This window comes from Natator depressus, chromosome 1 (genome assembly GCF_965152275.1).
Source record: "Natator depressus isolate rNatDep1 chromosome 1, rNatDep2.hap1, whole genome shotgun sequence".
Classification (NCBI taxonomy): domain Eukaryota; kingdom Metazoa; phylum Chordata; order Testudines; family Cheloniidae; genus Natator; species Natator depressus.
Window position 1 is genome coordinate 300,146,394 of NC_134234.1, and position 144,179 is coordinate 300,290,572.

At 42.7% G+C, this 144,179-nt stretch overlaps 1 protein-coding gene across 2 annotated transcripts; it reads left to right on the forward strand.

Moving 5' to 3' along the window:
- The first annotated feature begins 45,425 nt into the window (after window positions 1-45,425).
- On the forward strand, window positions 45,426-109,455 carry MDFIC (MyoD family inhibitor domain containing). 2 transcript variants are annotated; one of them, XM_074952037.1, is made up of 5 exons: window positions 45,426-45,536; window positions 45,936-46,090; window positions 57,628-57,759; window positions 94,140-94,415; window positions 108,262-109,455. In XM_074952037.1, the coding sequence occupies exons 2-5, from the start codon at window positions 45,997-45,999 to the stop codon at window positions 108,507-108,509; spliced, it is 750 nt and encodes a 249-aa protein (XP_074808138.1). In that variant the 5' UTR covers window positions 45,426-45,536; window positions 45,936-45,996; the 3' UTR covers window positions 108,510-109,455. The 2 variants fall into 2 exon arrangements, with proteins under 2 accessions (XP_074808138.1, XP_074808146.1); XM_074952045.1 differs by lacking the exon at window positions 45,426-45,536 and adding an exon at window positions 45,585-45,631.
- The last annotated feature ends 34,724 nt before the right edge of the window (window positions 109,456-144,179 follow it).

The following is a 144,179-nucleotide window of genomic DNA, read 5'->3' on the forward strand; positions in this document are numbered from 1 at the left end:
CTACCATCCTGATTTTACAGAGGTGATTCCTTTACTTCTATTAAAAGTCTTCTTGTAAGAAAACTGAATGCTTTTTCATTGTTCTAAGATCCAAGGGTTTGGGTCTGTGGTCACCTATGCAAATTGGTGAGGATTTTTACCAAACCTTCCCCAGGAAGTGGGGTGCAAGGGTTGGGAGGATTTTGGGGGGAAAGACGTGTCCAAACTACGTTTCCTAGTAAACGTAGTTAAAGTTTGGTGGTGGCAGTGGAAATTCCAAGGGCAAAGGGTAAAATTAATTTGTACCTTGGGGAAGTTTTAACCTAAGCTGGTAAAAGTAAGCTTAGGAGGTTTTCATGCAGGTCCTCACATCTGTACCCTAGAGTTCAGAGTGGGGAAGGAACCTTGACAGTCTCTAACCAAAAAACAGTCTTTTTAAATCTTTGTTCCAGATGGTTGACAGGTACTTGGGGAAGTACTAGCCTGTCACTAGGACATTGCTGAGTGTTTTCCATAATGTCACTGTGTGGATGGAGTCACAGTGACTTTTCTACTGGCTTACACTTGTGTTTTACAGATCTGGTACCACAGTACACTCTTGCACAAAGGAACACCAATATACCAGTGCTAGTGGTGGTATCATGGGGGGAGAGGAGTGTGCCACACAAGTGCAAGACGTTAACTAGGGTTGCTCTCACAATAGTACCAAGATCTCTTATTTTTATGCAATAAATATTGTGACAGGGTTGGGCCAGATGGCTACAGGAGAGTAATTTTTTTTTATTTGCATAACACACTTACAAAACAACAGCATATGCAATGTGTAACACAGGAACAAATCACAATTGTTTTCTCATTAGCTTCAGGGGAGGGAAGTGTTCAAGCTTGCCTGGGCCCAGAGCGGGGGGGCTTCCTCGACTCTCGTGATCTTCCACCCTTCCGAGTTACCTGGTGGTCCAGAGCGAGGGGGCTTCATTGACTCTCAAGGTCTGCCACCCCCTCGAGTTACCTGGCACCACGCCCGAGTGTCACCAACAATTCCCTCCTCTGAAAGCACCCAACAAAAGGGGCAGGCTGTGGGGTGGACAACCCGGGGAGGGGCACATGCACCCACTTGTGAAAGGAGCCCTCTAAGGTGGTGGTGTCCGCAGCAGCAATGGCTGGGGCTGGGGTCCCTTACTCTCTCCCCCAATCAAATGGTCAAAACAAAGGGAGCCAGAGGGGGACACCGAGCAGAGAGCCTTGGACAGCGCCCACCACTCCTCAAAAGCATCAAGGGAGTTGGTGGACGCCGCCCAGAGGAACTCCGCCCGGATACGTGAACGGACCGAGGATTGGAAAACGGCCCCACAGTCACAGGAAACTCCATCGGCCAACCTCCTCTCTCTGGTTTTATAGATGGTCGTTTTAGCCAGGGCCAGGAGGAGGTTAACTAGGAGATCCCATGACTTTGTGAGGCCACGGATGGGGAGTGCATAAATAAAAAGGTGAGAGGAAAAATGCAACCAAAAATGTAATAAAAGATTTGTGAGGAGCCGGAACAGGGGCTGCAGCCTGGCGCATTCCAAATATATGTGCGCCAGGGTTTCTCTCACACCGCAAAAGAGACAAGTATCTGGGATGGGGTTGAATCGCGCCAAGTACGTGTCCGTGCTCACAGCTCTGTGAAGGAGCCGCCAACTGATGTCCCCGACGGGTGTCGGAACCAAGGTGGAATATAGGCTGGCCCACCAGGGCTGCTCACCCTCCAAAGGTGGCAGAAGGTCTTGCCACTTTGTGTCGGGGCGGGACACTAGGGTGAGGGCGTGAAGGGTGTGGAGCACGAGCGTGTATAGATGTTTCCTTGGCGCAATTTGGAAGCATACCGGCTGCAGTTCATGCAGCCGGCTCACCGTGAGGGGGTCGATTGGGTCTATGGGGCAGGGGTCCAATTAAAAGGTCCGGCGGGCCTGGGGTAGAGGGTGGGCAGGGCATGCCCTCGAGCAGGACCTGATCGAGGTAAGCTCTAGCAGCAGGCGGCAAAGCGGCCTTCACCTCCTGAAGTACGCGCCAGGGGGTATGAGGTCTGGAGAGCCCCATGCGCCGAGCAAGCATCAGGGGATCCAGCCAGTCTCCCCAGTCGTAGTCCAGGAGGTCTCCGACTCTTGTGACTTCTGCCAGGATCAAGCTCTGGTGCACCGAGCGGGACTCCGCCACCTGCACACGGAGTTGGGGGTTGTGTAGCAGGGGCTCCGCGAGGAGATCTGCCCCCTCGGTGGCCGCCATGAACCTGGTCGTTAAAAACCATTTCCAAGTCCAGAGGAGATCCTGGTAGAAGACCGGCAGCCCGGAGAGGTCTCGCGGAAGACCTCCCGGACAGAGATAAAAGAGCTGCCGGTCATATCGGAGTCCTCGGATGCGGCGCAGGATGACGTGCACCAGTATGCTCCACACCGAACTGCCTGCACTATAAAGGAGCCTCTGTAGGGCCTGGAGGCGGAAGACGCAGATCTAAGTGTGCAGACACTTCAGGCCCTGTCCTCCTTCCTTCAGGGGTAGATGAAGAACCCCTACAGGGGCCCAGTGCATTCCTGACCAAAAGAACCCCAGAATCGATGTCCGGAGGTTGGTCAGGAAACCCGGGGCTGGGACCAGGGTGTTGAGCCGGTACCAGAGCTTGGACAGGACTAGTTGATTAAGCACCAGTGCTCTCCCACGAAGGGAGAGACATCGGAGTAGTCCTGTCCATTTCCGGAGCTGCTCTATCACGCTGCCCTCTAAATTTTCCCAGTTCTCCGGTGGAGAGGGATGCGTGGCAGAAAGGTAAATGCCAAGGTAGAGCAGCGGACCCGCGCTCCACCGGATGGTCTGAAGCGCGGGTGGGAGGGAGCTCGCCTGCCGCCAGTCTCCTACCGCCAAGCCAGAGCTCTTGACCCAGTTGACCCGGGCAGAGGAGGCTGCTGAATAGATGGCCTGGAAAGCCTCCACCGGCGCCAAGTCGCCTGAGTCCTGGACCACGAGGAGTACGTCATCAGCGTACGCCGACAGGACCAGCCGCAGCTCCAGCTCCCGCAGCACCAACCCTGTCAACCTCCTGCGGAGGAGGCAGAGGAAGGGCTCAATCACCAGAGCGTACAGCTGGCCCGAGAGAGGGCAGCCCTGCCGTAATCCTCGCCTGAAGCTGACCAGTTCGGTCAGGGTCCAGTTGAGCTTAACCAGGCACTCTGCAGAGGCATACAGCACCCGGAGAAAACCCACAAACTGGGGTCCGAAGCCAAACGCTCGCAGAGTGTTCAGGAGGTACCAGTGGTCCACCCTATCGAACACCTTCTCCTGATCTAGGGACAGGAGGGCGAACGACAGACCGTCTCTATGCCCGAGTTCCAAAAGGTCCCGAACCAGAAATAGGTTATCAAAGATCCTGCGGTCCGGGACGGTGTAGGTCTGGTCTGGGTGGATCACGTCCACCAGCACAGACCCTAGCCGTACCGAGATTGCTTTTGCTACGATTTTGTAGTCCGTGCTGAGGAGCGAGACGGGACGCCAATTTCGTAAATCGAGGAGGTCCCCCTTTTTCGGCAGCAAGGCGAGCACAGCTCGCCTGCACGAAAGAGGGAGGACCCCGCTCTGCAGAGACTCGGCCCAGACGGTGACTAGGTCTGGGCCGAGGACTTCCCAAAACACGCGGTAGAACTCCACAGTCAGCCCGTCCATGCCTGGAGACTTATTAGTGGGCATACGACGGAGGGCTTCCAAGAACTCAGCCAGAGTGAGAGGCAACTCTAGCCTCTACGGTTGCTCACGCTGACCATAGGGAGCTCCTCCCAGAGTACTCTGCAAGCGCCAGGGTCGGTCGGATGTGGGGAGAAAAGACTTGCGTAGAAGACTCGGGCCCTCCTGCACATCTCCACCGGTTCCGTGAGGGGGGTGCCGTCTTCTGCCAGGAGGCAGGTGACGTGTTTCTTGGCCCCCCTCATTTTCTCCAGGGCATAGAAGAAGTGGGAGCCGCGATCCATCTCCCGAAGGAGGCGGATGCGATATCGAACAAAGGTGCCCCGGGCCTGATGGTCCTCGAGGGCCCATAGCTCCTCCCGCTTCTCCCGGCACACTCCGCAGAGGAGCGGGTCCTCGGGGCTGGTGGCCAGACGCCTTTCCAGCTCTTAGACCTCCCGCTCCAACTGCTCTATCGCCTCATTTCTCCTTTGGCTGGTGCCCTGGGTGTAGTCGCGGCAGAAAAGCCTGGCGCGTACCTTCCTCAGGTCCCACCATCGCCGCGCTGAGGGAAAGGCATGCCGCTGCCCTTGCCAGGCCAGCCAAAATTCCTGGAAGGACATCACAAAGCCCTCATCCTCCAACAGGCTGTTGTTAAAATGCCAGTAGGCCAGCCCCGGCCTCTCCACACAGAGGGAGGCTGTCATGGTGGCTAGATGATGGTCAGAAAATGGGGCCAGCCGAATGCTGGAGGAGTGGGCTCATGAGAGATGGAAGCATGATAAATAAATGCGGTCCAACCGGGAGTGGCTCGACCGATGGGCTTCCACACGGACAAAGGTGAACGTGGAAGTGTCATCCGGGTGGCAGTTGCACCAGATGTCCACTAGGGAGTGATGTTCGACGATCTCCCGGAGGGTGTCCGCAGCGGCCGGGCTCTGCTCGGTCCCTGAGCAGTCCTGTTCCTCGAGGGTGGTATTAAAGTCCCCTCCCAGGACCAGGTACTTGTGAGAATCTAAGGTGCCAAGGAAGGCGGACGCCCTCTGGTAGAATTGCAGCCACTCCGGGCCCGATGTCGGGGCATAGACATTAACGAGGTTAACCACGAGCCCCTCCATTCGGACCCGGACTTGCAGCAGGCGACCCGGCACGGCCTCGGCGACCCCTAGCACCTAGGGCCATAGGTCGGAGGAGAACAGGGTTGCCACTCCAGCCTGTCGAACCGTGGCATGGCTAAAGTAGACCCTGTCCCCCCACTCCAGCCGTCAACTGTCTTCAGCGGTCGGGTCCGTATGGGTCTCCTGCAGGAAAACCACAGAGTACCCTCCCTCCCGAAGGAAGGAGAGCACCTGGGACCTGCGGAGAACCATCCTACAACCCCGGGTGTTCAACATTACGATGGTGAGAGGTGTCATGGGGAGGGTCAGGGGGGTCCTCACTGGCAGGGACGCTCGCATCTCCCAGCGGGCCACGCAGCAGTCCGTGACCCATCCCGTAGGTGAGTAATTATTCACGGAAGACGCAGACCCGCCAGTAGGCCACGGCATCCTGCTTCCCCGTCCCTTTACCTTCCCCCATGAGGGCCCTTGTAGCCTGGAGGATTTGAGAAAAGTCCCCCCATCGCTGGAGAGCAAGTTGTACTTTGTTGCGGGAGCCACGGACATCCTCTAAAAACTTCTGCAGATCTCCTCGCAGCTCATGGGGAGGTGGGGTTACGGTTTCCCGGTTGTTCCCTGGCGGGGCCTTTGGTGCAGCCCTGTGGTTCACTAAAACGGACAAGCAGGGTGCAGACCCCCGACGGGGTGCCTGATGGGCTGGAGCTTCTAGGCCCACCTCAAGCTCTGGGGCGATAGCGGGCGGTGGAGGGAAAATAGCAGCTCCTAATGGGTCGGGGCAGGAGAACACAAAGGCCACTCCCTGGGGGGTCATCAGTTGGGAAAGGGAAGGAGACAGCCCCGGGGGCGGCAATGATATTGCAGGAGGTAAATTGGATAGGGGTAGGGGCAGGGGCAGGGGCAGAGGTGAGGTTCTGGGTTTCGGGAGGCAAGCAGCTGGGTGGTGGCGCCTCCCGATCAGGCTCAAGGGTTAAGGGAGTGGGGAGGGAGCTCTCAGTGACACTGGGCGCGCACTCTGTGGTGGATTTAGTGGCCACAGCATCAGGAGATGGATTATCTTCTGTAGGGCCCCCGCCTGGGAAGGAAGTCGATTGCTCCGTACCAACGGGGGTTGCCCCTGGTGACTCGTGCCCCAGCCACATGGCGCCGGCTGTCACCTGAGTAGGCTCAGTGGTCGTCAGCGGGGTGCCAGCATCGGCTGGGTCGGTGAAGGAGTCCAGGGGCTCCTCGGAGGTGGGAGCGGAAGCAACAGTTAAGGGGAGGGAGCATGGGGAAAAGAGGGGTGGAGTGAGGTCGCATGGGGAAAAGAGGGGTGGAGTGAGGTCGCCCAGATCGCTCCAGATTGCTGGCAAAAGGTCGTCCTCCCCCTGGGCGACGGGGTCAGATCTAAGGCCTCGATCTCCTCGAACATGGAGGAGAGGACACTTTCCGCTGCCCCGGGGTTCTCCCCAGCGGCACCCGCCACGACAGTTGTCTCGGGGTTCATGGGGGCTTCGGGTAGTGTCAGGACAGAAGGGGCTTCCTTGAGGGTCTCAGAGGGGACGGTCTCCCGTGGAGGGGAGACACTACCCTCTGGTGCTGCCACATCTTTCCCGGCTGACACCGGTGGATGGGATGCACTTGTGGGCAAAGCGGAAGGTTCGGCTTCGGTGCCCCCCTTCCTGGTCTTCTGGGGGGCCTCCGCCTCGGGTAGATGAGGCGGAGCTCGAGCCTTCTGCTTGCCTCGCTTCCCCTGGACTAGGGCCCAGCCCTCCATGGCATCATCTGGGGTCTGGTCAGCAGGGGTCATGTTAGGGGGTAAAGGCGATGGCTCAGGGACTTGGGGGGGAAATGGTGGGGCAGCATAAGGGAGGAAGGATTCTCCCTGGGGCAGGCTCTCTCCCATGCCTGGTGGTATCTCTGCCACACCCTCCTCCATAGGCCCCGCTAGATTGTCAGCAGTGAGGGCGGGGCTCTCCCGCTCGTCTGGGCGTTGTAGGGGAGGTGCCCCCCGGGCCTGAGCAGGAGCAGTAGCGGTCCAAAGAGGAGGGGGGGCGGGTTCGGGTACCAGGCAGCCAGGGGCATCGGCAATGATGGGGCCGATGTCCTGCTGAGTCTCAGGGATCCCAGGTGCCCCTCCTTGCCGGGCTAAGGGGCAGTCCCTCCGGACATACCCCGACGCCCGGCAGAGGTAGCACCGGGCTTCCCCCGTGGAAAAGTACACCCGGTAACGGGTCCCCGGTGGGGGACTAGGAAGAACCCTTCGAGTGCCACTCCGTCGCGCGCCCCCGACGGCAATAAAAGTTGCACTTGCTGGCAGAAGGAAAAAATGTGACGGAAGGTGGGGTCTTTGCAGCCCAACGGGAGGGGGTTGATAACAAAAACAGGTTTCCCCAGGATGGAAAGGGTGGGTAGCAGGGCAGCATTGGGGAGAAAAGGAGGGACAGAGGTCAGGACCAGGCGGAAGCCCAGGTCCTCTAGTGGCTCTAGGGGGACAAACACCCCACCCACCGCCAGGCCCCTCTCCACCGCTTCCTGGGCGGCAGCCTCCGATGCTAAGAAGAAGACAACCTTCCCGTACATTTTGGAGGCCGCCGAGGGCCCCACCACCCTCACCAATGCCCGCACATAGGTCTCCACGTGGGGCGAGGCGGGCACCAGGAGGCATCGGACACCGTGCTTCCTTGTCATGGTGGGAAAGGGGCCCCGGCCACTATTGATGGTAGCGGAGGCGGTGGGCGGGAGAGATGACGGGGCGGCAGGTGTGGGGGCTGCCGCCGCCCGGGCATACATCCTGGGGGCTGAGGAAGGGACATCTGCAGAGCTGGTGGAGGGGGAAGCGGGGGAGGATGCCATGGTTGGTGGCGGGGTCGCAGCAGTGGGGGTGGCCCCTGCCATGGAGGGCCTGGTGGTTTTAGCAGGGCCCTTCCCCTTCTTCTTGCCCTGGCCTTTCCCGCCGGCTGGAGGGGCTTCCCTAGAGTCTGGGGAGGCGATGGGCATGGCAGCGGTGGAGGTCACCCTGGTGCCCTCCATTGCCAATGCCCCAGCGGGGGCGGTGGCAGGTGGTTAACAGGAGTTGGGGTCAGGTAGAAAGGGACAAGTTGTGGGGTGGACAATTCGGGGGAGGGCACATAAACCACCGTACACTTGTCCAGAGAGTCCTGTTTGGTTGGCTGGTGCTGCTGGTCCACGCGGTGGAATCAGGGTGAGCAGCTGAGTCCAGAGGCAGATGTTAGATAGCCAGCAAAGATGGCGGGGAGGGGGGCAGTGAGGAAGGTCATAGTGTGGGGGTTAGGAGGACACAGATGGATCGGGGGGCAGCTCCATGCCACACCCCCCGTGTCCCGACAAACACAGTTAAGACACAGTCAAGGCCTCCCCCCACACGAGAGCACAATTCGAAAGTTACTCAGTCTTAGGCCCCGTCCACGGCGATTTGTAGATTCCCTGAGTGGTGTTCCTCTGGTGGACGGCTTTTTCTCTGTCTGTTCCGGGTTTTCTTTTTTTCAGCAACAGCATTCCAGAAATGCCGGAGTAAGTGATAAGAGTCCTCTCGACCAAAAAACGGGTCCGCAGACAAACAGCAAGCGGCTGGGTCTGGGGGCTGGGTCCTTCTACTCCCCCGCTCTGGGGAGCGGGCCGGCATGCCCTCCCTCTCTCGGGCGGGGGGGTTCAGCTGGAGCGGCAGCAGCGTCCGAGGGCGGGCGGGGAGGGGGGGCGCTAACAGCCGGCCGGCAGCCGGCCAGCACTCTAGCAACAGCAGGAAAGAAAAAAAAACAACAAAAAGAAAAGAAAAGGAGGAGAAGCGGGGAGAACGTCTGGCCTGGTCGGGGGGGAGCCAAAAGCAGGGGCAAAAAGCAAGGAAAGCCCAGGCCTGTTTGGTTAGGCTCAACTGGACCCTGACCCAACCGGTCAGCTTCGGGTGAGGAGTGCGGCAGGGGTGCCCCCTCTCGGGCCAGCTGTACGCTCTGGCGATCGAGCCTTTCCTCTGTCTCCTCCGCAGGAGGTTGACAGGGTTGGTGCTGCGGGAGCCGGAGCTGTGGCTGGTCCTGTCGGCGTACGCCGATGACGTACTCCTCGTGGTCCAGGACCCGGGCGACTTGGCGCGAGTGGAGGCATGCCAGGCCATCTATTCGGCAGCCTCCTCCGCCCAAGTCAACTGGGTCAAGAGCTCTGGCTTGGCGGTGGGGGACTGGCGGCAGGTAAGCTCCCTCCCACCCGCGCTTCAGACCCTCCGGTGGAGGGCAGCAGCAGGAGAGCAGGCTAAGTAGATCCCTTTTCCCTGGGTAAGGTAACGGGGAAGGTTTTTTTTTTTTTTTTGAAACAGAAAAGAATTTTATTGTGTAACACTTGCAAAGAGTTACCAAAGAAACAAAACAAACTATGCAACAAAACAACGCAAACAGAAGGTATAACACAGCAGCTTTCAGGAGGGAGAGGTGTTCAGGCTAGCCCAGGCCCAGAGCGGGGGGGCTTCCTCGACACTCGTGGTCTTCCACCCTCCTGAGTTACCTGGTGGCCTAGAGCGGGGGGGCTTCCTCGACACTCGTGGTCTTCCACCCCCTCGAGTTACCTAGTCCGCGCCCAGGGTCACCGACCCTCCCTCTCCTGAGAGTGCCCGACAAGATGGGCACGGCTGCGGGATGGGTGGTTGGGAGGGAGGGGGGCACACCCATGTATTATAAGACCCCTCCTAAATAACAATAATGATGGTATTCACAGCAGCTAACGGCTGTGGCTGGCGTCTCTCGCTCTGTCCCTCAATCAGAGGGTCAGACGGAGGGAACCGGACGGGGTCACCGAGCAGAGAACCCCGGACAGCGCCCACCGCTCCTCGAAGGTGTCAAGGGAGTCGGTGGACGCCGCCCAGAGGAACTCCGCCCGGATGCGTGAATGTACTGAGGATCGGAAAACGGCCCTACAATCGCAGGACGCCTCATGAGCCAACCTCCGCTCTCTGGTCTTATAAATGGTTGTCTTAGCCAAGGCTAGGAGGAGGTTAACCAGGAGATCCCGCGATTTTGTGGGGCCACGGATGGGGAGTGTATAGATAAAGAGGCGAGGGGAGAAATGAAGCCAAAAGCGCAATAAAATATTTGTGAGGAGCCGGAAAAGGGGCTGCAATCTGGCACACTCTAAATATACATGCGCCAGGGTTTCCCTGACATTACAAAAAGGGCAAGTATCCAGGATGGGGGTAAACCGTGTCAGAAAAAGGCCCGTGCTCACAGCTCTGTGAAGGAGCCGCCAACTGATGTCCCCGACGGGCCTCGGAACCAAGGTGGAATACAGGCTGGCCCACCGAGGTTGCTCACCCTCCAAAGGTGGCAGGAGGTCCCGACACTTTGTATCGGGGCGCGACACCAGGGTGTGGGCGTGAAGGGTGTGAAGCGTGAGTGTGTATAAATATTCCCGTGGTGCAATTTGAAAACTGACCGGCTGCAGTTCATGCAGCTGGCTTGCAGTGAAAGGGTGAGGGGTTTGTTGGGATCGGCAGGGTAGGGGCCCAATGGAAAGGTCCGGCGGGCCTGGGGTAGAGGATGGGCGGGGTGCGCCCTCGCGCAAAGCTCGGTTGACATAAGCCCGAGCAGCGGGGGTCAAGGCGGCCTTCACCTCCTGAAGTACGCGCCGGGGGGTACGAGGGCTGGAGAGCCCCATGCGCCGAGCAAGCGTCAGGGGATCCAGCCAGTCTCTCCGGTCGTAGTTCAGGAGGTCTCCGACCCTCGTGACTTCCGCCAGGACCAACCTCTGGCGCACCGAGCGGGACTCCGCCACCTGCACACGGAGTTGGGGATTGTGTAGCAGGGGGTCCGTGAGGAGATCTGCTCCCACGGTGGCCGCCACGGACCTGGTCATTAGAAACAGTTTCCAGGTCCGGAGGAAGTCTTGGTAGAAGACCGGCAGCCCGGAGAGGTCTCGCGGAAAACCTCTCGGACAAAGATAAAAGAGCTGCTGGTCATATCAGAGCCCTTGGAAGCAGCGCAGGAAGGCGTGCGCCAATATGCTCCACGTCGAACTACCTGCACTGTAAAGGAGCCTCTGCAGGGCCTGGAGGCGGAAAACGCGGACCTGAGTGTACAGACACTTCAGGCCCTGTCCTCCTTCCTTCAGGGGTAAATGAAGAACTCCAACAGGGGCCCAGTGCATTCCCGACCAAAAGAACTCTAGAATCAATCTCCGGAGGTGGGTCAGGAAACCCGGGGCCGGGGCCAGGGTGTTGAGCCGGTACCAGAGCGTGGACAGGACTAGTTGGTTAAGCACCAGTGCTCTTCCTCGGAGGGAGAGACATCGGAGTAGCCCTGTCCATTTCCGGATCCGCTCTATCACCCCGCCCTCCACATTTTGCCAGTTCTCCGGCGGGGAAGGGTGTGTGGCGGAAAGGTAAACGCCGAGATAGAGCAGAGGACCCGCGCTCCACCGGATGGTCTGAAGCGCGGGTGGGAGGGAGCTTACCTGCCACCAGTCCCCCACCGCCAAGCCAGAGCTCTTGACCCAGTTGACTCGGGCGGAGGAGGCTGCCGAATAGATGGCTTGGCATGCCTCCACTCGCGCCAGGTCGCCCGGGTCCTGGACCACGAGAAGTACGTCATCGGCGTACGCCGACAGGACCAGCCGCAGCTCCGGCTCCCGCAGCACCAACCCTGTCAACCTCCTTCGGAGGAGACAGAGGAAAGGCTCGATCGCAAGAGCGTACAGCTGGCCCGAGAGGGGGCACCCTTGTCGCACTCCTCGCCCGAAGCTGACCGGTTCGGTCAGGGTTCAGTTGAGCCTAACCAAACACTCCGCGGAGGCATACAGCACCCGGAGAAAACTCACAAACTGAGGTCCGCATCCAAACGCCTGCAGAGTGCTCAGGAGGTACCCATGGTCTACTCTGTCGAACGCCTTCTCCTGATCAAGGGACAGGAGGGCGAACGACAGACCATCTCTCCGCCCGAGTTCCAAAAGGTCTCGGACTAGAAATAGTTTGTCAAAAATGCTGCGACCTGGGACAGTATAGGTCTGGTCTGGGTGGATCACGTCCGCCATCACGGACCCTAGCCGCAGCGAAATTGCTTTCGCTACGATTTTGTAATCCGTGCTAAGGAGTGAGACGGGACGCTAGTTTCGTAAATCGCGGAGGTCCCCCTTCTTCGGCAGCAAGGCGAGCACCGCTCGCCTGCACGACAGAGGGAGGATCCCGCCCTGCAAGGACTCAGCCCAGACAGTAACTAGGTCTGGGCCGAGGATGTCCCAGAACGCGCGGTAAAACTCCACGGTCAGCCCGTCCATGCCCGGAGATTTATTGGTGGGCATGCGGCGGAGGGCTTCCGAGAACTCGGCCAGGGTGAGAGGCAGCTCTAGCCGCTCTCGGTCGCCCACACTGACCATGGGGAGGTCCTCCCAGAGCACCCCGCAGGCGCCAGGATCGGTCGGATCCGGGAAGAAAAGGCTTGTGTAGAAGTCGCGGGCTCTCCCACACATCTCCTCCGGATCCGTGAGGGGGGTGCCGTCTTCTGCTAGAAGGCAGGTGACGTGCTTCTTGGCCCCCCTCGTTTTCTCCAGGGCATAGAAGAAGCGGGAGCCGCGGTCCATCTCCCGAAGGAGGCGGATGCGGGACCGGATGAAGGCACCTCGGGCCCGGTGGTCCTCGAGGGCCCGAAGCTCCTCCCGCTTCTCCCGGCACACTCCGCAGAGGGACGGGTCCTCGGGGTCGGCGGCCAGGCACCTCTCCAGCTCCAAGACCTCCCTTTCCAACTGCTCTATCGCCGCATTTCTCCGCCGGCTGGTGCCCCGAGTGTAGTCACGGCAGAAGAGCTTGGCGCGGACCTTCCCTAGATCCCACCATCGCCGCACCGAGGGAAAGGCACGCCATTGCTCTCGCCAGGCGAGCCAAAACTCCCGGAAGGACGTCACGAAGCTCTCGTCCTCCAACAGGCTATTATTAAAGTGCCAATAGGCCGGCCCCGGTCTCTCTGCACGGAGGGAGACCGTTATAGTAACTAAATGATGGTCGGAAAAAGGGGCCGGCCGAATGGTAGAGGAGTGGGCCTGTGAAAGATGAAAACGGGATAAATAAATACGGTCCAACCGAGAGTGGTGTGACCGATTGGCCTCCACCCGGACAAAAGTGAACGTGGAGGTGTCATCTGGGTGATGGTCACGCCAGACGTCCACTAGGGAGTGATATTCAACTATTCCCCGAAGAATATTCGCGGCAGCCGGGCTCGGCTCGGCGCCTGAGCGGTCCTGTTCCTCGAGGGTGGTGTTAAAGTCTCCTCCCAGGACCAGGCACTCGTGCGAATCTAGGGTGCCGAGAAAGTCGGACACCCGCTGGTAAAATTGTGGCCGCTTTGGGCTCATTTGTGGGGCATAAATATTAACAAGATTTACCACGAGCCCTCCCATACGGACTCGAAGGTGCAGCAGGAGGCCCGGCACAACCTCAGTGACCCCTAGCACCTCGGGCCGTAGGGTGGGGGAGAACAGGGTCGCCACTCCAGCTTGCCAAGTCGTGAAGTGGCTAAAGTATACCCCGTCCCCCCACTCCAGCCGCCACCTGTCCTCGACGGTCGGGTCCGTATGGGTCTCCTGCAGGAAAGCTACAGAGTACCCCCCTTCCCGAAGGTAAGAGAGTACCTGGGACCTGCGGAGAGCCATCCTACAGCCCCTGCTGTTCAAGGTTGCAATAATAAGAGGCGTCATGCGGAGGGCTGCGGGGGTGGGGGTTTCTCATTGGTGGGGGTGTTCGTGGCCCCTGGCGGGTTGCGCAGCAACCCGTGACCCATCCCGTGGATGAGTAGATCTTTCCGGAAGCCGCAGGCCTGCTCGTAGGCCGCAGCACCGCGCTTTCCTTGCCCTCTGCCCTCCTTTATAAGGGCCCTTGTGGCCTGAAGAATTTGATCAAAGTCCCCCCATAGCTGAAGAGCCAGCTGTACCCTATTCCGGGTGCCACGGGTGTGTTCTAAGAACTTCCGTAGTGCATGCCGCAGCTCATGGGGGGGTGGGGTTACGATTTCCAGGGTATTCCCTGGTGGGGCTCTTAATACAGCCTCGTGGTCCGCTAAGGCGGGTAGGCAGGGTGCGGACCACCGACGGGGCGTCTGACAGGCTGGGGTTATTAAATCCATTTCATGCCTTGGGGTGGAAGGGGATGGCGGGGGAAAAATTGCAACTCCTAACGGGTCGCGACTAGAAAGTGCAAAGACTGCTCCCTGGGGGGAATCTGCAAAAGGCGGGAAAAAAATAACCCCAGGGGCGGCAATAGCATTGCAGGAGGAGGTAAACTGGGCAGGGACAGGGGTGGGGGCAGGGGCAGAGGTAAGGCTCTGAGGTTCAGGAGGCAAGCAGCTAAAGGAAGGTGCCTCCTGAGCAGAGTCAAGGGTTAAGGGGTAAGGGAGGGGGCTCCCAGTAATGTTAGGCCCTGGCTCCGTGGTGGTCTTGGCGGCCATGGCATCAGGTGGTGGACCACCGTCTGCAGGGTGCTCTCCCGGGAAGGCAATTAGGGGGAGGGAGCATGGGGAAAGGGGGGCTGGGGTAAGATTGCCCAGCTCGAGGCCAGCCGGCAGTAGATCATCCTCTCCCTGGGTGACCGGGGTCAAATCTAGGGCCTCAATCTCGGCATACACAGAGGAGAGGCCAACTCCTGCTACCCCGGGGGCCTCTCCTCTAGGGCCCGCCTCAACGGTCGCCTCGGGGTTCGCGGGGGGTTCGGGTGGTATCCAGGCAGAAGGGGCGTCCTCAGGGGTCTCGGAGGGGAGGGTCTCCCGTGGAGGGGGGGTTCTGCCCTCCAATGTCAGTCTGTCTTCCCCTCCCGACACCAGCGGATGGATCTCACTCGTGGCCGTAGCGGAAGGCTCAATATCAGTGCCTCCCTTCCTGGTCTTCCGGGGGGCTTCCGCGTCGGATGGATGCAGCGGAGCTCGAGCCTTCCGCTTGCCTCGCTTCCCCTGGACTAGGGTCCAGCCCTCCATAGCGTCGTCTGGGGGTTGGTTAGCAGGGGTCGTGTCGGGGGGTGGAGGCGATGGTTCAGGGGTTCGGGGGGGTAGCGGTGAGGCAGCATGAGGGGCGGGGGGTTCTCCTTGGGGCGGGCCCTCTCCTGTACCCGGTAATATCTTTGCCACACCCTCCTCCATAGGCTCTGCCGAATTGGTAATAGCAAGGGTGGGACTCCCTTGCTTGCCCGGGCATTGTAGGGAAGGTGTCTCTTGGGCCCGGATGGGAGCAGCGATGGATCAAGTAGGAGGAGGGTTGGTTTCAGGTGCCGGACGGCCAGGGGCATCGGCAACGACGGGGCCGATGTCCTGCCGGGTCTCGGGGGTCTCGGGTGCCCCTCCCCCCCGGGCCAAAGGGCAGTCTCTGCGGACATGCCCTGCTGAGCGGCAGAGGTAGCACCGGGCCTCTCCGGTGGAGTAAAAGACCCGATAGCGGGCTCCCTGGTAGGGGACTAGGAAGGACCCCTCGAGCGCCTCTCCGTCACGCGCCCCCGCCGGCGGTAAAAGCTGCACTTGCCGGCGGAACGAAAGGACGTGACGGAGGGTGGGGTCCTTGCAGCCCAACGGGAGAGGGCTGATGACAGAGACAAGTTTCCCCAGGGTGGAGAGAGCGGGTAACAGGGCAGCATTGGGTAAAAAGGGAGGAACAGAGGTGAGGACGAGGCGAACGCCCAGGTCTACTAGCGGCTCTAGGGGGACAAACTCCCCCCCCACCACCAGGCCCCTCTCCACCGCCTCCTGGGCGGCAGCCTCTGAAGTTAAGAAAAAAACGACCTTCCCATACATCTTGGAGGCCGCCACAATAGCCGTGGGTCCTACCACTTTCACCAACGCCTGCACATATGTCTCCACGTGGGGCGAGGCGGGCACCAGGAGGCAACGGACACCGTGCCTCCTGGTCAAGGTGGGGAAGGGGCCCCGGCCGCTGGTGATGGTAGCGGAGGCAGTGGGTGGGCGAGATGACGAGGCGGCAGGCAGCGGGGAGCCTGCCACCGCCCGGGCATACGTTCTGGGGGCTGGGGGAGGGACATTCGCAGAGCTGGTGGAGGGAAACACAGGGAGGGGCGCCACGGTCGATGATGAGGCCACAGCTGTGGGGGCAGCCCCTGCCATGGAGGGCCTAGGTGTTTTAGCGGGGCCCTTTCCTTTCTTCCCGCCCTGGCCTTTCCAGCCAGCTGGGGGGGGGTTCCTAGAATCTGGGGGGGCGGTGGACGCAGCAGCGGCAGTAATCGCCCCGGTGCCTCCTGCTGCCGGTGCCCCAGCGGGGGCGGTGGCAAGTATTTTAACAATAGTGGGGGGGGGCCTTGCGGGTTGGGCAGGGGGGGAGGTGGGGGAGGGACAGCTAATATTGTTCAAGGGGCCTCGCCCCTCTCATTCCCCGCCATTGTGAGCAGGGAGAGACGGGGAGACACCGGAAGGAGGAGGGGGGAGGGGGAAGCAGATTAACCGCTCCTCCCTGCTGGGCTGCAGGCGGGGGGGGGGAATGCCAAATGGGTTGGAGTGGGGGGGGAAATAACAAAAATCAGGGTCCGGTGATAGGGGCAAGCTGTGGGAGAAGCAGTCCGGGGGGGGGGGGTGTAGACCCACGCACGTTTTTCCAAAGAGTCTCGTTTGGTCGGCTGTTATGTCCTGTCCGAAAGGCAAAGTTCAAAGCAAACAGCTGGATCCAAAGGCAGATGGCAGGTTGCCAGCAGGGACGGATGGCGGGGGGGCTGTCACAGTTGTAATAATGGTGGGGGGGGCACCGATGGATCGGGGGGCAGCTCCATGCCACACCCCCTGTGCCGCCACAAACGCAATTAAACCACAGTCAAACTCCCCCCCACGAGAGTATAATTCAGAAAATTACTCAGTCTTACGGCCCCCTTCACGATGATTTGTAGTTTCCCTGGGTGATTTCTTCTCCAGCTTGTTGGCTGTGTACCAAGGCTTCCGGCAGGCCGAGATAAGAAAGGAATTCCAAACAGACAGCAAAACGGCTGGGTCTGGGGGCTTCCACTCCCCCCTCCGGATAGCAAAATCGGCAATCTTCCCCCCCCTCCTCCGGGGGTTTCAGCTGAGGCAAATAGCTGCACCCCAAAGCAGGCGTGGGGGGGGCGGGTGCTGGCGGCAAGCTGGAGGCCGACCAGCACTTAAACGGCAACAAGAAAAAACAGCAAAAAATCAAACCAAAACAAAAAAGCGTCTGGCCCAGTCGGGGGGGAAGGGGTGGGAACTAAGGCAGGGTCCAAAAGTAAGAAAAATCCAGGCCAGGGGGCTTTAGGAAAGAAAACAAAGCAGATAGCTAAGGAGCAAGCGAGGGAGGTCCCATTTCCCAACAGGGAAGGCTCCAAAACAATCAGGAACTTTCTGGAGACAATTAAGATGACAGGCTGATTAGAACACCTGAAGCCAATTAAGAAGCTGCTAGAATCAATTAAGGCAGGCTAATCGGGGCATCTGGGTTTAAAAAGGAGCTCACTTCAGTTTGTGGTGTGTGTGTAAGGAGCTGGGAGCAAGAGGTGCTAGGAGCTGAGAGTGCATACTGTTGGAGGACTGAGGAGTACAAGCATAATCAGACACCAGGAGGAAGGTCCTATGGTGAGGATAAAGAAGGTGTTGGGAGGAGGCCATGGGGAAGTAGCCCAGGGAGTTGTTGCTGTTGCACAGCTGTTCCAGGAGGCACTCTAGACAGCTGCATTCCATAGGGCCCTGGTCTGGAATCTGGAGTAGAGGGCGGGCCCGGTTTCCCCCCAAACCTCCCAACTCCTGGTCAGACACAGGAGGAGTTGACCTGGACTGTGGTTTCATGAAAACGGCCAAACTGAGGGCTGCTGTGAAGCTCCAAGGTGAGCAAATCTGCCAATAAGCACAAGACCCACCAAGGTAGAAGAGGAATGTTGTCACAATATGAATATTCTCTATATCCTAAGTTACAGTGTATGATCAGTGAGTGAGATGAGTTCCTTTTTGGTAGTCACAGAGCATATAGGCTCTGAATAGCATCCCTGGCATTTGGCTGTATTGGTATCTCAAAAACAATAACAGAGTATAAATCTTAGCCTAAGCTTCCTCTTTGGATGTTTACTGGGGTTTCTCACCTTCCCTCTCCTAACTCCTTAGTTTTGTCTTGCTAGAAGGTAGCTCCCTACCTCCTGAAGAAATTAAACAGCTACATCTGCCACAATGAGACAGCAGAATTTCAACAACTTTATACAGGCTTCTAACACCTAACAGGATGGGCTGACAGAAGATCCCTGCTACCCAATTACAATGGCAGTAGGAATATAAACCATAAATTATATGCCGAAGTATGTGTGTTCACTCTTCAGTCTCATCACTCCAATTCTACACAGGTAATCCCCCCACGATTATTTGTTTTTTAGCCTAAGCCTTGAAGAGAATGACATTCACTTTTTGAATTACCACATGTACTTCACTTAAACCTTGCTCTCCGTGTCATATCTTAAGCAGCAACTGCATCACAGAACTTTCAAACGTTCACCTATCTAGAAAAATATTATTTTCTCCCCCTTACGTTGTTTCTTAAATCTACTTCTGCCTTCCTGGTTCATAGGAATAATGTTTATGGGGTTGGAATAGTCTAGCAATAAATAGCTCTTGCACTTACCAATGCCTCAGTTCTACTTCAGCATTTAATCACCCTCAAACTCCATAATTGCCTCATATACACCACCACCATGAACGTTATCCCTTAATCAAACTGGATTAATAAGTTTTAGAGACATTACACATTTACATACGGACTTTGGTGGGTCATGAGAGTGATGAGCCAGATGTAGTGGTGATGTAAATGGTGGCATAAGTTAGGCATCAATTAAGTTGCTGTAGCTCTTATGAAAGCTGAGAGGAAAGGCAGACATGTCTGTAGCAGGAAAAACTATTAACAGGATTGTTCAAGCTATGTTTATTTTATACCACCATTTAAATTTGGCCCAATGTATTTATTCTGATTCAAGAGCTAAGGTTATTTCTTGCCCCAAATAATAGCTATGGAAAAATTGAGTGTTTTTAAATATGCACTTTCTTGATACTGTATCATAGTTATCTATATTTTACATCAAGTTGTGATATCTATCAAAAATAGTATTTAGCCTAACCAAAAGTTATAGGTTTAATGCAGGAATTAGTGGTGAAATGTTATGATCTGTGTTATGCAGTTGTTCAACTACATGATCATATGGTCCCGTCTGGCCTTCACATTTATGAATCTATTAATGTTGTAAGTGTTTTACTTATTGAGATGTAAATAAACTAACACCAAAAGATGCTTATAGTGGGCTGTAGGTGCTCTGGCTATTAATTAAAACAAATTAAATACAAAAATCATTACAACTCAAACAGGAGCACAAGCCTCTCCCCACTTCCCTGCTATACAACATAGCACCAGTCCTGAAATGTATTACAAATCAAAATTACCCACCCTCACCTTCCCCAAACTGTCTGAGCCATCCCCAAATGCCTGCTGAGCAGAAAAGTTCAACAGTGTGCCTGAAAGGTCACAGACTTCGGCAATTTACAAACAACATGGGTGGGGACCAGGGTTTGAATTCTGAAGCTGACGAGCCCATAGAGAAGATGTTCTATGAGAATCTCTCTCTCATATATGCACCCAGGTATATCAAAGGCTTCTGCTGATCACAGCTGTGTCAGTATGGCTTATGCCCTACTAATTTACACTGATGACTGGTGCAACACTGCTCATAAAGAGAAAACTAAAAGCTTTTTTTCTGTACGTGTATTCAGTGTTTGTGAAAGGTGCTGGAGAGACAGCGCTGGGAACTGAAGTCTTCTGTTTTTGCACAGAATATAACAGAAGCAGCAGCAGTGCAACCATACTACATGACCAAAGTTCCTTTATCTGAATCTGCCCGACTATCAATCCCCTAAGCCACATGCCTCACAAAAAAGTAATGGTTTGCAAACATTAGTAATTTTATATCAGTTTATTTTTGAATGAATAAGTAATATGCAAATTTTTAAAATGTAACCAAAAGCCAAAGAAGGGAAAAGTCAACTTTTTTTTACTGGTAGAGTGAAAAAAATCTGACAAATTATTTAATTTCATTATTTTCTACCTCATCAATAAAAAAGTTTGCAGCACTGTTTGCAATTCTCAGTGTACGGTGCCACCTTATTATTTTCATTCTGTCAACCTTAACTTACCACTTTCACATGTTTACAGTGGTTCTAGCTCCTGTCATCAGAACTGTCATCGGTCACATTGGTGAAGTTAGGTGACAATTATAGTTCTTTGATGCTACATTGGGGTTGAAATAAGTACCCCTCTCACAGAACTCTTTTTAACTATTGTGTAACAAGAACTTCAGCTCTTCAGCTAATGTTTTCCTTTCAAAGGCCTTTTCCTTTTTTAGTACTATAGGTTTGCCTTACTATTACCCTGTCTCCCCTCAGATTGATGAGGATAAAATACATTATCCTTTGCCACTCATGAGTGCTAGCCATTCACCTTCAAAAATGAGGATAAATATATAATCTCATGTCCTACTGTACATAAGAACATAAGACTGGCCCTACTAGGTCAGACCAAAGGTCCATCTAGCCCAGTATCCTGTCTTTCAACAGTAGCCAGTGCCAGGTGCTCCAGAGGGAATGAACAGACCAGGTAATCATCCAGTGATCCATCCCCTGTTGCTCATTCCCAGCTTCTGGCAAACAGAGGCTAGGGACACCATTCTTACCCACCCTGGCTAATAGCCATTGATGGACCTATCCTCCATGAATTTATCTCGTTCTTTTTTGAGCCCTGTTATGGTCTTGGCTTCACAACATCCTCTGACAAGGAGTTCCACAGGTTGACTGTGCATTGCCTGAAGAAATACTTCCTTTTATTGGTTTTAAACCTGCTGCCTGTTAATTTCATTTGATGACCCCTAGTTCTTGTGTTATGAGAAGTAGTAATCAACACTACCTTATCTACTTTCTCTACATCAGTCATGATTTTATCGATCTCAATCATATCTCCCCTCAGCCGTCTCTTTTCCAAGCTGAAAAGTCCCAGTCTTATGAATCTCTCCTCATACAGCAGCCTTTCCATACCTCTAATCATTTTTGTTGCCCTTTCCTGAAATTTTTCCAAGTCCAATATATCTTTTTTGAGATGGGGTCTGCACCACATCTGCAAACAGTATTCAAGATGTGGGTGTGCCATGGATTTATATAGAGGCAATATGATATTTTCTGTCTTGTTATCTACCCCTTTCTTAATGATTCCCAACATTCTGATTACTTTTTTGACTGCTGCCACACATTGAGTGGATGTTTTCAGAGAACTATTCACAATGGCACCAAGATCTCTTTCTTGAGTGGTAACAGCTAATTTAGACCCCATCATTTTATATGTATAGTTGGGATTATGCTTTCTAATGTGCATTACTTTGCATTTATCAACATTAAATTTCAGCTGCCATTTTGTTGCCCAGTCACCCAGTTTTGAGAGATCCTTTTGTAGCTCTTTGCAGTATGCTTGGATCTTAACTGTCTTTAGTAATTTTCTATCATCTGCAAATTTTGTCACCTCACTGTTTACCCCTTTTTCGAGATCATTTATAAATATGTTGAATAGGACTTGTCCCAGAATAGTAGCATATCTAAAAATGGGTGTCTAGACAGATATCTAGATAAACATTTATGTATATGTATGGTAGTCTGTAGGAATACAACATTTCAAATATTGCTATGTGCATGGTTCAAGATTCTGATCTCATTTATACCACTGTAAAGCCAAATAACTGTGACTTCAGGACTGGTATAAATGAGATCAGAATTTGTTCTACTATAATTTAAAAAAATAATAAACCGCCTCCACTGCTGCTGATACCTTCTGCAGATGACCATTGTTCAAATATGCACCAGCAGATGCCACAGGAAAGAGGAATTTAAGCCAGTTCTTTCCTGGGGGAAACCATATTTTTGGAACTTTTATGGGGGTGAGGGGTGAGAGAGAGAGAGAGAGAGTGATGCAGGACAGAATCTGGGCCACCACCTTACTCTATTGTAAAATAAAAATCCTTTACAATATACATTTAGTCGTATAATGTGAGAATATTGTAAGTATCAGAAAATGCTAAAGAACTTGACTTGTGTAAGATTTATTCTTTAGTCTGTAAAAATATTGGGTCAGATGTTTGAACCATCCTTATGTGCTCTCAAGTGTTTCAGAACAACCTTTCAATCACTGACTCAGACCACTTCAGTTAACTCTCTCCAACTTTGTAGGACTCTTTTTATTTCCTTTGGTTGTGTGATTGATAAGAAAATATAATAAAGGTAACCTGGAGTCATAAAGGAGACTTTAGATATTTTGATAAAGAAATTCACATTTTTCATGCTTACAAAAATCTGCTCATTCTTTTTCTTTTTAACTATAGAGGTATAAAGAAAATCTGGTTGATGATAATTTAGATATTTCTGAAATTTGATTTTTGTGCTAATTCTTCCTAAATTTCATTAAGACTTTTTTTTATAACCGATATAGGATAATTTTGCATACCTTCAGACAATATTTAAATTGCTTTTCTTTTATCATTGTCTGATTTTTCGTGTGGATGTTTTGTATCAATTACTCTTTTTATTTTTAACTTATGTGCATTTCTGAAAATTTAAATAAAATGAAGAAAAGATTATAGCTTTTGGAGGCTGTCTTGATGGATTTACCCCTCTTTACCTCCTTTCCCCAGTTTCTTAGGACAGTTTTTCCTTTGCTGTTGATTAAGGACATACACTATGGATATTTGTGTTGAAGCACAAGATGTTGGTTGATTAGTCCATGTTTGTACAGTGCTTTGAAAATTTAAACACTATTTAACTGCTTGGTATTATTTTTATTTCTGAAGTAAAAAATACAGGATAAATCACAGAGTGGGGAATGAGCCATCATAATGGTTTCTACCTACCACTCACTGTGACCAACATCTTGTGACCAATGAGCTCTACCTTTCCTCCCAGTAGCTCCTCATAGTTTCCTAAATTCTTAGGACCAGAAGGATGAAAACAGAAGCTTTTTTATGTTAGTCTGTTTTTTCTCTGTGAATTGATTAATAGGGGTTACTGCTGGCTAAACACAGTAGTTACCGCATTCTTGGGTCAAAGTGTATCTCTTCTTTGCGACATAATTGGAGCCCAGTTTTGCTCCCATTTAAGTCAATGGTTAAACTCCCATTGGCTTCAATGGGAAGAAGATCATGCATTTATTTCTGGCCTGAACTCTGACTGTATCCTGGAACCCCAGGCTTTTGAATAGCTGTGGAAACACTACTGCTGGAAGACACAATTCATAGATTTTTTTTTATTAGTACACCTGCTTCACCAGGAGTGACATTTCTAGATACAAATTGGCTCTTTTGTTATATAACATACAATCCCAGCATGCTTTGCTTTTTAAGAGGCCCTACATCATCCTTTCCCAACTTTTAGTCCAAAGGCTGATCTCCCTGAATCCAATGGGAGTAGGATTGAGCCACAAATGGTTTTAACAAAATGTAGGCTATAATGCTGTAGCTCTTATACAGAAAATTCTCCAATTGATTTACTTTCTGTTGTGTAAACTAATTAAATGTACCAAAATCTATTCTAATCTGACTCCATAACTGCAGTCTGAGCACCTGCCAAGGTTAGGAAGTTAAACCAAAAGACTGTCTGTCTATAGGAATCATGCTGTAACCCCAATTTCTGAATTGCCGGAGGCAAGAGTTAGGGGATTTTCAGCCATCTGCTTTTTGGGCCAAGTGATCTTTTAAAACTCTTTGCCCCCACTACTGTACAGTCAGGTAGGCTGTGCACAAATTCAGGGCCTTTTTTAGTAGTGAAGACTAGGCCATAGACAATATATGACAGCATTTTGGGGGCCAGGCCATTTCCACTGGCATAATCAGGTTGCACTGTAGTTGTCTGCTCTGTGCTTGGCTGTAGCTTGTGTTCTGCAGATCTTTACTTTTATTACCATCAAATAACCAATAATAATTCCAAATCAAAATAATTTTGTATGTATTTTTAAAGACCAATGCTGCTAGGATCAACCCTGGAAGGCCACAGAGGAGTATTTTATTTTGTTGGTTGCTGATAGTTAAGGTAATTTGAAAATGACTAGAATTTTAAGCATATATGTTCTTCAAGAAAATGAGACACAACAGCTGTGGTGTTGGATTCTTACTAAGTAATCAAATACTATCTTTTTTAATTTGCCTGTTTAAAAAAAGCCCACCTCAAACCCCCAAATAGCTGCTTGTATATGTTTACATAAAACTGTTTATAAGGCTTGATAACATAAAGTTAAATAAAATGATACTTTAACATTACAACTTTTACAGCATTTTCATTAATACTTCAAAAATGGTAAGAATAAAATATATTAGATATAGAGGAAGAGAGAAATGAATGAATTTGTACAATGTAATAACCTTACCCACTAAACTGTAATGGTAACCATTTACTTTATAAAGGAGAAAACACTAAAATTTCAGTGGTTTTTTTTTTTTCTCCACTGTAACTTTGATAAATAATGATGTCATGACATTTACTTGCTCATTCTACTATGCAGGATTAACCTCCCCCACATTAACTTAATTTCACTGTTCCTGCTGTATTTGGGGGACTTTCTTTGTTCTAGTTTCTATGTTATGACCTCTTAATTTTCCAGCTGAGGCACTATTACATTTACGTGTGGTTTTATAAACATCTTAGGTTGTTGATATTTGATACTTGCTATGAATTATTTGAGAGAATGTTAAAACATATTCGAGATACTGTCTCAAAAGTAATATTAAAATTATACAATAGCTTATGGACTATGTATGAAATACTTGTTAATAAGAATGCTTATTAAAGTAATACATCTGAACATACTTTGAAACTTCTGCCTGTCAGTGAGGTCACGCTCATGTTAACATGCCCAGTAAATGTACAATTCTAGTTGATTGATTTTATTGTTTGTTACCTTATTTTTAAATTACATTGCCTAATAATAATACTAATAGGGCAATCATCATAATCATCTCCTTTTTCCAACACTAGGGTTGGGCTGGGCCAACCCTATGAGCAGATTCCATTCACATCTGTTTTGATCCACCTGTGGAGCTTGTTGCCCAGATAGCTTTGTATACTGTATTATACCACTATCTTCTTGGACATCCACGGCCTCTCTCACCGTGCACTCTTCCATAGAGAACAATTTTAGACAGTTGGTATGGGAACAGTCTAGCTATGTGGTTGAACCATTGTAGTTAGCACCTTTTGATGACTGCAGGCATTCATTGCACTTTCAGTCTTCCATGAATGTCATCATTCCTTAGTTTGTCTAGCCTTGTGAAATCTAGGATATGATGCAAGAACCTCATTTCAAATGCTCCTTTTGCTCCACACGCTTTGTCAGGACACATGTTTTGCATTGTATATAATCTGGTTTAAGATTCCAAATGTTTTTATTCGGGCACAGGAATGTTCTGCTGGCAGCAAGTATCTGCTTGTCAATAGAAGTTGCATGTGTTATGATGGAGCCCAAGTAGCAGAAGCTGTCTGCTTGTTCAATATCTATACAGTTAGATACATGACTACTTTAGCCTCTTTCTTGATATTTGATATTACTATTAGTTTGGTGGTTTTGTTCATTCAATTTTAATCCCGTTCTCTGGCTGTAGTGTACAGGTTAATTGCTGCTTCTTGGTTGCAGTGCTTCATCGTCATTATCATTAGGATATGATCTGCAAAGTCAAGGTGACTGATCATTTGCTCTGATATTATGCAGCCTCCATCAATATTCCTAAGGCGGACAAGATGTTTTCTAAGTATACAGCAAAAAGTGATTGGAATAACAGAGACTTGGTGGGATAACTCACATGACTGGAGTACTGTCATGGATGGTTATAAACTGTACAGGAAGGACAGGCAGGGCAGAAAAGGTGGGGGAGTAGCACTGTATGTAAGGGAGCAGTATGACTGCTCAGAGCTCCGGTACGAAACTGCAGAAAAACCTGAGTGTCTCTGGATTAAGTTTAGAAGTGTGAGTAATAAGAGTGATGTAGTGGTGGGAGTCTGCTATAGACCACCGGACCAGGGGGATGAGGTGGATGAGGCTTTCTTCCGGCAACTCGCAGAAGCTACTAGATCGCACGCCCTGGTTCTCATGGGTGACTTTAATTTTCCTGATATTTGCTGGGAGAGCAATACAGCGGTGCATAGACAATCCAGGAAGTTTTTGGAAAGTGTAGGGGACAATTTCCTGGTGCAAGTGCTAGACGAGCCAACTGGGGGGGAGCTTTGCTTGACCTGCTGCTCACAAACAGGGAAGAATTAGTGGGGGAAGCAAAAGTGGATGGGAATCTGGGAGGCAGTGACCATGAGATGGTCGAGTTCAGGATCCTGACACAGGGAAGAAAGTTAAGCAGCAGGATACGGACCCTGGACTTCAGGAAAGCAGACTTCGACTCCCTCAGGGAGCGGATGGGTAGGATCCCCTGGGGGACTAACATGAAGGGGAAAGGAGTCCAGGAGAGCTGGCTGTATTTCAAGGAATCCCTGTTGAGGTTACAGGGACAAACCATCCCGATGAGTCGAAAGAATAGTAAATATGGCAGGCGACCAGCTTGGCTTAATGGTGAAATCCTAGCAGATCTTAAACATAAAAAAGAAGCTCACAAGAAGTGGAAGGTTGGACATATGACCAGGGAAGAGTATAAAAATATTGCTCGGGCATGTAGGAATGAAATCAGGAAGGCCAAATCGCACCTGGAGCTGCAGCTAGCAAGAGATGTCAAGAGTAACAAGAAGGGTTTCTTCAGGTATGTTGGCAACAAGAAGAAAGCCAAGGAAAGTGTGGGCCCCTTACTGAATGAGGGAGGCAACCTAGTGACAGAGGATGTGGAAAAAGCTAATGTGCTCAATGCTTTTTTTGCCTCTGTCTTCACTAACAAGGACAGCTCCCAGACTGCTGCGCTGGGCATCACAACATGCGGAGTAGATGGCCAGCCCTCTGTGGAGAAAGAGGTGGTTAGGGACTATTTAGAAAAGCTGGACGTGCACAAGTCCATGGGGCCGGATGAGTTGCATCCGAGAGTGCTAAAGGAATTGGCGGATGTGATTGCAGAGCCATTGGCCATTATCTTTGAAAACTCGTGGCGAACGGGGGAAGTCCCAGATGACTGGAAAAAGGCTAATGTAGTGCCAATCTTTAAAAAAGGGAAGAAGGAGGATCCTGGGAACTACAGGCCAGTCAGCCTCACCTCAGTCCCCAGAAAAATCATGGAGCAGGTCCTCAAGGAATCAATCCTGAAGCACTTAGACGAGAGTAAAGTGATCAGGAACAGTCAGCATGGATTCACCAAGGGAAGGTCATGCCTGACTAATCTAATCACCTTCTATGATGAGATTACTGATTCTGTGGATGAAGGGAAAGCAGTGGATGTATTGTTTCTTGACTTTAGCAAAGCTTTTGACACGGTCTCCCACAGTATTCTTGTCAGCAAGTTAAAGAAGTATGGGCTGGATGAATGTACTATAAGGTGGGTAGAAAGTTGGCTAGATTGTCGGGCTCAACGGGTAGTGATCAATGGCTCCATGTCTAGCTGGCAGGCGGTGTCAAGTGGAGTGCCCCAGGGGTCGGTCCTGGGGCCGGTTTTGTTCAATATCTTCATAAATGATCTGGAGGATGGTGTGGATTGCACTCTCAGCAAATTTGCGGATGATACTAAACTGGGAGGAGTGGTAGATACGTTGGAGGGCAGAGATAGGATACAGAGGGACCTAGACAAATTGGAGGATTGGGCCAAAAGAAACCTGATGAGGTTCAATAAGGATAAGTGCAGGGTCCTGCACTTAGGACGGAAGAACCCAATGCACAGCTACAGACTAGGGACTGAATGGCTAGGCAGCAGTTCTGCGGAAAAGGACCTAGGGGTTACAGTGGACGAGAAGCTGGATATGAGTCAGCAGTGTGCCCTTGTTGCCAAGAAGGCCAATGGCATTTTGGGATGTATAAGTAGGGGCATAGCGAGCAGATCGAGGGACGTGATCGTTCCCCTCTATTCAACATTGGTGAGGCCTCATCTGGAGTACTGTGTCCAGTTTTGGGCCCCACACCACAAGAAGGATGTGGATAAATTGGAGAGAGTCCAGCAGAGGGCAACAAAAATGATTAGGGGTCTGGAACACATGACTTATGAGGAGAGGCTGAGGGAACTGGGATTGTTTAGTCTGCAGAAGAGAAGAATGAGGGGGGATTTGATAGCTGCTTTCAACTACCTGAGAGGTGGTTCCAAAGAGGATGGTTCTAGACTATTCTCAGTGGTAGCAGATGACAGGACAAGGAGTAATGGTCTCAAGTTGCAGTGGGGGAGGTTTAGGTTGGATATTAGGAAAAACTTTTTCACTAGGAGGGTGGTGAAACACTGGAATGCGTTAGCTAGGGAGGTGGTAGAATCTCCTTCCTTAGAAGTTTTTAAGGTCAGGCTTGACAAAGCCCTGGCTGGGATGATTTAATTGGGGATTGGTTCTGCTTTGAGCAGGGGGTTGGATTAGATGACCTCCTGAGGTCCCTTCCAACCCTGATATTCTATGATTCTATGATTAAGTACTGGACTGAGTATGCATCCCTGTTTGACTCCAGTTTTCACTTCAAATCACTCTGTCATCTGTCCATTGATTCTTACTGCATGCCAAGCTGTGCTACACAGACCGCAGTATTTGAATCAGTTTGCTGCTAAAAGCATACCACTTGAGGATTTGCCACAGATTTTCTCTGTTAATGGAGTCAAATGCTTTCCTCAAGTGAATGAATCTACAAAACAGGGGTTTGTTGAACTCTGTGTCACTATAAGATTTGACGAAAAGCATATTTCTGATCTGGAACATCCAGATCTAAAGCCAGTTTGTGACTCAGAAAAGATTTCTTCTGGTCTTCATACTTCAAAATTTGCTCAAAAACAACAATAAAAACACAAGAGAGTTTATAGTTTGAAGTTTTGAAAAATACAGACACTATGGTGATTTTTTTAGAATACAATTGGTGAACACTTTGCTCCACTTTAGACCTAGAGGGCACCATAGTGGAACAATTCTGGGCAGAGGTAAGAGGTATCATGCATATCACAAGTAAGGAGGTTTTAGTGATAGGGTCGAATCCAAAAAAGAAATATTGGGTGACACCAGAGATCAAAAATCTGTTAAGAAGAAAAAAGGAAGCGTATCAAGAACATGTGAAAGTGGAAGACTGTCCCGAGGTAAAAAACAAATAAATACAGCTCAAGAACTAAAAAGAAGACTCAAAAAGGCTAAGAAAGACCGTCTTCAGAGAGAAGGCAAAAAGTTTGAAAGACAATTTCCAAAAAGCAATGCAACAGGCTTTTTCAGAAAGCTTCATTACTATCAAAGAAATTAACACCTGTAGCAAGTCATCTATGTGACACTCAGGGGAATAAAATAGCAGAAAAAGGATCAGAAGCTCAAAAGATGGAAAGAATATTTTCCTCGGCTATTGAATTTGCATAATCTATTTAACTCAGCTATCCTTGAGGCCATCAACTGCAAAGGCAACAATGAAGAACAACAACACATACTGGAAGCAGAAATTGAAACTGCAATCAAATCCCTGAAAAACAACAATGCACTTGGTCCAGATGGTATACTCCCTGAAGTGTTAAAACATGGTGGAAGAGGAATGGTTATGCTTCTTTGCAAACTGTTTGATCTCATTTAGATGAAGGATGTAGTACATGGAGAACGGCAATACTACCACTCTAAGAAAGGTGATCCTACAGATTCCTGTAACTACAAATGAATAAGTCTTATAAGCATTCCTAGCAAGGTATTCTGTAAAGTGATTCTCAGCTGAATGGAAATAGGATAATCCAGTCCATATATTTCTGATGATTATTGCACATCTCAGCTGCCCAGAGTCACTCAAGACTAGAAACTGTCACCCTTAGTTATCTTGAGGAGTATTTTCCTTGATCCCTGTAAAATCAAACAGTTGGAGTAAAAACATCCAGTTTCTCAGCCTTGATATGAACCCTCCTGCAGTACAAACCAGCATAAACCTAACAGGACAGCTGAGGATTCTTCTTGTGTGGGAAAATTCCTGGGAAGCCAACTCATGCCATCACATCACAGTCCTTGGTGTACTCAATGGGACTGCTTAAGGAGTACAGTAGTATTCAACATGAGTAAGGGTGAAAGAATAAAACTATATTTTCTATGTCTTATTGCTTTAAGAGCAGGTCTGTGTCCCCTTTACTCCCATGACTAGTTACTCACATGAACACTTGTGAGCCTGGAATCCCTCAATGCCAACTGGCAGAGGGCACAGCATACTATAACTCACATCAGGCCTGACGTACTCATTGCCCCAATTCACTGTTGTCACAGTCTGTATTGTAATGGTGTTGTGTAAAGTATTATATACAAACTGTTAGCACTTTGTTACATTGTGTGATGTATGTATGGAGTGTGTAAAAAGAGATATAAATGTGTGCTGAAAATATATTCTAAAAGTGTATTTGGCAGGCAGCGCCTAAAGCCGAGCCTGCCTTAGACAAAGGAATGTGTATTTACCTCTCTGACCAGCTTGATTGCAGTGCACAGTGAAAAGGACATTTACATATAAGGTAAATAAAGCCATCAAATTAGCAATTGGACCGCTTAACGATCACGATGGGATGATAGAGTCTGCACCCTCAGGAAGTTTTCCTGGCTGTTGAAACAGACACAATTAACTTTGGGGAAATGTAAAGGGGACAACGAGACATTTGAGTCATCTATCACCTTGGAACAATGAGGAGCAGCACCCCCTGAGTTCATGGAGTCAGTAGCTGGAAGTGGAAACTGACTAAAAGTAAGAACCCTGCTTAGACAAAGATTGTAGCTTGCTGAAATTAAATTTTTAGTCACTAGAAAGCACTTTGTTTTGTTTTACTTGTAACTATACTTGTTTCTTTCATTTTTATCTTTTATCATTTAAATCTCTGTTCTGTGTTAATAAACTTATTGTTGTTTTATTACAAAACCATCTCAGTACTGTGTATTAAAGTGGAGAGTGAACTCTCAGCTCAATGTACATGCTGTCTCTCTGGAGGCAGTGAACTTAATCACTTCTGTGAGTGTGCAGTGAGAAGTACAGAACACTGCAGAGACATGTCTCTGGGGAACTGGGGAATTGGAGTTCACTGGATATTACCTGCAAGGCAAGGTTTGGACTGGCAGTAGAGTTTGCTGGCAAGGCAGACAAGCTGGTATGTCAGAGAACTGACACTTAGCCTAGCAGCAGCATAGCTCTCACTTGCTGAGGCTGAGAGGGGAACAATGACTCACAATTCTGAGTACCCTAGGAGAAGTGTCACTCACAGTACATTCCAACTGGTTCCAGTGGCTCTTCTTGTGCAAGTAAATGCTCAACAATGGGAAAAGGAGTTCACATTCTGGCATTAAATGTACATACACAGATCTGCCAGCTGAAAACTCTTAGCTCTCTACAAGAAGCTAAAGATTTTGTGAGTTTTCTCTCTAATTATATAGACACATTTATGGGAGTTGAGCCTAAAATCTCAACCTAACTCTGAGTAAGGGGATGGTGCATAACCATGCTGGGAAGGAACTGAGACTCAGCAAGTGACAATTCCTCACCTGCTCCTCTCTTGTTCCTGGGGATTGGAGGGGCAGTGAGTGACCGCAGTCTTTGAAAGGGTGCAGCTTACTTCCCGCATCATATCTGGCTGCTTTCTCTGGCCAGTCATTGGCAGGAAGAACCAAGGTTCCCTGTCCTAGCCACTCGCTCATTGGTAGATGTGCAGGTGAACGAGCCCCTGATGGTGTGGCTGATGTGGTTAGGTCCCGTGATGGTGTCCCTTGAATAGATATGCGGACAGATTTGGCAACGGGGTTTGTTGCAGGGATTGGTTCCTGAGTTAGTGTTTTTGTTGTGTAGTGTGTAGTTGCTGGTGAGTATTTGCTTCAGGTTGGGAGGGCTCTTTCACCTGCACATCTACCGATGTGATATATGTCATCATATGCCAGCAATGCCCCTCTGCCATATACATTGGCCAAACCGGACAGTCTCTATGCAAAAGAATAAATGGACACAAATCAGACATCAAGAACTGTAACATTCAAAAACCACTAGGAGAGCACTTCAATCTCCCTGGACACTCAGTAAGAGACTTAAAAATGGCAATTCTTCAACAACAAAAAACTTCAAAAACAGACTTCAACAAGAAACTGCAGAACTGGAATTAATTTGCAAACTGGACACCATCAAATTAGGACTGAATAAAGACTGGGAGTGGATGGGTCACTACAAAAAGTAATTATCCCTCTCTTGATATTCACCCCTTCTTGTCAACTGTTGAGAATAGGCCACTTCCACCTTAATTTAATTAGCCTCATTAGCACTGACACCCCATTTGGTAAGGCAACTCCCATCTTTTCATGTGCTGTGATATATATATACAGCTTACTGTATTTTTCACTCCATGCATCTGATGAACTGGGTTTTAGCCCATGAAAGCTTATGCCCAAATTTGTTAGTCTCTAAGGTGGCACATGGACTCCTCATTTTTTTTTTTTTTATGGAGACAGTGATGCAAATGCCATGCATTATTTGCACAAGTTTATCATGCTATTCATCTATCAATATAGTAATACTGTCACCTAATTGATCAAAATATTGTATTAGTGTCATACAATTTTATGCTGTAAGAGATGAATTTCACCCAAATGACAGAGCTGGAGTATGAATGCCAGGAGAGAGACAGAGAGAGTGTACAGAGAGAGAGAGAGCGTGGAAAAATGTTAAGTATGTTTTGCAAATAATTTTGAAATAAATAATCATTACATTCAAAATTTTCCAGTGCATTTTTTATTCTGTAGAAAAGTTGGGTGATTTTTTTGGCTGGTTGGTTGTTGTTTGGTTGGTTTGTTTTTTTACAAAAAATGTTTTGATGAGGTCTATTTATATATGACTTTAATATGAGCTTCTGGCTGCTCTGCACGTTTGAGAAATCAGAACACTTAGGTGCCAAAATACAAACTCAAGAACACAGTTAAGGCATCCATTTTTAAAATCTTGGTCATGGTTATCCCAGGGTGAGAGCAAGAGAGAGAAATGACTTTCTGAAATATCTTGCAGTAAGAAAATAGTTCATTGAATTGTTACAATTCAGAACTGGTTTCAGAGTAGCAGCCGTGTTAGTCTGTATTCGCAAAAAAGAAAAGGAGTACTTGTGGCACCTTAGAGTCTCTAAGGTGCCACAAGTACTCCTTTTCAATTCAGAACTAGTTTTCCTCAACAGTTGTACAGACATAAGTAAGAAACAACTCCACAAAATGGCAGAGGTGTCTGAGTGAGAACCATGAGTGACCAGCTTCTGTGTGTATGTATAGTAACTACTTTTTATAAAAGATTTTACTATGCATTCAATATTATGGACTCATAATATGCAAATGCATTCTACTGTTAATACGTATTCACAGCATACACATTAATGGTTCCAAAGGAGCTGTTACAAGATATGCTCCGAATATGTATTAGGAATAATACACAATATGTAACTAAGAGTATTCTATATTATGAATCCATAATACTGAATGCATAGTATTGTTAATATCCATTCATACCATACACTGTAACAGCTCAGAAGGAGACATTATGGTGTATGTTATGAATGCATATTAAGAATAACACACAAAAAACTTGACTAAATTTTTATGGGTCCCTTGATGTGATATCCTGATGTAACATAGTAATATACCGTACAGTATTCTGTTCCAATGCATTCATTATTCATTCTATTTGTATAATAGGCATATTTTTGATATTTTTCATTTTAATATTTTGACAGGGTTGCAGAGCCTTTTTTACATGGAAATCTTTGTGTGTGGAGGAGTGTGTGTGTGTGTGTGTGTAATTCTGTGTATTGTATTTTTACTAGCTTTACTTGATGGTGACAAATTATTAGTATGATACTGTTGCAAAACTGTAATGTAAGTACTTATTAAAATTACAATTGTATGTGTAAAATATAAATAGTGAGTGACACTGCATCCAAATATTTATTGAATTACAAAAGAGAAAGGAGTACAGTCAACTTGAGAATCACATTTGTCTCAACTTTCTTTTACCTGTTATAGATACAAGTAACACCAAAGATTACTATAACTGGAAGATGTAGGTGAGGAAAAAATTGTTTATTCAGTTTGTTTAGTTGGTGCATGTGACAGTGCTCTGTGTACAGTCAGCTGCACTGTTATGAACTTCCTATCCCATTCACTAGCAATTTTGTGTTGTTGACCATTTGTTCTTCTTTCTGAGAAGATTCTTATAAACATCAGGAGAGCAGAAAAACCTTTAAAAATGTTATGAAGGGATTTAATAAAAAATCAACGTACTGTATTGGAAGGGTGCTCTTTCAAAAACCTGAATGTTTATTGAAATTAAAGATTCTTATTGATAGGCTCTCTTTAAGGTTGTATTGTAGTGTGAAAAGTTGAATGCTGAGTATATGCTGCAAATAAGTTAATTGTTGCAACCCAACTCACTTACTTTTGCTTGATTCTTGAATAATTCTTCTTGACTTATTTGTGGGAATATAGTGAATTGCTCGTTGACCATTTGTTGTGATGAAATGTCAGTTTGCATGCTTCAGTATATGATCTATTCCTTTTTTACATCTATTACCTCCTTGAGTAAACTACCTGCTTGAGCTTGCTCAGAAATAACTGAAACTACCATAAACAATACCATATGTCTGATCTACTTTGCTAGAAGTGGGATAAAGTTTCTTGAGCCAAATTCATCTCTGGTGTAAATTCTTTGACTTCATTGGAATTGCATCTGCAATGAATTTGTCTCATAATATTTTATTTTGCTTTACAGAGTAAGTTACATTCCTTACATTATAACGTTGCAGAACATGTTATAAGTATTTCTAACCTTCGCTGAAGAAACAAAGATCACTTTATTAAATGTAGAAAAGGGAATGATAAAAAATTATTTTTCAATAAAACTTATTGAAAAGGCCCAATTTTCCATTCTTATTTACATTGGATTCAATCCTCCTCCACTGACCTGAGACAGCAAAAAGCATGCGGAAAACTGCCTTAAATGGGTAACCAAGGATACCCCCATGAGAGAGCAATCCTCCAGTGGTATCGAGCCATCACAGTCTGCTCTGTGCTACCTGCTCCTCCCCTCAGAGGGGCCATGTTGGGGGCAGGGAAAGGCCAAGCCAGCCCAGGCCGAGGTGGCATGTGGTGCCTAGTCCTCAGTCATTACAGTGGGCCTTTGTGGGACTACTTCAGCTAACATAACTTAGAGCAGCCTATAGGCTGCTTTAGGTCACACCTGGTTATTTCAACCGAATAGAAGCCTAGGAAAGGATAGTTTAGGGCCCTCACCATTCTTCACAGCTGCACCAACTGTAATTTCAATGCAGGTGAGGAATGAACCCATTGAATAACTCAGTGGAGGTGAAGATTGGGGAATTAGAACTACAGGGTAATACTAATAAGATTACACAGTTTTTTGGCCAAGTCTAGTGGGTGTCATAATTGAATAAAAATGTAGGTACCACCACAAGTGGGCCTACACATTCTCATGACCTTATTAGGAGTACAGCAGAGATCAACTGCCTCACTTAAATGGAACATATATGACTGCACTGCACTTGTAGCAATGAAATGACTTTATTTTATATTTCTTCAACTTAATGTCAGGAATCCATGGGTTGACTGGCTTTGCTGTATTTTGATTCACTCTGGAATATGGCAATTTAGGGCAAAGAGCCTTTTAAACAAGCCCTAGAAAAATTTCAGACCATTTGGGGTGGGGGAAAAAAACCAAAACAAAAAGCTATGTTGTGGAAACAAGGCCTTGAATACCAAGAGCCAATCGCATCCCACTACCACTGTACCAAGCACCCTTATTCTCCTTCAAATTCCTTTTCAATACCCACTTCTTTTACCTTGCTTTTTCACTGTTGATCTCCACTTATGTGCTGTATACTCCCTATCTCGTACTGAATTTAAAAGAATAAAACATCAGAATTTATAAATTTCACTTGCAACATCATATTCTTTTACAGAATAACATTCTTTGCTTTAATTCTCATCTGTCTATCTCTCTTCCTTACCTCCCCTTTTTTATTTGTACTATTCTTTTGCTACATTTGGCTGTTGGTACACTATAAAATTCCCAAGGTGGAGACTACATCCTTATTTTGTTTACGTTTTGTTTTCTTATATTTGAAATAGGGCTGTCTATTAATCACAGTTAACTCAAGCGATTAACTCAAAAAATTAATTGTGATTCATCTCAGTTTTAATCGCACTGTTAAACAATAGAATACAGATTTAAATTTATTAAACATTTTTGGATGTTTTTCTACATTTTCAAATATTTTGATTTCAGTTACAACACAGAATAAAAAGTGTACACTGCTCACTTTATTTTATTTTATTACTAATATTTGCACTGTAAAAATTAACAAAAGAAATAGTATTTTTCAATTCACCTCATACAAGAACTGTAGTGCAATCGCTTTATCCTGAAAGCGCAACTTACAACAGTAGATTTTTTTTTGTTACATAACTGCACTGAAAAATAAAATAATGCAAAACTTTAGAGCCTACAAGTCCACTCAGTCCTACTTCTTGTTTAGCCAATCACTAAGACAAAGAAGTTTGTTTACATTTATGGGAGATAATGCTGCACAATTCTTATTTACAATGTCACCAGAAAGTGAGAACAAGCTTTTGCATGGCACTATTGTAGCTGGCATTGCAAGGTATTTACATGCCAGATATGCTAAACATTCATATGTCCCTTCATGCTTTGGCCACCATTCCAGAGGACATGCTTCCATGCTGATGGTGCTTGTTAAAAAAATAATGTGTTAATTAAATTTGTGATTGAACTCCTTGGGGGAGAATTGTATGTCTCTTGCTCTGTTTTACCTGCATTCTGCCGTATATTTTATGTTATAGTAGTCTTGGATGATGGCTCAGCAATCTTGTTCATTTTGAGAACACTTTTGCTGCAGTTTGACAAAATGCAAAGAAGATAGCAATATGAGATTCCTAAAGATAGCTACAGCACTCGACCCAAGGTTTAAGAATCTGAAGTGCCTTCCAAAATCTGAGAAGGATGAGGTGTGGAGCATGCTTTCAGAAGTCTTAAAAGAGCAACACTCCAATGCAGAAACTACAAAATCCGAACCACCAAAGAAGAAAATGAGCAGAACCTGTCATCAGCATGGATGCATGTCCTCTGGAATGGTGGATGAAGCATGAAGACACACATGAATCTTTAGTGCATCTGGCATGTAAATATCTTGCGACGCCAGCTGCAACAGTGTCATGTGAATGCCTGTTCTGACTTTCAGGTGACATTGCGAACAAGAGGTGGGCAGCATTATTTCTTGCAAATGTAAACAAATTTGTTTGTCTGAGTGATTGGCTGAAGAAGAAATAGGACTGAGTGGACTTGTAGGCTCTAAAGTTTTGCATTGTTTTATTTTTGAATGCAGTTATTTTTTGTACATAATTGTACATTTGTAAGTTCAACTTTCATGATAAAGACTGCACTCCAGTACTTGTATTAGGTGAATTTAAAAATACCAATTCTTTTGTTTTTTACAGTGCAAATATTTGTAATAAAAATAAAGTGAGCACTGTACACTTCGTATTTTGTGTTGTAATTGAAATAAATATATTTGAAAGTTGTAGAAAACATCCAATAATATTTAAATAAATGGTATTCTATTATTTTTAACAGTGCAATTAATCACAATTAATTTTTATCATGTGATTAATCATGATTAATTTTTTTATTGTGCGATTAATAGTGATTAATATTTTTAATCATTTGACAGCCCTAATTTGAAACCAACCAGGGTACGGTTATGTATAAATATTTTAAGAGCACTGTAGTAAATCGTTTTACTGCTACCTAAATCTACCTTTCAAAAAACAAACAAACACCAATATCCAGTAAGGTTCAGTGGCTAGAAGTTGAAGCTTGACAAAGTCAACGTAGGAAAAAGGCACAATTTTTAACAGTGTGGGTGATGAACCATTAGAACAACTTAATATGAGATATGGTGGATTTACTTGAAATCTTTAAATCAACACAGGATGTCTTTCTAAAAGATATGCTCTAGTTCGACCACACGTTATTGGGCTTGATTCAATGGTGATTCTATAGCCTGTCTTCTGCAGGAAGTCAGACTTGATTATCATAGTGGTCTACTCTAGCCTTAAAGTCCTTGAATAACAAAAAGGAATTCTGTATCTTTTACAGTTTTCACAGAAAAAGGAAATTGATGAAACTCATATAATGCCTCAAAAAAATTGCCTCCTTCCCCAAATTCATCATCTTGATATTAGTGGTAGACTACCTCTTTTACACCAGCTCTCTGAGACACAGGCCACTACCCCTGTAATAGTGTCCCCCAATCCAGCTGCTGTCTCAATCTGAAAAACGATCATGCCCACCTTCCATCTAATCTCTTGAAAACATTTTAAATTCCCCTTCCTACCCATGTCATAGACTGTCATTATGGGCTGCAAGAGTATGCAGGGATTTTATTATCACATAATGAAAGAACATATTGAAATATATATGTGCAACAGCCCAGAGCTAAGGTTGCTGTGGTAACAGGAGTGGGATGGAGGACTTTGTCATATCTCTGCGTCTCATACCATATGTGAAGCATGGTACAGATAGGGAGGCTGATGTTAGAATCTTAACTGAGAACTTCCTGACTATGAAGTACTGCAAATGCTCAATATAACATTTTAGAATTTTTTTACTTTACCGTCTACCTTAATTTACATGAACTATGTTTTTATTAGAAGAATTATAGTGTGATGTTACTGAATAGTTCCATTCCCCTTATGTGTCTTATTGCAGTGTCTTTACTTATCCTTGACATAGCCCAACCCATTGGGCTCCAGGATTCTTTGTTAATTTCTTGCTGCACATTCTAGTAAATACCGCACTGAGCTGAATAGGAACTTTTTGCACCCTTGAATTTTAGTTATGTTGCTCACCAGGCAAATTCCTAAAGCTATATCACAGCTCAATTAATTACAATATGGCAATCTCAACTGAAAATGTTTTTTGCTTTTGTTCATTTGTTTCAAACTGTTGTAATGGATCCAATCTAAAATATGTAGACTCCCTGCAACCTGAAACTTGGCAGAGTAAACTCATACTATCATCCATGAAGTTTATTGTGAGCATCTTCCAGATAAGACTTGAAAAATTAATGTCTGCTCCACATTGACGTTTATGATTCAATGGCATGTTTTGAAGAAGTAGAGTTTGCCGCAGTGCACTTGGCTAAAATTTTCCTTCACCCACTGTTTTATAGTGTGTGTACTGGAAGAATGAGCATAAATTAGGAGTCAAGAAGCTTTGAGTTCTAATCTCTGCTTTGCCACTGACTTGCTGTGTAGCCTTAGCTAAGTCATTTTACTTTTCTGTCTCAATTTCCTTGTCTGTGAAATGGGGATAACAATACTTTCCCATCTAATTCACAGGAATGTTCGAAGTAATATTTCTACACGATGCTTGTTATAGGGCTCGTTCCTTCACCCTCCCACTTTCCTGGTGCTTCTCGCGTGAATAGAGAGCAACAATACCTGAAGTCCAAAGGTGCAAACAATTCGATGTTTATTGGGGTGAACTTCCAGCAAGCTTAAATCCAAGTTCCTTTTTTCTTATTTTTGCATCCCAACTTACTTCCTGTTTGCCCCTAATCTATACAGTAATATTCTCAGCTATATCTTAACCAATCATTTTACTGAAATTTACCTAACCAATCCTAACATATTGTAACATGATTAGCTAACCAATTATATCCCACCACTTAATTAGCTTACACCCAGCAAAATTAATTATACAGCAGACAGAAACAATCACAGAACCAGACAGAGACCAGGCAAATAAACAATAGAAAAGTGGGAATTATAATGACAAAACAATACAGATGTGAGGATTTCACAACTACATCTATAAAGACATAAGGGTTTCCCAACTAAGTCTATTGATAAGTGAGTTCTTACCGAACAGAAAGCTATCAAACTAAATTTCCTTTTACATCTTCTACACCTTCCACCTCTTCCCTTTATCTGGAGGTGTCATAAATATAAAGGAAAGGGTAACCACCTTTCTGTATACAGTGCTATAAAATCCCTCCTGGCCAGAGGCAAAATCCTTTCACCTGTAAAGGGTTAAGAAGCTAAGGTAATCTCGCTGGCACCTGATCCAAAATGGCCAACGAGGGGACAAGATTCTTTCAAATCTGGAGGACGGGGGAGGGACAAAGCGTTTGGTCTGTCTGTGTGATCAGGAATGCAAGCCTTACAACTCCTGTAAAGTTAGTAAGTAATCTAGCTAGAAAATGCATTTGATTTTCTTTGTTTAATGGCCTGTAAAATAAGCTGTGCTGGAGGGAATGGATATTCCTGTTTTTGTGTCTTTTTATAACTTAAGGTTTTGCCTAGAGGGATTCTCTGTGTTTTGAATCTGATTACCCTGTAAGGTATTTACCATCCTGATTTTACAGAGGTGATTCTTTTACCTTTTCTTTCATTAAAATTCTTCTTTTAAGAACCTGATTGATTTTTCATTGTTCTTAAGATCCAAGGGTTTGGGTCTGTGTTCACCTGTACCAATTGGTGAGGATTATTATCAAGCCCTCCCCAGGAAAGGAGATGTAGGGCTTGGGGGGGATATTTTGGGGGAAGACGTCTCCAAGTGGTCTCTTTCCCTGTTCTTTGTTTAAAACGCTTGGTGGTGGCAGCATACTGTTCAAGGACAAGGCAAAGTTTGTACCTTGGGGAAGTTTTTATCCTAAGCTGGTAAGAATAAGCTTAGGGGGTCTTTCATGCAGGTCCCCACATCTGTACCCTAGAGTTCAAAGTGGGGAAGGAACCTTGACAGGAGGTGATAGATCGGATCACCTTTCTAAGAGCCCCAGATTGCCTTATTTCAGTGTGACTAGTTTGGAATGTGCGGATGTGACCATAGGCTTCCCAGCTTATGGCTGCCTCTGCTGCTTAGCCAAAGGCCTTAGCCAAAGAACAGGGCCTCAGACTGTCACAGTGAGAGAAGGCCCTCACACAGGCAGACAGTGATTTTTATTCTTTCTTTTATATCTCTAGAACTAGCTAAATGATAAACATATACCTAAATTCTTAAAGTATAGACCTTTACAGACAGGCCTGAATATCTATATCAGAGGTGGACAAACTACAGCCCGCAGGACCCTTATGCCCAGCTCCTGAGCTCCTGGCCCGGGAGGCTAGCCCCGGCCCCTCCCCTGCTCTTCCCCCTCCCCCGCAGCCTCAGCTCACTGTGCCGCCGGCACAATGCTCTGGGTGGCGGGGCTGTGAGCTCTTGCCAGGCCACAGCTCTGCAGCTGCGCTGCCCGACCCGGTGCTCTGTGCTGTGCTGTGCGATGGCGTGGCTGGCTCCAGTCGGATGGTGCAACTGCCTGTCCTGGGGCTCTGGGCGGTGCAGCTGTAGCGCCGCCAGCCACCGGTGCTCCAGGCAGCACGGTAATGGGGTGGGAGCAGGGTGGGGTTGGATAGAGTGCAGGGGAGTTTGAGGTGGTGGTCAGGGGGCGGGGGTGTGGATGGGGTCGGGGCAGTCAGAGGGCAGGAACAGAGGGGTTGAATGAGCACAGGGGTTCCGGGGGGGCAGTCAGGAAGAAACGAGAGAGGGGGTTGGATGGGGTGGTGGGGGGCAGTCAGGGGCAGGAGTTCTGGGGGCAGACAGGGAGAAGGGGTGGTTGGATGGGGCAGGGGTCCCGGGGGGAAGTCAGGAATGGGAGGAGGGGTTGGATGGGGCAGCGGGGGGCCGTCAGGGGACAGGGAGGGAGGAGTGGATGGGGCAGGGGGGGCAGGGGGGCCGTCAGGGGACAGGGAACAGGGGGGTTGGATGGGGCAGGAGTCCGAGGGGGGCCGTCACGGGGCAAGAAGCAGGGGGGGTCAGATGGGGGCAGGGGCTGGGCCATGCCATGCCTGGCTGTTTGGGGAGGCACAGGCTCCCCCAACCAGCCCTCCATACAATTTTGGAAACTCAATGTGGCCCTCAGGCCAAAATGTTTGCCCACCCCTGATCTCTATCCTAACACTCCATGCCCCACTTCCCCCTTTTTTTTCTTTTGGGATTTTTCTGCCTTGGCCTTTACAGACAGGCCTGAATATGCTGTATAGATATGAAGTTTTATATACTATGCACCACTTGGCTGGTATCCACTGTCTAGCAGCTGGAAGAAAGTATAAAAGAGGGGAATTGACATCATCACTTGGACTCCCCCTTCCCCTCCCCATCTCACCTGGAAAAATATTTGTAAGAAAAAGGGTTTGAACTGGAGAAGTTTGGTCCCAGGCTGGAAAGTGGTCTAGTCTGTGTACTGAGGAACTGGAACCTGCTTGTACCATCTGTTAGGGTGAGACATTGCTTGATTCGACTCTTGCTTAGTCTGTTTAAGTAAGAATTTAGGCTGCGTTTCTATTTTCGTTTCTTAGGTAACCAACTTTGATCTATGCCTGCTACTTATAATCACTTAAAATCTATCTTTCTGTAGTTAATAAATCTGTTTTATATTTTACCTGAAACTGTGTGTTTTGGTGAAAGATCTTGGGAAATCTCAGCTCAGATTACAAAGGCTGGTGAATATCCACTTTCTGGTGAACAAGTGGCGAACTAGGTAATGAGCTTACACGGGCCACGCCTCTGACCAGTGCAAGACGCTACAGTTCTCGTGTGCAATATTGGGGAGTTAGGGGGAATTAGCTGGATCCTCTCTATTGATCGTTCATAAGTGGCCAGGAGATAAACTCAATTGGGTGTGTCCCTGCCTGTGGATGGCTGTGTAAGTGCAGTGCCAGTCAGAGGCTTGTAGCTTGACATCAGCATCACAGTGAGAGAAGCAGCCCAGGTTGTTGCGTTTGGAGGGCTCAGCAGTCCCACAGTCAAGGTTGTACCCTGGGAATCCCATCACACCCACTGTCCTAAAGGTGACTTTATACATATAGTTTCTGAAGTGCTTTGGGATGCTTCAGGATAAAACATTCTGCCACATAAATGTAAAATATTATCTGGATTGCTTTAATAAAGTTATATAAATAATTCCATTAAAACTATGTATGCAAATGATTATAGAATAGAACACAAATATAAAGAATATCTTTGTAGAAAAACAAAAAACCATGTTAAGAACATAAAAATGGCCATACTGGGTCAGACCAAAGGTCCATCTAGCCCAATATCCTGTCTTCTGACAGTGGCCACTGCCAGGTGCCCCAAAAGGAACGAACAGGTAATAATCATCAAGTGATCCATTTCCTGTCGCTCATTCCCAGCTTCTGTCAACATACTTAACTTCTTACGCATACACCTTTTCAGTTCAGTCATTTTGTTATGAAAAGCTTTAAACAGATATTGTGGGGTTGTTAAATCTACTTGAAATTATTAAAATTGAAAGAAAATTGTATACAATCGAATTTAAATTTCACTCGCTGTAGTTTTTCCCTTTTTATTTCTCATCTTGTCAATAAACAATAGAGCGATCAATTTCTCTTTAGTAAGTTTCACTTTCAAGTTCTTATGCACTAGCACTATTAATTATTACTTACAGTGGTTGTCATTAAAATGTCTGTATTTTCCAGGAGATACTACAATTAAGTTATTTCCTATTCAAAGAGAGAGAGAGAAACTGTGATGTCTTGGATACCAGTGTGAGGCAACTGATTGCACATGCTATCTTTTCAGTTATGACAATGAATATACAATAGCATCATAGGAATGCAGTCTTGTTCTAAGTCAAATCAACTGCAAAACTTCCATTTATGTCCACTGAAATAAGGTTGGGCCCCAAAGCTGCATGGTACTTTGCAGGCAAATAAGGATGGCTCCTAACCCCAGGAATTTACAATCTACAATGGCTGGTTTGCAAACGCTGCAGAGAAATGTTTCTTTAAAATGAAACTTCTCTCTAGAACACTTGAGCCATGTCTTTTAGTGCTTACAGTATCAAAACTAGCATCCACCTCTCACCTGCTCTCAAAATTTTATTACTTAGACTATTTTGTCCTTAGTCACATTTTTCCTACCTAGTTGTGTTTTTTCAGTCTCTCAGAGAGAGAGGTGAAAATATGCTTTGATGAAAGATAAGGTTCAAATATGGGGACTGAACTATGGTGTATGATCTGCTAGTGAGTTTAAAGGAAATTACAATTAAATCATACAAATTGCTTTTGTTTTAGAAGTTTGAAATGCTGACATAGAAGAGATTGCTTTATAGGAGCATATTAAGGCCCCCAATCCTGCAAACACTTAATACATGTGCTTCATTTAACTATCAAGAATGGTCCCAATGCAGTCAATGGAATGCTCATGGTAATAAAGCTAAGCACATGCAGAATCAGGGCCTAAGGGCCAGTCTACACTAGAAACGCTACAGCGGTGAAGCTATACTGTGCGCCACTTTAGCACTGCTAGTGCAGATGCTCTATGCCCAACAGGAGAGAGCTCTCCCGTCAGCATAATTTCTCAACCTGCCCAAGCAGCGGTAGCTACGCTGGCGGGACTGCTTCTCCTGCCGACATAGCGCTGTCCACACCAGTGCTTAGGTTGGTGTGTAATTGACATCACTCAAGGGTGTCTCTTTTCCCACAGTGACTTATACCAAAGTAAGCGCTGGTGTGTACAAGCCCTAAAACTGACAAGAATGTATTTTCTATATGGATGAAAACAGACCTGCAAGTGAGAGGTGCATGAGATTACAGAAGAGGTGCTGGTGGAAGGAAGGAAGTGGTTTAGCTTTCTAGGTATCTGCTCTGTAAAATCTTTGCTCGTTCCTTCTTTATTTATATTTCGTATCTGTGCAATCATATGTAAATGTTGCACTGACTTTTTTAAAGTAAATCTCTGCTGTTGATGAAAGGCTTTAGGGCCTGCTGTGTCTCTGACTTTTGCAAATCAGTCACCTCAACCAGGTTGCTATTTGCAACCTGGTTGAACCTGAAAAGTAGCCTACGTTTTTCAAACCAAAGTGAATAATGTCAGAGTTAGAGGTTAACCCTATTAAAGTGCTACTCTCACCTAGCCCTATGCTACAGCTGCAAGCAATGCTCAGGCATGAAAGCCTCCTTTTTGGAAGTGGAAAGGAGTACTTGTGGCACCTTAGAGACTAACAATTTGTCTCTAAGGTGCCACACGTACGCCTTTTCTTTTTGCTGATACAGACTAACAGGGCTGCTACTCTGAAACCTGTCATTATTTTTGGAAGTGGTGCCCCCCATTTGCTCAGGGCACTTGCAGGGTTAAAAGCCCAGCATGGCCCATACCCAACCCCAGCCACCTGGTAGGAGGATGCTCCCAGTTTGGGCCTGGCTGGTGCCCATGACCTTCTTCTGGCCCAGCCTCCCTGCCCCAGCCTCTGGGGAACGGGTCGGGCAGCGGGACCTGGGGAGCCGCCGCCGCCCCCACGCCTCGATCGCTGCCAGCCACAGCTGGCTGTTTCCAGTCTCCGGAAATGATGAAAAAAGAAGAAGCGTTGGGGCGGGGGAGAGAGAGACGAAAAAAGTCCCCGCTTGGTGTGTGCAGCGCGCTGGCTGTAGAGGGCGAGGGCCCGCGCGGCAGCGGGGCGGGGTGCCAGGGGCTGCAGCAGTAGGAGCCTGGGGGCTGCACAGGAGGGAGGAGGCAGCCGCCGCAGCTGGAGAGGGGAGGCGAAGAGGCGGCCGCGCTGCCAGGGGAGATGCTGCTGCTGCTTTGGGAGCCTCGGTAAGTTTCCCTTGCCGGGGCGGAGGAAAGGGACATCCCGCCACAGGAGGTGGAGGAGGGGAGCGTGCCGGGGCCGAGCAGAAGGCAGTGCCAAGGTATGGCGGGTGGCTTCTGCTGGCTATGGGGCGCTGAGCATCCCCCGAGCCCCCCAAAGCTCAGGCACCCCGGGGGCTGTGCTCCGCCCTGAGCTGCCCGCCAGCACTTTGCGCCTGTGCATCTAAAGGCGCCCTCCGCATACAGCGGGGAGGACAGGGGCGGAGGGACGCGCCTGCCGCGGAGTTGCAAAGTTGTTGCTTCTTTGGGGCCGGCCCCTCCCCAAGCCCTAGCCCCAGCCCCGGAGCCGTGAGTGTGCGGGGGAGCAACGCATTCGAACGGCCTCTCGTGTGTTTGTCCCTTCAGGGTGGCGTGTTAGGCTGGTCGGGGGGTGGAAGCTCCTAGGACGCGGGGAGAGAGCTGGCAGATGTCCCAAGCGAGGGAACCTCTTCCTCCGGGGCCTGAAGGGCCAGCGCCTGCAGCTCGGACCGAACGCAGCCTTCTGCTCTCGCTGCCTCGCGGTGAGTTGCTTTAAAGTTTCTCTCCAATTGTTGCGCCTCTGATTGGAATGGTACGTTCCCTGGTTCATTCGGTGTGTGTAGGGAGGGGGGTGTTGAGCCCTGGTCTCTGCTGTTCCTCTGGACTCCGCTTGTTACTGAAAATGTGTCTCTGCAGTCAACAGAAAAAAAGTAGGTGGGTCTCACCCCCCCCCAAGTTCCCTCTTTTTAAAAAACAAGAGAGCCCCATCATGCTATGCCTTAAACGCTCCCTTTCTTTCGTTTCTCAGCCTTGTGGTTTTGTTTGTAAGCACGTCTCTGTAATACCTCTCAAATTCCCAACGTGTCCTCCGAGCAGATTGCGGTAGGCAGCAGGTCTGTGACCATGACTTGTTCAGGTTGGAGGTCCCTTTGTTTTCCCTTTGAGGTTACCCTTGAGATACTGCTGACAAACCCAGTTTGTGCTTTATTAACTTCCTTTTAATCCACTATTCAAAGGGATGCATATCATTTGTTTTCATCTTAGTATGACACTCTCAGAATTAAATCTTATTTTATTTTTAGTTTGGCACCCAAATGAGTTGATTTCTGGAAAAGCTGCAGGTAAATTAGTTTGACAACTTATCTTCTGAAGATAACATACAGGAGGATGTGGTCATTTACTGTACATACTTATGGTCTATGGCAATCAGGCTTTATCTTTTTTTCTTTTACAGCTGGCAGTTTTGATTTCAAGAATTCTGATAGCGATATAAAATAAGTCTCTGAAGAATAGAAGGGAAGAATCTAATTTAAAATTGCTTCAAGTACCAGCTATGTATAAAGTTACACAGCATGGTAACTCAGTTGTACAACTGTATAATAAAGCCACACTCTCTTCTTTGGCAACATCTTTAAATCAATAGCTACATGGAATCAAAGTTGACATCTCATTTAAGAAACCAGAAAGTATCCGTAGCTAAATAAAAATGTTCTGGCATGTAGAAATGTTAAATTGGCTTATACTGATCTTATTGTTTTTTTGTCCTAGAGAGTGACTCATAACTGCTAAACAGCAATTTTTTTTTTTAAAATTAGATACAGAAGATCAACCGTGCAGAACTGAACTGTTAGCACCATGTTTTTGCCAGAAGGACCAATGTCTGTAATACATATTTTGAGCATTAAGTGCCACCTTTATTGTGTCATATAATCAAATGTCCATACTGGTTAAACTTTACATGTAGGCCATACATAGAAATTATTGAAGTTTGGTCAGTGAGATAATTGATTTAGGAACAAGACTTTATTTTAAAGATATATGGCTTGGAATTGGGTTTTTTTATTTTATTAATATGAAATAAAATCATTTAGCTTCCCAAATATTAGCCTTTTTTTTAACGACCTGGGACAAAATATGACACTGATCTGGCCATGGGCAAACTATGTGTAAGAAGAAATTTGAATATCTATTACATGTGTAAGTATCATTTTAAAGGATTATATGATCATATTCTGAAGAGCCAATGAATCACAAGCGTTGTAAGTACTTTGGTTTAGATTTATGCACTGGTTGGGGCCTGTCACACTTTCTGGAGTGGTTCATGACTGTAAATGTCAGCCTCAGGGCAGACACCTGTAACTGGTTGTATGTTCTATAATTAGATTTTACCAACCCAGTCCTGAAGCATTATACCAGTCTTACTAGGAAGTCACAGATAGTCCCCTTGGGCACTCCAGTCTATCTTGCCACCTAGGCAAGCTGGATTTAGTGATAAATGGTCACTTACACCAAAGATCACAAAATATTCAGGTTGTTCCCAGTCCCAAGAGACCAGTCACTCACCCCAGATCAATTTGTACCTTAGATCTCACACTAAAAACAATGCTGGTAACCAATCCTACAGTAAACTAACTCAAGCTATATTAACTAAGAAAATAAACGAGAGTGTTATTTTCAGGTTAAAGCAAGCAGACATATACCCAAAAATGAGTCTCTGGTTCCAAAAAAGTGACAGAGCTATAGTAATCTGTCAATTCAAAATGTCTTCCAGGGTTACCCCTAGGTTCACCCTGAGGATCTCTTCTTCAGTTTAGTGTCTATGGCCCCGAGAGAGTCCAGACTCCAAAGATGAAAAATTTTCATGTCAGCTATCTTTATTTTCCTCTTTCAGAATTCAAACTGATGGGACAAGGCCTTCTGCATGTAGCCTGTGTTGGTGTAATTAGCAAAGTCTCTGTATCTTGATGTCTTACAATGGCCCATTTAGTCTCACATTTCTCCTTGGTGGGTGAGGGAAGCACTCCTCCTGTCTGAGCTCTCAAGTTCAGAGCAGGCATTTTTACAGTTATAAAGCAAAAGATACATATTACCTTATAGCATGGGATACAGAGATTACAATAAGATTAATGCATTCAGCAATTTACAACCAATTTATAGAGTCTAAACACATCCTTACAAGTTTTACATCTATCTTAAACAATACTAACATAGAGATGAGCTGGTCTGGTTTTCAGCTATGAATTTGTCAGTTCTCAGCTGACACCTACACCTTGTCAAGAGCTGGCACAGGGTCTACCAGTGTCACAGCTCCTGCAAACTCTTAAGCACATGTTCAACTTTAAGCATGTAAAAAGTTCCATCAATGGATTGGGGTCTTACTTGCTACAACTTTAAAATGTGATGTATTTTGATGATGAACCTAAACTTGAATAGTATTTGTGGATATTTATTACTTTCTTTTAGCCTAAATCTGTTTTTGAAGGGAGGGGAGAAGGGAACAGGTGAGTTTATATCATTGTCAATCATTATTCCAGCGCTTCAATCAGTTTAGCAGTATATGGTTACAAAGCCAGGGTAGTTCAGGAATTACAGAATTGAAGGTTTAGGAAAAATATTTAGGACTTGACTCTTTCACCCTTACACATATTAATCTCCTGTTGCTTAGTAAGTTATTACTCAGTGTTAGGGTGAAAGAACTGAGTTCATAGTTTAGATCAGTGGTTTTCAACCTGTGGTCCGCGAACCCCTGGTGGTCCACAGACTATGTCTAAGATTTCCAAAAGGTCTGTACCTCCATTTAAAATTTTTTAGTAGTCTGCAAATGAAGAAAAGGTTGAAAACTACTGTTTTCTATTAATAAAATTGTTTTGGGGAATCATAAATAAACTAATGTTATGCTTTTTATAAATGTGATCCCAGTACAGTATGTGCTGGGAACCGCGGCCAATGGGAGCTGCGATCGGCCAAACCTGCGGACGCAGCAGGTAAACAAACCGGTCTGGCCCGCCAGGGGCTTTCCCTGAACAAGCGGCAGACCGGCTTTGAGAACCACTGTTGTAGATTCAGTTAAAGAGATTAGTTGTATGATGTCTGAAGGTATGTTGTATATAATGTAAGGAAAACAAAAACAACGAGGAGTCCTTGTGGACTCCCATCTTTTCATGTACTATGTATAAATATACCTGCTACTGTATTTTTCCACCCCATGCATCTGATGAAATGGGTTCTAGCCCACGAAAGCGTAAAATGTCAGAAGGACTCCTCGTTGTTTTTGCTGATACAGACTAACACGGCTACCACTCCGAAACCTGTAAGGAAAACCGTGTCCACTTCACCTTCAACTTAAGACCCTTGTGAAATATTTACAGCATTTATTTTAAATAGAGGAAGTTGCTGCTTTTTAAATCCGTATTTAAGAAGAAATATCTCTACAATACTCTTTGCTTTGTTAGGAAACTGACAGAGGAATGCATGGAAGTGGAGTACCAGTTTTTCCCAATAACTCTGAATATTAGCAAATCAATGTGCATGAATTTTATTTTGAGAACAGGACTTGTGGGGAAATAGCAATGAACATTTGCAATATTCTGTAGCGCGATTTCCTTGTGACCTGACCCTGTTAGGTGCTGCTGAGGACCTATGATTCCACTGACTTCGCTGGAAGTTGTAGGTTCTTGAAAAGCTTTTCTTTAGCGTACTGAAAGACCAGAATGTTTTTTGGGGTAGGTCAGGGGGTTCATGGAAATAATTTGAGTAATTAATTACACAATTCTTGCTATCATTTTCTTGAAAACTTCGTCATTTTTAAATTAGGACTCCGTACATTTGCACTAAAGAGTATAACTGAATCTCTATTTGCCTGGGAAAACTGACCAAGTTTCATTAATTAGATATAACTGGCTTCTTGTGTGGAATAGAAAATATTAAATGCACTTCAGTCAGAAAAACTATAATACAACCTTCTAAAATGTTTTCCATATTTGTCCAACTATTTGCAAAGACTCACTTCTTGAGGACATCCATTTCTTCTTCTCTTCCATAATTCTGCAATGCGTTGCAAGGAAAACAGACTCTCCAATGGTGTTCTCCTCACTCAACTACTTGTACTTTCAGTTGCGCTGTCAGATAGATAGCTTAAGCCTAAATGTGCTCTTCCTTTTAAAACAAGACTCTTTATAAGGAAGAACTGTTTAAAGTTTAAATATCTGAAAAATGCCGCAGTTATGTGACTAAGAAAAAAGAAGTGGAAGAAAATAGCTTCAGCAGCTAGTTGGGTACACCCATGCAAGTTGTGGGGAAAGAAAGATGATGATGCTAGCAGAAGTTATAAAGTGTATACTTGGCCACGTTAAATGTTTTTTACACCATGCTCACTGACATGGCATCGGAGCATCTCTCCAATCACCTTTCTTATTAGACCATTTTAAAATTAATTGGTAAATATTTGTGTGAGTAAGGTAATTGGAATTTGGCTCTTCATATTGCTGGGCTTACCATTGGGAGCAAATGAATTAGTCATGTCGTCCCTTTTGAAATTGAGCCATTTTAATGCTTAGTTTTGACTCCTGAGAGCCTCATCGGTACCAGTGAGGTACCTCATCAGTACCAGTGAGATATACCTGGCACTGAGGAGAGTCCTAAGAGTGCACCTTTGATATACCTTTAAAGGTGCTTGTCCATTTCCTCCCCCCAATAGTGATTAGATCTGCTTGGGTGGGGCCCTGATCTTTTCTGGACAGGCCCCTTGTAGTTGTTGAACTAGCAGTACTAGCACCTCTCACCTCCTGTGCTCCCCAGCTGCCTGACTGTCCCCTGTATTAGTGTTCTGTGGGATGTAGATTGGACTGTGAAGGACACCTAACGCACCTAAATAAGAAGTCTGACTCTCAGCATTTCTGAGCACCAGTAGCTCCCATTGAAGTAAAATGCCTAAAATGTTAGCAGTGAGCTGGTGCTGATTATTACTTGTACCCATGGACAGACTTTTTTATATTAAATCCTGTCCATTTAAATAAACTGTATGCTATTAAGAGGTTGATCTTGCACAGAACTCCAGCTGAATAATCAGGCCATATTTTAGACTGTTTTGGAATATCATCTAAGAGTACTGAGCAAGCTTTTACCTTGGCCTGTTATTAACTAAAAATAATCTAGAATAACAATAGTGAACATTGCCTAAGTGTTTGCAAAATAGAGAAACAAACAGTGTTAGTATGAAAGGAAGAATAATCGTATGACAGGAAGAATACTTTAGAGAGTAACAGATATCTAAAGATGATTTAGAGTGTTGAAACGGATTCAAACACATCAGTTGAAAAAATAGAAGAAATAGAGACAAATTCTGAAAATGACATCCAGCAGCCTCCTCTTTCTCTGCAAAATATACTTCCATATGAATTCAAAATATGAAATTTAATATACTGTTTGAAAAAAGAAGAATTAATGTTCAGTGCCTTGGGAAAGCACTTAAGCACATGCTCAACTTCAAGCATGTGCTCAAAGTACCATTGACTTTGCATGCTTTAGTTCTTATGTGAATGGGGATTCTTTCCTTAATCCTGGGGCCATTAAAGAACACTGCACCCAAATTGGATTTGGACTGTAATAATCCTGCTTTATGGGGACTCCTAGAATTTCTTAAGGTTACAGCTAGCTACTCCAGTTGCCGTAATAGTCACACTTTACCAGCAGTTTGAGTGTTATGAATAATGGGGATTTTTTTTTTCAACTGTTGGGCAATTTTAGTTGTTTTTTTCCAAACCAGTTAAGTAGTTACTTTGTGTGTTTCCAAATATAAAATTATTTGGCTTATTATTTTTGTGAAATTGGTTTACTTCATAGTTGTCAGTGTTGGTTCTAAAGTGGCACCAAATGAAAAGCAGAAACTCATAAATGCCTAACTGTAGCTTTTCCTGTAAACCTACTTCTGCTTTCAGTTTCATATGCATAATACCAGTGAAATGATTCATGTCCACAGGGCTGTGATACATCTGTAAAGCTTTGTGGACAATACCAAGCTGGGAGGGGTTGCAAGTGCTTAGGAGGGATAGGATTGAAATTCAAAATGATCTGGTCAAACTGGAAAAATGGTCTGAAGTAAATTGGATGAAATTCAATAAGGACAAATGCAAAGTGTTCCTTCCTAAGTGGAGTAATCAGTTGCGCACATACAAAATGGGAAATGACTGCCTAGGAAGGAGTACTGTGGAAAGAGATCTGAGGGTCATAGTGGATCACAAGCTAAATGAGAGTCAACAGCATAACACTGTTGCAAAAAAAGGAAATATCATTTTGGGATTTATTAGCAGGAGTACACAAGATATGAGAGGTAATTCTTCTGCTCTACTCTACACTGATTCGGCCTCAACTGAGGATTGTGTCCAGTTCTGGTCACCACATTTCAGGAAAGATGTGGACAAATTGGAAAAAGTCTAGAGAAGAGCAACGAAAATGACTAAAGGTCTAGCAAACATGACCTATTAGGGAAGATTGAAAAAAAATGGATTTGTTTAGTTTTGGAGAAGAGTAGACTGAGGGGGGCATAACAGGTTTCAAGTACATAAAAGGATGTTACATGGAGGAGGGAGAAAAAATTGTCGTCCTTAACCTCTGAGGATAGAACAAGAAGCAATGGACTTAAATTGCAGCAAGGGTGGTTTGGATGATAATAATAGAAGAAACTTCCTGTCAGAGTGGTTAATCACTGGAATAAATTGCCTAGGGAGGTTGTGGAATCTCCATCATTGGAGATTTTTAAGAGCAAGTTAGACAAACACCTGTCAGGGATGGTCTATATAATACTTAGTCCTGCCATGAGTGCTGGGGACTGGGCTAGATGACACCTCGAGGTCCCTTCCAATCCTACGTTTCTATGATTCTATCAGGGCCTTAGACTGTAGTTAGCTGACAGATCAACAAAGGAATTTAGGCACCTAATTGCCAGTTTTGCTGCCTAAATCCAAGGATTCTACTGAGAAGCAGGTCAGCTAAATGTTGTAATGTATAAGTACCTTTGTGGATCTAGTCCTGAGCTCTTCGGGGTAGGGACTGTCCTGTCTCCTCCCCCCCCCCCTTTTTTTTTTTTAAGCAGCAGTTCCTAGCACAAGAAGGACTTGATCCTGAGTCAGTACTGTAATACAAATGAATAACCGTAATAACCAGGGAAAGGGAATGATGCTTTTATTGTATCATCTGAAAAAACTTACAAAAGTTTTGAAGAGAGATTGGTATTCTGGATGAACGCATTCTAATGAATATCAAACAAAATATCTAGGATGTTAGAGTTTGGAAATGAGCTGGGTTGAACAGCGTCTCTTTTTCCTACTGGCTGTCAATTTTGAGGGTTTATTGCATATAGGCTGAAGAATGTAATGGAGAAGAGAAGGCTAGTATACAGAGAGAGAAATTTCAAGACCAAACTTGTTTGAACTAGAAAAGTGTTATAAGTTCCTACAGAAAACCCATGAAAAAGGAGTGCCTGATCATGCCATTGCTCTCATAGCAGCTTTAGGCTCTGTTGGGAAAACTTTCTGAGTAGGTATGACCCATCAACCAAGGTTCAAGCATTTCCTTGGATTGTTGGTAATAGTCATTGTAATGCTTTAATTTAGTGATCTTGCTTTCAGGCATGTTTCATAACAAAACGCAAAAATAAAGTAAAACAACAAAATATCTACAAATGCAATTTTTTTAATTGTAAATTATTGCCGCAAATGGAGGCAATGTTCGTCTTCATGCATGCTTGGACAGCAACTAGCACATTGTGTCAGCACTTCCGGAATCAAGAAAATAATCATAAAATCATAGGAGTGGAAAGGACCTTGAGAGGTTATCTAGTCCAGTCCCCTGCACTCATGGTAGGACTAAGTATTATCTAGACCATTCCTGACAGGTGTTAGTCTATTATATAATCCAAGATGTCTCCATTATTTGAAGCCTAATAATGCAATCCAAGAAGCCTAAGATCTCAACTATGGGGAAAATTCCCATTTAAAAAAAAAAATTAGATAGTCTGCTGGAGTGGTGGGTGGGTGGGAAGGAGAGGGAAATGAGAAGGTAAGTCAGTGGTTATTACTTTCACTGTGAAATTTGAAAAAACATTGGGATAGATTTCATCTATGGACATTCGGGGGCAGATCCTCACTTGGTGAAATTAATGGTGTTATGCTGCACATCTGTCTTTTGATATCCCTTCAGCAATTTAAGATACTCATTTTTAGATAATCCTCAGATCAAGAGTTATTTTACTGGTTAGTTGTGACACTCCTTTCTTAAATGCTGCACCTTTGTTTTCTTGATGTTAACAATTGAATCACAATTTCAGGAGTGGTTCACAGAATAGCCAATGAAGTAGTGCTGGCTGGCAGCGTACTGTACATACCATCATAGTTTTTCAAACAGGAATCAAAAATGAGAGAATTCAACTTACATGAGAGGAAAGTGATCAGGAACAGTCAGCATGGATTCACCAAGGGAAGGTCATGCCTGACTAATCTAATCGCCTTTTATGATGAGATTACTGGTTCTGTGGATGAAGGGAAAGCAGTGGATGTATTGTTTCTTGACTTTAGCAAAGCTTTTGACACGGTCTCCCATGGTATTCTTGTCAGCAAGTTAAGGAAGTGTGGGCTGGATGAATGCACTATAAGGTGGGTAGAAAGCTGGCTAGATTGTCGGGCTCAACGGGTAGTGATCAATGGCTCCATGTCTAGTTGGCAGCCGGTGTCAAGTGGAGTGCCCCAGGGGTCGGTCCTGGGGCCGGTTTTGTTCAATATCTTCATAAATGATCTGGAGGATGGTGTGGATTGCACTCTCAGCAAATTTGCGGATGATACTAAACTGGGAGGAGTGGTAGATATGCTGGAGGGGAGGGATAGGATACAGAAGGACCTAGACAGATTGGAGGATTGGGCCAAAAGAAATCTGATGAGGTTCAATAAGGATAAGTGCAGGGTCCTACACTTAGGACAGAAGAATCCAATGCACCGCTACAGACTAGGGACCTAATGGCTAGGCAGCAGTTCTGCGGAAAAAGACCTAGGGGTGACAGTGGACAAGAAGCTGGATATGAGTCAGCAGTGTGCCCTTGTTGCCAAGAAGGCCAATGGCATTTTGGGATGTATAAGTAGGGGCATAGCGAGCAGATCGAGGGACGTGATCGTTCCCCTCTATTCGACACTGGTGAGGCCTCATCTGGAGTACTGTGTCCAGTTTTGGGCCCCACACTACAAGAAGGATGTGGATAAATTGGAGAGAGTCCAGCGAAGGGCAACAAAAATGATTAGGGGTCTAGAGCACATGACTTATGAGGAGAGGCTGAGGGAGCTGGGATTGTTTAGTCTGCGGAAGAGAAGAATGAGGGGGGATTTGATAGCTGCTTTCAACTACCTGAAAGGGGGTTCCAAAGAGGATGGCTCTAGACTGTTCTCAATGGTAGCAGATGACAGAACGAGGAGTAATGGTCTCAAGTTGCAATGGGGGAGGTTTAGATTGGATATTAGGAAAAACTTTTTCACTAAGAGGGTGGTGAAACACTGGAATGCGCTACCTAGGGAGGTGGTAGAATCTCCTTCCTTAGAGGTTTTTAAGGTCAGGCTTGACAAAGCCCTGGCTGGGATGATTTAACTGGGAATTGGTCCTGCTTCGAGCAGGGGGTTGGACTAGATGACCTTCTGGGGTCCCTTCCAACCCTGATATTCTATGATTCTAAGTATGGTTTAGTCCTCAGCAATGAAAAGAAGTTGGGAAATGAGTAGAAAGCTAATAGAGAAGTAAAATTAAAGGTAATTAATTATGAATTATTCCGCAGACTTCAGATATTGAGAAGATGTCTACTTAAGACCGAATGACAACTGCTGTAGGTGTGGTGACATCTAAGGAAATTTGACACTTACAGTTGGTTCTACGCTCAGAATTCTAGTTCACTTGGCTAAAATTTAATTTGGAATTTTGACTGCCCCAAAATACAGTTGTTCTTTCAGTAGGACTGTTTAATATCATCTACTATATCAAGATTTTAAATAGGATTGTGCACCATCACATCTTATACAAAACAGTTACCGCTGCACAGTGAAACATCAATTGTCTTCCAACAATTCAGGATTGGTTTCATAATCTTCTTAATTTTGCTACTCTGGTTAGTTTAAGAGCAAAATCTTTTTAAATGATTTAAATCGTTATCTGTGTGCTAGAGATACAGTAAATTAATAAAGGTAACATTAAGAATTTCATGCAGTTTCCTCCGCACTATTCAACAGGTGGTAGTTCACTTTATTTTAAAATAGCTTTACATAGCACACGTTATAAAACACATTCCAAAAACGTTATGAAGTAATATTTCAAACTGCAACTTGAAATCTAAGTGCAGTATTTTTATGAACCATTTTAACATGGAATATAGATTCTTAAACTACAAGGAGTCTGGTGGCACCTTAAAGACTAATAGATTTATTTCAGCATAAGCTTTCATGGGTAAAAACCTCACTTCTTCAGATGCATGGTGATCTATCAGTGACTGGTGTGTTTTGAATAAAATAATTGCCTATGGAAGATACCTATGAAAGCTTTCATTTATTTTGGTGAGTGAAAATATGGGTCAGTGCTTGTGAGCAGGGAGAAACTTCATATGGGAAACTACATCTGAACATATTACTGTTGAATTCTCTAGTACTTGTAAAGAAGGCTTAAGAATCTCTTGGCCAACACCGTGAAGCTTTCTTACATTTGGAGCATGTTTATTACAAAAAGAAAAGCATTTTGTAAATTTGGTTAGAACTTCATTTTAATTCAACAATGACTTTTCATATCTTTAAAAAAACAACAACTGAAAGTTCTGTTACCATGGGATTTTCGTCTCCATCAGTTTTGGCTACTAGTCAACATAAGTCCTTAGTCATATGTTGAATCTCAGACCTTTGGCACAGTTCCTGTAGCTTTTATGAAATTCCCACATAGCAAGTAGTTTCTACACAAGAAGCACATCTGCATGGGCAAAAATACCGGATTTTGTGTGTCATTTAGAGGTTTTATCTGCAAATGTTGTTTTGGAAGGTAAATAAACATTGTTAAACGCCAAACACAGTTTGCCATTAAACTGTTGTCTTAAGGTGTATTTGCATATGAACATGTAAAATGCAAGCCCACTGAAAGACTTTCATTAAAGAACTCGTCTGATTAGATGAGCAAAAATGATGGGAAAAGTGGTTGAAACTAACATTATTGTGCATTATTTAAAAGGGGAAAATAACAATAGTAATGTTATCAGTGATTTGAAATTAAAATATGTTTTTCTTTGATTTAGAAAAATGTGATAAAGAGAATACAGCTGCAGGAGAAAGAGACATAACACCACCTTCCAATAACCAAAGCATACAACCAAAGATACAAGACCAGTCTGTCTGGGGAAATCGCACTGATGGTGACCTCATCAGAAGTAAGTATTTCCAGAACAAATTGCTGTCGTTTAGGCTTGCTTTACTAGTGTAATGGGGTACTGACTGTTCACTCAGTTAAATGTGTGTCAAATCAATTATGTTGCAACCATAATGTATGTCAACAGAATTTCTTCCCTGGAATGATTCCTGTCAGCATTATCAGCAAAAGGTTGAAACCAAGACATAAACAAGATGTTTTGGTGATTTGAGTGTCTCTGCATAACAGTATGATAGGGAACTCCTGTACAATTTACCTTTTAAAGACATAATATTATGTGACGTGATGTACTTTGCCCATAAGTTCATGACCAGATGAGTTTATGTAGCAGACAAACTAGTTGCAGTGTGCAACTTTACTAGGTACTATCACCATAGATTTATCAAGTTACATGTTTAAGTGGCAGAGTAAACTAAGCTCAAAGCAGCTTTTTTTTAAAGCGAGAGCTTCCATTCAGATACATTGAGCAACCGAGGAATTTCAAGTCCTAAAGTAGCATGCTTGCAGAAAGGTCTTGCATAACAAAATGTAGCCTCTCCAGACACCGAACTAAAAGAATGTTGTAAAACATACCTTAAAGCTTGATTGGTAAGGTTACTAGATAGCTTTTAGAAGCTGCACCCTAGTCTATAATTTATTTTAAATAAAGAATGTAAGGCTATTTTCATTTTCTTTTTCAGTCAATGTTTATGCACTGCCCAATGTATTCTGAACAGTTGCACATGCTTAAAGGTCAAATGTTTTGCTAATAACTGTTAGTGCTAATGCTGTGTTTACTTTAACATTCTGTAAATAGTTGAGCTTTTGAAAGTCAAGGGAGTGGTAACATGGGGAAATGTCTCTAATTATAAGGTATATTCATAAATTGAATAAGCTTAAAGAAGCATTTTGCATCTACTTTCAACCTGAGCAATGTGGACTGACCATCCACTTAAAGGTTAGAGTTGCGGCATACTCTGCATGTATTGTCCTTCAGCAGAGTTTCAGCAGGATAAATTTGTGCTACTCTAGTCCTCAGAACTCTCCATAGTTAAGCATTTCTTTTCCCTTGTGTGGTCCCATCTCCTCCCCTTTCTGTAAGCAGCTGAATAAAAGTCTCTCTTAAAATATCAACTTCTCCCTTTTTTTAAATAACTAACTCCATAAATATTTTGCCATATCTTGGATGTATTGTATTACTGGTTAGGTGTTTCTTAGGAAAGCTTAAATTTACCTAAAGGTAAATCTGCCCATTTTCCATAGTTTGGGGTAATAGTTGTTATATATGGGGACATAAATGTATGTAAAACAGTGTGGTGGGAGAGCTGTGCCACAATTAACGGGTTCCTTATCCCAAAGGACTGTCAGTCTAAGGGCATAAGCTAGGGAAGTTCAAAATACTGTACTGAGTATTAAGGTGTGTCTGCACTAGAAGCTCTACAGAGGCAAACCTTCTACTGCACCCCTGTAGTGCAGACATTTGCTACAGTGATGGGAGAGCTTTTTCCATTGCTGTAGGAAATTCCTCCCCCTTCCCCCAAGAGGTGGTAGCTAGATCAATGGAAGAATTCTTCTGTGGACCTAGTGGTGTCTATATTGGGGCTGTGGTCATCATACCTACGTTTTTCAGGGTGTGATTTTTTTTCACACCCTTGAGTGATGTAGCTAGGTTGACCTAAGTTTGGAAAAAGTGGATGTTAAATGGTTTTGGAAAAGAAGAGAGTGATGTTCTAAATGTAATGGCGACAGGCAAGAAGAGGCAGAGTTGAGAGTGAGCAAAGAGAGAGATGGGTGTAGTGGAGGAGATGAGGGTAGAATTGTTTGCAGGAGGAGGGGTCTGGGGTTCCTTGAGGGTTAAGAGAAAAAGTTTGAATTTTATGTGGGATTAGAAGAGAGGCTGGGGAAGAAGGCCTAGAGTTCTGGGAAAGTAAAATCAATTGGTAGCAATATTTTAGATGGACTGAACTGCAGTGGAGAGAGAATGGTATAGCAGAAGGTTGCAGTAGTCAAGATTTAAAAAAAACAACTAGTGTGTGGATTCTGTTCTTGGCAGTTGGATTGGAGATGGGAGGATTTTTTTTTTCTTTTTATGGTATAGGAAGAAGCAGCAGGAATTGGCAAGTGCGTGGAAGTGAGGAGAGTCTAAAATGACACCATGATTGAAAGCCTGAGTAATGGGAGGGATCATCTCATCATAAATATTTTGGTGGGATTTTCAAAAGGGTTTGGCATTGGCCTAATTGCTCCCATTTAAGTCAATATCAGTTTTACCATTGACTTCAGTGACAGCAGTTAGGTCAGTGCTGAATACCTCTAAAGCTCCCATCCTTTACTGCTATATGAAACTCAAATATAAAGTGCTGCCATTATGATGAAGCATGTGTGAATAACTGTTGCGAAATAATGAATACTCATTTTTTATTTCACCATTGTTTTTTTTTCTTAATTTTCTTAATGCAGAGCAAAGTGATCCTCCAAGAAAAAGTAGTAAAAATCATGATACTAAAGCAGATTTTCTCACTGTTCTTCAGTTGTGGGCATGAGGAGAGACGTAGCTTTTACATCACATTAGCAATATTTGACTCGATTACATACTGCAAGTGCTATTTGTAAAAGTTTTATGCATTGGTCTTCTCGATAATTGAAGCTTGAATAACAGAACAAGTATAATAAAGGGAACCTTGTGTGTCTAAAACATTGTTTATCATCTTAATAATAAGTACTTCAGCTAAGCATGATACTTATTCAACCAAGTATATTGTATTATTCAAGTGTATTCAAGAAATATTGTATATAAAAACCAGTCTGGGACTAGAAGTAAACAGTGTATTGGCATATTGTTATATTTTAAATAAGAAAATTTACATAACGCTGCCTAGTCAAATAATTAGTTTTTCATGTTTTTAATTAATTTTAAACAAAGGACACATTGTAATTTTTGTTCAAAAGTCTTGCCATCTATTTACCACTGTCCTAATGATTCAGTTTCTCTTTTTCCATAAGGATTGTTTTGTCCACCCACACAGTTGATACATGCCCCCTTTTGTAATAAGAACCTTTTAGTTTTCATATGATAAATGTTTCCATCTGTTAATTTTCCAGGTTTTTCTTTTTTACAGATGTTTCTTATGCTGCTGTGTATGTAACTAAATTCATCCGTCAGTTTTACTGATCCAGATACAGTACAATAGATTAGAATTTTAGGGACTCTGTGTAACGAGTTCACTATTTTTATCATTGCTCATTTGCATTTGTAAATTCGTGTTACAAGGCAGAATTAATAAATTGAAATATCTCATCCACTCACTGTCTTATACAAACCCCTTCACACCCCTTAGCTTGCAGCCCGTTCCCCAAACCAGCTGCAGTTTTGCTACACCTTTACATGCTTGGACTCCCATATATCCCTCTTGTTACCACCCCCACCCCCCAAAATCCCCAAACCCAAGTCTCAGAAACCAGTAATGAACACCATCATACTACCCCTGACAAGTGACCTACCCCCAATGTGCATCGTTCTCCCAGATGATGATCATTCAGACCATAATGAAGGCATACTTACAAGATGGGGAACTGTATTCTGGAAAGCAGTGACTCTTAAAAGGACCTGGATATCATGATGACCATGAGTTCCCTCTATACTGCTGTGGCCAAAAGGGCTAATGCAATCCTTGGATTAATGAATGGGAGAGTATTAGGTAGGAGTTGGGAGGTCATATTACATCTGTTTTTGGCACTACCTGAATGCTGTGTCCAGTTTTGGTGTCCACACAAGATTATGCTAATAAATTAGAGAGGGTTCAGAGGAGAAAGATTAAAGGATTGGAAAATACGCCTTATAGTGAGAAACTCCAGGGGCTCAATTTATTTATCTTAACAAAGAGAATGTTAAGGGTGATCTGATCACAGTTTATAAATACCTACGTGAGAAATAGAAATTTGATAATGGAGGGCTCTTCAAGCTAGCAGATGAAGGTATAACAAGATCCAGTGGCTGAAAATTGAAACTAGACAAATCCACATTAGAAGAAAGACATACATTTTTAACAGTGAGGGTAATTAACCATAGGAACAACTTACCAAAGGTTGTGGTGGATGCTATATCGCTGGAAATTTTAAAATCAAGATTGGATACTTTCCTAAAAGATTTGCTGTAGTTTAAGGAATTAATTCAATTAAGTTTTATGGCCTGTGTAGTAAAGGAGGTCAAACTAGATGATCACAGTGGTCACGTCTGGCCATATATTCTATTAACACTTCTGCATGAGGTTAGCTATCTAACATTGAAATGTTATAAAATGCATGCTGTGACATACTTTTTTCTTTCTTTAGTTTCTTCAGTTTAATTCTTATTGGAAGTGAATAATACAAATTAATCTAACTGGTAATCATTGGAGCCAGTGAGAGATTAGTGTGAATTCTTTAATTGCCTGGAGGAAGGAAGGAGCCAAACCTTGTTTGTTTGTTTTTGCATTCCATACTCCAACAGTGTGCTAGGCACTGCCCATGTGTGCATGAGTGCAAAAGGTCTGCTCCAAAGAGCTTGCAGTCTATGAAGACAAACATACAAACAGTAGTGGGAAGAAAAGCATCCAAGCATGAATGGTCTGAAAGAGAGTATCAGCCCACCATTTCTGTTGTGAGTGCATTTTTTGCACTCACATGTTGTGTGTTCTCACAAGTGAATTCTGTGTGTATGGTGCTTATCAGGTAGTTAGTCACCCAATAGTTAGTAATTGCACCTGCAACACATTGCCCAGTAGGTGAAAACATAGCTATAGCTCTTCTATTATAATTAGCTAGGGAGGTAGCAGAATGTTTGAACCTAGCCTCAGAACCTGGAAGAACCATTGTCTTGTTCTGAGACAGGCCAAGGACTCCGTATTACCACCTTGCAACTCTCTCACTCCAAGTGCTTGGTTTTGAGGCACTTCCCTGGACTTCATCCTTCAGATGGTAATCTCCTGTAATCGGCCTACTCCAACATTGAATTTGGTAGCTCTATATGGCTCCTGGTGTAAGAGAGTTCCTCTCTGCACCAGCAGCTCCTAAAGTTTTTGATCAGCCAGGATTTTATAGTCTTGAAAAATCCCAGAAACTATTGTAACCCTTTTTCCTTCCACAGAGAATCACCCTCAGCCTTCTTATTTCAGGATTCTGCAGGCATTCAGGATACTGTTCCTCTAATGAAGCTGTTCTAAAGCCAGCCTCTTATCAGGTTTGCCTTCTTCCTTAGTTGTGTGTTTAAATACCAGCTAATAGCTCCCCCGTCCACATCGGAGTACGGCAGGCATCCTTTATGGAGACCCTACTTCTGCTGCAACCCTTCTTTGATACGTGTGGGAGGGGTGCTTGATGGAACATTATTGCTCTGGGAACAGAAATTCTGCTATCCAGACATGCAGAAAATAGGCTGGCCCAGCCAGGAAAAAAGAAACCTTCACAAGCACTCATACGCCCATTCACATACACCCCATATCCATATATGCTGAGCCCAGTAATCTTATCCTGTCCTTGCCTGTTGCTGTGCACCCACACCTTTCAAAGGCTCTGTATGTTTTTTTCCCCACTGTTAAGCTGAAATTAAAGAAGGTGCTTAAGTTTAACTGCATTTGCTTTAACTAGTGTCTGTGGGAAAGGCTATTATGCAACAGCACTGCTTGTGGTAGTGCTCGTCTCTCCCAGTCGGAGATGGGGTGTACATTCTTTCACCGATCCCAAACTACAGTGGCTTCTGCAGTTTAATACTCAAGCTATACCGGCACAGAAAACGTCTTTGTTGTAGTCAAAATAACATTCAAAATGATTAAGTAGATAGATTTTAGACACAAGTCTTATAGAAAGTAAAAAGTCATCATTAATGTATGTTTTATGTAGGAAAAAGAATGTGTGTGAGAGATGGGGGAGAGTTTCAGTGACTTGATCGTTATTTACTTGTGAGGATTTAATCTCCTTTCTGGTTCTCAAGAAGGATAGCTTTGTGATATTTAAGAAAACAAAAATCATCTCCAATAGATTCAAATTGCCATGAATAATTGATTAATAATAATTCAATTCTGAAAATTAAATAGCCTAAAATATGCCCATGTTTTACAGATAGAAAGGTCATTGCTATCCATCATTTCTCTGCTTCAATTGCCTCTTTCTCCTCTACTAAACAGCATCCTGTGTAAGCGTTCTTCTCTTGGGAAAGAGATACTTCATCCATCTCTGGGGGGATAAACTACTATGTACACTGTGGTGTCCACTATCTTAATTAAAGAAAAGGAGGTAAGGAAGGTGGTGTGATTACATTACTCTAGGAGGTTTATGATCTTCTCTATTACTCAAATTTACCCAGAGATTTTATTTTCTACAGTTAATGAATGAAAACAACTGCTCTAGGAAAAGGTCTGTTTCGGGATTTGCAATGCAGTATTTTTGTTTTTTGGTAGGTTATATTATACAATTTAAAATTAGGACATTTTTATAACTCCCATTATAGTATCTAATTTTTAGAATGATCCCTTCTGCTTGATTTCAGTCCAAAGATGAATTTTTCTTAGAAATCTTAGAGTGTATTAAACCGTTTTAAAGTTATGAGAATGAAAAATCTTGTTCTGTTTAAAAAAAAAAAAAGTCTTAGTGCTTGGATTAACTCAAATGGCTGTTTTCAAACTTCAGAGCTGGCAAATCCTCTGTGATGGCTTGTTACTCTGTAAGTCTAAAATGCTTTACAAATTAGATTAATAGAAATGAATGAAAATAGCATACTGATCTTAAATAGTACATCCTCATCCTTAAAGACATAATTGTGCCGTGTTCCAAATGGGATAGATGCAGTGCCCGAGCAGGCACGTGACCAGAAGTGTATCTAAATAAACAGTCCAGTTTTGTTTATTTCAATGCCCAGACATTCAAATAAAGGCAAGTAGGATATGAACTTGAATGTTTGATCCCCTTTGAGCCATTTAACACATTTTCAGAGGAAGCGTGTCCAGACAACAGATACAGTAGTTGTGTCTAGGAGCACCTTTATGTGTAGCCACTTCTTGGGACACCTAAGCAATTTCTCCTTCAACCAGATCACCCTAACCTCTGACCCATCTACCAAACACCTCCTTTACTAACTTCTACTTTTCCCTCTAATGTGCTTCCTCTCTCTCAACTCTCAGATCTCCTTCAGTATGTATTGACTGGCCTAATGCCATGTGTATTTTAACTTATTCTTCCCAGCCGGTTGTTTAATTCCTTATCTGAAGCTAAATCTATTATACATGATGTTTATTCAAGTGAACTATTACAGTGAAGTGGAGAAAAGAGTTTGGCACCCAAAAGGCTGATGACCTACCAAATAGTAAGATTGCTCATACAGTGATTTCAAAAGTATGCACTTTTATTTCAAACTGTTGAGCATAAGCTAATCCTTTCAGCACTACATAAGGATGAATAATGTGACTTACTGTGACAGTTTGCAACCAGTAAGTACCAAAACATTAATTCTGATTATTTAACTTATTTTAAAAAGACAACAGAGGATAAGTTATATGTCTTGCACTATATTGGTTATACATCTTGTACTATATAAAGTTTTTCTGGTAAGCTTGATCTTACATTGTACGCCAGTTGTTGTGGGAATTCTGATCTTGAATGAGACGTTTAAGGGCTTAGTCAGCTCGGGGCAGGTCATTGCATTATGTGGTGCTTGTATTCTAGAGTGGGCTCTTAACTGGTCCTTTCTATGGTACTTGAGTTTAGTCCTGATACAGGTGCATCAAGCCTAGAGGAGGAGAATTTAGAAGATTTTAATAAAAGTGCAGTTGCTGGAAACTTGTAAATGCACGTGAGAAATCGTAAGCCATTACCAGCAGTACACAGACAGAATAACAATCTTGAATATTCCTAATGTAATCATCACAGTTCTGAGGTAACACAACCAGTGGAGTCACATTATATTTCTTCATAATGGATACTATTCACCACTACCTCCTGATGATTGAGCTCTGATTGTTTAGATCTCTTTGCCCCACCCTTTCTTCTAATTAGAAATGTGGATGAGTTCTTTCCTATTGTGAGGAAGGCTTTTGCAAAAAGGTAGGCTTTACATTGTCCCTGGAAAGGGTCCATATTGGGATCATTCTTATTTTTCACTGTAAGATATTCCAAGGTGCCTCTGCTGAGCATGCTCTGCCCCTTAATCTGGAGAATTTCACCCTGGACTCTATCAGCTGCAGTATAACCTTGAGTACATTTGTCTTGGTGGCAAGACAGTATCTGAGATAACCAGACCCTTATCAGTTAAGGTCCTTGAAGGTTAGAACCAGGACTTTGTAGTTAACCAGATATTGGAAGCCAGTAGAATCGGCAAAGTGCCAGTGATATGCACTTTGTAGCCTTTTTTGCTTAAAAAGGGGCGGGCAGGCTGCTGCATTCTGTATAAATTGACAGGTTTCAGAGTAACAGCCGTGTTAGTCTGTATTCGTAAAAAGAAAAAAGAAAAGGAGTACTTGTGGCACCTTAGAGACTAACCAGTTTATTTGAGCATGAGCTTTCGTAGCTCACGAAAGCTCATGCTCAAATAAACTGGTTAGTCTCTAAGGTGCCACAAGTACTCCTTTTGTATAAATTGAAAATGTCTTGGTTTTTAATCCATAACCCCAGATAGAATGAGTTGCAGTGGTTTAACTACCATGGCTAGTTTTTCATAGTGTGTAACCTCCTGGGTGACTGAATGTGGAAGAAGGTGGGTGTTTTTTGTTGTTGTTTTTTGGCTAATCCCACTACTTGTGTATGTAGTAGCAGTCATGATTCCAACAGGAACCTTAGATGCTGTGCTGGGTGATCATAGTGTGATGCACGTATGCTACATATACTAATGGCCAAGATTATTTGAAACCTTTTGTTTCTGTATTACTGCATGCCTGCCTCAGCAGCACTTTACCTGGTTGCTTGGATGACCATCATAAATTCTGCATATAGTTTGGGATTTCCAGATAAAATTAAAGATAATCGGGTTTGCCATGTTTTGAATATAAAGTAAATTTTAGCTACATTTCAGAATAGTGTCTGTTGTTGGCACCATGTCAGATAAACTGAATCCAAAACTGTTATATGCTGAATTGGTTTTAAAAATAGTTCACTATAATTGTAATTACTTCTCTTAATTGGAAAATATGTATATTTGTCTTGTGCCTTTAAAGTGAAAGAGGAATAAAAGTGAGACCAAATTCAATGTGAAATAGTATGGAGCCCCAGAGTTAGTGTGGCTTCAGTCTGCCATTTTTGGTAATACTCGTTTCAATTAGCCATCTTTAGCATTGCAAACAACAAATTACATTCTGTACAAAAACATGATCATACATGGTTTGTACTTTTAGAATACTTTTTTGCCAAAAAAAAAAAAAAAGGTCATGAACGTGAACCATTGCAGAAATGGTTAGCCTTTCTCATTTTAATTTCTATGTATTTTTCGTGTGTTTTATAGCACAGCTTGGTGTAGGTTGCATGGCTGAAGAGTGTTAATGCGTCTTCCATATAATGTGTGTGTGCATGCATATATAGGTTACATACCATAGTGAATTCTCTCTATCGCTTAAATCAGCCTCTGTACAGATGACTGGAAGATAGCTAAATGTAATGCCAATTTTTTTTAAAAAAAGGCTCCAAAGGTGATCCTAGCAATTACAGGCTGGCCAGCCAACTTCATCTACATGTCTAATAATTCTGTTCTTTACTACAGTTTCAACCAATTTGCCTGGTAGTGAACATGATATGTTGGACTAGAGTCAACACAGCCTTTGTAAAAGGAAATAATGCCTCACCAAGCTATTAGAATTCTTTGGGGGGACTCAGCAAGCACATAGACAATGGTAATCCAGTTTTATACTGTACTTGGACTTTCAGAAAGCGTCTGACAAAGTCTCTTAAACAGAGTAAGCAGTCGTGGGATAAGAGTGATCATGGATTAGTAAATGATTAAAACATAGAAAACAAAGACTATAAATAAATGGTCATTTTTTAGAATGGAGAGAGAGAAATTGTGAGGTCTCCCCAGAACCTGTATTGGGACCAGTGCTGTTCAGCATACTCATAAATGATCTGGAAAAGGGGATAAATAGTGAGGTGGCAGAGATTGCCGTTGAGACAAAATTACTCGTAAATCCAAAGCTGATTGCGAAGAGCAACAAAAGGATCTCAGAAAACTGGGTGACTTGGCAACAAAATGGCAGATGAAAGTAAGTGTTGATGAATGCAAAGTAATGCACACTGGAAAACATAAACCCAATTATACATACAAAATGATGGGATCTAAACTAGCTCTTATTCAAGAAAGAGATCTTGGAGTCATTGTGGACAGTTCTCTGAAAATATCAGCTTTTTTGACTCTTGCTTTACATTGAGCAAACAGTGCTAGGAACTATTAGGCACGAGATCGATATTTTCTGTCTTATTATATGTCACTATGTAAATCCGAGGTATGCCCATACCTTTAATACTGCATGCAGTTCTGGTTGCCCCATCTCAAAAAAGATATATTTGAATTGGAAAAGGTACAGTGAAAGGCAACAAATGTTGTTAGTGTTATGGAACAGCTTCCATGTGAAGAGAGATTAAAAAGAGTGGGACTGCTGAGCTCAGAAAAGACTCAACTAAAAGGTGATATGATAGAGGTCTATATAATCATGATGGCATGGAGAGAGTGGATAGGAAAGTGTTATTTACCCCTTCATATAACACAGGAACCAGGGGTTACCCAACGAAATTAATAGGCATCAGGCTTAAAACATATATAAGGAAGTACTGTTTCATACAATGCACAGTCAACCTGTGGAACTCATTGCCAGGGGATTTTGCAAAGGCCAAAAGTATAACTGGGTTCCAAAAAAATTAGATTAGTTCCTGGAGAGTAGGTCCCCCCAAACACTATTAGCCAAAATGGTCAAGGACACAATCCCTAAACCTCTGACTGCCAGAAGATATGACTGGATGACAGGAGATGGATCACTCGATAATTGCCCTATTCTATTCATTCCTCCTGAAGCATATCACACCATCTGCTAGACAGCATACTGAGCTAAATGGACCATTGTTCTGACCCAGTATGCCCCTTCTTATGTTCTTAAAATGAGAGAGCCAGAATAGTAGTTTACCTCCTAGTCTTTTATAAACACTTTGTGGTTTTGACCTGTCCTGAGTGACAAACTAGCAATCGTCTAAGGGAACTTAGGTACCCAATTCCCACTGCAAGTTAATGAGTGATTATGTGAATCTGAATTCTAACAGTCCAGAGGATAGAAGGATTTCTAAACATTATTAATTTATTTTGCATTCCAGTAGTCCCCGCAGTGTGAGAGGCACTGCCTACTAATAATATTGGTCACCCCAATTTCGAGGGTGGTATCAACAATCACAGTTTGTACTAATGGGGCTTTGCATGGCTCAGTAAACTAATTTGGAGAGAACATCATTTCCCGGACTGACCACAGAGCCATTTGCTTGCCAGAGTTAATTGAGTTGCATGTTGTTTCCATGCCTGGCTCCGTGCTTCCAGCTGCACAGCGTGGTTCTCCTCAAAGTTGTGGATACTCACACTTACAGCGTGGTGCCATCTGATGTGGTCAGATGCCAGTTTATTAAAGATCGAATCAGAAATATTCATCTTGTGCAGATTTTGTCTGAGTATCTTTGAAGTGTTTCATCTGCTCTTCATAGTTACGGTTGCTGGAGCATAATTCAGAATATAGAATTTGTTTTGCTAGACAATTCTCAGGCATACAAATTACAATGCTAGTTCATCTCAGTTGGGTGCAAATCAAATGAGCCTCAATACCAACCAATCTTTTGCCAAGACTTCTGTGTTGGACAGCTGGTCCTACCATTTGATGCCCAGCAGTCGTCATAAGTGTTGCAAATGGAAACTGTCAAGGTTTTTAATGTGCCATTAATAACAGATCCATGTTTCACCCCATAGAGCAATGTCATTAGGACAACAGCATTATACACTTAGATTTTTTGTCTGTTTTACAGAGATTCCATGTTGCTTTCTGATTCAGTGATAAAGGAAACCATATTGCGGCACTGGCTTTCTTTATTTGCATATCCACTTTGTGATTGATTGTCATATCATTGTTTAACATGCTGCTGAGATTACTAAATTGTCTGACGACTTGGAGCATGGTACCTTCCAGGCTTACATGTGGATCTCGATAAAGTCATTGTGGAGCAGGCTAGTACATAGTTTTTATTTGAGTGACGGTAAGGCCAAAGTTCTGAGCTGCCACAGCAAAACAGTTTGTAAGGTTTTGTAGTGCTGCTTCAGAACGTGCTAGGAAGGCACAATCATTGGGGTAGAGTAGTTCCTGGATCAGTGCTTCAATCACCTTGGTATTCACATGTAGAGGATAGAGATTAAAGAGCTTGCCAGTGTGAAAGTGGATAAAGACTCCATTTGAAGAGTCTTGGAGGATTCCTCTAGTATTACAGTGAAGAATAAACCAAAAATCCTTGCTTTGCCCCATTTGTGATTGGAAATGGGTTTGTTAGATCACCATCAACATTAACTCTTCCAAATGTGGTTTGTGGAATAGCCAAGTGATCATAAAATTGTATGATCTGGACGTCCAAATTTAGAGAGCAGTTGCCAGAAGTCAGTGTATTTGACCATGTTAAAAGCTTTGTTTAGATCAAGAAACACAATGTACAAAGGTTGATGCTGTTTGCAACATTTTTCCTGAAATTGTCGGATGATGCAAATCAAGTCAACAGTACTCTACTGAGCATGAAAGCTGCACTGTGTCTCAGATAGAATTTTATCGCTAATTTGGTCCAGGAGCTAGTTAAAGAGGATCCATGCAAGAATGGAGAGCAAGGAGATACCATGGTAGTTATCACAGTTGCTCTTTAAGCCTTTGTGCTTATAGATATGACAATGTTGGCATTTTTCAGTTGTCGTGGTATGATTTCTTGAGGCCAGATATGTGAGAAGAATTCAAAAAGCTTGTCAATGTGAACATTTCTTTCATGTTTGAAAACTTCAGCTGGAATGGCATTAGGACCAGATTTGCTATTTTTCATTGCTTGGATAGCCTTCAGCACCTCAGCTCATGGGGTGGACTGGCAAATGCATTAGATGCAGATAGTTTGGGAACATTATCCAGTGACTCGTCAGAGACAGTAAATAAATGATTAATTCATTAAAGCATTCACATTGCCGTTGGTGGATGGCAGTGGGTTCGGTGACAAGAAATTCACCATCAGCACTTGTTAGTGGTATCAAGGGAGATTGAGTAGGGCTATATACAGCTTTGATTGCAAGCTCACACTGCAAGTCAATGCGTGATTATGTGAATCTATGTATTCTAACTGTCCAGAGGAAAGAAGGTCTCTGAATATTATTTATTTTGTATTCTGGTAGTATCCGCAGTGTCTGAGGTAGTGCCTATGCATACAGGAAGACAAGGTGCCTACCCTGAAGAGCTTGCAATCTATGAAGATTGGATGTCCTCTGGTCTTCTAGGAAAGTCTGTGGGTGCCCAGGTCCTCTTTGTGTCTTTGACTACTTGATTATTAATGCTCGTGTTCATTAAGGCTGTATTGATGTGGTATGTTTTTTGTGATTTCCAGTTAAGATCCAGGTTGTATTATGTGTGTTTGAGATTATATAAAACTAAATTTAGAAACAGCCCACTTAGAGTAGCAAATATGAGGTGTAGCACAATGTTGATCACTATTTGTGTGGGTATATGTAGGCAAGGGAGAGCAGACTGTTGTATCTTCAGATATCAACAGGACTTGAAATATCTATTTGTCTGAGACCATAGACAACTAATTGATTTGCTTGTAAAAGTCTGATGGTAGCTGTAGTCATCTGCAGTGCAAGTAATACATTTAAAATAAAATCTGACTGTCATTAGAGGTACACTGTCGGATCAAATTTAGTTCAAACTTTAGCCTATGTAAAAAAAATTTTAAAGGCCAAGTCCCATAAAAATGCTTGCATAAAATAGTAAAATCTAATGAATTAAAAAACAACAAAAACAAATTACCATTCCTCTCGAGTTTTTGGAACCCAGGCATTGCAGCAGTGTGCTAATACATGAGAAGTCAAATGTAAAATTGATTGGAAACAGCCTATACGCAAAAAGGAAGCTGACTGTTCCATTTTAATTTTCTAAGGTAACTGAACTGCAAAAAGTATAGAACATAAATTGTGAAAAGTGAATTCGAGATTAAAAGCTCTCTCAGGTTTAATAAGTGAATTTGATTCAGAAAAATATTAGTAGGGAATTTAGTTTTAAAGAATAATTCTTAATCTGATACAAATTTTGAAGAGAGATACTATCAATATAATTACTAAAAAAAGAAGTTATTTTCACTTTCAGGAAAATATAGCCTGTTCTAGGTGTTAAGACTATAATGCGACTTAAAAAAATTAAAAAGCTATAATATTTGAATAGGACTTTAACTCCAGCCTGCCTGTTGACCAACACTGGGACTACTTTTAACTCAGAATGTGCATTGCTACAACAGAAAAATTTGAGCTGCTCCCCCTGACTGGTACATGTTACTCAACTTGCAAATATGTTTATATGTGGCATTCCACATAAGCCGCTAAATTGCTCTCTGGGAGGACTGTATGTGGCAATATTCCATTGGTTGCTTGATAATGGGTACTATAGGTCAGGTTGCAAAACAGTCTGAACTATATTTTCTTGTTATCCCTTACTAGTTGCCGTTTGATCTTAAAAATGTGTGTGCTTGGTCCCTGTGAAAGGGTGTGTGTATATGTGGGGGTGTCTCTTGAGTGGGTGGGGGTGTTAATTTTTTGGGACGTTAATTAGTAAATCACTGAACAGATTTTATTTTTATCACTTTTTCACAAAAGTTACTCAAATTGGCTGATCTTTGAAACTTTCATTTGTATGTTTATGACCAAGTTTGGTAGGAGATAGGAATTGTCTGGATAACAGTTTTGATAAGTGACTGTAAAATCACTTCTCAGTCTTGGTTAACATCATAACGGACTTTAAATATTGAAGCTATATCTAAAAGATTTTCTGGAACCTAATGATCTTTACCCAATTTGTAGCATACAATGTATATTTTCTCTGCCCGGATTTTGCTGGGATAAGTTTCATAATGTAGTTGTATATATGTCTCTGAAAAATCCTTGATATAACCCACTAAAAATCCCTCTTTCCCCACTTTATTGGGAACAAGAGAAAATAATGTGTGTGTGGGGGGGGAATTACAGATCCTACCAAAATTTTTACTGCATTCTGTCACCTGTAAGTTCTAATCAATAAATTCCATGTTTTACCAGCTGAACAATATTAAATAGCTGTAGGTCAAGCATGACTTGTCATTAAATACATTTTAAACCCAGAATGTGATGCGTGAAAATATTGTAAATATATAATTCAGACTACAGTACATTAATGAACAATGTTCATTTTGCTTGAATTTCCAAAGAAAGTGGTTAGTGATAGTAGAGGATTTGGGGCCAGTCTGCCATGGATTGAGGGTCTGAATGGTAACACTGAGTGTCCTGTAAAAGTTTCATTATGTATTAGGTATACTGGATGGTAATGACAGGTGCAGATTTAAGACTTTATGAGTGACTCTAAAGTAGACTTCCATATTTCCAGTTTTATATAGTTTCACTATTTAGCATTTCCTGGCTTTTTGCTGTGTAATTACAGTGTTCTTATAAAATATCATTTGCCCCCCTTCAAAAGTCCATAATACAATTGGTAAATTCTTCAGTGGAGGTTATCACTGTGCATCTTTATATCCCTAAGTCTGTCTTAAGAAAGTTTTTTGTTTGGGAAAGGTCTTTGCAAAAGATCTTTACACCAACTCCTTTGCAATGCCTCAAGCAATATGCACCCATAATCTGAAAAAGTTATCAGGTCCTTATATATACAGTGGTAGTCTTAATTATAGCCAGATTTCGTAAGGTGTGTCGTACTGGAGCAAGACTTGGAAGTGTGAAACTAATGTGAATTTTCACCTTAGAAAGATTACAGTTATTGGAAACAAAGGAGATGTGAAAAAGATGATAAAATATTTTTAACATCCTTTATTTATTTAAAGTTGTTTGAATAATTAAAATAGAAATAATCAAATTCTCCCGTCCCTACTTTGCTTTGTCTTGCCTTTCAGTCCCTTTTAATCTGCCTACAATTTCCTCCTTCCCTGCTAATCTTCTGGTTCTTATCTGCCAGGCAGGAATGCTGCTAGTGCGGCTTCCGCAGACTTGAGTTGCCCAGCATTGCAGTTTGTTTATTTACAGCCCTTATTATTGGTGCTCTGGTCTCTGATCCTCTGATAGATGGTCATAGAACAGATCAGACATGGTGAAAAGGTGGATCAGTTGCTTGCGCAGCCCTTCTCTGCCTCATAAAGTGCTGACCAGGAGTCAGAAACTAAAATCTTGGTAATATAAAAACAACATTTGAATGTTTTGATTATACAGATAATTTTCTTTAAAAAGCATTTATGCAAATTTTGGAAGAAATAGGAGATAGGGTTTGGAGCATAAACAAGGTAGATGTAGAATAATGGTTACCTTAGTTGCATGGCAGGTGGAGGGGAGAGAGAGTTCTCTCCATAACCACAATCCTTCTACTTGCTATATGCTCAATCCCAGCTTTCCTCTACTTCCCACAGTTCACTTTGGGTCCTCCAGCATTTTGAAGCTGAAATAATACTTTACACCAATCACATTGCTTTAAAATTGTTATTAAGTTTATTTATTTATTTTCGGTAATATTCTGCCATTTAAAAATTAATCACATGCATTTATCATATGAAGAAATGGTATAGAAGCTATGCTACCAAATAGCTGCTGATTTTGTAAATACAAAATAATTTATTTTATAAAAATACTTTAACTCGCTGCTTCTGTTTAATCCTTTTCTACGAGTGCATTCTTCTTGCTCCCCTTTGTCTCACTGTCAACTCAGCCTTCCGTGTGCACATGTGAAAATATACATATATAATAATTTAAAATCACACATAGACACACACACTGTACACACAATCATCTTTCTTAGTAGTTTCTATTTCCTTTATAAGTCATGGTATCAGCACTGTTACAATTACTGCATCCAGACTGTCGTCTTTCCCCTCATTTGTTAGCTTTTTTTTTCCTTCACTTTTTCTGGACACTTGTTTTTGCTTCCTCCCTACTATCTCCCACTGCTTTCTCTCCCTTGATCACTGGAAAGTTTTTGTGCCTCCTTCTGCCTCTCTTCTGCATCCTCTTCTCTACTTTTGAGAGTTTGAAAGTCTTTCTTTTTTGAAAGTTTCACTTTTTCACTGCTTGCGTGCAAAGGTATGCCGTGATGGGCAGGGAGTGGAGAAAGAGTGACTGGCATTTTTTTAAAAACAAATGCTACAACGTAAAGGCTGTATTGATCCACTTTGGCCTACATGGTATTTTATATCAAAATCTGGTTGGAAGTCTTGTGCTGCTCAACGTTTTTATTATAACTGTTTAGACTACTGAGGATTAGAGAACAGTGCATTAACAATTTTATGAAAAAGGTCACCATGCATTCATAGAGTTCTTTTCTTTTTTCTGGATGTCTCAGCTCCTAGAGTTAGCGTTGCCAACTTTCTAATTGTAGAAAACTGAACACCCTTGCCCTGCCCCCTGCATTGCCCCTTCTCCGAGGCCCGGCTCCCTGCTCACTCCATCCCCCCTCCCTCCATCGCTCGCTCTCCCCTATCCTCACTCACTCGCTCATTTTCACCAGGTTTGGGTGCGGGAGGGGGTGAGGACTCTGGCTGGGGGTGTGGGCTCTGGGGTGGGGCTGGGAATGAGGGGCTTGGCGTACAGGAGGGGGTTCCTGGCTGGAAGGCGGGGCCAAGGAGTTTGGAGTGTGGGAGGGGCTCAGAGATGGGGGTTGGGGCATGGGAGGGGGTTGGGGTGCGGGCTCCGGGCAGAGCTGACTTCAGGCAGCTCCCAGGAAGTGGCAACCTGTCCCTCTGGCTCCTAGGTGGAGAGGCAGCCAGGGGGCTCCATGCGCTGTCCCCGCCTGCAGGTGCCGCCCCCGCAGCTCGCATTGGCCACACTTCTTGGAGCTGGTGCTTGGGGTGGTGCCTGGGGGCAGGGGCAGTGCACAGAGTCCCCCTGGCCGCCCTTCCACCTAGGAGCCTGAGGGACATGCCAGCCACTTCCCGGGAGCCGTGTGGAGCCGGGCATTCAGCCTGCCTGACCACTTGTGGCTAACTGGGCTTTTAGTGGTCCGGTCAGCTGTGCTGACTGGAGCTGTCAGGGTCCCTTTTCAACTGGGCATTCTGGTGGAAAACTGGATGCCTGGTAACCGTACCTAGAGTCAAGTGATTGATTACGTGAGAATTTCAACTTTCATTAAAAAAAAAAAAAGGTTCTAGTCCTCCATGGTTGCTGAGAAAACTAGAAAACATGAACCCTAAAGGCTCAAAACCCAGACAATAAGGGGAAAAAACCTATTTTTTAAATCCAGTGTTTTTTAAGCCAGTCTAGTAATTTTGGGGGGATGGGACTGACTCATATTTTTTTATGCTTGGGGTTTGCAATACTGCAGAGTATAGCAAATGGCAACAGTTCTTGGTCCACAGAAAAGTCACAGTTGAAATTAGACAGTATAACACTGACTAAATACTGGGTGGAGGCCTGGAATCCAGAAAAGTGTTGGAAAATTTAAAACAGCAGGAGCAGAACGCAAGCCTTGAGGAACTTGGAGGCAAAAGATGTTGGTAATTATTTCTAGGGAGATGTTCTAGTACTAAGATAATTCATTCTGTTTATAATCAGGCCCTGTGCATGCCACAACATAGTGGGACCAAATATTGTGGCAATAGCTCAGAAATTCTGCAGCAGCATTACTTTATTCTCTTGCTATAAAATATCCTTCATTCCCATCCCCTCAATCCCCATGAAAATATGCCCTGTGGTGGTTTATAGTTTAAATTATTCATTGATGTAAATTCTGTTTTATGATGATGATTTTCAAGAATGGGTGATTCGTTATGGTCTCCAGGCAGTTGGCTCCACTCCCCAGGGATTGGCTCCCATTATGGTCTCCAGGCAGCCCAGTTTAGAACTTCCTTGTCCTCATGTGTGCCAGGGTAGGAGGGAAATGGTAGCTGACTTCAACTGCTTAATTCCCCAGCGCTCAAGCCTCAACTGCTGCACTGTTCTCCTAAATTGCCAGCCGCCATTTGTGTCTCCCTCTCCCTGACCGGTAGCTAGACTCCAGTTGTTGCTCCCCAAGCCTCTTCTGCCTACTCCTGTGGTTCAGTGCAGGGAGTGTGCATTATAATCCTATTCACTTCTTCTATGGGGAAATCTGCAGAGCAAGAGGCAGTTTAGGTAGGTTATGGCATAAGAGAGAGGCAGAAAACAAAATGTCAAGTGTCTGGCTTCAGAAAAATTAATTCTGTGTCATCCTGGGAAAATGCCAAATTATGCAGCTACAGAATTGTGAAGTCCAGGAGGCCCTGAGTGAGGTGAATGGCAAATCATACCTTTGATAGCTATAGATTCAGGCTCTCTGCAGATTCAGGTGGTGACATTGCATCTGTTTACACTTGATTCGTATTTTTGATGTTTTCTCCGCAAACATAGGAACTAGAAAATCAGTCCTTTTGTTAAAAAAACAAAAGGTGAAATTATGCAGCACAATTCTCTGGCAAAATCCATGGCCACAGAACACATGGAGCCTGGTTATAGATAAATAGAAAGGAGAGGAGGGAGGGTTTAGGAGAGGAGATACTGGAGAGCATGTTTGAAGGTTTAGTGAATGGGGCTAAAGAAGAGAGAGAGTGGTGGGGAAGCAACGGTAATAGAGAGTTGGAAGGAGCAGAGGCTGAAGAATGAGAAATTTAAGATAGGGTGCGCTTCAGCAGCTGAAATGGAATAGATGTTGGAGTGGGGAGAGGTAGAGTGAATGTAGGAGCAAATAAATGAGAAACAGGAGTTCATGCATCCCACTAACTCCCAGTCTAGCCTGCATGGAGTGGTGGGAGAAGGCATTAAAGGGTGAAATTGAAGATGGAGATCATGGGATAGGCAGAAGAGAGGATAGTGAACAATGGTGAAAGAAAGAAGGGGAGCAGGGATAGGTGTGTGAATATGGAAAAGCAAATGGAAGTGAAAATTTGAGAGAGACCTGCAGGAGGCTGTTGTAGGGAAAGTGAAGATAAAAGGTGCTTGTTAGCAAAGACATGGTAGAAAACAAAGGTTGGTAAAATGGCAGGATTCCAGTGGCAAAGGGAGGTGACATGGGGCAGTACGGTAAAATTAGAGGACTGGCTACTATGAAATAGTTTAATGCAAAATAAGGATGGTGGGGTTAATTAAAACTGGCTTGACAAGGCAACAGTGTAAACGAAATCGCAGAGTATATAAACCTTGAGTACTGCAGATGAGAAAGTGGCAAGAAGCTGGAGCTCTGTCCCTCTGGCAGTAGTTGCAGTATGGGGCTGGGGGCTTTTATAATTGAGGCCAAGAAATGCAAGGAGGAGGGCTGAGATGTCTGATGCAGCTGCTTAGTCCTTTGGAGACAAAGGGAAGGAGGCAACAGATTTGGCTTGTTAAGTAGGAGCCTGATTGAGCAAGTCTTATTGGTGATGATCAGAGTGTTTTTGTGGAGATCGTGGGGGCTTTTATAACCTCTGTAGGGAGAAAGGCTGTTAGTATAGGATGCAGCTGCTTTCTCTGCTGTGGGTAGGGGGTCTGCTCTGGAGCTTGGTCCTGTTGGGTAGGTGAGAGGCAGTGTTTTTAACGCTTGTCTTTAGCTCCTGAACTGGACAGGTACAGAAAAAGTAGTTTGACTAAAAAGTTGAGCACTTCAACTTAAAACAGTGTTCCTTGGCTGTGAAATGTTACAGCAGAGTTATAAAATCCTGTAAGCAAGGGTTTTGTAATGGAAATTTTGACACTCTTACCATAGTATCACGAATAATGCTACTATAATAAAGCTTTCACTAATGTGTCTGCACTTTGTGTTAAGAGAAAAATCACTGTTAAAGAGCAGAAAACCAGATGTGTTTTTTTTTTAAAGTGGGAAAGAGTTCATACAAGTCTTACAGCATCTGCCTTCTAAACGTACTCCAGCCAAGGCATTTTTCAGAAAAAGATCCATGTTACAAGAAGCCCTGGAGTGAGAATCATTCAAAAATTGAACATTAGCAGATTTCGAACATTAGCTAGGAATATTTTTAAACATGCGGGTCCATTAAATAAGCTGCAGCAGGGCCAAATTAGTTTTACAAATTAAAGGAAAAATCTTCAATATATAATGAAAATAAACTCTGATTTTTATTGCTGAATGCTTTTTATAATGTTATAATAAGACTACTGTAGTCTGTTAGTATGTTAAAGATAAAAAACAGTATTCTGCTGCCACTCAGTTCATTCATAGAATAATAGAATATCAGGGTTGGAAGGGACCCCAGAAGGTCATCTAGTCCAACCCCCTGCTTGAAGCAGGACCAATTCCCAGTTAAATCATCCCAGCCAGGGCTTTGTCAAGCCTGACCTTAAAAACCTCTAAGGAAGGAGATTCTACCACCTCCCTAGGTAACGCATTCCAGTGTTTCACCACCCTCTTAGTGAAAAAGTTTTTCCTAATATCCAATCTAAACCTCCCCCATTGCAACTTGAGACCATTACTCCTCGTTCTGTCATCTGCTACCATTGAGAACAGTCTAGAGCCATCCTCTTTGGAACCCCCTTTCAGGTAGTTGAAAGCAGCTATCAAATCCCCCCTCATTCTTCTCTTCTGCAGACTAAACAATCCCAGCTCCCTCAGCCTCTCCTCATAAGTCATGTGCTCTAGACCCCTAATCATTTTTGTTGCCCTTCGCTGGACTCTCTCCAATTTATCCACATCCTTCTTGTAGTGTGGGGCCCAAAACTGGACACAGTACTCCAGATGAGGCCTCACCAGTGTCGAATAGAGGGGAACGATCACGTCCCTCGATCTGCTCGCTATGCCCCTACTTATACATCCCAAAATGCCATTGGCCTTCTTGGCAACAAGGGCACACTGTTGACTCATATCCAGCTTCTCGTCCACTGTCACCCCTAGGTCCTTTTCCGCAGAACTGCTGCCTAGCCATTCGGTCCCTAGTCTGTAGCGGTGCATTGGATTCTTCCATCCTAAGTGCAGGACCCTGCACTTATCCTTATTGAACCTCATCAGATTTCTTTTGGCCCAATCCTCCAATTTGTCTAGGTCCTTCTGTATCCTATCCCTCCCCTCCAGCGTATCTACCACTCCTCCCAGTTTAGTATCATCTGCAAATTTGCTGAGAGTGCAATCCACACCATCCTCCAGATCATTTATGAAGATATTGAACAAAACCGGCCCCAGGACCGACCCCTGGGGCACTCCACTTGACACCGGCTGCCAACTAGACATGGAGCCATTTATCACTACCCGTTGAGCCCGACAATTCCATAAGATAAGGACTTGTGAGTGCCACTGGTCTCAGCTGTATTGAAATTGTGTGAGCATAATGATTTCATAGAGATTTATATCTTGTTCCATGAACTGCAAGGAGGATCAGAATTTTAACTTGCTGAAAAAAAACGTATGGGTAATTTCATCCCATTATGGCAGTCTGCCCTACCGCCTCAGTGAGTGTTCTGTTACTCATCTTGAATTTGTATTTTTGTTTCTCCCCAGTTTTTGTGCCTTGCTGCCCCTGCTCGTCACTGATGTGACATCTTAACCGGTACTGTATCCTTGCCGCCAGTTATTTGATTCAAATACCAGTGCTGTTTCCCAGATTGTTTGGCACTGGTTTCGAGCATCTTGTGCTTTACTTCCTCTCAGGAAACTGAGTGCGTCACTTTTACAGGAAGTTCAGTCTTCACAGGGCTTGATCAGTCATCCCACCTTCTACAGTCTTGTATAGGGCAGTTTACAACTGATAGTAAAACAGTTTTTGTCTAATAGGTTAGTTAGTTTTTTGTGTATCATTTCCATGCAATGAATCTTATGTATGAAAGGATTACCGGGATGGATGAGCACTGTAATAGTGCAATGAAATAAGAATTCTTTCTAAATCATTATATTTTCTCTGGTAGAGTAGAGTAAAATCAGAAGTAAGAAAACCTACTTTCAGATGTGCTGAATATCAGATTGATCAAATCAAAGTTGTATCTGCAGTTAAATGTCCAGTAAATGAATACTCATAGACATGGCAGATAATTTATTTTTCATGTATGTTTTTCAGTGCTGAAAAATAACATTTGTAAGCATTTGAAATGTATCAAGAAACAGGAGTTTATCTACATGCATTTTTTGCACTCATTTAATTGTATCAGTTTTGAAACAGCTATATAAGTCAGTACAAAAATTGTGTGGACACCAGCTCCAAGATTCTGTCTTTCTTTTTCTTCTTCCCCCACACACTTGTGCTTTTTGAACATAAAGTAAATATGTTGGGCGAGATTCTGTGCTGCAACTCCAGAACATACCACACAAATAGCTGCAGCCCAAGGGCAGCAGAGACAGCCACCTTTTTACCATTCTGATGCTGAGCTGGTGCAGCCCTTGACGTAACCCAGCCAAGGGAGTTGCTCTGCATTATGACATCCCTACCTGAACTTGCTGTGCATAGTTCCAAAACCCAAAGCTGTCCTGGAGTCCCCATAGTGCTCTTTGCTATGGAGATCCCCCACTTATGCCTGTTCTGGCCCCAGGCATATCTGCTGCAATGGAGCTTGAGGGGGCCAATCCAGGTCCCTTATACGGTACCTGTGCTGGGGAATGTCCCTGGTGAAGGGACTGTAGTAGTGTACAGGGGCTGTCGTGGAGGAGAATTCCTCCCAATATGTCAGCATAATAAGTGCAAGTACATGCTGCTTCTCTACCTCCCCATCCCTTGATTCTTCACCTTAGGAAATCCTCTTCTTGGGAGTCTCAAGGACACCTGCCCCTTCCACTGTTCTCCTCCTCCTCCTCCCTCCCGTTACCCACCCTCACGTCTCTCAAAATTGCATCTAGTCCTCTAGAAGAGGAGGACTGGATGTTAAAGCACCATGAATTTCACCTTGTATCCCCCTCTCCTCCTTTCCCTATCTCTGCCCCAGGTCTCCATTTTATGTCTCCCCACTTGAACACAGTGTGGCTGACTTCCAGCCCGATGATCTGGAGTCAAACTCTGGCCCTGCATAAGAAGGAAGTGTTGTGGTGGTATTAGATCACCGCGCTGTTCCAAGTAACGCCTGTTTATTATCTGTGTTTCTCGCAGTGTTAAGCTGACTGCTGACTTATCTTTCTTATTTCCATTGCATTTAAAAATTCTAGGAAATCATATAGCTATTTCCATATAGCTTTTTACATCTTTCAGATTTTTGTTTTGCTTTTGAGGGGCTTCTTACAATTGTTGTGCTTCTTTTTACCCCAGAAAATCCCAGTGGTTCTGTCTGCTTTCTCTTCTGATACTGTCTTTTCCTGGATTGTCAGGTGGCTGCCACTATTTTCTCCCATTATTTTGCCTTCTCCACAACTCAGGTATCTTGTTTGAATAATGAAAAATATGAAGTCTCTCTTTCTGCTGCTTGTGGTTCCTGACCCCTTTGCTTTCCTCTAGTTTCATTTTCATTTCTACTGTGCTTTAGCTGCATCTTTCTCTGTCCTCTGATACATAAGAGACAAAAAGAAAAGCAGGGAGAAAATCGGTGCAGCAAAGGTGTCAGAAACACAGATCAGAGGATCTACTTCCCTTCCCTCCACCCCCCCCCCCCGTCTTTTTTTAAAATTTGCACTGATGTTCTGTTTCCATTTCCCCTTCTCTTGGAGGATATTTCCTTTTCTCTGCCTTTACTCTTTCTATTTTTGCACTACTTAGCTCTTTCTGAATCTTATTGTTAGGTCTGAGACATGGGCTCCAGTGGTGCAGTGGGTTAGCGCACATTACTTATAGAGCAGTGCTGCATGGAGTGATGCTGAGGTTGTGAGTTCAAGCCTCATCTGGAGCACCAGTTTTGGGGGGTGGGATAGCTTAGTGGTTTGAGCATTGGCCTGCTAAACCCAGGGTTGAGAGTTCAATCCTTGAAGGAGCCATTTAGGAATCTGGGGCAAAAATTGGGGACTGGTCCTGCTTTGAGCAGGGGGTTGGACTAGATGATCTCCTGAGGTCCCTTCCAACCCTGATATTCTATGATTAAGTGTTGGCTACTACATAGCATTATAGAACTGAGGAAAACTAAAATTGGAAACAATGGGCCAAATTCACCCCCAAAGGGTAACTCTGTTGAAGTCCACTACTGACATGAGAAACAACTTTAGGGGACTAAGTCTAGTATGCGTAGCAATGGTAATGCAATCATAGAAATCAAGGGAGATACAAATTTTAAAGAAGCTCCTGAATTTTTGCTTTGTTGGCGGTTTTTTGAAAGTGTGCATGCATGTGTGTATTTGTGAAGCCCCAGTCGTATGAAAGTTAAATATACAAGTCACACTGTGAATAAGCCTGTTGATCGTTTCTGGAGGGGGTGAATGGCAGGAGTGGGGAGAATATTGACAACCCTGTGGAATGGGATTAGGCTGCCTTTACTATCTCCGCAGTCTGTCCTTGCAGAGGATAGAAATGGCAATTTTCCAAATAATTTTTCAACTGTGGTGTTTTTTCATAGAATCATAGACTTTAAGGTCAGAAGGAACTATTATGATCATCTAGTCCAGAGGTGGGCAAACTACGGCCCGCAGGCCACATCCGGCCCACGGGACCCTCCTGCCTGGCCCCTGAGCTCCCTGCCGGGGAGCCCCCTTCCCCTCCCCTGCTGTCCCCCCTCCCCCACATCCACACCGCTACACGGGCAGCGGGTCCTCCATACAGTTTCACACCCCGATGTGGACCTTGGGCCAAAAACGTTGCCGACCCCTGGTCTAGTCTCCTGCACAACGCAGGCCACAGAATCTCACCCACCACTCCTGTAACTCACCAGCCAGACACCCAGGAAAGAATTCTCTGAAGTAACTCAGATCCCATCCCATCACAGGCTGTTGGGCATATCTACCGCTAAAAGTCAAAGATCAATTAATTGTCAAAATTAGGCTATCCCATCATATCATCCCCTCCATAAACTTATCAAGCTTAGTCTTGAAGCCAGATATGTCTTTTGCCCCCACTGCTTCCTTTGGAAGGCTGGCCCAGAACTTCACTCCTCTGATGGTTAGAAACCTTTGTCTAATGTCAAGTCTAAACTTCCTGATGTTTGGTTGTTTGTGTGTAGGGTGGCTTTCACACAGGGTCTAGCTGGTGGAATTACTGATGAGAATGAGAAACTCCGGGCTCTCTTTGGGTGGGGTGATCAGTCCTGTTTTGTACATCCTGAAGTGTAGCTTAGTAGTGACAACCAGCAGCCAATATCCTGTCTTTGGTGTCCTCTGTTAAACACTGTTTTGAGAGCTTCCAGGTAGAATAGCGGGGAGCATCAACATTGTTCTAACTACGTGGTTTAATATGTCTAAGTCTCATTGGACACCAGTGTGTGTTTGTCGTGGTATGACCATGTGTTGTAATATGTACTAATTACATGAGTGCTGTAATTGTCATTCCAATTGCGCAGTTTACTTTTAGGCGCCTAGTGGTACACTTGCCTTCTTTATAAAAGTATAAATCTAGAAGCATAGCTCTGTTTTTCAGTGAAACAGTTGATCATATTGGTTTGTTAGGATCTTATATTAAGCGTAAATTCTAGAATTTTCCTGTATATTTTTTGGGGTAAGTCTTTTTTCATTTATTACAAATAAATTCTCGATATTTGACTTAGAGCAGTGTTCTCAACCAGGGGTCCGGGGTCCCCTGGGGGGGCCATGAGCAGGTTGCAGGGGGTCCGCCAAGCAGGGGCAGCATTAGACTCACTGGGGCCCAGGGCAGAAAGCCAAAGCCCCACCGCATGGGGCTGAAGCCCAGGTCCTTAAGTCCTGCCACCCGGGGCTGAAGCCGAAGCCTGAGCAACTTAGCTTCAAGGGGGGGCCCTGTGGCATGGAGCCCCGGGCCGTTGCCCTGCTTGCTACCTCCTAATGCCAGGCCTGGGTTTTATATGCAGAAAACCAGTTGTTGTGGCACAGGTGGACCGTGGAGTTTTTATAGCCTGTTGTGGGGGCCTCAGAAAGAAAAAGGTTGAGAACCCCTAACTTAGAGAATTTTCAGTAGTGCAGAAACTCACAGAAGAGCTTAATTTCTGTGACCTCTGATTGGTGCATTATTTTGGTCTATCATACATGTATCCTCAAGCCCAGGGATGGGTAAACTTTTTGGCCTGAGGGCCGCATCGGGGTATGGAAATTGTATGGCGGGCCATGAATGCTAACGAAATTGGGGGTGGGGGTACGGGAGGGGGTGAGGGCTCCGGCTGGGGGTGCGGGCTCTGGGGTGGGGCCAGAAATGAGGAGTTCAGGGTGCAGGAGGGGGCTCCAGGTTGGGGTGCCGGGGAGTGAGGGCTCTGGGGTTGGGCTGGGGATGAGGGGCTGGGGGTTTGGGGTGCAGGAGGGGGCTCCAGGCTGGGACCGAGGGGTTTGGAGGGCAGGAGGGGGATTAGAGCTGGGGCAGGAGGTTCGGGTACAGGGGAGGGGTGTGAGAGCTCTGGCTGGGGATGCAGGCTCTGGGGTGGGGCCGGGGATGAGGGACTTGAGGTACAAGAGGTGGCCCTGCCCTGGGATCGAGGAGTTTGGAGGGCGGGAGGGGGATCAGAGTAGGAAAAGCCAGTTTCTTACTGTAAGTAACTTGAGGCCTGGCCATTTAGGGCCTTGTAGCAACTTTTTTTTTTTTTTTTACGGGGGTGGGGAGGGTTGGGGGTTGCTATAAATGGACTGACAATTGCTGCTGTGTGTAAACCAGAGATGCACTATGTCTTCAAAGGTCCTCCGTGCTCTGGAGGTTGCTAGCTACTTTGTGCTCTGTTGAGAGCATCCAAGTTGCCTTTAATCCCAGGTAGCAGCATAGTGCTTTAGCCTAAACATCACACAAATGTGGATGAGGGTGGCATAATTAGCATTTGAGAAGGAACGAGAAACCTCTTGGCCAGTTGAAGGTAATGAAAGGGTAGGAAAATATCCTAATGTTAGAATATTAAGACATGGACAATTAAAAAAATATTAAACAGAATAATTCAGCAAAAGTTCATAACTTGCTATTTTTAATTAAAAAATTGAATAGGCATTTCTTAGATGGCGACTCCTTCAACATTTGAAACTCCACTTGAAGAAAGAGCATTCATAAATGGAATAGTTAACATTATTTCAGTGGGAATGCTGGTCAACTATATGAACTTGTAGTTCTCAACCTTTTCCATCAATGTTATGGATATATCAAAGAATCTTTTGAACAAGTTCCTGCTGCCCTTCAAAGGAGGTGCAGGATCCTGCAGTACTTCCAGAGGAAGTACTATAGGCATGCATACGCATATTTGAGAACCTTTGGCATCTGAAGAACTGGTTGCAAGTGATGGAGGAAATTAAGTTCTGCGAAAGGTTGGAGATGGGATGGGAACCAGGGTGGATTGATTTAAATCAATGATTTAAATCAGCAACCAGGAAACCTGGATTTAAATTGTCATTTTAGTCTTGTTTTACATTTGCACTTTTTAGTTATAGCTCTTAAGAAAGATAATGATTGGTATAACTTGGTATTAGTTTTTGCTAACCAGGAGGATACCCTGTATCTATACACATTTATTTAAACAATTAGATATCTTAACACACATTTAGTCAGATTCTTAATTTTTATGTTATATTAGAAAATGGTGACTAGCACATTTCTTATTTACTAGATTTTTTTGTTTTTTACTCATGATTTGGGTCAGACTGCATTTGGATCGAAATTGGAATTTAATTAAAATGCACAAAACAGTATTTTAAATTTGTTTTTATTAGCTAAATTAAACTCCCTTAAATGTGCTAGATATATAAGGAAAAAAATCAAGTTTTTATTAAAACATGTTTAGTATATACAACTGATTTATTAAACAAACGAAGCATTATCTGTAGTTAGTGAATCGAATGGTCACCATGTCCATTAAGACTTTAGAACTAGTAGATCTCATCCTCACACCTAGTTTTTATTCATAGATTGGAAGAGGAAAAAAAGCTTTTCCTACCCCCCCCCCATTCCCCCCCCCCCAACTCTTTTGGTTTCTCAACTTTGAATGAGCTAGTCATTGAACTGAACTAGCTGAATGAACTGAACTGCAGTTAATGTTCTCCCTGCACCTACAAAAGAGAATGCTTCTGTCAAAAGCTGGTTTAGCACTTCAACAGACTCTGATTCCGGGTGGTTAGCCAGTGACTTCCACCAGTTCAGTGGTTTGACTTTCTTTAAAATTTCAACAGCGAGTACTTGTACTGCTTGATACTGTTTTTTATATTGAATGTAAATTATTTTAATAGATTATAATAAGCTTAGGTCTTAACATAGGTTATCAATTTCAGATTTAATTGTAAGTGGGTTTATTTTTAAAAAGAAAAATGTATTTTAATGTAAATAGAATTTGATTTTTAAACTATTTTTAAAACCTTTTATTCAGCCTCATGGGAACAGGTTTGTGACACCTTTTCACCTCTCAAACTTGCACACAATTGCCAAAGGCTTGTCTCCCTCTCCCTAGGTTGAAAACTGATGTTATAAAATTTATTTTTCCACTCCTATTATGTTTGGTGTTCTGTGGATGTGTTTTCTGACACATTCTAACAAACTGTTCTCAGTGTGGGTCTTGTAAAACTTCGACCAGCAATTTCACTAAAGTATTTTCTTTACAAAGAAATCCTGTTTCATAGTAATATATTGTATTCATTTTGAAGATGCTTCTTGTAAAACATGAAGACGTTTCTAAAAAAAAAATGGTTGATGCTGTTAGTTGGTACTTTGTTTTCCTTCTAAAGTCAGCATGGTATAAAAAATTCAGTGTGAAAAATTGATTTTAAAAGATAGATTGTACCTTGATGGTACCTTGTTATTTAGTTAATGTATGCTTTCTTTGATACAGAAGGTGCAGTATATGCTATTTATTTCCTAGAAAATATTCAAAAATAATTGCTGACAAAAGCCACTTCACAGGTTGACTCAAAGGGTACATCTTGTAATCTGAATGTTAATATTCTAGATAGCTATGCAGAGCTAGCTATTGATGTAGTTTGAAGATTCATGTAGAGGCTAGTCAGGATTTTAGTTTGAAAGGGAGGGGGGAAGAAGGAGGGGAAACTACTGAGGTCTTTGAGTCCTACAAGCTTTAATAAAATGTTATGCTTATGGAAGGCATGAACACACTCAATTTGTAATTTTTAAAATATAAGTTTTTGTGCAACAGTCATTTTGAAATGTTGCCTTTTACATCAGGATTTTCTTAGAAGCAATTGTACAGTCATCTTAGTTTTCCATTAAATAGAGACCAATACAGTTCTGGGATATTTTTATTTTTATTTTTTTAAATAACCCATGGTTAGTTGTAATGTGTTTTTTGTTTTTTGTTTTTGTTTTTTCACGACAAGGTTTGTGTCATGAAGATGAGCAGGCTAGAAACTAGAGGTCTGACTTTTCACTGCTTTGCCGTTTGTTGCATAATTTCAGCTTGTGCAGAGCAGATGTAAACAGTTACCATGCAAAGCGGTGGAGAGCCAGTCCTTTGATGTTAGTAGACCAAAGCAGGACCTTCCTGTCTCCTAATAGATGATCACTCCACTTGCTGTATTTAAAGTCGTTGGGAGAAAAACAAGTGACAAGAACACTTAAATTGCAGTAGTCCTTCATATTTTCTCAGTACCCTCCAGAAGACATCATTTTTTTCTTTATTAAAAAATAAATTGCAGAAATCATATCTCTTAGTGTATCCGTTACATTTTTTTACATTATTTCAAAAATGTTGCTCCAAATGAGTATTGTGATGCCATGTCCTGAACCACCACACAGTGTTGGATCTTCTTTCCGGATAATAATCCAGTGATTCGGGTAATAAACTGGAGGACACTTTTCCTTAGATGGGCTGCTTGGTAAACTCCACATTGTGTTGCCAGCCTTGGAGTTGTTTTGAAATGTAATCAGCTGTCTCAGGTTTTCTTCCTCCTGATGTTGTCGTCATTTGACTCCCTTCAGCTCTGACAAATTTTGTGTACTCTACATATATATTAAGTTTTTGTGTAAAATCCCAAATGTCTTTACACAGATCTTTTTATGCTAAAAAGGGAATTTCCCCATGTTTGCATATATTTTCTCTTTAGATGAATAAAGGTTTAGTCACAGATACAATAAATGTGTATTGTAGTTTTCAAAATCTTTTTCCAAATCATTACAAAAGTCATATTCTTTTATGTGTATGGAGTATGTGTTTATATGTATATTCAAGTAAGCCTTTTTTTTTTTTTTTTGACCGAGACATCTGGCTTGCATTCAAAATCTGAATGAGAATGCACATAATCACTTCAAAATTATCAAAAGCATAGTAAATGTATTGTAGTTTTCTAAATTCTTTGTTACCATTTACTCACCTTACAATTACTTTATTATATAAAGTTGGTTAAATAACAGCAGTTACTGTATTAAGGCCCACTTTGTAAAGAGACTCATGACAGGGCAGCAGTGAAACACGCTAATAGATTATATGTTATAGCAATATATTGCCTTTTTATTGCTTTTCCACAGGCAGCAGATTCATGTATAGTTATTGCTAGCTACATTATCTGCTAGTTTTCTATCAAGAGATTCACTCTATTGAATCATTAATTCTATATTTATCATTCTTATTGAAAATTCACTAGTGTTAGCACTGTATAAAATATTGCTCTAAATTTACTGGTTTTGCTACACACTGAAAACATTTTAACCTAAAAAGCATAGTATTTCTTAGGACATTTGAAACTATTCATTGTGGATATTCATTGTGCAAGGAAAGGTGGGTTTGTTTTTTTTTTTTGTTTGTTTTAAATGTCTTTAACATATAGTAGGTGACCAGTGCCATTCTGGTTTTAAGATACTGAATGTTCATACACCTGCTACTTGAAATTTTGATGTGTATTGCATTAGTTACTGAATATCAAGAATAAAATTTTTGCTCATACATAGAGTGTAAAATGAGGTCTTTTGTAGCAGCACGCGACCTGTTTAGAATGATATAACAGACGCTGAATGTTCACATATCAAACAAAATGCCATCTTTCTGTAGAAAAGAGGTGTCAAAAAGTTTCTTTGTACCTTTAACGCATGTGATTATGTAGTACAAAATGCAGAGTTTGTAAAATTTCTTGAATATACAGGCAAAAAATGAATAATTCAAAACAACTCATAAGTTCTACATTCTATTGTATCTTTTATAACGCAGGCAGAAGATAGCATTGTGTTCCCAGTAGAGCTGAATTTGCACAAGTTACACCTCTGAAAATGCCAGATGGTCTATGGTCTACTTTTGAAAGCTGTCACATATGTAAAGATTTGAAAAAAGAAAGACAGCTGAATGAGAGCAGTGGATCATTAAAGGGAGAGTGAGGGTCCCTGGGTATCACTGTGTTTTAAGAAGCATTGTGTCATTTCCCATATTACTTTTCCCATATTCCCATATTATTTCCCATATTATTTTTTTAAAAGATTGTTTATATCTTAAAAAAAAAGTAAGGTAAAAATATTTCTGTTTTAAACCAAATGATTGTGGCTTAATCTTAGAACTGTCAACTGCTTTTGTTCTTTATGCTAGAATGCAGTTCTATGGTTCCTAATTGGTTTCAAGTGTATTTTAACCATAAGATTCACGTCTCCCTGGTGAAAAATTATCAATAAAGTTAAAATAAATTTAAATTGAGATAACTAATACATTTGGGGGTTTTATTCAGATTTGGCCTACATATCGTATGTGAATACTGTAAAGCCAGTCAGCTAAAAAATTGTATGTTAATGCTAAAAGGCTGAAGTAAGAGTACTTTGGGAACAGAATTATTAAAAAAAAAATCCCTAGTAAAAATAAAATAAAACAAATAACTGAGTATAGCTTAATTACCTCAAGACTTCCCATTCACGCACAAATTGACAGAAACAGACATAATTTTGAAGATTGGATAATTTGTCAAGTTATTGTATTGTAATAAAGCTCCAAAAATGCACAAACAATTGTAAGCCACCACCACCAATTTAGCCGGCTTGGAAAAGGTCATAACTGTCAATTTTAGTAATTTTGTGTCTAGACACACAGAATTCTTTCTACCTTCTCTTGTTTTCATCTGTTGAGGAAGGTTACCCACTCCCTCAGTAACTTCAGGCTATTGGTGTGCTGCTGTAACACTTGGTACCATTGCATCCTAAGCAAAATACTTAGACCGGCAGAAATTTGAGTGGGCAAAGCAAGTTTTGTTTCCTCGGAGAACTGGAAAGGATCACTTCAATTTTCCTAATTATATACATTAGAAATGGAAAAGAACTATTGGGACATAATGGTTAGAGCAACTAGAAATTGAGATGTAAGAATTCTATTTCTTACTTTGCAAATAGTTTGCTGTGGGACCATGAGCAAACCATTTAACATATGTGCCTCCATTTTCAAAATGGAGCTAATGGCATTGGATAGTGGTTTGAGACCACTGGATGAACTTAGCCGTATGTGTGTACAGTTCTACTATTATGTAGGTGAAATTTATATAGATTGTTCCCTAAAGTATATTTGTAATTCCCTGTCTAATCCTGTTTCAGATGGGTTCTTTCCAAGTTTTCCTTTCCCCAAAAAATGTTTCTAGACCTTTTATGGTTATGAAGACACGTTTCCAATGTTAACAAAATGTATAACAATACTCTCCGGAGTCTGTAGAGAAGACAGCCCAAGTGCTTGTACTGTTCCTAGATTTGCCAAGCTTCAAAACACGAGTCAATTTCAGTATTTCTGTTCCAAATCTGCAGGCAACAGTGAAATGGTCAGGAATCAGGCACGTTTCAAGCTGCTGCACTTGGCAAAGCTATTAGAGGAAGCAGGGGAAGAAGTAACCAATAAACAAAGGCAGGGTGATTAATAGAATAATAGAGCCTTCTTTGCCTCCACTCCCACCTCCTCTCTATTGCCACACCAACCAGGAGGAAGACAACATGTAGAGTAATGAAGGCCTGCCAACTCCACCATCAGGCAGATTCTGGAGGGGGGGAAGAGAAGCGCGCGCTCTCTTATCTGAAGAAGGGCTCTGTGTAAGCTCAAAAGCTTGTCTCTCTCACCAGCAGAAGTTGGTCCAGTGAAAGATACTACCTCACCCATCTTGTCTTTCTAATATCCTGGGACCAACATGGCTACACCACTGCATACCTTTTCTCTTACAGCAGTGTGGATGATTCGGCTTCAAATATATCAGATATGCTAAGTGAAGCCTGATACAAAATGGAGACTCCAAGCTGGGGACAAAACTTTGTTATCCCTCTCCTGAGTAAGAAGAGGACAGGGGGCTCATCTTCTCACCTGGCAGTGTCCCTGGAGCTCCACTGAGTGCGTGTGAACCTTTCACCCTCTGCATTTTTGGTCTGCTCAGTCTTAGTAGGGTTAGACCTCCAGGTAGTATTTTTAGTGTCCAGTAAATTTTTTAACTCATGATCTAAAGGACAAGAAAGGGGAGGTTGTTAAGTAATAGGAACAATTCATTGTATTTCTATCATTGAAGCTTTGATCTTGAGTCAGCGTAGTGAGGAAGGCATGTGTCTGAGATAGGCAGAACATTCTGAAAAATGGGAACTGTATTTGTAAAGAGAGGAGAGAAAGTAAACAACTCCCCCTCTTTTTTTTCTGTTTTTTTTTAAATCACCCCAGCAATGTTCATTTAGCTATAGTATGTTCATTTGGGATTACTATAGAGGAAAACATCTGGTTCAGGGGCACATTAAAATTATTCCCTGATTTCAGTCTGTGTGTTTTAGTATAATCTATTTGCAACTAGATGAAATGTTCATAAAAATCTGATAAACTGCTTTCAGTATTATAAATCTGTTGTTGTGATTTATTAAATGCAAAATGGCTGATTTGGTGCCTGAGTGAGATTTAATCTGGAAAAGACTGAGTCAGTGTCAGTAGTTTAGGGAAAGCAGCTAAAAGACCTATACTGGATAAAAGGAATCTGTCCACTCTTTATTACTCAAGATTGGAATTTAGGAGTATTTTTAGATTCTGCAGTGCTCATGTATGTGCATTTGTGGCCTCGAGCTGGTGCTTTGTATGGGCTCAAACCTCATTATGTCACTATAATGTGACTTCACCCATTTTAAAACTCCATAGATATCGATTTTTTTTTAAGGTAAAGTGACTAGTCCAGACTGGGGACTACTATTTCTATTTAAAAACACAAACTTTTTTTTAAATTAAGAGCATAAAAAGCATATTTAAAAGCCCTAATTACTCTTTTCCTTACATATAAACTTAAAAATCCTCGGAATAGATGTTGTCCAAAAATATTTCCTACTGCTTTGAGATATTGTATGTCAAGATTCAGACCAGAGAGAATTTTTAATCAGTGATAATGACACCCTAGTAATAGGAATTTATAACAGAAGTATTTGTATAATCTTAACCAGAGCATTGTGAACTCATGTTAGTATGTCCTGGACGCAGTTTAGACAACTGTTCTTTTGACTGTTTAAATTTGTAGCAGTTAGAATTTGAATTGATTCATTAGAAACATTTTTAAATTGTGACTTTGAATTGGGAGGATTTGATTTTTGCATGGGTTGTTGGTCGCCATACAAATCAGTTGGCATATTGCTTTTGAAAATGCTGCTCATGTCAGTTGAACCAACTGCCCTGCTCTCCAAAGCCTGTGTCTTAGTCCTTCCCAAGAAACATTGGCCTTCATGGGTTCCAGCTCAGAATTTTGCTGGCTGTCTGGCCTCCCTTTACTTGTCATCTGGGATGACAGCCAGCCTAGGTGCGCTGCCTTCCTCCTATTTCACTTCTGTACTGTCATGCTTGTATACTCTTCTTCATTCCGCTGCTCTCCTTTCTTTCCTGTTCTGTCTATTTGCCCAATTATCTTCCCATATCCTTTTTACTGTTACAACATTCTAACTCCTTTTCTCTCCATTCCTGTATCTTCCTTCCTTTTCTGCAGCTTCCTGTTCTCCCTCTCTCTTCCCATTTCTTTCCATCTGCACACGTTTTCTCTGCTTTCTTCTCTGTTCTTCCTGCTGTCTCCCTCTAACTCATGCTGAATTGTAAACTGTTCAGGGTAAGGACCATGTCTTATTCTTGACTTTGTAAGTGTCATATATTTATGGCATTATATGAATGTTTAAATTGCACTAATCTCCATAATTTTTAGTCTAGAGATTTTTTTCATTAATTTCTACTCTTCCACTTTTTCTCTCTGGTCACTGAGTAAAGGCAATAAATAGTTATGTTCCCAGTCAGGTCTCAGTCTGTTCAGATACCAGTTGACAATTGTATTAACTATTTCTCTTTTTCATTTTAAGCACAACCTCAACGTTTGCCTCAGCCAAATACTTCAGCATTGGAAAAGAGCGAGGAAGAAACTGGCAAGATACAGAATGGTCATGCAGGTCTGAGTAATGGAAATGGAATTCACAACGGGGTCAAACATGTAGCTACAGATAATAGAAAATGTTCAGTTCCTGTTTCACAAAAAATGCACAGAAAAATTCAGTCCAGCTTGTCCGTCAACAGTGATAGCAGCAAGAAGAGTAAAATAAGCTCTGCATATTCTCAAAAACCAGGTTCTTCTCCTGAAGGTAAGATGAAATTCTTATTATAAAAACAAACAAAAACACAGAAACCCACACCAAACCAAACACAGACTAACCAAAACCCATTTTCTCTCATAATTACACAATCAACTAAAAATAATTGAAGAGCATGGCTCATGCTCCAGAAGGAAATAGAAATCATTATGATAAAACGCAAGTTACTTCCCCAAAGGAAAATATTAAGTATTTGAAGGAAATTGAAGCAATAGGTGATTTCCTGCTTTCAAACATTTCTCTACCATAGTTGGATAATATTTTCAGACTGAATAGTTGCAATTCTAAATTGGCAACGTCCTCACAAATACACCACAAACAGTATACAAGCATTGGTTTGGGAGATTGTTACAGAGTTAATTCCTGTAATGGCAGGTTCTCCCAGGGCAAGATTTGTTGTTGAAAATTTGCTGTTAGCAGATTTCCTGAGTTCCTGTGTGGTCTGAAGATCAGAAGTTAAAAATGGACCAGTGTTTTTTCTTTTTATTATTATTATTATGCATCATACTATAGTTAGTCTGTAAATAATTTGCATGGAACAATTGCTTCTTACCCTCTCTTCCCTATGCCCAGCTTAAATGAATAAAAGTAAAATTTTTCCTTATGTTTAGCTGTGTTTTTTTCACTCCCCACAATTACACTAATGGCCCCAGAGTTCCTGAGCCCATTTTCAATCCACTGCCTTTCCATTAGTACTAATATACTCAGAAAGCTTTGCTTCTGCCTGTTACAATAGGAGCTACGCTAGAAGCTCTCTTAGTTTTATTGATGTTGAAGCAGGCTTTCATGCACTGTTGTGGGGAGGAAGGTGGAACTGGCTTAAGCAGTCTGGGAACACAGGTAAAAACACAGAATCATAGGGGACAGGGACTGGGAGGTAATTTTGTTCAGAGACATGGGGGAGACTCTCAATCTGGATGGGAGGAGAGGAGGCATAAGGAGGATTAAGGAGAAGGGGGTCAGGCCTGAACCAGACTGTTACAGCAGTGGAATGATTCCCATTGACTTCAGTGGCCTTTCCTTTTGAGTGGAAATGTGTAATTACTTCAAGGGTAGAGTCACTCATACTGGTACTGTGGGGCTCATTCTGGTTACTGTGGATTTATTTTCATATGATATTTTCAACTACCTGCTATTATTCTCTGGTTACCCTCTCATTTTTTTCAAATTTACTTCCAAACGCACCATCTTTTGCTTTGCTAGACCCCTCTATTGCTTTATTTCATTTTAAAGCCACATCACCTCTCTACCCAATATTTTCCTCATACTCACTTATTTTTTTCATATTGTCTTTATGTGGCTCATGTGGACTGAACATTGCTGAGTTTAGAAAATCCAGACTCTTAAAAGGATATTTTAGTATTCCTAAAAACTGGTGCTCCTGTTGGTGGGTCGGGGAAAGTGTACAGTGGGAATTTGTAAGACTGTAACTGCTACTTAAGAAGTCACTTTATTGGCAAAACATTAATCATGACTGGTGTTCAGGGGAAACCTGACTGCTAAGAGAGGCAGGTATAGCTATAAATTCCAATTCAAGATTTAATATCAATCGTGAGACTAAAAGCCACAGTCATATTGGCATGATAACCAGCACCCTTATTGACAACCTCAGCAAAGATTGGATGAGGTTAGATACTAAATTATTCTCTTATCCCTGGCAGTGGTAACCCTGAGTCAAGGTTGAGGCACATTCACAGTGCACTGTGAGGAAGTTTGCTCTGCTTCTGCCTGTGCTCTGTAATTCCATAATTACTTCTATTTGAAAGTCAACACATTGATACAAGTGAAGAATCTGACTCACCACTTATAAACATAGAGGATGTCAATTTTTTGTTGTTCAATTTGACATCTCTAGGTTGCTTTTCAGAGATGCTAAACACCTGAGACTCCACTGACCTAATTAAGATGGTGAATGCACTTATCCCCTCTGAAAACCAGGTTCAGCATGTCTCAAATTAGGCACTCAAATTAGTGGATATTTATCATGCAAAAAATAAAAAGAACAATTGGATGCAAGTCAGTGTGCAGCAAGTCAGTGGCATAGTTAAGAACATAACCGGGAAATCCTTTCTCTCAATTCTGTCTTCAACAGCTAATTGTAAACCTTCAAAATAAAATTGGTAGAAGTATTACTTTTTTTTTAATTGAACACTAAACAACAGCAATTCAGGCCCTGAAATCTCTTATGAACCATTGTCTTGTAACAAGAGTCCTATATGCAGACACAACTTCTCAGTAACTTAATTCTCTTTTCAAAATCAATTACAAAGCAAAATAATCCCTTTAGATATGTGTTTAAATTGAGTCCGATTTTCCCTCCACTCATTATGCTCCCATTTCTTGGCCCAAATGAAAAATCAGGAGGTTCCCTGTGGATTTGCTACTTTGTAGTTCAACATAGACCCTCCATACATTGTAAACACATGGAAGATGGAAAGTTTCAATAGTGACACATACTATGCTGTGTATGCTTAGAAATGACACTTTATAGTCAGGACTGGATTGTGCAGTTTGCACAAAGGCCTGTGTAGGGGTGGCACAGAGCAACACTGCCGCTGGGGCAGCACCAGGGACATCCTGCCTCAGCTATGCACAGTCTGTCTTGGGGAAATCAGGAGTAAAGTAAGCCCTATCTGCCTTTTTTTTTCCCCCCTAAACGCCCCAAGTCCACTGAACAGATCAAATAGAAGGGTCCTCCTGCTTACCGCTTGCTTCCTCTATTGTTTACTCCCCAGGGGGAGCAAGGGGCAAGCAGGAGGACCCTTCTGTATGATCCGTTCATACAGTGGGTGTTCTTTAAATAAAATAAAATAAAAAAGCAGATAGGGCTTATTTTACTCCTCTTATTTGTAGGGATCTCCCGAGTTACTTCAGGCTTAAACAAATGATCTAAGCCCTACCTGACAGGGTTTAAAGTATAAAGTAATTGTTTATATGTGAAAACATGCATCTAAATGAGACCTAAAAATTACTACGGAACTGTTAGCAGGTACTTATTGTTTTCATTGTTTGAGTGATTCTGATTGATACAATTGTGGCTTCACTTTGTGTCACCATTTATAAATTGAGGTAATTTCTTACTTGTGTCCTGTAAATTAAAAATACAGTACACTCCCTGTACAGTCACAAATACTACACTGTCACATATAATCTCTAGATACAGAATTATCCAACAGCTAAAATTAGACATGTTTAATTTGGTGCTTAATGCTATGGTTTTTGGAGGTGGGAAAATTTGTCTTGGCTCTGAATAGTATGATCTAAGACAGCTGCTGAAATTGTTGCTCAGGTTCAACTGTTTTCAGTTTGAGTGCAGCATAGCTTTATTGTGTCGTAATTAAACTGTATGGAGGTATCAGGTGGTGAATACGCATCTGTGGAAAATGTTATTTTTCTCTTCAATAACTTGGCTTATTTTGCATTGTGGTCCTATGGCAGGCACTTCTGCATCTGTGTCAAAAAATAGGATAAACCTGCTGGCAACTTTTTCAGCACTTGAGTAGTTTATTCTGCTGGAAGTGGAGGTGCAGTTGGGGAGACTGTTGGTGATGTTTGTATAAGTCCTTATCATGCAGGAAGTATTCGTCTTGCTCTCTCATCACTCAGTTTGTTGATTAAACCCGCAAGTGGACACACTGGTACTGGTCATTTGACCTAAATGAAATAATGCACAGGGAATAAATCACCGCTTCAGAAAAGAACATTTATTTAGAACAGTGGTTCTCAGCTTTCTTTGATCACGATCCCCCTCTTTGTGTGTGAATGCAGAGCTGAGGGTGGCGGCTGCTGGCCAGACGCCCAACTCTGGAAGCAGCACTGCCGCCAGCAGCAGTGGAGAAGCCCTTCTGCACGACGGCTAGCAGTGGCCTCGCCTTCAGAGCTGGGTGTCCAGCCAACAGCCGCTGCTTTCCAGTGGTCCAGCTCTGGAGGCAGTTAGGAGAATGTTACCCTTTTGTCACTTCTTTATAGAAGGCTAATTTGCTTATTATTAATCAAATGCATATTCAATCTACTTTAACTATATTCAGAGTAACAAATATAGTTAGCTGTACAAATATATAGGTACACACGCCTCAGTGCTGTAACTAACATTATACATTTATCCACCCAGCAATGATGTGCACAAATTTTGGGCATAGTTTCTAAAACCTTTTTCATATTGTGAACCTTATCTTCCCTAACAAAGAGATTGTCTTGTGGACACCCCCTCTCTTTTGTGATCAATTGACAATCACATCACAATGATAGCAGTTGTTTACACAGAAAAGTAATGTTATCAGATTGTGTTTCAAGAGCTCACATTATGAGCTTCCTTTTGTTGCGCAAGGTTATATGCCTGTTTATTTCAGGTAGCTTTTTAATTTTCCCAAAGAAGAGAAATGACTTTTGTCAGCTTTTAAAATGCTTAAACTATCCTGTGTCTTCTCGTGTTTCACATTTTTATATTTTTTCCCAACATAGGGAGAACTGTACTGTTTATGTGGCCTGTCTGTGTATTTAAAATTTTAGTTCAGTATTTTGCTTAGGAATATTGAATATTTTCAAGGTGGTGTGCTCAGCAGCTGGAGAGGGGGTTGATCACATAGATAACAGTTTTTAATCTGTTACCTCTTGTACACTGCTTTGTAAATGTAAACCATATCTCTATTTAATTTAATTATTATCATCATCATTATTTTACTTTTGCTCAGCTGGCTTCTCTTCAGCTTGTCTCTTGTTTGTCTCAGACTGCTGTGCTGCTTTGGTTGTGGCCTGTCTCTTCTGACAGTGCTCAGTGTTCATCCTTGGCTTTCTCCAGGTCTGCTCCTCCGATCTGCATGAGACCTGTAACACCTGCTGAGACTTCTGTTCATCTCTCTGTATGGGCCTTGAGCAAACCCCTGCTGAGGACCTCAACTGCCACTTTGATTGCGGTTTTGCCCTTTTTGATTCTTGCTGTGAGACAGCAGAGTGCTTGGGAGATTTGTTTTGAGTTGTCTGAACTGTGTGAATATAGTTAGCTAAAAAGCTGACCAAGGTCAGCATTCTGTAAGTGAGCTTATTTACCATTACAGACATGAAAACCTTTTATCATATATGACCTGCCTGCCTGGTATGAAAGCTTATTGAGTCAGTTTGTGACAGGTTAGTGTCAAGTATTACAAAAGAAGCAAAGATCAGCCTGCATGTGTGTGTTTTCTATACGTGTTGCAATTTAACTTTGGCTGATCTTGTGCAGTTTAGATGGTCATGTAATGGATCTCTTAAAATCTATTTGTTAAACAGATCTACCCAGTTTAAATAAAAGAAGTGGGTGGAGATAGCAGAAGGGAAGCTAACCTGAAAAAATGCTTGTTTCAGTCTTGCATATTAAACTTGGATACTGAGGAATTGTTAATGTGTGTAAGGAAGATGAAAAATGTTATGCTAATGCTACTAGTTATAATAATTATTGTGACCCTTAAAAACAAAGTGACATTAAAATATATAACTAAAAACGAGGAATGATTTGGCAAACTTTGGTTATGGAAAGTTAAGTTTAGGCAGCAAGGCTTTACCCTAACTTAGATCCTTGCTGTATGTTGTAGTTAAAGTGGCATTTTTAAAATTTTTTTTTGAGGAGTTATCATCCAGTTGCAGCAATGTGCTGCATGTGTGCAACCTCTAAGATACTGAACACGTTCTTAAAAGAAATATTGATAAAGAAAGGGACTGTTTGTTTTCAGAAAGTATATTTCAAACAGAGAAAGTTGCTTTTAAAACAAAGTTTGCTGTTAAATACAATTTTTGCGGGACCCTGGGAAAGTTTTGTTCATTTTTGGGTCTTTTGCTCCCTAAATTGTGAGCGGTGAACCTCTCATTTGGCAAAAATAAATAATAGTAAGACGTTAAGTCTGCTAGGTCCAAACCTAGGTTGGATCTTTGCCATTCAGCAATATACACTTTCAGTCAAGTTAAGAAGTGTTGATGAGCTTTGAAGAAAGTCTTCTACATCCTCATCTGGAAGAAAGGTAAAAGTTTGTGAATAATTTCCCATGAATAATGTTTTCCACAAATTAGGAATTTCTTTTGATTACACAAGTTCCATAAGGAGATCATGATTTCCTCAAATGTATTAGTTTTTCAAAAATTTTTGGCAACATTTGGCAATTTTTTTAACACTATGGCTTGCTTTAGAACAGTTTGCTGTGAAAATTTTACTCTACAAAATTCAAGCTATTAGTTGTTGTTTCTGTTTCCAGACTAAATGAGCATAAATACTATAAATACTATAATTGGGAGAGAGGAAGAAGCCATTTGGGCCTTAAATCTCTCAAGGAAACCGCCGTTAAACAGATTACAGAGCTTAAAACCTGTACGGTTTTGTCTGAGGTCTCATGCATAAGCAAATTAAGCTACTACAAAATATGTATTGGTTGGGTACAACATTTAAATGTTAATCTTCTCTTGCCAAATCTACCGAAAGTAACTTTGTGCATATGCACTGTTTGAGCTGCAGAACCTTGACTAGCTTGTGGTATTTATTGCCCATTTGTTCTGACACTGACAAGGAGTTTTTAGAACCCTGTCCAAGAAATCTTAAAATACAGAACTGAGAAAAAAAGTTAGTAGTGTGCTAATAGTTAACAGAAGCTCAGTGGAATGACCTGGGTAACTTCAGGTTGGTTAGCTTAATGTTGATCCCAGGCAAAATCATGGAAGGGTTGATTTGGGATGCAGTTAGTAAAGAATTAAAGAATGGTATAATAATTAATGCTAATTGACATGGCTTTAGGGAAAATAGGTCTGGTTGAACTTGATATTGTGTTTTGATAATATTACAAGTTTGGTTCATAAAAGGAACTATGTCATTCTTAGTCTTCTGTAAGACTTTGTACTACACAATTTTCTGATTACGAAACCAGCACTATTCAAAATCAATGTAGCACATACTAAATGGATTAACTAACTGATATGTCTCAAAAAGTAACTGAGCAATTGTTGTCCAATGGCAGTGTTTGTTGTGGCATCCCCCTGGATGGCCCAATGTTCTTCAATATTATTTTCAACGATATGGAGGAAAACACAAAATCATTGCTAGTTTGCAGGAGACAGTAACATTGATGAAGTAGTAAATAATGGTAAGGACAGGTACGCTTCCATAGAGCAATCTGGATCACTTGGTGAGCTGGGCTGATTTGAGTAATGTAAGTTTTAATACAGCCAGAAGCAAGTTCATACATCTAGGAACAATGAATGTAGGTCACACTTACAGGATAGGGGATAGTATCTTGGCAAATAGTGATTCTGGAAAGGGCTTAAGGGTTGTACTGCATAAACAAGAGAACATGAGCCCCCAGTCCAGTGCAGAGGCAAAGAGTAAATGCAATCCTAGGATGTATGATCAGGTATTGAGTAAGAAGAAGGAGGTGGTGTTACTTCTGTATATTGCATTAATGAGACCATTACTGAAATACTTTGTCCAGTTCTGGTGTCCACACTTTAAAAAGGATGTTGAGAAATTAGAAATTGTTTTAGATTTTTGGGGAGGAGAGTGAAAGAGAAAAGGTCTATGTAACAGGGCTCTCTCTCCGCCCCTGTCTTCCTCTGTGCACCCAGACCACCCGGAGACTCTCTGCTAGTAAACAACATGCGATTTAATTGGTGCTACAGTGATCAGAGTGCTGCATAGTTGCTGTTGCCCAGCACTCTGACACAGTCTGTTATAAAGAGCAAGTTCTACACCTGATCAAAAATAGAGGAAACCTGTTTACCAAAAGTGCTGCACCATTAACTTTAAGGCAAATATATCTTGGTTTATGGTGAAGGGGCACTGCTATGTGGGATGGCAAACTGGGAGACGAAGAACTAAAGAATGCTGTTGTGACAGAGTGGGCCCCAGTTTCTCCAGCCTACACTATGTTAGGAAACGTCCAATTTTTAAAAATGGATGAATGTTTTTTCTGCACAAAGAGAGATTTTTTGAAGTTAGCATGTCACTGAGGTGAATAGTGGCTTTAGTTCAAACCTTCAGCTGTTGTGGTTTATCAGGAGACAGTTTTAGGCCCAGCAATCCTACTTTGTATTACAGTATAAAGAGGAAGACGGTATCTGCAACAGAAAAGAATAGGTGTTTAAAAAGTTGCAAAAAGATATACTCCACCCCCAGGTTGCTGGCTTTATTCTTTTTCCATGATTTTTGCTCATCTGTGGGAATGTAAAATGAAACTCATGTTCCAGATAGTTGGCTTAATGTGTTCCACTTCTGACTCATCTGTAGCACCTGCTGTGTTTTTTTTATGTAAGTGGAAATAAACTCCATTGGAAACAATCTTTCATACAAGCACTATCATCAAAAATATTTGTGCTTATCCAAGATGTTCTAGTTAAGTAATCTATAAGGACTTGGTTTTGGAGCCTGGGAAAAAGTGTTTCAGAATCTTATGAAAGGAGTAGAAACATAACTGTCTACAAAGGAGTATTGAAAAACCTGAAATTATCTTTTTGACTGAATTCTGTGTAATATACTAGTGGTGTGTGTCCTGTTGCCTTTAAGTGACTGACTTACAAAGAAGATAAGGGACCCTCTACCATCCACTAAGAGAGAGATCATCTAGGCCAAGTGACAGACACACTTATAGTTTTGGAGATGGAAAAACTAGGATACGTCTGCCAGGACCACAGCCGGGCATGTGTGTGGTTTCTGCAGCACATTGATCTGTTGCACATGCTCATAAACCCAAGATTAAATCCCAAATACTACTTTGGATGTGAGACTTGTCTCTTCCTTCTGCCTCCCCTTATGTGTCTCTTTCTTCCCCTACTTTATTTCTTCTCTTTCCGATCCTTCTCTTTTTTCCAGCAATGACAGAAGCTGCACTTCAGTCTTTGCTGGGGGGTTTTCTCTCTCCTTTTGCAAGTGTTTGTCTTTTGTCTTCTACGAAACAGATCAAACTTTAATAACAGCTTGCTACAAACTATCCGTACAAACTTCTCTTTTCCCCAAAAGGACAGTTATCTTCAATGCAATCTAAGAGTCTATCAAAGAAGAGGATTTTCCCTTCTAAAAATGCTCCCCAGCTAAGGGGAAAGGGAGCAAAGGAAGGTGATAAAATGAAAACCGTATTCAATGCTTTACATTTCAAATGCTTTAATTGCTTTTCCTTTTTTTTTTTTTAACTTTCAACTTTTAACTTTTTTTAACTTTAACTTTAACTTTTTAACTTAAAAGGTTGAAAGGATTTCTAATAGTGTGCTTGCCATGGTACTAAGCAGGCTGAGGTCTCTGTATATACCAAATCCTGAACCTTGTTTAAAGTTAAGGAGTACTTGTGGCACCTTAGAGACTAACAAATTTATTTGAAAATAAAATAAATTTGTTAGTCTCTAAGGTGCCACAAGTACTCCTTTTCTTTTTTGCAGCTACAGACTAACACGACTGCTACTCTGAAACTTGTTTAAAGTTTGTTTAACATTGGACAGTGACTTGGTTATGTTAATACCTTTGGCTCATATATTCCATCTAAATTGATACAACTGGAACTCTGCTCTTACTAGTGTGTTCTATTCAACATAACCTCCGGGTCTGTTGTATTTTTGGCTATGGTACCTCTGGTACCAACCAAAGTATAGAGATTTTGGAGAAACTATTGAGAGTCACCAAAAACCTGAGGTTAGGTGGATGTGGTGATAACAACTTGCCCATCACAACATATTGTATAATTTCTAGTCCAACACAGCTGTTCAGAGTCCAGATTTAAAATCAATAGCATGGGGGGGGAAAAGTTTCATTAATGTTTCAACTTTGCCCTTGAAACATGGCCCAAAATTCTTGTTCATCATACAGTTGAGTCACTGGTCACTGAAAGGATAAAGAAAGTAACACAAATGTTATGCCTTTTTTTTTTCTTTTCATTCTCTGAAGTCTGTGTAGGCTAGTAAACCTCATAGGAAACTAAGGTTTCAGAGTAACAGCCGTGTTAGTCTGTATTCGCAAAAAGAAAAGGAGTACTTGTGGCACCTTAGAGACGAACCAATTTATTTGAGCATAAGCTTTCGTGAGCTACAGCTCACTTCATCGGATGCGTATGAAGTGAGCTGTAGCTCACGAAAGCTTATGCTCAAATAAATTGGTTCGTCTCTAAGGTGCCACAAGTACTCCTTTTTCTTTTTTAGGAAACTAAGTATCTTCTGAGTGGAGAATGTGTGAGTTTGCTATCAGGGCAGCTTAGATCAGAATAAACAGCATGTGCATAAGTTTCTGCTTCACTCCTGTGAAGAAGAGATGAAAGAAAAAACATCCATAGTGACACCCGTAATAGAACCATCAGCCAAAATTAACAGTGCATCATATCTTTGTGTAATTGAGCATACATGGATAGCTTTGGCCTTTGATAATTAGCCAAGAGTGAAGTAGCTTTATGTAGACCAACACAATCGGTCTGCTTCAGTAAATATCTACATAATGGAAAGCTTTGCAGGTTCCACGGAATGTCTTTCACTACACTGAGAACTGAAAAGTAGACTCTGGTGAGTTTTGCTTCTTGCTTTAAAAGCCAGTATATCAATGTGTGCTATATCCTGAGTGTGTCTGTTTGCCTCTATCTCTGATTTACACATCGCTGGAAAAGGAGGCAGTGATGAAGTTTAGTGTATGTGTTTCTGTATTTTCGCCTTTATCTCTCTGTGTAACAGTTGTGAAATGTCCTGCAGTCTACTCAAAATCATTACCTGTTTTCTTTCATTATTAACCTCTGTCTATCTGCCTGTCTTGAGGGTAGAGAATAGTAAAAATAACAGTTCCTCAAATGTGGACATTCCATAGACTCATGTGACTGTTGTCTTCTACCTCTAGTTCCTTTACATCAAAAATCAGAGAGGAAATTGTACCTGAACAAATCTAACATCATCTCCATGACAGCAAGCTAATTAATCACAGTCCGTGTGGCTTTGGTCATCTTCACTTAGCTAATATTTCCCAACTTCATTTCACATATCTGCAGAGTTTTGGATGAAGGTCACTTATATAGGTATAGGATATTTTTCCATATAAAGAAGCCACTTTAACAGACATAAGCAAGGTGGTTGTTTTTTTTAAAAAAAAAAAAACTGCTAAAGCTTATCAGCATTTGCCTCTCGCAGTTCTCCTTCCCACACAACGCTAAGGAATTTCTGAGAGAGTTGTTTTGTTTTTCTCGCTCGTTCTCTGGCTTTACTGCATCTTGAGAGGGTTTATTGTGGGCCACCTCTATTTATTATTTATATAAATTCATTTGTTGGCTTAAGTACTGCACCTAACCTAAGATATTTATGTATGCAGATGACAATGTTCTTACCTACTGCTCCTGATAATCCTCTTGTCAACACTTTCCTGTGTCAACTGGCTCAATGAAATCACCTCATTCATTTATTTTTTTTAAACATGAGAACTGCAACTTTGCTGTTTCCTACCAAAAATTCTAATTGGCCTTTAATGTCAAAAATACACATTTATAATTTTAATTTCTCAGCTATTAAATGTATGTAAAAACCCATAAGTCTTGCTTGATCACTCACTCACTGTATCTATGCCGCAAATGAAGATGTGATTGGCAATATGGGCTTTGGCATGGGTTAGCTGCGCCAGTACAAGCCCGCCAGGAACTCTGCGTATGTACTGAGGTTACTGAGTTGTGATAAATTAAAGATAGCATGGATGTACTTACAGTCACCCCTTTATTTACAGTGTAGACGTATCTTTAGTACGTACACTGACTTAAATAAGATTTCTTCCAAATTTAGTACATCAGTTTGGACTCTGCCTACTATAAATAAGTTATTTATAACTTATAAATAACTCATTAAATAAAGCTCATTTATTATACCACATCTGGACTTCACAGATATAGTTTGGTCACATTTTTCCATAAAGCCTTTCAAAATGTGACATGGTCTACAAGTGAGCATCTAAAATTGTTACTGTATTCTTGAGCGCTATGTTATCATCACTGTTGCCTCTGGTTACATTTGTAGGTTAGCATGAAAATCACCTTGCAATAACTGTTTATAAATAGCTAAACAGTTTGGCATCAAGTGTTTTTGAAAGGACAGACTAACTTACAAGTGTACCAGTAGAAAAAACACTAGGACTATATTTTCTCCACTGAGTTATAAATATTAATCTAATTTATGTTTTAGTTCTGTCTAATTTTCAAAACTGATTACCCATTCTGATCAGATTTGTTTTACGTCCAAGTGAGCCGTTAATTTCTTACAACAAATATTCCACAGCTTTAAAGATGTTACCCTGTAGTGTCCTTTTTCTTTAAAAAGTCTTGCAACTTTAAAAGTTTCATTTGTGTTCTAAGTATTCATGTCTCTCACAGATTAAATATACTCCTCCCCAAATAGTATCTGTTGCTGAATGATGAACACAAAATCAAACTTATGTGCATGATATATGGAGCTATATCGGGGGGGTTAAGCTGAGCATTTCAGAACATAATGTATGTAATTGGGTTTTCTTTGGGTTGATTTTGATGACAATCTGATAAATGTATTCCTCAGTACTATAATTTTCTTCAGTGCTCAATGTTTTGCTGTTCTTCCAATCTTTGTGTGACAATTATTTGATGTGATTACATGTATTCATTATTTGGGTGCCATCTCTCCAACCGATGATGTGTGGGGTAGCAGTCAAGTGCACTTTCTCATTTACCATGTGTGACTTACTGGTGCCCATGACAGCAGGATATTTCAGTTCAGGTTTAGTTCTAATTTCCAGTTAGCTTTAAAAATTAATTAAATCTAATACTAATAAGAGAATTGTGCTGAGGAATAATTTAAAATGTGGGATCAGAACAGATTTTTTTCTTCATTGTTGAAAATGTAGATGTGTGTATATATAGCATGTTGATATGGCTGGTTTTGAGATTGCTTTCTCTGTGATATCAGAGAAAGCAAAATCCTCATGCTGTGGTGGCATCTCCTTGGCTATAACTACTTTTTTCCATAAACATCAACAACAAGCAAGCACATAATTTATGCATAAATTATAAGCAGCTGGGACCAACTCTCATTTCATAAAGTCTCAGTGTTCTGTTTTTGTCTTTGCCTCTTGAGATTTTGTTTCTCTTATGAATTATGTCTTATGAAGGTGGCTCTCAAAATAGTTGGGTTTGATTTGACTTGAAATGTGGGTTGAGGTATGGTTCTTAATTCCATTCCTCCCCCCAGCACCAGTTCTCCTGTCCTTAGTCACACAACTATAAAATTACGTGTAGCAAAGGTCCCCAATACAGTATGAACAGTAAAAGTAAACAGTACATAAATTGTATTGGACCTTTACCACACAAACTGATCCTGCTACAAGAAACTAACATGTTCATATGCCAGCTCTGTGGTTGGTACCATATATGGCACAGATATAAAATATGGTGAGTTTACAATCTAGAAGACAGATGCAAAGGTAGACCAAAAGGAAGCAGTCACTTTAGATAACTTGATATTTCTTTCATAATCAGGTAATTTATGGGTGTCATGGAAGAAGTAAGTTTGGACAAATTTGAATGAGGAGATGATAGAGATATGCAGGGGGTGATGCGAAAACAAGAGGAGAGAAAGGACATGAAGCCTGGCATCAAGGCTAGCATAATTGACTAATGGAGGGGGACATACAAGACGAGATCCAAGATTTAAGCTGACTATGTTGTGACCTTGAAGAGGAGGACACAAAATTTGAACTTCATGTTGCAGGGGAGGGGAAGCTTGGCAGATTGTAAAGCAGTGCCAGTAATTATTATGCGACATATTTGCACATAAAATGTAATACTGATTTGTCCTTTTTTCCCCTCTTTTTTTTTTTTATATGCGGCACACTACAAAACTGGTACTTACGAAGATTGCTGTGTTCACTGTATCCTGGCTTGCTTGTTTTGTGAGTTTCTCACCCTCTGTAATATTGTTCTGGGACAAGCTTCCTGTGGCATCTGTACATCGGAGGCCTGCTGTTGTTGCTGTGGGGATGAAATGGGGGATGACTGTAACTCCCCTTGTGACATGGATTGTGGCATAATGGACGCTTGTTGCGAATCATCAGACTGCTTGGAAATCTGTATGGAATGCTGTGGGATTTGTTTCCCAACATGAAATATTTGTATCTTTTTTTTTTTTCAATTCTGTTAAAAACTGGAGAGCTTTTAAAATTACTTTTGAAGAAAAATAAGGTAAGAGTCTCACACAGCAACCTAGTATTTGCACTGTTAATTTGCTATGTTTAAAGAATCTTTAGAGAAAACAAAAAACCTGTACTTTAACAAATGTTTTATGGTTTAGTATGTGAAATTCTAGTTACTTTCCAACCCTCTTTGGCTTTGCAAATGGAATAGTTGGCTGCAATCAACTTAAAGGCCTGATACAACAGGCCTTGCTTGGTTAAAATAGCAATTTGAGTTAAGTTTTTGGCCAGAGAAAAGACTGCAAAGTAGCCTTAAATATTTTCCCCTCACCTACTTTAATGCTTAAATGCTTGAATAGCCTTCCATACCTAACACACTTTTGCAGGAGTTCTTGAAAGCAAAATGTCTTTATTTCAACCTTTTATGGTTTGAAGTAACTTTGGCCTATTATATTTTAAAGTGAATTTAAAATATGCAGTGGGAATCTACAATTGGTCTTGGTGCAGTGGTCACATTGAAATATTTCTTCTGTTTTGAAAGATTCCATTGGTTTGAGAGAGATTCCCTGTGCTTACCATGGTGAATACTGATAATAGATGAAATCCAGGTAAATTAAGTCAATGAGAGTTTTGTCATTGACTTAAAAAGGGCCAGGATTTCACCCACTGTCTTCCAAACCACAATAAACTTTTTATATGGGACCTGTATTTCCCTTCAGTGTCAATGTTACTTGAAGTGATCAATTTTAGAACAAAGTTTTGAAAGCCTAGGTAAACATGAAACATACCATTTCTCAGTTAGATGCTCAATCACGCTGATTATTTTAAGGAATATCATGAAAAAAAATTTCAGATTCTAAACCTACCAGTTTTTGTGGCTTTACAACCACATTTCCTAATTTAATTTTCTCACCACCTCCCCCCCCCCCCCATCCTCCTTCCTCTGCAGTAGGAAAGACCCACACAAACAGGGGGAATGGGCAGTCAGAGGAAATAATGAAACCAGCTAGAGAGCAAGTACTGTCAAGTGTAGAAAGTAAACTTATGAAATATCTTATTCTCAAATATTGGTTCTTTTAAGTGTTACTTATAAACAGTATGTAAAGAATCTTCAAATAGTTACTTTTAAGCTGATTATGTCGCTTTAAAACTGAAGGAACTGTAGTAATGTCTTTTAAAAACACATAGGATTCAATGGGCCAAATTTTTCTCTTAATTACACCATGTATATCTAGATTTTCTCAGTAAGTCTAAATTTTCCCAGTGTAATTGAGAACAGACTCTGGCCCAACTTAGCTAGTGATTACACAATTTCCAGATGTTGAGAAATAATGGTGCCCATTTACCTTAGCATCTGCTAGTTTCTCCCCTCAATACCTCTGCCTCATTTGTTCTGTTATGTAAACTACCTGTACGTCTTGATCTCACATGTTTGCTATCTAGACTCCATATTTCCTGTTTGTAGCTTGTTGGTCCTAGTAGATTTAGGTCTCACTACAACAGTCCTTGATGGGTAATATCACATTTCCTTAAAGTGAATTGACCCTAAAACAGTTCTTTCCAGTGTAAAGAATTCAATGTATGCAAATGTGACAAACTGAAAGAGCATGGGAATGTGAAATTCACGGTGAACACATTGTTCTTACCTAGGGCCTGGTCCTGTAAACACTGACTAGTAGTGCTTACTACTGTGAGTTCTCACTGAAAATGATAACCTTAAAATAGCTGTATCCTTCACAATTCTGTTGAACTAGGGAGGTGTTTCCTTCTGCCTTGACCTCTCCAGGATTGTGGTATATTCCAGTTCAGTGCAGATTTATTCAGCAGGTATCTTTATCCATTTTTTTGACAGTTACTACGGTAGCTATTCCCATCTCTTTTTGCTACATATAGATAGATCCAGATTCTGATCTCACATTAAGGTGAACAGGTGTTTCTCCACTGTCACCATTTTCTAATGGTGTACCTTCATTAAGGAAGTGCTCAGATATTATGGTAATGGACACTATAATAAAAAACTACATTGTTAAACTGATAACTGAGCTCAGAATCAGGCCCATGGGGCTTATTTATGACTCCTTTTAGTCTGAACCTCACTGGGACGTGGGAAGAGGCATGCTGACTGAGTGGCAGTGCCTGGAGGCATTTTGCCTTTGTAAGATATAATGCCTCTGGGGGAAACTGGGGGCATCACCGTGAGCAGTAGGGCTTGCTGCACCTTGGGAAAGCGTAGACAGTGGTTCCCCCCAGCACAGCGCTTATGGATATCACCATGGTGGTGTTGGGGAAATGTTCTCTGGAACCAGGTAGCACTAGAAACTGTGCTAACTGTCCCATCCCCTGTGTTGCTTAGCACAGCCAAATAAGCTATGGCTATCCCTTGTTTTGAATGCGTTTGTGAGTCAGGGGAGAAGGGCTTCCTATGTCTTCTCTTTGTGCCAGAGCAGTCACATTTTGGTTTATAGATTTCTGGAAAACTGAACATCTGCATTATTAAGCTTTTAGTACATATTGAATTTTAAGAATTGTTTAGTATTGTTCTTGAAAATAAATTACTATACCACAGGCTGCTATAGATGGGCAAACAATTATGGTCTATGCAAACTACCTTTTCATGGTTTAAGGTTTGTTTGTTCATTTAGATTGTTATACACACAAATGGTTCTGCTTGTAGGATACTTTACAAATGGAAATGTTTTGGGTTCAAAGTAGAAAAAGGTGGGAAATGCACGTATTTCATTTTTTTTCTAAAGAGTATAGTCCCAATATTGTTAAACCAAAACCAAGAAGAGCTCTGTTTATAATTTATATATAATCAGAATCTGGATATTTATATATACCTAATTTTAATATTTCTCTTTGCCCACTTGATTTGTGAAATATTAGGAAGTGAAAATACTGGCAGTTATAGGACATTTAAAGCCTTCCAATGACTTGGAACTATCATCAGATTATTGCACATTTAATTCTGAAATTTTTAACAGTGTGATTTGTTTAACATTTAAATCTATTCTGCTATTCTTTGTCATAGAAATATTAGCATTTTTGTGATATTTATCTCTGCAGCAGAGAATATTAGTGAGTAGTTTAAAGAACTTTTTTAATATTTATATTCTTAAAATTCTCTTTTGTTATGTCCGTTCTGTAGGCAATCTTATGAGCACCTTGTGTAACAAAAACAAGCAGAACTAAAAGTAGACAATGTGAAAATGTAGTTTAAATAAAAAATCAGTACTCATCAAGTTTGTAAAATTTCTGGTGGACATTTCACAGTGTTTCAGTTTTACAGTTTTGCAAACTGGCCCTGTTTTTTACAAATTGGTAAGTTACTATTTGTATTTTATATTAACTGGATCTGTGTAATTGTAAAACACTATTTTGAAATAAAAGAACTTTATTTTAAAACTTTGGAATACTTTATTACTGTCTTGTTACTGTTTTGCATTTTAACATCATGTAGAAGTCTCTGCATACAGACATTGCTTTACGCAAGACTTCCTGCTACAGCTTGTAATCTTTGGGTGACTCACAGTGTGAGTGAACCAATATCACTATGTATAATTTCATAAAGCATAGCAAAGAAATAATATCCGAAGAAATAACTTGGGACTTTGTAATATGGAATACATTTAAAATACATTTTATGTAAGTTAAACACTAGTGGGATAAATTTATCCCTGGTGTAACTCCATTGACTACAGTGGAATCACACTCAGGGTGAATTATTGTATTTTTAATATATTCACTGACATGTCCCTTTCAAATAACTAAAAAGCTACACTAAACATGGAGTAGTCGGTTCACAGTATTATTTAATTGGCAGTAAGATTAATGGACTCACGAGACTGCAAAAACTTAGGGTTCATCCACACAAGAAAATAGCATTGCTTTAATTTAAGGTGTGATTTTTTTTTAAACCAATTTAACTAAACCAGTGCAAAAGGCTGTTTGGCACTTACTGTGGTTTAAACTAAGGTTATTTCAGTTTGGCTCAAATTGAGTGGGAACAGGGTTAAGCTAAACCTAAATAAGCCTCTCAAACTGAAAGAAGAGTGTCCACATAGCCTTTTACAATGGTTTACTAAATCTTTTTTTTTAAAGTGATACAACCCTCCTGTATACATGAGACCTTAGAAAATCAAAAATAATTCTAAAGACTCTCCACCAAATGTTACTAATACTTTAGTTGCACTGAATGAAGTTCTGTGCTTAAAAGGCTACACAATGAAATGTTGCTTTTGGGATAATAGCTAAATTTCTACTAGAAAATAATAGTTCATATAAAAATACTAATAAAAACCTCTACAAATAGCCGTGGTTTGAGGTTTACTCCAGTTATTCAGATATAATAGTAGATGGCTATATACAATAACATTTTTGGAGAACAATGTCTTCAGTCAAGAGGAGACCTGATCCACATTTAGGAAATTTAGTGTGCATAGTAATTGTATTTTAACACTAGTAGTTTATAGTAAAAACTGTTAGTTAAACTCAAAGGGAATCGCCATCTTTTAAGAAAAGAATTCATTTCTAAAGGGACAAGCTTTTTCATTGTAGGTCTAACTATTTTATTATGTGATACCCAAATAATATTCACAACAACAGAGAGAGAGAGAGACTGTGTGTGTGTGTGTATGTTTGGAGACGAACACTGTGGTTACACTGAGGCAAATCCATTAAAAACCCTTAACAGATACCTTACAGCTTTCTGCAAAACTTCTGTTAATCTGAAATTTCTTGCTCCTCTCAGTCCTAAAGATGGCAAAGAGCTCTCTGCCTGTGCTTAGAACTTTTTTAGACATTTGGAAAACCCTGTCAAAATTGTCACCATGTGCTCTCGTTAGGAATGAGAGAAGGCAATTCAGAGAATTCTCTCTCTGAACCAACAGTGGTGCAGGTATTTGGAATACTATTCAGAGCACCAGAGTTCAGCTTGGCTCAAGTAAATAGTGACCTGAGGGGTCCTACAAAAAAAAATGAGGATTCACTACGTGGAGACTAATCTTTCTCCCCTCCTAACCAAGCCTTCTGGTACTTGTATGCTGCAAATACTTTCCGATTCCGAAGGTAACAGGATGATTTTGACCCAATCTGGACATGAGGAAATGGAAAAGTTTCCTTAAAATAGCCATAAAAGTTATCCTGCACCTACTTGGACTTGTTCAGAGCACTCAGCTTTTTAGAAGATGAAGTTGACTACCTGTACAGAGATCTACCTATTCATCAAGGAGCTTTGTCATGAGCATTCACCAAATCTTTGACAGTGATTTTGGCACTGACTAGCTGAGAGAATGGTCTTTCCTCCCTTATCAGCCTTTGCCATGGTGAACTATTTCCACCACAGTTTGAGAGGAGTGCCATCTCCACTCTGCAAGATAGGGGCAGATGTAGGATTTGATTACAGGATCAGAGCCTGTATATGAGTTGACTTTTTAGTATGAGGATTACCTTTGTTTTTAAATTATCCGCAAGCAGTCTAATTTTGCCCTCTTGTGCCTATGCATTACAGTACAGTCTAAAATTAACGCTTTACTGAAGTACAAAATAGTACACAATATTTTTCTATAACCTTTAATACTCATGTAGCATCTTATTTATTTTTATTCTGGAATGCATTCACTGATTTCATTACCGTAATAGTCCAGGATAATTTGGCATCTTTTTTATATGACCCTCTAAAGTGTGTAGTCAGCAGCCAAACACTATCACAATTTTTTTTTCAAACAGCGATGCAGCCTTCCTCAACTACTTCATCCCTGAGTTGCACCTTTATGTGCACTAAACAGACAGCATACCTAAGTTATATACCTAATGTAGGTACACTGCAGAAGATAAGATAGTTACTACTAAGTAAACTTAGGTCATCATCCTGCATACACTTCTGGGGACAGCTGGTGTAAATTATTAGAGCACTGGAACTATGACAGTTTATACAATTGAGGCTCTGCCCCTTGATATCTATGGTGTTGCACACATGCTTAAATGTTTTAAGAGTCTAGACCTAAGATGGCCTATATATGCTAGCAAATATCACTGTTCTTTGAGTGCTTGCTCATGTCGATTCCATTCTAGGTGTGTGCGCGCCCACGTTCACAGTCGTCGGAGATTTTTGCCTTAGCAATATCCATAGAGTCAGCTGTTGCGCCCCCGTGAGTGCCGCGCCCATGCGCTGGTATATTATGTGCCACCAGCACCTCTCACTTCCTTCTTACCACCCATGATGGTTGATCGGAGCACCTCGTCTTGCATTGCAAACGTGTTAGACAATGGACTGTAAAGAACCGCTGTCTTCTTTGTACATAGTTTATAGGTAATTAGTTAGCCATTAAGTTAGTTTGGTAGTTAGAGTCCTGGCTGGGACTTCGCCCTGGAGCGGGGCATTCCCTGTTCCCCTGCTTCAAACCATGCTCGTCATGTGACAGGCCAATGCCTATTAATGACCCCCACGACAGCTGTTTGAAGTGCTTGGGGGAGTCCCATAGAAAGGACAAGTGCAGAATCTGTAAAAACTTTTGCCCTAGAACCCAAAAGAAGCAGGATATCCACTTGAGGGCCCTCCTCATGGAGGCTGCACTTCGTCCTGTGTTGGAGCCCTCCCTCTCGGACCCCACGCCGAGCACCTCGGCATCAGTGCGGCACGCTCTGCAGCATGCTCTGCTGGCATTGGGCTCCGCACAGCACCGTTCCTCCTCACCGGTGCCTAAGCAGCAGCAAAAGAAGAAGAGCCCTCAGCTCCAGAGGGGAAAGGGACTTCAGGCAAAGGACCTATGTTAGGCTATGTGCCTGCCCCGGGGCTTCATGGAGGTACCACTGCAGTCGGATCCCCCAGCCTGGCCAGGGATCGGACTCCAACTCCTGGGAGTGGCAGGGGACCCTGGCTTCTCCTAGGGCACTCGTTGCCTGATGTGGACCCAGCGGCTAAGGAACAAGCAATGCGACTGGCACTGCACCACCCCCACCTGCCCGGAGGAGTCCTCCAGGGCCAGCGGCAGCCTCCTCTTCCCTCCCCTCCCCAGATCCCAAGCCGCACGGAGAAAAGCATGTGTTTTCTCTTCTCCAGAAGAAACTTTTTCTATGCCCCATGCAGGTTCCGGGGTGGCTGAGCAGGCGATAGCACATACCGCCTCCTCAGCCACCCCAGAACAGGCATGGGGCATAATAAATCAAAAACTTCCCTCCAAACCCTGCAATTGGGGATCTGGTGGCTTCCCTGGCCTACTATACCCACCACCCATGCAGTACCCATGGTACTGGCAAGTCCCGCCAAAGATTGCTGTGGCGCAGGTCACGTTCACCTAGACAGTCTCCCAGATGTCAGTCCCCCACCGGGGCAGGATCGCTCGCCATCATGGCACCAGTCTACACCTCCCTGGTACCACTCATCGGGCAGGCACCAATCCTCGCCCTCATCTCACTGATCGCTGACTAGGGTCAATCGGCAAACTGAGGCCTCGATAGTCCTGTGTTGGTCACTGGAAGGGCAGTGGTCGGAGTCGGACTGGGAGTTCAGCCTCTCGGCAAGGAGGGGTGATTCGCTGCCGACCCGCGAGACCAGTGCAGCATCTGCAGCATGGCAGCAGGCACCGTGTCCTGCTCAATGGCCATGCTGGAACCTGTGGGGCCTGCCTGTAATGCCAGTCCCATATTCCCACCATTCCTCCCTGGCTGCCTTGGAAAAACCGTCTCCAGCACTGCTGCACCAGAGTCAGAACACAGCACTGAATCCAATGCGGGGACAGTGCAGCAGGCTCCAACACCCAAGGAGCCAATCCCAGAGAGGGAAGGGGAACCCGCCCCACGCCCGGTGGTGCAATCGTCGTTGTCTCCAGACGAAGTGCTGGCGGGTCCCTCCCAAATGGGCAGTCCCCCCAACGACTTCCAGGAGCATCAGGCCCTCCTTAAAAGGGTGGCTTCCAATTTGAACATAAAAATTGAGGAGTTCATGGAGGAATCCAATGACCTCTGTCATGTTATATCCTTCTCCAGGGCCCGTCCACACAGAGGTCCTTAAGATTGCCAAATCGCTGTGGCAGATGCCCTCTTCCATTCTGCCTATTTCTAAGAAGGTGGAAAAGAAGTATTACATCCCTGCAAAAAGGTTCAAATATTTGTACACGCACCCTCCAGTGTGTCTGTTGTTAATGAAAGGGACAGGCAGGGCCAAGTCAGTGGCATGCCAAAAAACAAAGATACCAAGAGACTGGATTTGTTTTTCAGAAAAGTTTATTTGATGGCCAGTCTGCAATTTTGGGTGTCTAACCACCAGGCCCTGTTAGGCAGGTACAATTTTAATCTGTGGAACTTACTTAACAAATTCAAAGGGGCCCTCCCACAGGACCGAGCCCAGAAGTTTGCCTCTTTGGTGGACGAAGGCACAGTGGTGGCGAGAGGGGCCCTCCAGATAGCCTGGGACGCTACAGACTCAGCGGCTAGGGTGGTCGCCTTAGTGGTGGCCATGAGGCACAGCTCCTGGCTGCAGTCCTCTGGGTTATCCCAGGAGATGAAGGCCACCTTTGAGGCACTCCCATCTCAGGGGATGGGGCTCTTCTCCATGCTCATGGACTCAAGGCTCCACAGCCTTAAAGACTCACATGCCACCCTCCATTCCTTGGGCCTTCATACCCCTCAGCAGGACAGGAAGCGGTTCCATCCTCCAGCTCTTCCACCCCCCAAGTCTAAGTCCTGGGGGAGTCCTTGGCTGAGCACCTACAGGAGAAAGGATAGAGACAAGGGTCCTCAGCGACAACACCCATCGTTCTCCGGTTCGTCTGCTCATCCTGGCTTTTCCAGGAGAAAAGGAAGCCAAAAGCAGGCATTTTGAGGGTGTGCTCGAGGACGGCGCCCCAATCACTTCCCAGGATCCACCCTCCCACTCTCTTTCCTCGACCGACTGTGCCCCTTCGGTTGGGTTGGTATCGGCTGACCTCAGACCCTTGCGTGCTTGAAGTAATATCTTCAGGTTACACCCTGCTGTTCATCGCCAACCCTCCCCCCCACCCACCTTCCCAGTCCCTTTCCAGGGACCCTTCTCATGAGCAACTTCTTGTTCAAGAGATCGAGAACCTCCTGCACCTGGGGACAGTGGAGGAGGTCCCTTGAGACATGAAAGGAAAAGGGTTCTACTCCCGCTACTTCCTAATCCTGAAAGCAAAAGGGGGCCTCGGACCCCTTTTGGACCTGTGTCGCCTCAACAAGTCTCTCAAGAAGTTGAAGTTTCACATGGTCTCCCTGGCCTCCATGAGCTTCTCCCTGGATCCGGGAGATTAGTACACTGCCCTCAATTTGAATACTTTCATACTTCCATATTTCCATTTTCCCAAGGCCTAGGGGCTTCCTCCATTTTGTGCTGGGCCAGCGCACTTCCAGTTCCTGGCACTGCCATTTGGTCTCTCATCAGCCCCAAGAGTTTGCTCCCTGTCTTGACTTGGGGCGATTAATAAATGAGAAAAGGTCAACCTTAAGTCCAGTGCAACACATAGAGTTCATTGGAGTGGTCCTCGACTCTACTTGGAGCAAAGCCTTCCTCCCGGGGGCTCAGTTGCAAGCCATGGCGGACCTCATCTCATCCATGCAAGCCCACCCTCTCACCACCGTTCACAGATGCCTGCGATTGTTGGGCCACATGACCTGCACTTACGTGGTCTGACACACACAGCTCTGCCTCAGGCCCCTGCAGACATGACTGGCATTGGTCTATGGACCGTGTGGTCTGGGTCCCAGACCTGTACTGTTGTCACTCACCTGGTGGCAGAATCCTGAACTGGTGTTGGAGGGAGTTCCCTTCGTTGCTCCATCCCCGTAGGTGACCCTTGTTTCCAGTGCCTCGGACCTGGAGTGGGGAGCCCACCTGGGTGATCTCAGCATGCAAGGCCATTGGTCATATCATGATTGCTCCCTACACATCAATGTCAGGGAGCTCTGAGCAGTTCACCTGGTCTGCCAAGCCTGCCTACCTCACATAGAAAGCAGGGTGATCCAGGTCCTGATGGACAATACAGCAGCTATATTCTATATCAACAAGCAAGGCAGAACCAGATCGTCTGCCCTTTGCCAAGAAGCCCTCAGGCTCTGGGACTTCTGTGTGCAACATGACATTCGTCTCCTAGCCGGACACCGGGGCCATGAACACATTGGCAGATCACCTCAGCAGGACCTTCTCATCTCGCCACGAGTGGTCCTTCTATCTGGAAGTGGTCAGCATCATCTTCCAGAGGTGGGGGACTCCTCAGGTGGACCAGTTCACACCCAGGGAGAACAGGAAATGCCCCGTTTTCTGCTCAATTCGAGGGATCAACAGAGGCTCCCTGTCAGATGCTTTTCTACTCCTGTGGTTGGGGCCTATGTTGTATGCCTTCCCCCCAGTGCCGTTAATTCACAGGGTCCTCATGAAGATCCAGCAGGACAGGGCGAAGGTGATCCTCAGAGCGCCAGCCTGGCTGCGCCAGCACTGGTTCAGCACGCTTCTGAACCTTTTGGTGGCTGCTCCATTACATTCAGCTACCGCTGAAGCCGGACCTGCTGTAACCAAAATCACAGCAATCTTCTGTAGCAGAACCTGGCAGCGCTGCACCTGATGGCTTGGATGCTGCATGGTTAAATGCCGGAGGAGCAGGAGTGCTCAGCTGGTGTCCAACAGGTCCTGTTGGGCAGCAAAAAGCCCTCTACCAGAGCAACCTACCTGGCCAAATTGAAATGGGTTGCTTGTTGGACCTCGGATAAAGGCATTCTGCCCGAGTGGGCCTCGCTGCAGTTAATCCTGGACTACCTTCTTCATCTCAAGCTCAAAGGCCTGTCCCTTTGATCTATCAAGGTCTACTTGGCTGCGATCTCGGCCTTCCATCTGCTGCGTGAGGGTAGGTCGGTTTTCGCCCAGGACATGACTTCCAGGTTCCTCAAGGGCCTCAAGCACCCTACCCACACATTAGGGAACTCGTCCCTCCATGGGAGTCTCGTGCTGTCAAGGCCCTTCCTCACGGGGCCTCTGGCTTCCTGCTCTCTCCTTCTCCTTTCCTGTAAGGTCACATTCTGGGTTGCAATAACATCTTCTCACCGGATCTCTGAGATTAGGGTGCTTACCGCAGAACCGCCCTATATGGTCTTTTACAAAGACAAGGTCCAGCTGCAGCCTCACCCAGCTTTCCTACCTAAGGTGGTCTCAGTTTCATATGGGCCAGGACATGTACTTACCTGTCTTTTTATACGTTAGAGGAGGAGCGTAGGTTGCATTTCCTAGACGTCAGGAGGCCGCTAGCCTTCTACATTGAAAGAACCAAACCATTCCACAAGTCAACACAATTGTTCGTTGCAGTGGCCGACTGGATAAAAGGTCGTCCAGTGTCTGCTCAAAGAATTTCTTCTTGGATCACTGCCTGCATTCACTGCTGTTATGATCAAGCGAAGATGCCACCTCCAGCGATTTATCACCGCCCACTCAACCTGGGTGCAAGCCTCTTCGGCAGCTTTCCTAGCCTAAGTGCCTATCCAGGATATCTGTAGGGTGGCCATGTTCACCTCCCATTACACACTTGCCCAGAGGGCCCAGGACAATGATGGCTTTGGTAGAGCAGTACTGCAAGCCGCTAGATTGTGAACTCTGAGCCCACCTCTGAGGATCCTGCTTGCAAGTCACCTAGAATGGAGTCAACATGAGCAAGCACTCAAGAAAAAACTGGTACCTACTTTTTGTAACTGTTGTTCTTCGAGATGTGTTTCTCATGTCCATTCCATTACCCGCCGTCCTGCCCCTCTGTCGGAGTTGCTGGCAAAAAGAAACTGAGCGGGCATAGCGTCAGCTGCACCTAACGTACCAGCATATGGGCACGGCACTCAAGGGGGCACCACAGCCGACCCTACGGATACTACTAAGGTGAAAATCTCTAACTGCGCATGTGGGCGTGCACACACCTAGGATGCAATGGACCTGAGCAATACATCTCGAACAACAACAATTATGTAAGGTAGGTAACTGCTTTTTTTCTGTATGTGATTATTTAGTCTTTAGTATGCTGAGTGAAAAATCAATTTAATGGACTATTTGTCCTGCACAGGCAGAATAAAAATTGTTCAGAATGGAACTTAAATTATTGGGGGGGGAAGTATATTAGTTGAGAAATAGCATGTGATCATGTAATGAGATTATATTTATATGTAGAAAGAAGCAGAGTAAAGCTTTTATTGTGCAACCAAACTTTGGCATTTTCTGACTTTTGTGTGCTTAACCATGCAACTTTACCATTCTCATTCCCCCTTCTTTTTTCAAAAGAAAAAATATAGAAATTTATATTGTCCAATTCTGTGGCTGAATACTACTGAAATGCCCCACCAGGCATCTTATTAGGTCTTCAGGAGCATCTTATTAACCTTAGAAAATCTTTTTTAGACCCCCCTCTCCTGCACTCCTTGGGCATGTATGGCATTTCTATGAAGTCTTTGCCTCCCTCGTTATGCACCTCCATTAAAGTTTTCATTGTGTAACTAAGTTAGCCACGCTCTGTCAGCCATGCATTCATATACACTATGGTCTTTTTAGTTGCATCGTTAGAGAATTTATGGTTCAATCCAAAGATTTCTCTTGATTTCATTGAGTTTTAGATCAGGCACCAAATGAGAGACTGGGCAAAATGTACTGAGGTTGCAGAGAGTGTAATTTTCAACAGCTACTAACTTGGACAAATTCATTAAGGAATTTCCACCAGAAAACTCCTTAATGAAGGCCACATTTCAACTTTGTACCCTTGTGTGTTTTGGTGTTAGAACTGGATTAAAAAAGAAATAAGGAACTTGTGTGTACTCCAAAATGTCTGAACTTTTCAAAGAAAGATTAAACTTTCCAAAGAAACTTACCTTTGGGCAGAGACCAAACCTGTAAAATTATAGTCCAAATGATCAAATTTCCAAAGTTAAATAATTTAAAAACAGTGGATGAAAATACAAATGTATATATAACTTTAGTTAAAGCACACCAATGCAACTTTAAATATAACAGAACAAAAGCAAGCTTCAATACATAGAACAAAATGTGTGTTAAACATTCCAACTCATCTTCCTGGGTTTTGATATTTCCCATTCTTCATCTGTATGTATTCTATTTAAATGATAAATTCAGCACGCAGTTCCGTCTTTGGGTCTTTTTCAAGTGATTAGCAAACTTTTGACACTATATAATTATAAAATGTTTCACTGCATATTAAAACTGTATTTAAAAATGCTGGAATCAACCATACACAAAACAAAACAAAAATAGCATGATTTCACACGTCAAACGTTCCCCAGTGCATGCTTTTGTTTAACCTGATCTCCATCTATTTTAAATATTTGTATTCCAAAGAAGAGAACAGGTAAGGACACATTCTTCCTTTGTAGATGTCTTGGACCCTTTTGACATGTCAAGGTATTTGTCCTATGGTAGATTAAATTCTTATATTTTCCATGTTTGGTACTAGATCCAACTCCAAGAAAATAGACTTCTGAAGGTAATATATTTGGAGATCTCCAGCTATTATTAAGTAACCTACTATGGATTTTCTGCAGCAACTGTAACTCAGCTATGTTTTAAATGTAGAACATGTATCACCCATGTATAGTAATAGATAATGCTACTGATGCATAGGACCCTGAAATTATGTGCACTTGAATAACTACACTCACTTGAGTAGAATTGCAGCATTGGATCCATAATGGATTTCTTCTTTCTATTACCACATTTGGCCTCCCTTACTCCTGCTGAGTAGTATCCCACTGCATGAGTGGTTTCTTTGAAATCAGTGGGATTAACTATGGAATATTGGACTACTGCTTCCTGAATCTGGGCCATACTGAAGTTGTCACATGGAGGGAAAAAATTACTTCATTTTAAGAGGTTTCCACTGTAATAGTGTATTTGAATTCAAAATATGCTAATCCATCAGTATCATTGATATTTTTCACATGAAATTACTTCAAATAAGTGCCAAATAATAAATAGTACTCTATAAAAATCTTGGTTAATCTCTGCTTGATTAATGTGTCCAATTAAAGAACCAACAGATCTCATAATTTGAGCCATGCACTATATAATTTTTATATAATTTATAATATAAAGTTGACAATCTTGAAACAGTTGTTTCTACTGTATGGCCTGCACATTTTTCTAAACTTGGTAGATAATACAGTGGAATGATGTAGTCTAGCTGCTGAATTCTATAATGCTTACAGCTGTTGAAAACTGGTAAGTGGAAGACCTGCAAGCAGAAATGTAAGAGGTGAGATATGATTAAACGACAAGGTTTTGCTAGCCTGCCTAGAAAACATAACTCTCCATTTGTCTGTTTCTTGATGTGGTGGTAAGACACCTTGATTACATAATTAATGAAGGCTTCAAGTGATGGCTTAGAATCCACAATAACTTGAAGGTCATCATGAACACTGTCTGAAGGATAAAGAGAACCACCATAAGTGACAACTAATATCTTTGTATCAGTGATCACTTTTTGGCAAGTATGCTTTGGTGAAGTTAAGTTTGAGAAAAGGGACATCACCGATGACTGAAATTTATATTCAATCTTGTTACATCAGAAAGAATAATTTAGACATATTTACGCAATTACATTTTAGTAAACTATTATGCCAGCTTAACTGTAACACATATTCCGGTAAAAGTACATTAAACAGCAATCCAAAAGCAATTTAGCTGCTGAAGGCATTATTTTGTATCTAATTATTCACAAATTAATGAAGAAAATTAAATTCCAATCACTGAAAAAATGAAGCAATTGTGAGAATCAGAACTACAGATTAGTTAAAGCAAAGCTATGCAATGCATAACATAATTAAAGCATTCTTTTATTCAAATTCAATGCTTAAAAAAGAACAAATCCATCATCTTGAAATTTGACTTGTAGCTTGACATTAAAAATAATATGAGTAGAATTTTCAGTGGGGTAAGCACAAAACTAGTTCAAGTAGTGTCACTCTCAATTAATGTACTCAGGTGGTGTGCCCATTAAAATTCCCACTTGTGGGTTCAGCTCTCTATGCAAATGGGGTCATTACCTGGAGAATTTAATTGGGTATGACACTGGGAGTAGGAATTTTCCTTTCAAAATAAACCCACTTGCACACATTTTCACTAGAAATTTGATTGTTATATATACTTCATATTGTTTGGCTCTATAAATATTTACCAAAATCCAGAATGTCTTCACTTTATTTATTTATTTATTTATTTATGTATATAGATATTTTACAGGTGATTCATAATTCATCAAATGATTTTTAAATTGCAAGACTTGTTAGAAGAGGCCTTTGGTAAATATCTATTTTTTTGTTTTGTTGAAATCATGTTTTTATTTTACTATCCTTTAAGAGTTGTATCATTTTTTTTTTTAATATGTAAAACCAGAACTACTCAGTTTCTAAAATATGAACATAAAAATAAGGACAAATTGTACTATCGGGTATGTATCAAAACGTTACAGAGATTGTTTCATATGTGATTAAATATGTTACATTTCTAAGAAGCATTATTTATTACTTTTATTACTATATGGAGCAGAAGAGTAAGCTTAAATGAGATTAGAATAGAAAAGATTAAATCCCAAAATACTGTAAAAAATAATATACAATGGTATGAAAATAAACACATCCCGTAGATGTAATGTACCGTGAGTCGTAAATGTTCCACATTCCTAAGTGTCAAAACTTGGTCTATTGGAACCAAGCTGACATAAATAGGCCTCAGGTAGGGGACACGCTTGGTGCTGGGAGTTGGAACTGTTGCATTTTGAATGGAAGAGAGGGGCCTGGGCAGCGTATGCAGACACAGGAACACTCACTTGGAAAGCTGAATAGGCCTTTGTTACAATGAAACTAAAACAGTAATTCTGTTGCACTCTTACTTTTGGAAGGGCTGGAAGTAGTCCTAAGACCCCACTTTATTACTGATTTATGTATACAGCTCTCAAACACAAATCACATTGCAGGCTTTCTGGGGGCAGAAACATATATTATCTAATGGTTGGGGAAGAGAAAGTGTATGTACACAATTTTTTATTTTATCCCATCCCTATTTGTCACTATTCTATTCCTGCCCAGCCCTAAAGCTCCTCACTGTTTTTACCTCTTCTATATTTTCTTCCTTACAAACCAACCTTCACCTATTCTCCAAATGTCTTTACCCGTTTTTTATTGCATTGCTTTCTACTGCCTTATACCCATTTGTGCATAAATGTAATTGCTCAGTAAGTGTGTCAGTGTAAATTTCAGCCTTATGATGTGGTTGCAACAGTTTGGCCAATTTGATAATTAAATTTATGATTGTGAGGTATGTTTCTATTGTAGAACTTAATGTTCCAAAAAGATTAGAGTGCCAGTACTGTGCCAATATTCAAAAAGGGCAAGTGGAATGCCCCAGGGGAGCCTGACATCCATTTTGGGCAAAATAATGGAAAAACTGATATGAGATTGATGAAGAATTAAAGGATAGGAATGTAATTAATGTAAAAAATCAATATGGTTTTATTAAAAAAAATAGGTCTTGTCAAACAAACTGGATTCTATTTTTTGGTGAAACTACAAATTTGGTTGATAAAGGTAACTGTAGATGATATATACTTAGACTTTTGTAAGGCATTTGACTTAGTACTGCATGACTCTCTGATTAATACGTTAGCACTATAAAATATCAATTAAGCACACATTAAATGGATTAAGATACTGGATAATTGACAGATCTCAAAAAGTAGCTGTCAATGGAGAATCATCATGGAATGGTGTGTTTCTAGTGGGGTTCTGCAGGCATCATTTTAAGCTGTATGCTATTCAACATATGTATTCATGACAGATGTGGAAGCAAATATAAAATCACTGCTGATCATAGAATCATAGAAGACTAGAGTTGGAAGAGACCTCAGGAGGTCATCTAGTCCAACCCCCTACTCAAAGCAGGACTAACACCAACTAAATCATCCCAACCAGGACTTTGTCAAGCCGGGCCTTAAAAACCTCTAAGGAAGGAGATTCCACTACTTCCCTAGGTAACCCATTCCAGTGCTTCATCACCCTCCTAGTGAAATAATGTTTCCTAATATCCAACCTAAACCTCCCACACTGCAACTTGAGACCATTGTTCCTTGTTCTGTCATATGCCACCATTGAGAACAGCCGAGCTCCATCCTCTTTGGAAACCTCCTTCAGGTAGTTGAAGGCTGTTATCAAATCCTCCCTCACTCTTCTGCAGACTAAACAAGCCCAGTTCCCTCAGCCTCTCCTTGTAAGTCATGTGCGCCAGCCCCCTGATCATTTTCGTTGCCCTCCTCTGGACTCTCTCCAATTTGTCCATATCCTTTCTGTAGTGGGGCACTCAAAACAGGATGCAATACTCCAGATGTGGCCTCACGAGTGCTGAATAGAGGGGAATAATCACTTCCCTCAATCTGCTGGCAATGCTCCTACTAATGCAGCCCAATATGCCATTAGCCTCTTGGCAACAAGGGCACACTGCTGAAGCATATCCAGCTTCTCATCCACTGTAATCCCCAGGTTTTTTTCTGCAGAACTGCTGTCTAGCCATTTGGTCCCTAGTCTGTAGTGGTGCATGGGATTCTTCTATCCTAAGTGCAGGACTCTGCACTTGTCCTTGTTGAACCTCATCAGATTTCTTTTGGCCCAATCCTCCAATTTGTTTCTGTCGCTCTGGACCCTATCTCTACCCTCCAGCATATCTGCCTCTCCCCCCAGCTTAGTGTCATCCGTGAACTTGCTGAGGGTGCAATCCATCCCATCATCCAGATCATTAATAAAGATGTGATAAAAATCTGTGGATGACAAAAAGATTGGAGCACTGATAATTTCTGATGAGGGAGGTCAGTTAAGATGGGCTCATTCAAAGGAAGTATGTTTCTGGTATGTTTTTGCCATACACGTTATGCTTTAGTGAAACACAAGTTATTGGGCTGAATACAAGGGTGCTACAATATCAAGGTCTAGAGATAGACTGTGTCTGAAATGTGAATTGTTTCTTACCTGATTTACTCTAATGGTTTCTACAATGTCTTTGTACTTTCCAGTTTCCCTTCCAACAGTAAATGATATGGGCCCAGGGAATATGAGTTCTTCAAGTGCTTGCTCATGTAGATTCCATTCTAGGTGTGCACGTGCTCAAGTGTGTGGCTGTTGGAGATTTTTTTCCTTACCGATATCTGTAGAGTTGGCTGTGGTGCCCCTTTGAGTGCCATGCTCATGCATCGGTATATTAGGCACCGCCGGCGCTATGTCCTCTCAGTTCCTTCTTACCGCCCGTGGTGCTTAGTCGGAGTGCCTTTTCCTTGCCTACCAACAGCTAGCGGTTTTTGTCTCTTCTGACTTCAAACCTTGGGGCCGTGTACAGTTTGTTTACAGTAATTACTCATTGGTGTTGTTAAGTATAGTTAGAAGTTAGAGTCCCAATGGGGACTTTGCCCCAGGCTGGACATGCCCCATTCCCCAGGGTTTAAGCCCTGCTCTGACTATAACAGGGCTATGCCTGTTAGTGAATCGTAGAATCATAGAATATCAGGGTTGGAAGGGACCTCAGGAGATCATCTAGTCCAACCCCCTGCTCAAAGCAGGACCAATCCCCAACTAAATCATCCCAGCCAGGCTTTGTCAAGCCTGATCTTAAAAACTTCTAAGGAAGGAGATTCCACCACCTCCCTAGGTAACGTATTCCAGTGCTTCACCACCCTCCTAGTGAAAAAGTTTTCCTAATATCCAACCTAAGCCTACCCCACTGCAACTTGAGATCATTACTCCTCATTCTGTCATCTGCTACCACTGAGAACAGTCTAGATCCATCCTCTTTGGAACCCCCTTTCAGGTAGTTGAAAGCAGCTATCAAATCCCCCCTCATTCTTTTCTTCCACAGACTAAACAATCCCAGTTCCCTCAGTCTCTCCTCATAACTCATGTGTTCCAGTCCCCTAATCATTTTTGTTGCCCTCTGCTGGACATTTTCCAATTTTTCCACATCCTTCTTGTAGTGTGGGGCCCAAAACTGGACACAGTACTCCAGATGAGGCCTCACCAATGTCGAATAGAGGGGAACGATCCCGTCCCTCGATCTGCTGGCAATGCCCCTACTTATACAGCCCAAAATGCCATTGGCCTTCTTGGCAACAATGGCACACCGTTGACTCATATCCAGCTTCTCATCCACTGTAACCCCTAGGTCTTTTTCTGCAGAACTGCTGCCTAGCCATTCGGTCCCTGGTCTGTAGCGGTGCATGGGATTCTTCCGTCCTAAGTGCAGGACTCTGCACTTGTCCTTGTTGAACTTCATCAGATTTCTTTTGGCCCAATCCTCTAATTTGTCTAGGTCCCTCTGTATCCTATCCCTACCCTCCACCGTATCTACCTCTCCTCCCAGTTTAGGGTCATCTCAAACTTGCTGAGGGTGCAATCTATACCATCCTCCAGATCATTAATGAAGATATTGAACAAAACCAGCCCGAGGACTGACCCTTGGGGCACTAGAAATGCCAACTAGACATGGAGCCATTGATCACTATCCATTGAGCCTGACAATCTAGCCAGCTTTTTAACCACCTTATAGTCCATTCATCCAGCCCATACTTCTTTAACTTGCTGGCAAGAATACTGTGGGAGACTGTGTCAAAAGCTTTGCTAAAGTCAAGGAATAACACGTCCACTGCTTTCCCCTCATCCACAGAGCCAGTTATCTTGTCATAGAAGGCATTAGATTAGTCAGGCATGACTTGCCCTTGGTGAATCCATGCTGACTGTTCCTGATCACTTTCCTCTCCTCTAAGTGCTTCAGAATTGATTCCTGGAGGACCTGCTCCATGATTTTTCCAGGGACTGAGGTGAGGCTGACTGGCCTGTAATTCCCAGGATCCTCCTCCTTCCCTTTTTTAAAGGTGGGCACTACATTAGCCTTTTTCCAGTCATCTGGCACCTCCCCCGATCACCATGAGTTTTCAAAGATAATGACCAATGGCTCTGCAATCACATCCGCCAACTCCTTTAGCACTCTCGGATGCAGCGCATCTGGCCCCATGGACTTGTGCTCGTCCAGCTTTTCTAAATAGTCCCGAACCACTTCTTTCTCCACAGAGGGCTGGTCACCTTCTCCCCATGCTGTGCTGCCCAGTGCAGTAGTCTGGGAGCTGACCTTGTTCGTTACCCACATAGCAGCTGCCTCAAGTGCTTCGGGGAGTCACACATGAAGGAGAAGTGTTGCATTTGCAAAAACGTTTAACCCAGGACATAGAAAGTGTGTGACATCCGTCTGAGGGCCATCCTCATGGAGGCTGCTCTCTGCCCAGCTTCCGAGCCTTCCTGGCTGGACTCTACCGCAGTACCTCAGCCTCGGTGCGTAGCGCGCCCCCGGCACTGGGCTCTGCCCAGCACCGCTCTCCATCACTGGTGCCCAAAAAGAAGGCCAAGAAGCACAGCTCCCCAGCACCAGGGAAGAAAGGCCATGTTATTTCAGGCAAAGGACCCGGTTCGGGCTGCCTGCCCACACCGGAGACACATGGACCTGCCTCCCCAATCGGGGCCTCTGATCCCCAAGGGATCCGCCACCCACTCCCAGAAGCCTCTGCAAGTGTGGCTAGCATCAGTCTATATTCCCAACAGGCACAACCTGGGGTAGTCAGGGTGCCAGATCACAACCTGTCATCCCTGGATTTATGGTTGGACCCTGAATCGGTGTTGGATGGAGTTCCCTTCACGGCCCCATCCTTGTCGCTGATCCTGGTCTCCAATGCTTCAGACCTGGGCTAGCTCAGCATGCAAGGCCGCTGGCTGCGGGACAATCTGGCCCTCCATATCAATATCAGGGAGCTCAAAGCAGTTCGCCTGGTCTGCCAGGCTTTTTTGCCCCACCTGAGGGGCAAGGTAGTGCAGGCCCTGACGGACAATACTGCTGTGATATATTACATCAACAGGCAGGGTGGAGCCAGGTCATTGGGCCTTTGCCAAGAAGCTCTCTGCCTTTGGGACATCTGTGTATAGCATGCCATTCTTCTGGTAGCCGTGATTCTGCCCAGGACCAGGAACGTGTTAGCAGATGACTTCGGCAGGACCTTCTCATCTTGCCATAAGTGGCTGCTCCTCTGGAGGTGGTCCATATGTTCCCCCAGAGGTGGGGGTCTCCCCAGGTAGACTTGTTCGCGTCCCATCAGAAAAGGAAATGCCACGTGTTTTGTTCAATCCGGAGAATGGACAAGGGCTCCCTATCAGATGCTTTTCTGCTCCCATGGTCAGGGTCCTTGATGTATGCCTTCCCACCAGTGCTGTTGATCCACAGAGTCCTTGTGAAGATCAAACAGGACGGGGTGAAGGTTATCCTGATAGCCCCTGCATGGCCTTGACAGTAGTGGTTTGGCATGCTGCTGGACCTTTCGGTAGCCACCCCGCTGCAGCTACCTCTCTGGCCAGACCTGCTGTCCCAGAACCCCAGCAGTCTTCTGCACCCAAACTTGGCGGTGTTGCACTTGACTGCATGGCTTAATGAGGAGGAATGGAAATGCTTTGCCTATGTCCAACAGGTCTTGTTGGGTAGCAGAAAGTCCTCCACCAGAGCAACCTACCTGGCCAAGTGAGAAGAGGTTCATGTGCTGGTCCTCAGACTGCAGTATCCGGGCTGCAGGCTTTGCTGCAGGTGATCCTGGACTATCTTCTGCACCTCAAGCTCCGAGGGTAGTTCTTGTCATTGATCAAAGTCTACTTGGCCACTATTTCTGACTTCCACCCTCTGCTCCAGGGCGGGTCGGTCTTCGCTCATGATGTGATGGTCCAATTTTTGAAAGGTCTGGAGCACCTCTACCTGCACATCAGGAATCCCATCTCTCCCTGGGACCTGAACCTTGTGCTGTCACAGCTCATAGGTCCTCCCTTTGGGTCTTTAGCTTCCTGTCCCCTTCTCCTCCTCCTCTTCCTCGTGGAAAGTTTCTTTCTTAGTCACAATAACACCCGCCCCCGTCTGAGATCAGGATGCTTACTTCAGAGCCGCCCTATACTATGTTCTACAAGGACACGGTCCAGTTGCGGCCACACCCAGTGTTCTTGCCCAAGGTAGTTTCACAATTTCATGCTGGCCAAGACACATATTTACCCGTCTTCTTTCTGAAGCCTAATAAATCGGAACAGAAGCGCAAATTGCATGCCCTGGACATCAGGAGGGCACTTGCCTTCTACATTGACAGGACTAAGCCATTTCACAGGTCAACACAGTTGTTTGTTGCAGTGGAGGACAGGATGAAAGGTCACCCAGTGTCTGTGCAGAGGATTTCATCCTTGATCACAGACTGCATCCATTATTGCTATGACCTGGCGAAAGCGCCTCCACCGGTGACCGTGACTACCCACTCAACTAGGGCACAGGCTTCGTTGGCAGTCTTCCTGACCCACGTGTTGATTCAGGATATCTGCAGGGCCACTACCTGATCATCTAGCCACACGTTTACCTCGCATTATACACTTACCCAGCAGGCTGGAGAAGATGCTGGCTTTGGTAGAGCTGTGTTGTAAGCCACACAACCGTGAACTCCAAGCTCATCTCCAGGTATACTGCTTGCGAGTCACCTAGGATGGAATCAATATGAGCAAGCACTCGAAGAAGAAAAAACTTTACCTACCTTTCGTAACTGTTGTTCTTCAAGATGTGTTGCTCATGTCCATTCCATTACCCACCCTCCTGTCCCTCTGTCAAAGTTGCTGGCAAAAAGGAACTGAGAGGTCGGTGGCACCTAATATACCGAAGCATGAGCGGGGCACTCAAGAGGGCGCCACAGCCGACCCTAGGGATACTGCTAAGGCAGAAATCTCCTGACAGCTGCGCACATGGGCGTGTGCACACCCAGAATGGAATGAAGATGAACAACACATCTCGAAGAACCTACAGAAGCTAAGTAACTTTTTTTTGCAAATTTTTAATCAATTTAAATTACACCTGGAATGGTATATCATCTAAGGTATGTGTAAGTCCACCAAATCACAGACATGTGTCTTTAAGGAGGCTCCCTGGGATAATAGGACAGAGGCAGATGTTTTCAATACTAATATTCAAATAGGATGGGTATAGGATATCGTTCTGGACTAATAATGCAAATAAAGATTAATTTCTATTGCAAAAATGTAAAACACATAAAATGATCATTTCAAGGGCAATGCTAAATTGAAATCCCTGAGAAAATACTCTAAATTAGATGAACTACCTGTTAAACAAACATCATAGATAAAAAGTGAATTTACTTAATATACAAAAGTTAATAAAATGGGAGTGAGGGGGGAGAAGAGGAATGGCAGTGCACTGCTCGTTAAGCTAAATAGTCCTCTCTCAGTGAAATAAAACATGAAAGTTCATCCATGCTATAGGGGTTTATTGAAAGTTCACAAGACAAAATGCAGACTGATGTATTAAAGAGAGTTATTGGGATTTCAGTCTCAGGAGCTGTCAGCATGGCTTCACTCACAACCTTTACAAATATACTCAAAAATTGTAAAAGAACAAAACTAGGTACTAGCTAGTCACTAGTCCTGTGTGCCTATGCAAAAGAGCAAAGGGATATAAGACACTCCCTTGATCTCTTTTGTGAGCTACTCATACCTCATGATGCAGCACAGGATGGGAAGAAGCAGGGAATATGGTGGTGGAAGGGGGGTGGGACAGTGCTTGGGGCTGGACAGTTACCCTTGAATGATGGAGTCAAGAAGCTATTTGGAAAAATTAAAAAGCATTAACGCTTTCTGTCAATTTTCTTATTTACAAAATTTGCAGACTTCTCTAAATATTTCAAATCTAAGGTGTCTCAGTGTAGATATTCATTTAGGGCTAGATTGTCACTTTATGATTTGACCCTCTCAAGGGGCAGCACAGAGTTTTGCTGTCTCAGGAGCAGCCTGAGAAACAGATTGTGACTGGTGCTCCTGCTGCTGATTCAGCACGGTGTACTTTCTCCCTGGAGCATCTGGAGACCAACACTCAGAACCTCTCAGAGTCACAGTCCGTTTCCAAAGCAGCTTCTGGATTCTGTCATTCAAGAGTAACCGTCCAGTCACAAATGAGCGGTGAGAGGTAGTGAAATAGAAAGTTTGACAGGGATTGGGGGAAAAAAATCTATTTCAAATTTCTCAGGCGTGTAAATTGAGTGAGAAAAATAATTTTAGTAAGCATAAAAAATTCTTCTTAAGTGTCTTTGTAGTAGTAAATTTTTCCTCAGTATTTACTTTTAAAACCAAATCTTTTGCATATATATATAAATAAGGTACCGAAATACTTTTTTGCAAAAAAAAAAAGTTGCCTAATTAAAAAATGCATATCATAATTACATTGAGACTTAGCATTAATACATTATTATATGTGTAATTTTTACAGCTCGAACTAGCACTGTGGTTGTCACATATAGTACACACCATTTGATTGTTGCAGAGTAGACATCTGCCAGAAACATTTCTGTTTAGCATGATGAATTTACCCTAGCCCTGTCAAGAATCACATCACAATGCCAAAGTATTGCTTTGAATATAGGTTGAAAAACAGAAATAAATTTGTTGAGGTAGGATTTCTGATTCCCTCAGAATCATGTCATTGCTGGTATTGTGGCTAGGCGCATATGCACTCCTATTGTTCCATGGGGGATTCCCCAACAGCAAATGTCGCTCATTTAATCAGTATGGTGAAAGGAAAGATATTGTTGACTGTGGGTGATACAACTAGGCTATCAGCACCTCATCAAGGATTCTAGCACACAAAGGGCATTCCATTACATGAAAGCATAAGGACTTTTTAAAGTGCAATCCATTGTTGAGCCTTTTCTAGAAATTAGCATATGAAGTGCATATCCTCTGTTTATCAGTGGTCCTCCATGGTGAGTGTAATACATAGATGCTTGATATAGTACTAATTATGTATGAGGTGCTACCAGGCTGCACTGTTTGGGTTAACGTCTCGTTGGGCCCAGTTCTGAGCTCAGATACACATGAGGCATAATATGACTGTCTGAGGGGCACGTTGCTGTCCACACACGTAACTGTAATTCTCTGGGACCTTGACGTTTTGAAAATGACGTATGAGGAAAAGAAAGTGTGTTTTCTGCATCTGTGTTTGAAGATTCATCAAAATGAAATGTGATTTGAATAAGTGTGGGATGTCTTACTCTTTGCTCAGGTGAGTTGTTGTTTTTTCAGTAGGAGTCAGTGGTGTGCTAGGCATTTTCCAAATAGACAAGAAGCATGATCTGTGTATGTATCACATTCATATTAATGTATGTGTTAATATATCTTGTATAAAACAGTCTTTCTATCATGTATTTTTTAAAAAGTTTATGTATTTAGCTGTATAGTTAGGCCAACTATCTGCCTACCCACCTGAATGGTTACGCATCTTTCAGCTAAATCCTGAATGCCAGGGCATCATCTGGATATTTTATTCTCTTTTTAGAGTTCTCATCTGTTGTTGTTATTAGCCACAATATAAATATATATATATATTTAGTAAATCAAGTGTAATTAAAGGAAGGAGTTTGTTCTGTTACAAATATTCCTCTTTTGTTAATCTGGTTCTGAACATCATGTGTGAAAGACTACAAAAGAGTGGCAGTTGCTTGTTATGCAGCATAGGATACAAGGTTTCTGCATTTGGTGGGATGCAAATTGTATTGTTCGTGACTTTCTGCCCTTTGGTCCTCCAGCTGCTACCTCCTGCCTCCTACCTTCCTCCCCCAAGTCACAGCAGCAAGAAGAATCAATTTTAAAGCCATTTAGATCTTGTTAACCAAAGCATGATGACTAGCCAAGACTCTCAGCACTCTGAGGCCAGGTCATTGACTCTCAGGATGTGATGGAGTTTCTTTAGCAGCTGGATATGGTTGAAATAGTTATACCTAAGTGTTCAATGTTAGGGAGGAATCCTGGACCACTCCTGAACTATGAATTATCCTTTCAGAAGTCCACAGCCCCTTTAGTAATTTGCGTAAAGAACATCCTCCATCCTCCCCGTGGAAGGAAAAGGCCTGGGTAGAGACCGTCGAATCGTGGAAGTCAACGAATGGCTATGCAGGTGGTGTTGGAGAGAAGGCTTTGGATTCTTTGACCATGGGATGGTGTTCTTTGACCATGGGATGGCCAAGAAGGAGGAGTGCTAGGCAGAGACAGGCTCCACCTAACGAAGAGAGGGAAGAGCATCTTTGCAAGCAGGCTGGCTAACCTAGTGAGGAGGGCTTTAAACAAGGTTCACCGGGGGAAGGAGACCAAAGCCCTGAGGTAAGTGGGGAAGTGGGATACCGGGAGGAAGCACGAGCAGGAGCGTGTGAGAGAGGAGGGCTCCTGCCTCATACTGAGAAAGAGGAACAATCAGCGAGTTATCTCAAGTGCCTATACACAAATGCAAGAAGCCTGGGAAACAAGCAGGGAGAACTGAAGTCCTGGCACAGTCAAGGAATTATAATGTGATTGGAATAACAGAGACTTGGTGGGATAACTCACATGACTGGAGTACTGTCATGGATGGATATAAACTGTTCAGGAAGGACAGGCAGGGCAGAAAAGGTGGGGGAGTTGCATTGTATGTAAGGGAGCAGTATGACTGCTCAGAGCTCCAGTATGAAACTGCAGAAAAACCTGAGAGTCTCTGGATTAAGTTTAGAAGTGTGAGCAACAAGGGTGATGTCGTGGTGGGAGTCTGCTTTCTTCTGGCAACTCACGGAAGTTACTAGATCGCAGGCCCTGGTTCTCATGGGAGACTTCAATCACTGATATCTGCTGGGAGAGCAATACGGCAGTGCACAGACAGTCCAGGAAGTTTTTGGAAAGTGTAGGGGACAATTTCCTGGTGCAAGTGCTGGAGGAACCAACTAGGGGCAGAGCTCTTCTTGACCTGCTGCTCACAAACCGGCAAGAATTAGTAGAGGAAGCAAAAGTGGATGGGAGCCTGGGAGGCAGTGACCATGAGATGGTCGAGTTCAGGATCCTGATACAGGGAAGAAAGGAGAGCAGCAGAATACAGACCCTGGCCTTCAGAAAAGCAGACTTTGACTCCCGCAGGGAACTGATGGGCAGGATCCCCTGGGAGAATAACATGAGGGGGAAAGGAGTCCAGGAGAACTAGCTGTATTTTAAAGAATCCTTATTGAGGTTACAGGGACAAACCATCCCGATGTGTAGAAAGAATAGTAAATGTGGCAGGTGACCAGCTTGGCTTAACAGTGAAATCCTTGCTGATCTTAAACACGAAAAAGAAGCTTACAAGAAGTGGAAGACTGGACAAATGACCGGGGAAGAGTATAAAAATATTTCTCTGGCATGCAGGAGTGAAATCAGGAAGGCCAAATCACACCTGGAGTTGCAGTTAGCAAGAGATGTTAAGAGTAACAAGAAGGGTTTCTTCAGGTATGTTAGCAACAAGAAGAAAGTCAAGGAAAGTGTGGCCCCTTACTGAATGAGGGAGGCAACCTAGTGACAGAGGAAGTGGAAAAAGCTAATGTACTCAATGCTTTTTTTTGCCTCTGTCTTCACGAACAAGGTCAGCTCCCAGACTACTGCACTGGGCAGCACAGCATGGGGAGAAGGTGACCTGCCCTCTGTGGAGAAAGAAGTGGTTCGGGACTATTTAGAAAAGCTGGACGAGCACAAGTCCATGGGGCCAGATGCGCTGCATCCGAGAGTGCTAAAGGAGTTGGCAGATGTGATTGCAGAGCCATTGGCCATTGTCTTTGAAAACTCATGGTGTTCAGGGGAAGTCCCGGACTACTGGAAAAAGGGACCATCTTTAAAAAAGGGAAGAAGGAGGATCCTGGGAATTACAGGCCAGTCAGCCTCACCCAGTCCCTGGAAAAATCAGGGAGCAGGTCCCCAAGGAATCAATTCTGAAGCACTTAGAGGAGAGGAAAGTGATCAGGAACAGTCAGCATGGAGTCACCAAGGGCAAGTCATGCCTGACCAATCTAATTGCCTTCTATGACAAGATAACTGGCTCTGTGGATGAGAGGAAAGCAGTGGATGTGTTATTCCTTGACTTTAGCAAAGCTTTTGACACAGTCTCCCACAGTATTCTTGCCAGCAAGTTAAAGAAGTATGGGCCGGATGAATGGACTATAAGGTGGTTAGAAAGCTGGCTAGATTGTCGGGCTCAACGGGTAGTGATCAATGGCTCCATGTCTAGTTGGCAGCCGGTATCAAGTGGAGTGCCCCAAGGGTCGGTCCTTGGGCCGGTTTTGTTCAATATCTTCATAAATGATCTGGAGGATGGTGTGGATTGCACCCTCAACAAGTTTGCAGATGACACTAAACTGGGGGGAGAGGTAGATACGCTGGAGGGTAGGGATAGGATACAGAGGGACCTAGACAAATTAGAGGATTGGGCCAAAAGAAATCTGATGAGGTTCAACAAGGACAAGTGCAGAGTCCTGCACTTAGGACGGAAGAATCCTATGCACCGCTACAGACTAGGGACCAAATGGCTAGGCAGCAGTTCTGCAGAAAAGAATCTAGGGGTTACAGTGGACGAGAAGCTGGATATGAGTCAACGGTGTGCCGTTGTTGTCAAGAAGGCCAATGGCATTTTGGGCTGTATAAGTAGGGGCATTGCCAGCAGATCGAGGGACGGGATCGTTCCCCTCTATTCGACATTAGTGAGGCCTCATCTGGAGTACTGTGTCCAGTTTTGGGCCCCACACTACAAGAAGGATGTGGAAAAATTGGAAAACGTCCAGCAGAGGGCAACAAAAATGATTAGGGGACTGGAACACATGACTTATGAGGAGAGGCTGAGGGAACTGGGATTGTTTAGTCTGTGGAAGAGAAGAATGAGGGGGGATTTGATAGCTGCTTTCAACTACCTGAAAGGGGGTTCCAAAGAGGATGGATCTAGACTGTTCTCAGTTGTAGTAGATGACAGAACAAGGAGTAATGGTCTCAAGTTGCAGTGGGGGAGATTTAGTTTGGATATTAGGAAAAACTTTTTCACTAGGAGGGTGGTGAAGCACTGGAATGCGTTACCTAGGGAGGTGGTGGAATCGCCTTCATTAGAAGTTTTTAAGGTCAGGCTTGACACAGTGCCCTGGCTGGGATGATTTAGTTGGGGATTGGTCCTGCTTTGAGCAGGGGGTTGGACTAGATGACCTCCTGAGGTCCCTTCCAACCCTGATATTCTATGATTCTATGATTGTTTCTTGATTTGTACCAGGGTTCACATGGGCCCTTTTTTATAAATCAAAATAAATATCCTTGTCTAGAGCATTCACAGTTGACATCTTTTTCTGCAGTGCTCTTGTGAATAGCCCAGTATACAGAGTGACTGACAAGAGAGAGACCCTATTCTTCTACAGCTGAATTAGGACTGATACACATGTTACACAGTGTGCTGCCTGACAAGTTGAATCAGCTACTCCAAATTCATGCTGCCCTATTCCAGAGCACTGGAAAACTCAAAGGACATCAAATTGAATTACACAGATAACAGAGTTCACCCTGTGGTTTTGTCACACAGAGGAAATCCCATTCCACATTAGGAAATTAATGGAAGAAGAGCTAATGCTCCCAGGGAAGCTCAGAACTGAACATGTGGAAGGCCCACATATCTCTCCTACTGTGATAGCTCAGAAGCCAAAGCATTGGGGAAAGAGCCAAATCTATGCTGACATGCAGCTCCCAAACAATGCAAGAAAATGTAAACCATATCATCTGTCCCAGGGACAATGTAATTCCAGTCCTAAACGTAGCCCAGTTTCCTTTTCCCAAGCTAAATCTCACAGCAGGATACCACCAGCTAGGCTTCCGTCCAGACATATAACAATGAAACTACCATGTAGGCCTGCATCTTTACACATTATTAGATCTCGGAATACTGTCAGTCACAGAGATAATTGAAAACATAATCTAGAAGATTTTACTACAGCTATCTGGACTTTGAATGCCAGAGTGATCCATTAGTATTGGGCACATAACACTTGCTTTCACATTTTCAAGCTTTTCCCTTCAACCAAGGGGGCTAGAACCTTACTTAAAAAAAAAAAAAAAAAAGCTGAGATTCTCCTGAAAACTCTTGATTCCAGCAGCTGGGTCTTTAAATTAAAAAAAAAAAAAAAAGCACCAAACTTTGAAACTTTTAATTTTACTTCAGCACAAGGACCTGATCCCATCCCCACTGAAGTCAGTGGAACAAATTCTGCACCTGGCTACACAAAACCTAGAGCATCCGCCCATCAATTTTAATTTACACTGGTGTAATTGAGCTCAAAATTCTGCCCAATGACTGCTATGCAGCAGGAACAGGCCTTAGTTGTGTGTCTGTGGCTCTCATACTTTTAGAATGATTTTCGAACGCATTAAGCCTGGTCCTTGATGTCTTCTAGTTTCTGTCCATTTTCAGGTACATTTCCCGATTTGTTTTGTGATGTTGCTATTTTCTGTTACATATTGTGAGCATAAGATTAATATTTCTCAGGTTAAGTTTTCAGTTCTCTTGGCTCTCACATATTAGATATTCTATCAATTCTTGTATTTCCTTGTGTTGTCAATGGACAAGATATACAGCACTGAAATAGTTCAAGTTCCGTATTTATTGTCTATATAGATGCTGAATACATTCAAAAGAGATGGCTCTGTCTTGTCTCTCATTCTTTGTTTCGGAAATTATTCCCTTTACTTGTCTAAATGTATGCGGAAGATTCATTTTCATGTTTATTTCTCAAAGGCTGGATATAACTCTATTTTTTTTTGTACGTGCCTTGGCGCTGAACCACTCATAACAAATCTATTTTTATTTAAATCAAAAGCTCTCTTATAGTCAATGAGTTCCATACACAGTGGTAGATTACGTGTGCATATTTAGCAGCTTTGTTCATCATATATCGAGATTGTCTATTATAGAGAATTTTGATTCAAGGACAGATTATTCTCTTGATTGGACTTGAAATCTATTATTTCTGTTGTTTGATGTCAAAATGTCATAAAATCTATCCATATTACTTACAAGTGACTCATAGGTCTGTACTTTCTCAGGTCCCTTTTGTCACCTTTTTTAGCTTTCTTGTTTTGAAAATGACAATAGCAGTATTTGAGTTTTCTGGGAATTTCTACATAGTGGTGCACACTGTGAACAGATTTTTCTAGTTCTGCTTCTGGGCTCCCTCTGATCTTTATAATGTTCTGTGCAGTGCTTTCTTCCCCAGGCACTCCTCTTACCACTTTCTTAACTTATTCTATTCCTAGTGTAGGGAGAATCTTACAGAGCTGTGCAAAAAACATTCACACCACCAGCCAAACAGGTGAAAAAAAAAAACATTTTTGAGCAGTGTGCAAAGAGAGAGACAGTCAATCAATTTTTGGTTTTGTTGTTTTGCACTTTTGAGCAACTGCCTCCAAACAAATAAAGTCAAGTTTTGGAGGTCAAAAGGGTAATATTTCTCTCTGGGAATGGCTATGTTTAAAACTGGTGATATTCATGAATTTTCATGATTTATTCAATGACAGGTTTTTCAGGCAAACAAAAACCAAAACAAACAAACAAAAAACCTTGTTCACTGGCAGAAAGAGTAAAATTTCACTCTTGACCAAATTTGTAAATTCCCTTGATTTCCCTCTCTCCATTTGCCATATCATAGGAAGTGCTGAAATTTACCCTCTCTGTTTAGAGAGTTGGGTTTTTTTTTCCAGTTAATGTGTTTGCCTTTTATCTTCCTTTTTTCTCTTGATGTTCTTACATATATAGGGCCTGAGTCAATGTCCATTGAAGTCAATGGGGGTCAAGTCCCAAGAGATGAGCTATCAAAGTGTTTTAAAAAGAGGCTTTTGCAAAAAATCTCCTCACTAACTTGTTCTATCCCTCATGTACTGGGGGAGAAGGTGCTTGTCAACATGATGGACCAGGAAGCTGGGCAATCCTTCTGCAAAGTTTTTAAGTATACCTGCCCTTCGATGTCATTTGTCAGTTCCTACGGTAAAGATTTGCTCTTCAGAAATATTGTTGGAGCCCTATGAATATTTCACCTCTGGCAGAAGTGACAAAGCTGTATCCAAGCAGGGTGAATACTATCAGAAACAGGAGATCATCCCAAACCTTCTTTGATTTTACTGACAATTTTAGCAAGGGCCTTAGGGAGCCCCTTCTTGCACATAATTCTATATAGAATTTATCTAAACTATCTGTCTGTTGCACCTCTAAAGCACCAATGATCCATGCCAAACAAGAAGCAGTGAGCATGCCAACAAAGGGTTTATAATCTCACTCTTCCTGTCCTTTTCCAGTGGATGTTTGGTTGTCTGGTTATTTTATTTGTATTGTTAATCTTTTTGCTCTGTTCACCCCATTTTCCAAATGTTTTGGCTGCTGCACATGATTGTCCAATGTCTACTTTGCAGAGTTTCTGCCTCTATTCTAGTTACAATAAGCTGGCCAGCCAAGCACAGGTAGAGGATAACTGGCCCTTCCTTCTTTTTCCAGCTGCAGTAGGCTAAAGCAGTTCCTCCCGTGACCAATGTCTGGCAAAGAATAAATGACTTCTCGCAGCCAGCTTTAAAACAAATAAAAATATAAGGCTTCCTGCAGCTGGAATCTTAATGTTACATGAGGTTTCCTGCAGCCAGTCTTCCAATGTGTATTTAGTGCTGCAGCCCGTGTTTCTGAAAGCGCTCTTGCCTTTGGGATAGTGATGCTCCATTTCCAGTTAAACAAAGTAATGACTCCTCAGCACAGACCTGCCAAAATCACCTACTTTCTTTTGCAGCTTCCTTCTTTCTGGAGGGCTGATGGGGAAATCAGCAGAGCCGGTCCTATTATTTCACAGCAGGGTTTCTCTGCAATTCATGCAGTGAGGGCAGACACTCTGACTCTTCCTTTAACTGCATTGCTCTCTCTAGCTTTGTATTTAATTAGATGTTACATCACTGAATTCTGTGATACCTTCCTTTCTGGCACTGGCTGAATTTTACAATATTGGAGTAATATAGTTTGTCAAAAGTATACTAATCTCATTTTAAAAGCTGGGCATTTCATGCTCATTTCCTAGGCTGCTCTTGTGGAAAGCACGACAATCTTAAATCCTTATCAGAAAATTCTATGGGCCTGTCATTTTTTCACTCTTGACTTGCATATCAAAGAGATCTGGTTCTTTATATCATCCTGTCTACCTTCCCATTATATTTTTACATTATGATATTGAAGACATCTTTGATCGTTTTGTAGTTTTCTTAGATCCTTGTGTAATGTGTACACTTGCTTGTCTGGTAGCATGTTCACTTTGCTTGTCTAGAACGCTGCATGTCAGGGAGACAATCTGCACAAGCCTAATCTTGTCTGTCTTGGGTTTTGATTAGTTGGCATATTTTGTCTGATGCACTACATAAGTTGTCTTAGCATTTTGGCTGAGCCTTTGTTGATCATTAATATATTTTCTCCAGGGACGTTAATGAATATATTTCCTCCAGTGTTTTATTCCTTCTTTCCTTGATAGTATGAAATAAAAACCACTATAATTTTTGAAGTGCCTTAGGGTTTCTCCCTCCCCCGCCTACACCTTACAAAAGTGGTTCTACTACATCAGTAATTCATTTAGGGTCTATTATATCACTGATAATGAGAAAATTAGTTTACTGATATCAGTAATATTCACTCTTCCTTAGCACTTGCATTATATTACAGAGTTAGCATGAAGTGACTGTTAGTTGTTCTTATAGATCTTTGTAGCTTCAGAAAGCTCCTGTTATATTGGCAAAGGTCAGTTCCTCAAAGGCAGCCTGTTCAAACTGAGGGCTAGATTCTGCCACCATTACTCAAAATAAGAGTACCTGTACTTCTTAAGTAGCCCCATTCATTTCAGTAAGACTACTCAAGGAATAAGGTACAACAAGGCAAGGGTGTCAGAATCCAAATCTAAGTGTTTGATTATTTTCAAATGATGTTCCACTTGTTTTTCTCATGTTGGATTGTTATTCTGGAGCAAAATGGAGCTTTTGGTCTGGAGGCAGGTAAAGTTCATTTTTGACTATTCAGACTGGTGAGTAGTTCTGGTGCATCTTTCATATCCCAGCCTCTAGTTGCATTTACAATGGATGTAATAGAAAACACAATATAAGGTATATTGCAAACTCCTTGGGGAAGGGGCTGCCTTTTTGTTCTGAGTTTGTACAGCACCTAGCACAATGGGCTCTTGGTCGATATCGGGATCCGTAGGTGCTATTGCAATACAAATAATACAGTAATATGAATAACAAGGTGTCAGCTAAACAAACCTTTGTTATTTAGCAAACACAACAAAACTGCTTCTCCAAATAAATGAAAAAGTCTGAATAAAACCAGAGGCCAGTTGGTCACCACACACAGAGATGGTGGGGGAAGTAAATTCAAAAGTTAAGGGCTGTCATCTGCTAGCCCCTGAGAGATACCAGCTGGAGGACTGTCAGAACAAGAGAGTCTCTGTACTGTATACCATCATCCAGGGCACTCTGCAGTAATCCAGTCTGGAGGGTGATAAAAGCATGGCTAACTATGAGGAGACCCATATCTGGTATCTTTAAAAAAGAGATTACAACCTCCTGACCAGCTGCAAGTTAAAGAAAATGTGGCCCCCAATACTATCAGGCAATCTATATAATGCCTCAGTATTTAATCCTCAGTTTATTTGGAGTAGCCTAATATAGTGTGGGACAACCCAAGGTGTTTTCCTCATTCTGCCACTTAGGAAAGAAGGCCATTGTGCTGAAACATCACTTGGATCAGCTATCATGCTGATATCCAATGAGGCCTTCGTACATCTAGGAAAAAAGGTTTGTGGATTCCACCAGCTTCCTGAGGATGGAGCTGGTTTTCAGTATGTGCTGCCCTCTCCTCCCCCAGCCCATTTAATTGTAAGCTAATAAAAGTTACATTGAAACTCCTTCATTCAGAAGACTGAGAAGTACCAACATCTTGTTTTGTTGCACGGTGTTCTGGAGTATATGTAATAACAATGTGCATCACAGTAAGAGGAAACTGCTGAAAAATAATTACAATGAGATATTTCACTGACGGTTTATGCAGAGCCTGCTGGGAATTCCTCATGTGGCTTTATTTTTAATAAGAATATTTACTGTAATAAACACTGTAGATCTCTATTTTTAGTTTAATAAAAAGGTTTAAGTTAAAAATTATGAATTATATTACTCAGTTGTATCTCTTGAATTATCTTAACCATATGGGGCTGCTTTTAAAATTAAGCAATTTATTATTTTCTAAAGAGCAGCTTGGGGACCATTTAATACATATAACTGAAAGTGATGTAATTACAAACAGAGGGGCAGAAGTCATGTTATGCAGTCACAGTTTATAAATTGAACCTTGAATATCTTAATATACGTCTACATAAATTATTAGTATTGGATTGGTACTGCGCTTGTCTCAATGCAATGCTTTTGTGACTACGTGTGTATTCCACCTGTTAGTAAGCCAGTAATCCACTGTTAACTCTGCCAGCAGCTATATATATTCTTTCCTGCAAATTTGATTGGTTTTTTTTACAACTTGTTTGCAATACAGAGTGCTTATTTCCACAATCAAATAAGAATGGGTCAAATCTCCAGAGATGGTGAATACTTTTGGAAAGGATCTTGAGAAAAGTATTCATTTTGGGGTAAAAAAACTGGTACCAGTATACTATTACTTTTAATTTTTTAAATTTGTGTATGTATGT

Bases quoted from the DNA above. Each gene is read 5' to 3' on its own strand.
- MDFIC (XM_074952037.1), top strand. From the start codon at position 45,997: ATGTCCCAAGCGAGGGAACCTCTTCCTCCGGGGCCTGAAGGGCCAGCG. The intron at 57,760-94,139 runs GTAAGTATTTCC...TTTCATTTTAAG, and splicing joins TGATGGTGACCTCATCAGAA to CACAACCTCAACGTTTGCCT. The intron at 94,416-108,261 runs GTAAGATGAAAT...GTACTTACGAAG, and splicing joins ACCAGGTTCTTCTCCTGAAG to ATTGCTGTGTTCACTGTATC.